Here is a 120143-nt window from a genome sequence, read left to right as displayed (position 1 = left end):
CAGGCTCACCCATTTACTTACTATCTATATGTCTATTGCCAGACGCCTTAATCCCGTTTGGAGTGGCCACAAACAAATCGTCACCACGTCGTCCTGTCCCCTGCCATTTCACTGCCCTGCTCCCAACTCACACACTCCTCTCATAAATCTCCACTCCATCCCTCCATCTCATCCTCGGCCTCCCCCTCCCTCTCCCCTCCTCCACCTCACTCACACTCTCCTCGTCAGTCCCTCACCCTCCATCCTCTCCACATGGCCAAACCACCTCAGTGTGTTCCTCCTAATTCTTCCTATCACATCCACATCCTCACCACAATGCTCCTTTATATCCTCATTTGTCAGCCTGTCTCTCCATGTGACTCTACAGGCTCCTCTTAAATAACTCATTTCCACTGCTCTCACTCTTGACTTGTGTCCTTCCAACAACGTCCAAGCTTCACTTCCATTCATTAGAGTTGGTATCACAATACTGTCATGTAGTAACCTTTTCACTTCCATGCTCACTTCCCTGTTTCTTAACACTGCTTTCAAGGAACCAGCAACCGTTCTTCCTCGTTGTTCCCTTTCAAGCACTTCACCCTCCAAACTTCCATCCTTATTCATCACACTCTGCAAGTACTTAAACGTACTCACATTTTCCATTTCCTCACCATCCAACCTCACTGTACATTCACTGACTTCACCTCTCTCAAAGACCATCATTTTACTTTTCCCTACATTCACCTTTAGATTCCATTTCCTACACACTCTCCCAAACTCATCCACCAAGCCTTGCAGCTCCCTTTCGTCTTCACTTAACACAGTATCATCTGCAAACAACAGTACAGGGAGTTTCCAGACACTACCCTCTCTCACTTGGGCCACTCCAACATCCACCTCCCTACCTTGTATCTCTTTTATTACCCCATCCACGTACAGATTAAACAACCATGGAGACATGACACATCCGTGTTTCAATCCAACCTTCAAAGAGAAAAAATTCGCTCAGTTCACCATCCACACGCACTGCAGCCTTAGCACCATCATACATACTCTTCACAGCATTCAACAACTTCCCATCTTCTCCACATATTCTTAATACTTTCCACAATCCTTGTCTATCCACCCTGTCATATGCTTTCTCCAAATCCATGCAGGCTGCATACAACTTCTTTCCCTTCTCTAGAAACTTTTCCACTAAAGATCTAAGAATGAATATCTAATCTACACAACCTCTTCCCTTCCTAAAGCCTCCCTGTTCTTCTCCAACTATTTCCTCTGTTATTTCCCTAACTCTGTCAATAAGTATCCTACCATACACTTTTCCTATTACACTCAGAAGACAAATGCCCCTATGATTACCACACACTTCTTTTTCCCCTTTTCCTTTGTACAAGGGAATAATTATACCTGACTTCCAATCCTCCAGGACTCTACCTTCCTCCAAGGCCACTCTGCACATCTTTCACATCCATTCTACTACTATCTCTCCCCCATGCTTCAGAATTTCACCACACACTCCATCAATTCCTGGGGCTTTCCCCAATTTGACTTTTTTCATTGCTTCCACAACTTCTATCCTACTGATTTCTTCCTGTCTTCTCACCTCCCTCCTTCTCCCAGCCATTCCCCAGCCACTTATACTCGCATTACTTCCATTCTCTAGGTTCAACAACTCCTTAAAGTGTTCTCTCCATCTGCTCACTTTTTCTCCCTTCTCCACTAGTAAAAAATATCTTTCACTCCCCTACTAACTTCACCACCACCCTGTCTTACTCTCTTCCCCTCTTTCCAGAACATTTTCTTACAGTCCCTCCACTTTACACTCAACTTCCTTCCAAATTCCTCATCCACTCTCTTTTTACTCTCTCTTACTAATTTTTTCACCTTACTCTTCCTTTCTACATATGATGCTCGCTTCCACCTCTCAACTTCTTCCACGCCCCTATTTCTCATCCATTCATTGTATGCTTTCTTCTTTTGTGCCACAGCCTGTCTCACCTCTTCATTCCACCATGCTGTTCCTTGCACCCCCTTCTGTCTTCTCTTCACCCCACACACCACATCACATGCTGGACAAATTTCTTCTGTGAATATCTTGCACACACCTTCCACGTCCCCCATCTACTCCAATTCATATTTACCCAATTGTTCCTCAACTTCTCACTTATATTCTGCCTTTTTCTCATCTTCTTGTAACCTTTCCACTCTCCTTGCAACTACTCCATCCTCCCATCCTTACCTTCTTCTGTTTCTCCATCTTACTTGGATCTTGATTCTGGCCACCACCAAGTAGTGGTCAGAAAGTCCACTCCCCCAACCTCTATAAAAAAGGAGAAAATTCCCAAAACATGGTGCAATGCAATGCTTATTATACCTTACAAAAAAGGCGACTCAAAAGATCGTAGTAACTATTGACCCAATAGCTTATTATCAGTTACAGTATTTACAAACTCAAAGTCCTTACAAACAGAATAACGACAAATTTGGAAGAAAACCAATCTCACGAATGGGCAGGATTCCGAAGCAGGTATTCAACTACCAGACATCTACATACAATGATTCAGCTAAATGAGAAAACTACAGAATATAATAAACCACTGTGCTTAGGTTTTGCTGATTACGAAAAGGCATTCAACTCAGTGATGCACATAGCAATTATAAATTCACTGCGAGAACAAGGAGTAAATGAGAACACTGTAAAACTGCTAAAATATACATATAAAGAGGGAACTGCTACAGTTAAATTCCATAAAGACTTAGAAAAAATTAAGGGTGAGAAGGGCGTGCATCAGGGAGATACAATTTCACCAAAATTATTGACAGCATGCCTAGAAAGTATTTTCAGGAAGCTTGACTGGGAAAACAAAGGAATAAAAATTGATGGAGAAAAGCTAAATCATTCAAGATTTGCAGATGACATTGTCCTAATCTCAGAAACAACAGAGACATTGCAAGAAATATTGAATGACCTGAACAGAGCAAGCCTCAAAGTAGGGCTAAAGATAAACCGTAGTAAAACTAAAGTAATATATTAATCCAAATACACCAAAAAGAGTCATCAGAATAAGCAAAGAAATTCTTGAAGAAGTTGTGCACAATTACTTGGGGCAAACACTAAAATTAATGAATGATAACGATAGTCAACTAAAAAGATGCATTACAATTGGATGGAAAGCTTTCGGTAAACATAGAGACATCATGAAAAGTAGCTTGCTAACATGTGTGAAACAAAAAGTATATTACGAATGTATAATTCCAGCTATGATGTACGGTTGTCAGACCTGGAAACTGACAAAATTGAAGGAAAATCAACTAATATGTTCTCAAAGAGCAGTGGAAGGGTCAATGTTGGCAATATCTTTAAGAGACTGGAAAAGATCAACTTGGGTGAGAGAGCATACTAAAGTAAAAGAAATTACACAGGTTATAAAAGAACAGAAATAAAGGTGGGCAGGTCATGCTGCAAGAATAAGGGATAACCGATGGAGCAAAAGGCTGACTGACTGGACTCCGAGAAATTGTAAGAATAGCAGAAAAAGGCCAGAAAGGAGGTGGAGAGATGAGATAGAGAAGTTTGCAGGCAAAACGTGGCAGAGATTGGCCCAGTCAGGGAATTCGTGGAGAAGTTTTGGGGAAGGCATAGTTACTACAGTGTATCAAAAGTCTGACTAATAACATGCTAAATACTGATAACTAAAGGATGTCAGGAAGTATTGCGACCACATGCTCCAGTGACCTCTATGAACCACCACCAGATGTTCACCCCTCAGATACTATCCTTCAAAGGCACAAGTGCACCTAGACAGACTATAAACTGGCCATCACCCTTCCCTGCTCTACCTCTTTTTACTTTTACTTGGCCAGGTTAAGGTAAAATGACTAGACTGCATTAACACAAAACTCAAAAACAGTCCCCTATGACCACAATGCAAAGCAGCCCTCACACCATGACACAATCTCCCCATTATAACCTCAACAAAAGACCTCTGGGAGTGCCTGATTGAAGTGGTTGGTTTCCAGAGACAACAACACACCTGCCACTGTCTTTTCATTACAACTCCATCACCTGTAGCAAAAGTCCACTCCAAATTAGAATTATAGATAGTTATATAGGTAGTTAATGATGCTTAGAGTGAGTGAGTGCAGGCAGAAACAAATGTGTGAACTATAGCTGAGTGGTGCTCAAAATTGAGGTTTCAGTCCTGAAGGCACAATGAGTCATAATGCATACATTGTAATCTAATCATTAAGGGGGAAAAAAATCTTAATAAAAATTCCAAAATATAAAAAAGGCTTTAGAATGAAACACTACCTGTACATGTAAAAAATAATATTAATAAAAACAAAATGAGACAAGAGGTACTGACAGTCTTATAAGTAGTAGTAGTAGTAGAAGTAGTACCTCCAGGTTCATCTAAAAAGTGAACCCAGGTGGAATACAGGCTGAAATTCCCCTCCTCCTGCAGTCCACCATCTTTCTATTGGGGGTACAGGAAGGGAAATGAGGAGCTTTTGAATAAATGGGCAGTGGAGTCAAGCTGCCCAATTATACTGGCACCACCACTTGAAGGCATCCCTCGCTGGCACCACAGGCATTATTATAAGTTAGGGACAGGTTGCAAAATATCTCAACTTTTTCACATACATTTCCAGCTATAAATGTGAGGACTGGCTAATCAGTTAGGGATGGGTTGCAAATATCACAACTTTTTCCCATACATTTCCTACTGTAAATGTGGGGACTGGCTAATCAGTTCTATTGGTATTATCCCGTTCAACAAGATTACTTTTTTTCAATATATATTTTTGTTGCATTCAAACCATTTTCTTTGTCTTAAGAGAGACCTTCTGCAGTGGAGGGGTCGGATACAGCCTTAATAGTTGCTGATTTGCTTTCATCTGACAAAGATCCATAACCCTTTTCAGCTCAACTGATGGTCAGGTGTAATCTGACTACAGAATTTATTTGATCTGTAACCAGGGAGGTTAATTCCTACCTAATAAATTAAGCCTCATAAAATTTACTGCAACCAAGACTTAGCGGTTGAGTTGTGAGAGAAGCCCTGTTCTGTCAAATGAAAACATGCCGACTATAATCCTGTCGTAATCAGAAGTCTTTAGAAGTTTCTGTAAAACTGTCTAGTAGCAGCAAGGAAAAATATCAAGTAGGTAACTGGACTGAAGGGCTTAATGAAAATTTACTTCCTTCAGTTTAATGCCTATTCATTTATTCTTGCTTCCTTCAGACAGGCAAATCCAGTTTAGGTTAAGATTTATCAAACTGGAACAGACAGATATAACTGTTCAAAAGAAAATCACTGAATATAATAACCTTGTCACAGTCTGATCAAAATGGAAAACATGTCATCAGAGTGAAAAGGTTTAGTGACAACATATTTCTAGTCTTCTGAGGAATTACAGTGGAATCTCCTAAATCACATGATTCTAAATAGCAGATTCGTAATATGCAGCAGCTTCAAGCAAGTTTGCAACATCAGTAAATCGTGGAAATGACACAAAATTCGCGGATGCAGCCATCAACAGTGACGCTTTTCCAATGCCTCGTGTAATATGTGCCACCATTACATCAAGTTTGCGCATCTAGCTGAGCATGAACCAATCACAGTCAAGCATGGCAATTACTTAGACAATCATATTTAACCTCTTCATTACCAAATTCCACATTTGTATACTCCCACATACATAAATAAAGTTCGGCTGAGAAACCGTATTTGCTCATGTATATGGGTGTTTACATGAGATATAAAAGGACATACAGGGGAGTTTAATACTCAGTTTGGCCTGAAATAATGATGGCACATGTTGTGACTCAATGGCAACTATGGTCCATCTATTTTATGAAGAGCATTTGGGCGTTGTCCCTCTTGGGGAGTCCCCGTCCCACAGTGTTGCCATACTTTGTACTGGGCAACTTAATCAGATTAGAAACAAGGCGCTAATCTCTCCCTCCCAGCACACCACTCTCTCTCTCTCTCTCTGCATATAGAAATTGCATTTTTTATAGATTTATTTCTATAAAAAGTCTATACACTTTTATGAATAAATTGTATTTAGAATTTGAGGAAAAGCCTCCAGACTGACCGTCTGTCTGTCTTGTTGCGCTCTTATTCATTCCCTTTCTCCATGACCTTTCCCCCTACTCTCTGTTTCTGTCTGTCTGTTTCTCTCTCTCTCTCTCTCTCTCCCTCTAACATTATTTTTTGTTATGACTGTGATTTTCTCCTTAAAGTGTGAGGTTTATTTGTGGTTTATAATTTCGATTTATTTTCCACACCACTACTGAGGTTAAGGAAAAGCCTCCTGACTGTCTTGTTGCTTTTAAGGGATAATTTATGGTCCTCTGTTTGCCTTCTCTTCTAGAAAATACTTATTTACATTGTAAATAAGTTCTTTTTCTCTACTGTGGAGCACACAAAAGCAAGTAGCAGGAGTAAGAGCATCCATCTCAGGTGGCAGCCAGAGTGGAAATTACCTGGATTAACATGGTCACTCTACCCTTACAAGCGTGGCAACGTTGGAAAGCAATGTTGCCAAGTGTTGTGGTATTTATAAAAAGTACCTGTTACTAAAAGAAAAAAAAGAGGCATTTATAACACTACATAGCTTTATTAAAGAATTAAATATATATATACTGTAAATAAACTTCATTTACAAGTAGTAAATAGCTGACATGAGACAGAGAGGTGTACATGTTTGGCAGAGAGGCGGCCTAGGAAATTCCCAAGAGGGACAACGCCCAAACGCCCTTCATAAAATAGACGGACCATAGCTATAACGTCATGTACCCAGTCATGGCTCTGGCATGTGTCATCGATTTATGCAAATGAGCTAATTTTGTTTGGGGGCACATTGTATAATATGTATTTTGATTTTGTTATATATATGTACCTATATATTGTGATATAATATAGAACAAATGTGATTGTTGATATCAATGCTCATGGTTGCCTAGCAACAAGTCTGGCCTTGCTGTACTTGAGAGTGGAGGGAGGGAAACAAGTGCTTGCAGGACAGTTACACCGTTTCCTCGTGAGAGGAGGTACGCAGGATTATACCGTACAGTGCCATGGCGTCATCTGAGAGTGAAAGTGATGTGGAAATGGAATGTGATAGTGAACTGGAGAGATCAGATGACAATGAGACTCAACCTGACTCATACGAAGAATATATGCCTGAGAGTGACAGTGCAGTGAGCAGTGACGACGAGAGTGAGGAGGAAAGTCATGCTTCCGACATCAGTTCAGCTGTCGCCTTTATTACCAGGCCCTGCTACCCCAGGATTCACACTTATGGCGAATCCCTTTGCAGACCAACGACCCAGCCCTTTGCCTAAAGCTATTGATTTTCCCGATATGCATCCAGCCATTATTGACCATCATCAAGCACATGCAATGAGAGCCTTGAACTGTTTTCAGCTGTCTGTTTCCAATGATCTAGTCCAATCCGTGATTGTGGACGAATGAGTGGGCACACTAATTCTTCACGAAGGACCCTCACATCAAGTCTAACAAATTTATGGGGAAGAAGTGGAGGATGTTCACGAGGATGAGGTGTATTAATTTGTTTGCAACTATTGATGGGACTCAACAAATTACCAAAAATCTCGGACTATTGGAGCACCTCATTACTCTGCCAAGGACCGCCTGTGTTTACAACAGCAATAATGAGTAGGAATGGGTCTTCACAAATCCAGCGTTTTATCCGATACTCACACCCTGATGATGCAGATGTCAAGAGGCCTATTACAAGAATATCCACCTTCCTTACTATGCTGCAGGAAAACTGCATGCGGTACTTTTCTGCTGGGGAGAATTTTGCTGTGGATGAATCCCTCATTCTCTACAAAGGCAGGCTACACTTCAGGCAATATATCAAAACCAAGAGGAAGCAGTTTGGACTGAAACTCTTTGCACTATGCCCTAGCTCCCCCAGTGCCAGAGGATACACATGGAACTTTTGCTGATAAACACCGCACCTGTATGACCTGATGTTGGAGGATCCAGACCTGTCTGCCTTGGGCAAGTCTGAGCGAGTACCAGTTTTCCTCATGGGCGACCTCCTGAAGGTGGGAAGGCATGTGGTGCTAGATCACTGGTATTCTTCCTTGCACCTTACCCAGTACTTACTAGAGAGGGATACACTAATGACAGGCACTAAATGTGCAAACAGAGGAGTCCCCCAAATTGTGAGAAATGAAGCACTGCAGAAAGGCCAAGCACTATTCTCAAGGAACAACAACACCCTTCCTGTGAAGTTTAGAGACAAAATATGTCAATGTAATCACCACCATGCACGAGGCAAGGTTTGTGGAGAGAATGGTGTTGGGGGGAGAGTGGGAGATCATGCTGGGTAAGGCAGTGTTCCCACCGGGAGAAGAAGATGTACCACGTATACATACCAAAAATCATGCGTGAAATTTGAAAAATGTGCAAATAATGGACCTCGCAATTGCAAAAACATATGGACACACTGTCGGGACTGAGCATGACAAAACGTTGCAACGTACCCATACGTTACTGGGACGCGGCGGGTTAAGGGGAGGCATGCTATGGCATTCGCAAACCCTGTATTTAACTATTCATAACAAAGTAACTGTGTATCTCCAGAAAACACAGGATAATGTAAATAATTTATTATTAAATTACTTTAAGTTGATGGCTGTACCTAACCCCCTAAGTTAAAAAAGTCTCTCCTAAGCTGAATGCTGGGTGGTCTATATGATATGCATCTCAGTTCTTATGTGCTGCAGGGAATACTCAGCATTACCAGTGTGAGGGACACTTTCATGTGGTGGCACTGATGAGAGCCAGGCAACTCCACAACTGGTTATACAAATGTCCCTCTATTTTTTTCCTATTCCCCAAATGGAAGATGCTGGACTGCAGGATAATGGCAACTTCAGCCTACAGACCACTAAGTTCATGTCCAAATGAGCCTGGAGTTGAAACTACTACAATACTACTCTGCATAACTTTATACCTCCCATAACCCATTTCACTGTTTACAGAGTATGCTTCTTTACATTCAGTAACTGTTTGGATGATTTATAATTTCACAGTGTAAGTTGGAGAAGAACAGGGAGGCTTTAGGAAGGGAAGAGGTTGTGTTGATCAGATATTCATTCTTAGATCTTTAGTGGAAAAGTTTCTAGAGAAGGGAAAGAAGTTGTATGCGGCTTTCATGGATTTGGAGAAAGCATATGACAGTGTGGATAGACAAGGATTGTGTAAAGTATTAAGAATATATGGAGTGGATGGGAAGTTGTTGAATGCTGTGAAGAGTATGTATGATGGTGCTAAGGCTGTAGAGAGTGTGGATGGTGAACTGAGTGAATTCTTCTCTTTGAAGGCTGGGTTGAAACAGGGATGTGTTAATAAAAGAGGTACAAGGTAGGGCAGTGGATGTTGGAGTGGCCTTGGTGAGAGAGGGTAGTGTTTGGAAACTCCCTGTTTGCAGATGATACTGTGTTGTTGAGTGAAGACGAAGGAGAGCTGCAAGGCTTGGTGGATGAGTTTGGGAGAGTGTGTAAGAAACGGAATCTAAAGGTGAATGTAGGGAAGAGTAAAGTGATGGTCTTTGAGAGAGGCGAAGTCAGTGAATGTACAGCGAGGCTGGATGGTGAGGAATTGGAAAATGTGAGTACGTTTAAGTACTTGGGTAGTGTGATGAGTAAGAATGGAGGTTTGGAGGGTGAAGTGCTTGAAAGGGTACAGCAGGGAAGAAAGGTTTCTGGTTCCTTGAAAGCAGTGATAAGAAGCAGGGAAGTGAGCATGGAAGTGAAAAAGTTACTACATGACAGTATTGTGATACCATCTCTAACTTATGGAAGTGCAGCTTGGACGTTGCTGGAAGGACACAAGTCAAGAGTGAGAGCAGTGGAAATGAGTTATTTAAGTGGAGCCTGTGGTGTCATATGGAGAGACAGGCTGACAAATGAGAATAGAAAGGAGCGTTGTGGTGTGGATGTGGATGTGATAGAAAGCGTTAGGAGGAATACACTGAGGTGGTTTGGCCATGTCGAGAGGATGGAGGGTGAAAGACTGATGAAGAGAATGTATGTGAGGTGGAGGGGGGAAGAGGGAGGGGGAGGCCGAGGATGAGATGTAGGGATGGGGTGGAGAGGTATATGAGAGAGGGGTGTGTGAGTTGGGAGCAGGGCAGTGAAATGGCCAGGGACAGAGTGACATGGAGGCGATTTGTTTGTGGTCACCCCAAACGGGATTGAGGCGTATGGCAATACATAGATAGAATTATCTGTGCTCCTCATACCAGCATATTCAGTCATCCCACAAAACACACAATGGGAGGACACAATTTTTGAACTACCTTACATCATCATCGAAAGGCACCAAGTAGTACCATAGTACCGTACTTGCAGCCCCAGGTTCAGCTGGTATATGATCCCAAAGGATTGCAGGCTTAAACTGTCCTCCTCCTACAGTCCATCATCTTCCTTTTGAGGGACAGGGGGGGAACTAAGGAAGAGTTGTGTAACTTGGTAATGGAGCCACCTAGTTATATAAATGTCAACAAGAGAAGGAGTCCCACTCCAGCACTTAAAGGCTGCAAGAATGAGAAGTAATAAGCCACTGGAGTAACATGGCTAAGGGTTATATTCTTGTCAAATAAAAAGGCCTGCTAACACCCTTAGAACCTTTTCCTTCTTAATTTATTCTACATATTAACCCCTTGAATCCAATGACCAGGTTGTTATTTTATTTTCCTTACCTCAAGGCAATTTTATTCAACTTGGAAAAGATGTGTAGCTGATTTTTTACAGTCTATAGCTATCCCTTCCTGACAGAGTCATCTCCCCTAGGCTGAATAAAATCATCTGGAGATAGAAAAGATAAAAACGACAAATACAGCACTGGACTCAAGGGGTTATGACTTACTCTTCTCTTTTTTCTTATCAATAAGTGTTTTATACACGGCGACCCAGAAGGAGAGGGTATAAGTTTAGAAAATGGTAGATGTGAAAATTCTAAGTGAAAAACGCTATATGAACATGGGTCTCAATCTCAACCGTAATGGAGGTCCACTTACTGGTGTTGTTGTGGGCTAAAATAGTTTCCCTCATAATTCCTTATAATTCACTCATATGGCCACCAGTAACTACAGCTCCACAACATTTGCGATATGAACCTGTTAATGAAGAATTTTTTTACTTAGCATTCCTTCATCATTTCCCAGTAACATCTTTTCCTCCTGGGACACCCTGTATAATGACAATGAATGAAAAATATAAAAATTGCATATTAACACAGGAGATAAAGATATACACCGGGAAAGGAGAGGTTCTAGGGAGTCTCCTTAACTGAACACAATATGATCCTAAATCCTCACTGCACCTTCTTCAATACTGAATGACATCGTAAATGCCTGATTAGGTCTGGCTTGTCACAAAACTGTATACCACATACATGACACTTGAATTTCTTTGCTCCAGAATGAAACAATACATGCTGGGCAAAGTTTGTCTTGTCACAGAAATATTTATCGCATTCATCACACCTAAACTTCTTCATCCGTGCGTGGATTTCCAGGTGCTTTGTGAGGCTGCTTTTCAGAACAAAGCCTTTATTACACTCACTGCATTCGAACTTCTTTTCTCCTGCATGAAGTATTAAATGCTGGGCCAAGTGGCATTTCTGGCGGAACAGTTTATTACACTCACCACACTTAAACTTCTTCACCCCGGAATGGATCAGTGAGTGTCTGGTGAGAGCAGATTTATCATTAAACTTCTTATCACACTCATCACACTTGAAATTCTTTACCCCTGAATGAATTACTATGTGTTGGGTAAGATGACTCCTCTGGAGAAATGATTTGCCACATGAATCACACTTGAACTTCTTTGTGCCTGAGTGAGTGAGCATATGCTGAGTGAGGTGACTTTTCTGGACAAACTTTTTACCACACTCGTCACACCTGAACCTCTTCTCCCCAGTGTGAATCAGTGAGTGCTTGTTATAGTGGCTCTTCTGACCAAACAGTCTACCACATTCCTCACACTTAAATTTCTTCTCTCTTGAATGAACCAATGAGTGTCGACTGAGGTTTGTCTTGGATGTAAACATTTTATCACACTCCACACATTTCAGCTTATTAACTTTACCTGTGAGGATCATTGTGTCTTGAGTAATTTCAATTCCCTTTAAGCACACTTCCTCTTTCACCTCATACTCATAATGAATGTCTGGCTTTTCCTCAACTACCTCCATTACTGATTTTATTTTTATCCATATATTTATTTACTTTTTATCAGACTCTCAGCACAGACTTGATGACCCTTTCCCCGAGACCCAGCACACCTCCTAAGTGCCACATAGCTTCACATGTCAATGCTATTACCCTCCACCTGTACCAAGTGGATGCTGGGCTTGTACCAATAATGGTATTAGCACAATGCGTCTGTGACAAGTCCCTGGTTCTTGTTGAGTATCAGTAAAGACTGCTTTAATGAAACTCAAATAATTTAAGTGTTCCATACCTCAGCCTGGGACTGAACTTGCATCCATTTAGAATGCAGGTCACTTCTCACACCCTCTGACCACCACTTCCCTAAATCTTTTTGAAACTGATTCTGATCTCCACTCTGCTGCATAGCATTGCCAGCCTTACCACAGCAATCATAAATCACCACCACAGTCATAAGAAGAATGTGCTCATAAATACTGAATTACAACATACAAGCTGTGGTAATTACCACACTAACCACAATAACCATCCACTAATTTCACATCTTGGTACAGAACACCCAATATTTTTGAGGACTCACAAATATTAAACAATCCAGAATGCACCTCTGCCAAACACAATTACCAGTATTATTCACATTCTCAAACACTGAAACAAATATCTATACTCAAAATCCCTGTCTAAACAGAGTCAATCAGTACTGAGGCAGGTCTCTGATAACCACTGTTGATGGTTCAGCTTCACTGACTTCGAAGTTTACCTGGAACAAAAGCTACCATTAGACTAGCATCTGTGTGAACCTAACAAGACTGTAGCTAGAAGGGGCAGCATAAACATCTGGGTAGTGACAAAACCATTACCTTACACTGTGGCTGAAGCACTGCCCACATCACTTCTCATACACTCACAACCAGGGTGGGCTTGGGTGGCTGTGCTGTGATTAATGCACTCATTCTCTTGTCACTATCTCACAACTTGCCTGAAACAAAATATTGTAAGCTACCAAGTGGACAGGCTGTAACATCTCTTTATGTGGATTTTCAAATACAGTGCCCTTGCACAGTGAACGAGTTTATGGGCAGCAGACAAGCTCATTCACTGTGAACAACACATCTTATTGGAAACGTAGCATATGGGTGGCACCACTCCCTCAAAGTCCACTTTATGAGCCATAGAAATATACTGCAGTACAGAAATACAGCATAAAATATAAAATACTTGTACATGGCTATTTACCTTAAGTGGAACTGATGGCAGTTCTGATTGTCTTGAATACAGGTGGTTGTGAGGCAGGGAGATACACTTGGTGTCCCTGCCACATTACCTTCCACTCCCTTGTTCCCGTTCCAAGTCTCACCCTTGTCACTTACTGAACCATTTTCCCACATGCCTCTACCTCGTTCACCTCTCCCATAAAACCATCAAAGTCCAAAGATGACACCACTGACATCACATCATTATCGTCTTCCCCAGGAAATGTAGCAGACGATGTACAGGCAACTGGCTCCTGTTGTTCTTGAGTTCGGTATAGTGCGTGATTTTCTTCTGCTGACTTCCATGTTGTGCCCTTCAATGTAAAACTGAAAAATGGTTTCTACTCCACCAAGCACTTCCTGTGTCCTAAGGTAGCTGGTTTCGTTTGCCTTGACCTTTTCTCTCAGATCATCCACTGCCATAAGAATTTTACTTATCTTCAACAGGGGTAAACCTTCGTCTTCCATTGGATTCTGCTCAACAGGGTGCGCAGATCTGGCCTGTTGTGCAGTGTCTACTAGGGGGTGAGGGGGTCGTTCAGTATGAGAAATGGTGGTTATGGCCTACTCTTTCCCCCGATTTCGTTCACTCGGAGTTCAACTTGTTCATTATGGTTTTGTGGACCTGATTACCCCCTGCTCATTCACTAGGCGAATCGTTTACTCTGAATACGTTCACTGTGTGAGGGCACTGTACAATAATTCTTTCCATAACAGAATGAACTCCATATGTATCTTGCATATAACATACATGTACTGCTCTATATTATTAAGAAGACTGGCTAACTAACCAATAAATCATTATATTATCCATTCCGGGCACATTTTTTTTTTTTTTGCCAAGCCTTCTATAACACTCACATGGGAAGAATGATATATCTCTGAGTCAAGGATCCACCGAAGGCCCTTCAGCCTTGGTGTGGACCATCACCACTTTTCCCCCCCTTCACTGAGTATAATGGCCCAGCGCTAGGCAACTCATATCAGATAATTAAGACAAGACTGATTATCCCTATACTTGGATTGTTTTTACCTGGCAGGAACCTACTAGGATACTCCCACAACTTGAACATTTGTGGTTGCAAGAAATTCACTGAACCTTACTCATGGGGCAGGAATGAGTCTCTCTAGTCAATGATCAGCTTAATCCTCCAGTCCTACTACATTTGGGCATCAACTGAGCTGAAGGGAATTAGAGATCTCTGTCAGCTTAGAAAAAAATAAGTTATACGAGGTCTGTCCAAAAAGAAACCAAACTTTTTAAATAGTGTATCAACTAGGTGGCAAAACATGATCATGATGGAAACACTGTGTAGCGGAACTTTAAGCTTTAGTTTAGCACTAGCCTCATCGCGCCATGTCACTCTGCCACTGAGTACATGCGCTTGAGTGAATGTATGTTTGGTGCACTTGGCAAATTTTCTTTTATCTCTTCTATCATCTGAAATTGGCGACCTGTCAGGGAGGATTTAACTGGAGGAAGGGGGGAGGGGGGGAAGGACATCCACAAGGGACAAATCTGAAAAGTTCGGGATGATAACTGTTTCGTGCTTCGCCAGAAAGTCACAGATAAGGTGCAATGCGTGTGCAGGTGCATCATCATGGTGCAGCATCCAGGTTTTGTTTGTCCACGTCTCAGGCTTTTTCCTTCGCACTGCCTCCCTTAAATGCTTGGACGTCCATGTTTAACTCTTTATTGACTGTCTGACCATGTAGAACAAGTTTATGATGAACAATGCCCATCCAATAAAAAAAGATTATCAACACCACCTTCACATTTGAGCAACTCTGATGTGATTTTTTTGGTTGCGATGACAATGTTCCAACCCAATGCGATGACTACCTTTTTGTTCTGACACTGTAGCTGTACACCCACGTTTTATCACCTGCTATGACATTTTTCAGGAAGTTTTTATCAGCATTCAAACAATTAAAGAGTTCCTGACTGACTGTGACATGGCTCTCTTTTTGCTCATCTGTCAGCAGATGTGACACAAATTTTGTGGCAGCATGAAGCATCTCAAGTTTTTTATTTAAAATCGTGTGGCATAAACTTTTACAGAGCCAACTTCCTTGGAAACTTCAAAGACAGTCAGACGACAATTTTCACACATCACAACGCACACTTTCACAACATGATTGTCATCTCTTGACAAGGAAGACCAATCAGATTTGGGATCACCTTCGGTGGATGTTCTTCCCGATTCAAACTGCTGCAGCCACTTGTAACACTGTGTACAGCTCAAGCAATCCTCCCTGTAAGCCTGTTGCAACATGTGAAAAGTCTCCGTAAAAGTTCTTCCCAATCTGAAACAGAATTTCATGCAAAAACGTTGCTCTTCAAGATCCTTCATTGTTCAACTTGCAACAAATCACCAAATGCATTAAACACATTCACTCAAGCACGCATACTTTGATGACTACGTGATGTGTTGTGCTGCTGCTAATGTTGGACTAAAGCTCAAGTTGTTGCTGCACAGTGCTCCTATCGTGATCATGCTACACCAGATAGTGCACTAATTAACCCACCGCGTCCTGTCAGATATTTCACCAATGATCCCCCTCAATCCTGGCAGATTACAGAAAAATTTCTTTTTGGCTAAAACCTCCATTTTTTATGAGAAACATCAAAAATTCAGAGAGAAAGTGCTCACCTGAGCTTAGAAATGCCCAGTATAGGTGATCTTCCCCTCACCTGGTACCGTCTTCTATCGAGCCCAGCTCCAGAGAAGACGTTTTCTATTGGAGGGGTAACTATTCCAAACTACTTAAAATCGGTAGATATTTATTTACTTGGTACGAATTATGTGTAGTACAAGAGTATGCTGGTTTTCACACAGTAATACCGTACCTTCCTTGATGACGTTACCTGCTCATCACCTCTGATATTTTTTTCTCTGGCGCCACATAAACTTTGTCCTCCACATTGTCATCAATTGGGGAATCACTCTTGCCTCGAATTTCATACTGTGGCACGACATGTCTTTACTGGCCAGGTCACTGGTAACAGGTGAGTTGCTGAGACAATGGTGTGCAGGGGGTGGGGGCATGCGGGGTAAGGCATTATTCCCACCTGGCGTTGAGTAGGAGAAGGTGTCCCGCATATACGAACCAAAAATCACACTCAAAATTTTTAAAATGTGCAAATGACAGACCTTGCAATTGTAGGGCGTTTATAAACGTCAGTGGGAGTCACAGTGACAAAACGTTCGGGCGCATATGTAAACAGGACAGGGCAGGTTAAAAGGTTTGGTTTCTTTCTGGACAGACCTTGTAGTCACTAATCCCTGAGTGGCATTATGTTAACAATAAATCCCAACCTTCCCTTGGTTTTAATTTCTTTATGGACCACACCCAGCATGACTGTCTTAAGCCCCTGGACATCAGGCAATTAACCCCTTCAGTCCAATGACACAATTTTAGATCTCACTCATGATATAACCAGATTATTTCATTCAAATTTGGACAGACCTATAGCAGTGATGGGGTCAGTAAGTGCTGTACTGTATCTTACTCATTCAGCTCAATCTCTCCAACAATGGTCCAAATCATCTGGTGATGGCAATAAGAGAATATAAATACAGGAGCCACAGGAGTGAAGGGGTTAACTATTCAACATAACTCACTAAAAATCAGGGTGGGCAGGACCAAGCAATAGGAAGGGAAAACATTAAGGTAGGACTATTGACAGAATATGACCAAAGCTTTGAGCAGAGAGCATTTTCATGATCCCTGCTCTTACTTCTCCCTTTCTGAAATAATTATATGATGCATGCAGGAAGATCAAATGTAGGCCTTTGTGATATTTACTACAGATGACCCCCGCTATTCGGGGGGGTTATGTACCCCACCCCCGCGAATGAGTGAAATCCACGAATAATCCGTACCTTCCGCAAAAATAACTGGTTTCACTGTTTTAACTATTCCCATTACCTACAGACCCACTATGAGACCTGTAGATGCATTTCATTGCACATTAATACTTCCTAAAAGGACAGTACAGGATGATACACAAGCCTTTCTGGGTGCAATGTACTGTACTCTCCCATGTGATGATGTAATGCACCGGGCTCTCATTCACATCAAAATGTCACCCAACAGCTGCAAACGACTGCCCCTCACACACCATGATTGGCAAAATCACTTGATCTTCCAGCGACCTCACTTTCTTCTGCTGTTTAGCCTCCCTGGCAACAAAGGCACCTTAACCAGCACACTTACACCCATTTTTCACAGGCATAAAGAATGGAGTTGATTAATGAAGCCATAATAACAAGCAGAATACAAGCGGATGCACAACTCATCAGATGAACTGAGACAGAATGAGCAAGGTGGTATATGATGGATGCAATGAAATACCGAATAGGCAGTCATTTACTGAACTGGTATTTTTAATTGGAAAATATTATAAGTATTACCACCATATAGGACCCCATTCAAAAATTTATGTTTAATATAACTATTGATAAAAAATCAGGATTCAGAGCTCTGTACTGTTCATTAACACTTCTGTCAAGGTCTCCCTATTCAGTCACCACTCTACTCATTATAGAAGGCATCTCTTACTGCTTGGTTTTTCAACTTCCATATTTTCCTCCTAGGTGTATAGGTCCTCTTTTTCATCACCCGCTCCTTAAGTGCCATGTCACATATCAATAACTTGTGTTGCTGCACACACTCCTCACTCCCTATAACTCGACCAATCCTCACTAACCTTCTACCAGCCCTCCTGACCAGGAAATAGTCTATCTGGCTGCTATTTCCCCCAGACGCATATATAAATCAACCTACTCTCTCTTTTCCTAAAATGTGTGTTGCACACAATCATGTTCATTGCCTCCCAAAACTTGAGTATCTTTTCCCCTTCCTCATTTCTTGTACAATATGCACATCCTCCATATACTCCTTCATATCCTTGAGCTGCATCACCTACATTACCATTTATGTCCCCTCCCAAAATTACAATCTCATCAACCTCTATACCACTTACTACACATTTTAGGTCATCCCAAAATCTATCCTTCTCTACCTCATCCAGGCCTGCCTGTGGAGCATACACCAATATAAATGCAAACATTAGTCCACCAAACAAAATTTTCACTACTATCATCCTTTCACCGATTTGCATTATACTCGCGACATATTCCACCCATTTCTCCTTCATCACTATATCCATCTGCCCTACCCCGCCAAAACAACTTGTAACGTCCCTCCCTCCCGGCAATCATTCTGGCTATATCTGACTCCCTGCATACATCCCACATCCACCCACCTTCTACTCAGTGCTTCTACTATTTGCCCCACTCTACCCCTCAAGCTTCCCACATTCCATGATGCCACTCTGATCCCCTTGGGTGATTTCTTTTCCTTAGGATTGCTTTGAATTTCTTACTTGCCATAATCAGTAATAAATAGTGGGGAGAGACATACCACAAGCCCCACCCACTTGCACAGTCCCAGGTAGCAGGCATGGGATCTGGGATCCACTGCCCACCAGCCTTGACCAGTGGCTGTGGCAGTGGTCTCAGGGCACCCTGCTAGAACAGCTACAGGGACACCCTTCAAGCAGGCCTTGGCATTGTAACAGCCCTGCCATATAAATATTGATAAGGCAGCCTTCTGGGGCACCACTCCCAGGTTCAGGCCCCTCTCTACTGAGTGGATGCAGCAGCATAGGAACTGTAATGCCTTGTACCCTTTAGCACAGGTTTCAAACCCCATCCCATCCTGACATCAAAATCTATGCTGGCGCAGCCCTCATCACACCTCCCCATAATAGATTCGCCACTAAGTAGCGAGGGCAAAGTTTTCTGGCCGCATGCTCTTGCTGGTGTCAACCCGTGACATAATGGGGTACACTGTGATATGTAAAGAGCATGTGGTGTATTGTAGGAGATAGTTGGAGGAAGTGTATGGGAGAGTATGCTGGTCTACTCTCCATATCAGTGTCACACTGAAGAGGTCGCCAAAGGGGAATGGTCAGATATTCTAGCAGCAAGTGAAATGGGTGCTTCAGCTCTCCCTATCACCAGCACTTTTGTCAACAGCTTCCTGTTAAGCCACCACTCCACTCATCTTGGTGTAGAAGGAATTCTTTACTGCGTGGTTTTTCAATTTTAATTTTTTCCTCCTAGGTGCATAGGTCCTCTTTTTCATCACCTGCGCCTTAAGCCCCACCCACCAGGAAGTGGCATATGCTGCAGCAAATGAGTGGCTGGGGACCACCAGGTGATGGAAGGAGCTGCATATGTATTTCCACCATCATTTGAACCGGCTGGCATTTGATCTCATCACCAATGGTGTGCAAGAGATTCCCACCAATGAACACAAGCATAGGTCAGTCAGTCCCGCGCCTTTGCCAGGTGAAAGACGATGTCTTCACGTTCCTCCTCGTCTGATTCTGTCCCTGCCGGCCACGGCCGCTTGCCTCATCCACCCCTGCCAAGCCTCTATCCAAGGACAGGTTACTTGATGTGCAAGTGATGTGTTTGTTTGTCTGTATTTTGCAAGTGATAATGAAAGTTCAAAGCCAATAGGTGAAGTTGAGTTTGTAAATATCTGAGTCACCCTGGCAATAACGAAACAAAACCCAAGTCGCACTGTAGAAAATGTTTTGGGTTTCTGTATTTTTTTGGCTCTGAAATCAGTATGCAAAATATGCGACATAAACTGTAAATATAATATCAAATACACACAGAATAAGACAACCAGAACATAAGTACTGTATTAAAGAAAGTGTTATAACAAGTCGGGGCCATGCGCACACAAACACACACACACACAGAAATCCCACCTCAAATGCCTAAGTTGATCATCTTCCTCACGTTCTTACTCATCAACACGACCACCTGCAGACCTGGGGATTCTTTCATTTGCAAGAAGAGTTGTTGAGTAAAATGGTTTTTCTGTCTCTCTAACTGCAATACTTTTCCAGATGTGAATGTTTGAAAATAGGCTGTTTTCAGGAAAACACCCGTAGGGAAAGTGCGCTAGCCTCAAAACAGTGCCGACAGGTAGCAGTTAAGCACCATGTCACATATGAATAATTTGTGTTGCTGCACACACTCTTTGCTCCCTATACATCCTTCACCAACCTCCCTCCTATCAGCCCTTCTGACCAGAAAATAGTCTACCTGGCTACTGTTTCCCCCACACTCGTGTGTAATCAACCAACTCTCTCTTTTCCTAATATGTGTGTTGCACACAATCATGTTTACTGCCTCCCCAAACTCGAGTATCTTTCCCCCTTCCTCATTTCTCATAAAGTATGTGCATTCCCCGTGTACCCCTTCATAACCTTGAGCTGCTTCACTTACATGACCATTTAAGTCCCCTCCCAAAACTACAATCTCATCATTCCCCATGCTGCTTACCACATGTATGTTATCCCAGAATCTATCTTTTTCTACATTATCCATGCCAGCCTGTGGAGCATACGCCAATACAAATGAAAATGTGAGTCTACCAAACAAAATTTTCACTACTATAACCCCTTCTCTCACTCTCATTACATTCATGAAATAATCCACCCATTTTTCCTTAACCAGCATACCCACAACACCATATCCACCTACCCTTCCCTGTCAAAATATCCTGTACCGACAATCCCTCCCGGGCAATCATCCTGGCTGATACTTCCCTGTATCTTACCTCCTGTATATAGCTAACATCCACCCACCTCCTACTCACTGCCTCATCCACTTCAGTCAGACTGAAGGATAAATATGACTACTTACCAAGAAAATTCATTCCTATATCATAACCAAGGTTCACTGAATTTCTTGCAATAATAACTTAGCATTCAAAACTGATCCACCTCTGTCAGACAAAAACAAACTGACAACTGTACAGTATACTGAGTTATGGACTATCTATCTACTCTATAGCTTTAATCCCATAAGGGATGGCCACAAAAAAATCACCTCCATGTCACACTGTTCCGACATTTTGCTGACTTTTCCTCAACTTACAGTCTCCTCTCTCATATACCTCTCTGCTCCATCCCTTCACCTTATCCTCAGTCTCCACCTCACTCACATATATTCTTCTAGTGAGTCTCTGACTCCCCATCCTCTCCACATGGCCAAACCACCTCCATGTATGGCTCCTAACTCACATCCACATCATAACGCTCCTTCACTTCCTCATTTGTCAGTCTGCCTTTCAATGTAACTCCACATGCTCCTCTCAAATACCGGTAACTCATTTTCACTGCTCTCGCTTTTAACTTGTATCCCTCCAACATGGTCCAAACTTCACTTCCATACATTACAGTGGAGATCGCAAAACAGTCATGAAATGACTTTTTTTTACTTTCATGCTTACGTCATGATTTCTTATCACTGTTTTCAATGAACCAGCAACTTTTTTTCCTACCTGTATTCTTTCAAGCACTTCATCCTCCTGAGTTATGGTGCTCCGACTAACTGTGATCCAAAGGGGCCTAGTGTACAGCAGTGAACAAGCTCACCAATAATCCTCTGCCAGCACTGTGTCCAGCCTTTCATATTTTTCATTCTTCATAAGACAACAGAGTCTCCTTCCTTCTCATTTACTTTTGTTGTGTACTTCAAATTGCAGTCACAAAAAACTAGTTCATGTAATGTCTTCCACAGCCACAGCTGACAAAGAAGTGTCAGTGCTCATGACTGTACAGTACTTCGAAGAGTGATTGGGGTATACTGTTCACTTAATGCTGCTAAGGGAAAAGCAACTGATCACTTTCATCTTAAATGTCTGGACTGAGCAGCTTAACCCCGGGCTCCTACACTCCTGTAATGGACTGGATGATGGATGGATGGATGGATAAATATGAACAAAATATCATCACTGAATTCCAGAGTAAATCACTTGCATCAGACTGACTGTGAGTGAGACTGCAATGAGAACTAATGTCAAAGTGTAATCTTGAATGATCAGTTAAAATTAGCAATTAACCCTCTCGCGCATGATAAGTTTCGATAAGTTTTCCGGTGCTTGATTTTTTCTGCGAAGCCGCCCGGCCCGGTTGCCCGCGCGCGGCAAATAACACGTATTCTCTCCTTATTTTCTCCACCCAAACATCAATATACTGCCATGAAACCTATGTCACCTTATTCGTCGATGTTTGTTCTAGCTGATAAGCTCCACAAAAAAAAACAGGAAAACACGAATAAAACAACATTAGGCGACCGTGAATAAACATTTTGCTACATCACGTTCACTTCCCAACATCACCATTTGATTGTTTTCCATCATACAGGAAAATGTTATTAGAAGTTTTGATAGAGAATTTCATCAGCTTTCTAAACAGACAAATCCGGTTGTCATACGATTTGTAGTTTTCGAGAAAATAGCCAAAAACTGAAAGCCATTTGTGAAAAAATTCAAGGAGCTCTAATTCTGAACTTTTCTCACACGTTATGTTTTTATTGCATAATATTATGCAGAATTTCACGAGCTTTCTAATGACCTAAAAATGGTTTCGGTACGCCTCACAGTTTTCGAGTAAATTGCCAAAAATGACTGGGAACTCATGTCCGTGTCACTTTCATGATGTGTGCATAGCACATGCAATATTCTCGCCTACGTAACAACGAATACTTATCATAGATATTACATTGTTATGTCTTGTACATATGTAGAATTTACTGCTCTTTATCATGGTTCTTACAGGAAATCGATACGTCCAATAGTTTTCGAGCAATTGGCCGACAAAGTGAGATTACTCCTCCGAGCACTTTCGACTTTACCAAAACAGTCTGTTCCCCCAACTTTTCCAACAAAAAATGTTCCCAAAGGCTTATATTCTGCAAATGAACATACGTAGAATTTACTGCTCTTTATCATGGTTCTTACGGGAAATCGATACGTCCAATAGTTTTGGAGTAATTGGACGACAAATGTAGAATACTCCTCCTCACCCGCATGCGAGATAAAAAACATTCTTTCCCTGCCTCACCCACGGCTCTTTATTATCTTCTTTTTTTACTCAAAGTATACACGTAAAATATCATAAGGTTTTTGATAGTGCTGTCAGAAACTCAACATGACCACTAGTCTTTTTGCTTGGTTCTGATACTGAGGCTGAACTTTCTTCCATATGTGTGTATATAAAAAAACATTACTTATTTGTGTAAAAAATACTGAACTATAGAAATAGGTCAATATACAGATCAACAAAATACTGATAACTCACTTCCTCCAGAGATGATGGCAGTAGCTTGAAGATGAGGAGTTATCCTCCAGAGATGTTGAGATGATGGCAGTAGCTTGAAGATGAGGAGTTATGTAGTGTGTGTGTGTGTGTGTGTGTGTGTGTATTTACCTATTTGTATTATACAGGAATTGAGCAATGCTCGTGTTGTCCTGTCTCCATATCCACATTTATCAAGTCTACCTTTACACACATGAATGTTTTTCTCATGCACCACCTCTTTGTCTAAGTCGTTCCAAATATTTAAGTATTTACCTAATATACCTAATTGTGATATACACGGAATGTACTATGCTCGTGGGTTTCCATCGCTGTTTCTCAATAAGTCAAATTTGGCTTTAAACTCGTTTAAGTTTTTAGACTGGACAATCTCTTTGTCCAGGCTATTCCATAAGTCTATACTTCTGTAAGGAAAGCTATATTTCTTGATATCCTTCAAGCAGCTTGACTTTTTCAATTTCATTCCGTGTCCTCTTGTTACTCTCTTATCCCATATAAACAGATCTTCTTTGTCAATTTTATCTACTCCCACCATGGTCCTGAACACTGCAATCATGTCTCCCCTCTTTCTCCTTTCTTCTAAGGAAGGCAAATCCAATTTTTCCAGCCTCTCTCTGTATGATAGGTCTGTCAGACTGGGGACCGTCTTGGTTGCTGTTCTTTGTATTCTCTCAATCTTGTTTATATCTTTCTTTTTGTGTGGGGACCACACTACCACTGCATATTCTAACCTGGGGCGGATCATTGCCACTATCAATTTTTTCATCATCTCCTCATCCATATAATGAAATGCTACTCTTATGTTAGTCAAGAGTTTATAAGTCTCTCCAACTATCTTGTTAATGTGCTTTTCTGGTGACAAACTATCTTGGACCGGCACTCCCAAATCTTTCTCTTCTCTCCTCTTTGTGATTAATTCATTACCCAATAAATAATTCAGTGATGGCCTCCTGGTACTTTTACCCATTTCCAATATTTTACACTTCTTTACATTAAATTTCATTTCCCACGTCCGGCTCCAATTGTGTATCCTATCCAAATCCTCCTGCAGTATTTTACAATCCTCCTCAACCTCTACCTTCCTCAAGATCTTTACATCATCAGCAAACAGACTTGCATAACTGTTCACTCCATCTACCATATCATTTACGTAAATCAGGAACATTACTGGCGCCAACACCGAGCCTTGAGGGACTCCACTTGTTACTTCCCTCCATCCAGACATCCTATCCTTTATTACTGTCCTCATTTGTCTGTCTTTCAAAAAGTCTCTCATCCATTCCAGAAGTTTCCCCTTCAGTCCTCCTATATATTCTAGTTTCCACATTAGTCTTTTATAGGTACCTTGTCAAAGGCCTTCTCTAAGTCTAGGTACACACAATCCACCCAACCATCTCTCTCCTGTACCACGTCAATCGCTCTTGAGTAAAAGCTCAACAAGTTAGAAACACATGACCTTCCACTTCTGAATCCAAACTGACATTCAGCCAAAATATTCATCTATTATATTAGACTACAAACAATATGTGAAGTCGTATGTCAGGAGCTGGTTGTGAGTTGTTGGTTGTGAGAGGTATTTTTTTTTCTTTTCACTCTTCATAATGAAGAATCAATTGTGCACTCGTGGGCTTGTATTTTGTTGGAATTCATTGTAGAACTGAAGCTAATCTTGTAGAGTGTCGCCTGCTTTTGTAGAAATTCACTGTTGATTCGAAGACGAGGTGTGTGTGTGTGTGTGTGTGTGTGTGTGTGTGTGTGTGTGTGTGTGTGGGTGAGTGTGTATGCATGTGTGTGTGTGTGTGTCTGTGGCTATGGCGTATTTTCTTCTCTCCTTGTGATACATTTGCCTAAAACACATCCGATGCACACAATAGATTTCTCCACGAACATTCGCTGCACGACATACGTATGTATATGTGGTTGTGGCATATTTCTTGTCTCTGACACTTGCGCTATGTTTTAGCTAAGTCAGTCAATGCATGAAATATTTCTCTGTGAACACTCGCTGCACTATTTTATATGTATATTTCACACTAAACCATACACAATATAAAACACTATCACATGATTCCATAACAACCTTATCTATTATTCCCGACTCTATGGCATACGTGACTGCCTGTTTCCTTAGCGACTGTTGCATATCTCTATGCGTGCATAATGCCTGCTATTGTAGGTTAGTTATTTCACCAATCCAGGCACTCTATGTTTCACAAATATAAGTACTGGCTTCACTATAAAAAGGTAAAATACTCACATCATTTATGGGCAGGGTGAAGCAGAGTGGAAACCCCGTTATAACAAACCACACTCCTGCCTGTAGGCTTAACGGCTGATAACAGGCCCCCAATGATTTACAGACAATATATCTATGTTCCATAGACACAATCACTTCACATTATAGTCAAAAACACTGTACAATCACAATACAGTATTTCAATAATGGCCTCTGCCTCGGGTGGGAGGGGGAAAATGGCGGGTTTAAAGGGACGCTGACAGCTTCACTACTCTCCTGCCTGGCTGGTCATGAGATACTGAGATATTTCTGCTATGCATTGTCTCATCAGAGCAGTCACAGTGTTGCCAAATGCTTACCTTGGAAGAGAGATGCACACACCGGAACGAACCCAAATTTGACGCAAATCGGCTGAAAATTTTTCTTTTGACGGCGTTTTTTCTGCTTAGGAACGCGATTTGCGTGACTGTGCTTCTTTGTAACAAACTACATGGAATGCGAATCACGTGACTGTGCCTGAGAGGGTTAACTGCATAGGCCCATACTGAAGTGACACTATACCTTATTTTCTCTAACTTGGCCTAAAATTGCTACCTATCCATCTTGAAAACTGAGTTATAGTAATATATTAAAGAAGTGTTATAGAAAAGACGCACAGCCATAGCATTATCTCTTTCTGCAGTGGGTACAGGAAATGATATTCCAAAAGGATACTTCATTCATTCATTCATTGCCAGACGCCATGTATCCCAAACGGGGTGGCCAACAGCTTAGAGTTAATTGTTTTTTACAGGGAGGGGCACTAATCCTCCACCAACCCCACTTGACACGTAGGGATGCCAACAGCATCTGGTGTTCCCAGGTGGTCACCCATCCAAGTACTAACCAGACCCAACGTTGCTTAATAATAATAATAAAAATAAAAATAATAACAATAATAATGTTTTTACGACTGAAAAGCAAGAGAGAGAGAGATAAACACGAAAAAAGCCAAAATTCTTACTGATCATACAAGAGAAATATCACATAACAAATATGTAATGCACAAAAATAAATCACTAGAGATCAGGTGTTAAGAGTCTGCACGGCCACCTACAATGACCCAGAGAAATCATAACTATCCAAAAGGATACTTGGGCCAACATAACATGAAAGATCTACAGGAATCGTACTCTCGTTGGCAAAGGAGGCTCCTTAGCATCTTCTCCTTAGTTACCACATATACCTTCATATATTTGGCAAACTACCAGTACAAATTTATATTCCCTTGTGCTACTTACATCCTTTTATAAACTGATATGTTATTAAGACTGATGGATCGTCTGAACACGAAACTGGTGTATTACAGACTAAGCTACTCTTCACTTGCACACCACCATCCTAATTCTGGTCAACAGGGATGGAGATGTGGGATATTTGTATTGCCAGGCAGCTTAACTTCCAAATTATATCAGTATCAGCACAGGAAGGCATCCATCTCCAGCACCGTACAGCCTGCACAAATAGCATACAACAGAATTGACCACTTGAATCCACTGACATTTATTTTTAGTTTAAACTTGCTGCTTACAGAACATTTAATTACTTTCAGAGAGACTTTTTTTTATTTTATTTTTTTATTTTTTTTTTTTTTAGGTGGAGGGGTTAGATGTTCACTTCTGTAACCCTCGAACATGAGAGGCCATGCCCAATCTAATACAATTATCTGGAAGTAGGAAGAAAGCAAAATACACCAGTACATCCCTGGGTTGCGAGAGTTAACATGCCATAGGCACAGATAAAGTCAGGATTTAACTGGCAATGAAAGGTGCAACAAAAAACTCTACTACACTGACTAGAACATGATCATGGGAGCCATAATCTTGTTCCATGTGAGACTTTGTACCATCTCTTCCATATCACGTTCCTTTGCCTATTAACCCCATCAATCCGATGATGCCTTTCTTAGGTTTGTTTTCTACCTGCAGATGTTTTCTTTAAATCATAAAAGCTTTCTCATACTTAAGGGGATGATCAAGATTGTACTGAACTCCTTGAATTAGAAATCTTTCTCCTATTAAGAAAAAAATCACCTAGATAAAGTAAAAAAACTACATTTTAAAAATGTCATCAGATTCAAAGGGTTTGAACAGTGAAATCCAGTGCAATTTATACCCTTTGGGATGTAGGAACCTGAGGTCAGGTATATTTACAGGTAAATGACCAGCTTACACCCTGTGATGATATTTAAAAAAAAAAAAAAAAAAAAAAAAAAAAAAAAAATCAAGACACCTCAAGGATTAAACCTGCAAAGCACCATCAATCTAACCTGGGCACTGATCACTAGATCAGTTCTCCCTTTCACATGTTTTTCTCTTTCCATGATTTCTGAACCTTACCTCACCACCAGGGATGTGGAGTTGGAGTCGGAATCGTGGAGCTGTCTGTTATTGGAAGGAGTCGGAGTCGGGAGTTGGAAAAATTCCCACAACTCCGACTCTGAGCTTTCTGATTCTGAAATCGTATCAATTATATCCTTTCAATACTTTATTCGGTTTATTTTACAGCCATTTACTGTATAGCAGTTTGTTTGTTATTATGCAAGCACTATATGCAGAGAATTTAAAACAAAGATTTAAGAACTGCGTCTATAAAAATTCATGAATATTATTCATCTAGCTACATCATGTCCATATGTGCTATTATTAGTACAGTACTGTATATTTATACTTGAGTTGGAGTCGTACTTGTAAAATTTCTGGAGTCGGAGTCGAAGGAGGGAAATATTATCAGATTCCAAAACTCTGCACACCACATCCACCGGTGAGAAAAGAGGCAGAAATGATGATGATGATGATGATGATAACTCTGTGAGGGCAATGCAAAAGAAAAATTATTTGTACTGATGAAAACTACCACGATCGGAAAAATATGTTGTAACCTTTGTAAAAGAAATAAACTGCCAATCTCATATACCCCCTGTGGCATGTAGGAGCCTAAGGCTAGGCTACCCTCATCCAGTACACTCTGAGTAGACGACCAGCCTACTTCCCAAGGTGGCATTACAAGATAGAAGTACAGTATTACCAGTGACCTCTTGAAAACTGGGTTATTGTTTACAAACCCACTCTCAGTAGATATTAAATTTTTACTTCCCATAAGTAATATTCATCAACAAAAATGATCAGGGTGTAGATGCTGCAGTTAAGGATTAAGGGATTTTAATCCCCGAGCTAGGCAACTATGACCATAGAGCCCTGCTAGGTTACAGAAGCGTGCTACCACTCCCGGCACAGCAGTCCTGGGCGAGGCTCGAACTTGCAAGAAATGGAGGCTTTTCCGGGAGTGGAAAAGGGGTGCTAGCAGAGAGGAATACTTAGCTGCCAAGTGTAGGAATAGAAAGGAGGTATACAGGGCAAAATCTGATTCTCAAACTTTTACTGGATAACCTAAATAGTGCTGAAAGGAAGAATGTGTTGTTTAATGTGGCAAAGCAGATGATGAGGTAAAACTGGGATATCATATGTGAGCAGTATGTAAACAATGATGAAGGAAAGGTAATGGTGGATAATGAGAATATTAAAGTTGCCTGGAGAGAGCATTACAACCAGCTGCTGAATGAAGAGAGTGACTGGAACAGGGAAAGTTTGGAGTCAGCAGATCCAGTGTTTGGTCCTTGGCCTTTCATTGGTGCTGCTGATGTGAGCAGGGATATAGGTAGGGTGCAACTGGGGAAGGTGGTGGGTGTGTCTGGGTTTATTGCTGGAATGTTGAAGGCCTCAGCAGATATGTAGAGGAGTGGGTTTAGTTACCAGTACCGTACTGCTTTGATAAATTCAAATATATATGAGTGTGTTGTCTCAGATGACTGGGTGAAGAGTGTGGTTGTAAATGTGTATAAGAGGAAGGGTGATGCTCTGGAAAGAGGAAATTAGACAAGCATAAAACTTTTGGACCAGATAATGAAAGTGATAGAGAAAGCCCTTGAAGTATGTTAAAGGAAAGAGTGAATGTTGATGGGATGAAGCTGGGCTTATGGCTGCCAAAAGGACCATTTATGCCACATCCACTGCCTGGCAACTTCCGTAAAAATATATAGGAAAGAAAAGGGAGACGTGTTTTATTTTCCTGATTAGGAGAAGGCTGTTGAGAGTCCCTAGGGAGGCGGTGATGTGGGCAATGAGAACGCCTGAGATCGAGGAGTGGTTGGTTAGACCGGTTACGTCTACGTATGTATGTAGGTGCTCGCACCCAGGTGAGAATGAATGGAGATTTGAGCAACAAGTTTTCCGTGAAAGCTGGCATGCATCAGGGGTCAGTCTTGAACCCCCTGTTGTTTGTCATGGTGCTTGAAACTTTCTCACATGACCTCAGAAACGGACTAACATGAGAGATGTTGCATGCTAATGAGTTGGTGTTGACTGCAGGAAATGAAACGGAGGGTGACGAAAGATTTAAGAAGTTGAGAGACAGAATGGGTCACAAGGATCTGAGAGTAAATGTGGTAACAAACGTGATAATATCTAGGGCTGGTGGTGGTACAGTAAGACCTCACTATAACGGACTAATTGGGGCCCAAACCATTCCGAAAAATGTGAAATTCCGATAAAAGTGACATCCAGACTTCCCCTCGTTAATCCGGACTTCTTCCGATATATCAGACATTAGTCCAGATCGCATGAACGGTTTTTAAACTGTTTTCACTACCAATGCGGTACTGTACTGTGTTAAAACTTCACTACATTAATCAAGTGGTATAATATATACCCGGTATAATAATACTGTACTGTACACTGATAAACATGTCTTTTATTTACTTTATTGTGGTGAACATAGCAGAAGTGGTCAGGCAATCCGGACTGCTTCTGGCTTTATCGGACTTTTTCCGATATACAGGAATTTAGTCTGGTAGCTCCTTGAGTACGATAAAGGTGAATTCTGGTCTGTTGAAGTCCGTTATATCGTACCGTACTATCAAAGCAGAGGGAACATGGCCATATGTGGTCTGCCAAAAGGGTTTGGGAAGTAACTCCATCTTGCACAGTGTTTGTGATGAGTGGGTGCATAAGGGATGTAGTGGTATTAGAGGTAGGCTGTGAAATACTGTAATGCTGATTTTGTGTGTGCGGTGTGTCGGGGAAAGCATACAGATTATCGAGCATGAAAGGACTGATCTTGCTGGTGAGTCTCTTGAGTGTGTGGAGTTTTTATTTATTTGATTGACATGTTATGTGCTGGAGGTGTGGCTCTCTGGCAAGGGTAAACAGTGGCTGGAGGAAGTTCAGGGAGCTGTTGTCCTTCCTAATATGGAGAGTACTCACCTTCCCCCCCCCTCCATGCTAAGGGATCTTTGTATGCAGCATGTGTTAGGAGTGTAATGCTGTATGATAGTAAGACCTGGGCAGTAAAGGAAGAGGATATTCATGGGCTCAAGCATACAGAAATGACAATAATTAGATGGATGTGTAATGCATCCATGAATGCGAGGCCTGGTGGGGCTAGGACTGTGACTGAAGAACTGTGAGAAAGGATGGGACTGAATTGTATTAGTGTTGTGATGAGGAGCAGAATGAATTGGTTTGGGCTACTGGAGAGGATGGAAGATGACAGATGGATGCAAAAAGTGAGAAGTGTAAACGCTGGGAACAGTGTTGCTAGAGGCAGATGAAAAAAGACGTGGGATGAAGTTATGGTGTGACCACACACTGCCAGAAACTGAGCAGTGTGGACAGCTGCCATTAGGTGACCAAAGTTGATACATGCAAGCATGTTGGAGTCTTTATAAATGATACAATACAGTAAATGGCTTTTCTTCTATGGCATTTCCTTTGCAAATTGGTCCAAGAGGAATATTAAACTCTTTGGACTAAGTTAGTGTCACTTACATTGGAAAAAAATGTCAAAATTGAATCACACAGAACTATCCAGAAAAACAAATCTGAATGTAATAATGAGCGGATTTGTATATTTTTGCTGAGAACCAAACATTAAAGGGTGATGCTCCAAATGAGGTGCTGCAAGTTAACCATTTGGCCAGCGAAGTGAAGGGTTCCTGAGGCCTACACAACCCCAATCAAATGGCTAACACACACTGAACCCTAAGATGAATAAAATTTCCTGGTGGCAGTTAGAGTAAACATTTTGAAGTGTTGTCTGTTTAAATCACCATTTGCGACATTATTCTTTTGACTCCTCTTTCACAAATTGTTCCTTCCCCATCCCCTCCTTGCTTTCATTGACTCCCCCCAAAGGGTTATCTGCCAAAAACGTTTCACGAAAGGAAGTGCTAACAAAGTGATGAGGACTTTTAAATACTGTACTTGAATTCTAACTGTGGCTTTTGCCAAATATTATGCAAAAATGGCACCGCCTGATTCAATACCTTATCCCTTTCAGTACTTGTAGCCTAAACCTGCCCCTAATAATGCACCAAACTCTGCTCGGTAACCAGTGAAAAATAATAAATTGGGCTGAAGGGTTCACAATGAAAAAGATGTCACTCCTGATACTCACATGCCGGTACAAGTTATGGACACAAATTGCTGGAATTTTCTTCAATCTTGCGAAATCACTCAACATATCACGAAACACTCACATCCACAGCATCCTCTTCCCGCACTTGTTGTTATTTGTCTCAGCCGCTTCCTGCTCTGTGATTGCAACAATTATAATTAAACACAGTACTTCAGAATATTGCTGCAAAAAAACTCGTTTATCTCCGGAATACAGCTAAAACTGAAATTTGTCCCTCGGTGCAAAAAAAAAAAAAAAAATAATAATAATAATAATTCGCTGACAAAAAAAAAAAAAAGTTAACAGCGATTTGGCCGACAAGCCCCCAGATGTTCATCACCTTCCTTGGTCATAATTTTTACAGCTTGGTATTGACTGAATATTTAATGTTATTGTAATGCCGATTAAAATGCCCGCCGTGCCCGCCGCCGGACCTCCCACCTCACCACCCCCCACACCACCACCCAGCCGCCACCCCACCACAAACCCAGGAGGACACACCGGTGAGTTTAGTGACCTCAGCCAAGAGGGTCATCAGGACATTACGGTCCTAGGTCCCTATTCCCCGCAAGTTCCCCAACCCCAGGTGATCAGGGGAAGTAAACTACAGTGCGGGCGGAGCAGTGATCGACAGAATAGGGGTGGGACTGAACCAGATTCAGTCCCAGGTAACACCGTATTGACAGCTTTGTTACACCCTCTAGGGCAGGAGGCCCAAGGAAAAGAGGCCCAAGGCTACGGCCTAATAAAGAGTGTGAAGGGGAAAGCGACCCCAGGCTCCGGCCTTAACACACTAGGGAGAGAGAGTTGCCCCAGTGCATCCCTCTCTTGCTGTTCTCCCCTTCAGGAGCAACATCCCGTTGACGGTCCTAAGCCGCAGCGTGAGGGCGACCCCGTTCGTCCGGCAGATGTTCCTGCTAGGGCTGATCGGCTCCCTGCTACGACCAGAGTACGGATCAGGGTAAAGAGCCCCTGCTACCGTACGTGTAGCACTTCCCTATTACGGAAGCAACACCCCGTTGACGGTCCTAAGCCGCGGCGTGAGGGCGACCCCGTTCGTCCGGCAGTTGTTTTCCGTACGGGTAGACACTCGGCTCCGGCCGGGGCACGTACCAGGGTAGAGAATCCCCTGAAGGTAGACTCAATCCGTATTGGAGAGAGTGTGGCCTCTGTGCCCCTCACTCCGGCTTGTCTCCTACTACGGGAGCAACACCACGCCGGCGGTCCTCAGCCGCGGCGAAGGGGCGACCCCGTCCGCCCTACAGGTGTCCCCTGTACGCCGGGCAAGTTCACGGCTACAGCCGGAGTGTGTGACAAGGGAAGGCGACCCCAGGCTCCGGCCTCCAGACACACCCGAGAGGACACGGGTAATGTGAGTCCTCCTCCACCCTCTTTCCCTTCGGGGAGCCCTTCGTCACCACCTGGGAATATAGCCCCAGAGGAGACGCTAGAGTGGTGACAAGGCCCGATATCGGGCTTACCGCCTACACTCGGGAGTTCCTTGTTCCTGTTCGAGCCCCGTAGGAGACGCTGCCGCAGCCCATTCCTGACGGTGCCTGTCCCCCTTGGTGCCCGCAGTCCCAGGACGCCCAGGCTAGACTCTCCAACTCCCGACGAAGGCGATTCGGGCTCCCTCACTCCCCGGAGTCGGAAGAAGCAGGCCCGAATACTCCGGCTATTTGGCCCCAGTCCCGAGGGCCACCTAGCAGGTCGAGGCCCCCAGACCAAAGGGCCTCCCTGCACCCCACTGGCACGGCCCTAGTACGAGGACCGCCTCCCAGATCGAGGCCCCCAGACGGGAGAGCCTCCCTGCACCCCATCTACGAGTGTGACTTTAGAGTGACTATTACCCAGGAAACAGGGAAAACAGTGACAGTGACTCCGCAAGAAACCGTAGTCAATAGTGGCCCATCAGAACTGTGTTAACAGGGCAGAAAGTGAACTTTGTGAATTATCCTAGTCCCTCCCCATATAAGAGAGTCAGAGAGTTTTCTGTGAACATCTGAGGTAAGGGCGCGGGCGAGTCAAAAGCTAAATGTACGTGTCTCCGTGACAAGGTGACAGAGTCGAGTGTCGCTGTCCGCACCCTACCTCTTTTATAGTAATATTCCCAAACCAGACTCCCAACCTTGGTTATTCCTAAGGTGAACAATCCTATTTATATCCTGCCTCCAAGTGACGTGTAAACCATATTATAGAAAACTCACAATCTCCCTGTGTGAACATTGTAGTGTATACGATTGCTCTGTGGAGACCAGTGTTAACTCTGTATCTCTGTGTCCCTGTATCTTAAATATCATTCTATGTGTATTGTTACGAGTAGGATTAAGGTAATAGATGTGTTAAGGTATACTGCCTGGTTTTTATGTCCTGTTCCTTTGTTAATGCTTTACTTCCGGTCTAGAAAGAGGACCCCGCTTCAGTAGCTAGTGTTTTTACGACGAGAAGTCGCCTTAAAAACACAGCATTACACCGATGTTTTAGGATCGGCTTCCCGTCCCTCTAACGCCTAGTGTGTAGCTGGGTTCTCTTTTTAGACCGGAGCTTAGACAAATAGGAGAGAGGCAGGACACAAAAACTCAAGGCAACAACCTTACATGTGTATTACTAAATTCTACAGTGGAACGGGTAGATGTCACGGAGATACTGGGCAATTATAATTCTTAGGCCTAGATATGGGTTGCTAGTATCGCGGAAGATACTACTCAGGTCAAGGTCGGGTAAGGTGAATAGCACTTAGAGCAGAGAGGTTATGCAGTATTATTGCAGGAAGTCCAAGTTTTATGTATTGGTGGAGTTGATGATACTATTTCACTGTGGGTAATTACTACTTAAACACTAGGATCTGCATATGACCTTAGTGTGGTGTGGTGTTATTATTTGGTAGCGTGTTCACTGTGATAGACCCGTATTTCACTGTCTTGCAGTGTTCACTGTTTCACTGTCACTGAAATACAGAATAGCGTCCCCGGGAATGCCCAATCACCTCCATCAGGGATTCAGCATAGTGCCCCCGGAAATTCCCCGACACACCCACAAGGACCCCACGGAGGAGCAGCAGCAGCACACCGAGATTCGGCGCGAGAACGGCACAAGCCAGCCCGGGCCGTACGCCCCTATGACTCGGAGCCGCGCCGCCGTCGTCATAGCAGGAATCCTGCACTACCTTCCGGGCGAGTTTCCACCAAACCATCTCGGGATGGAGCTGTCTGTCCAGCTCCGATCAGCGCCCCTCAGGAGTTGGCCTGTAGCCACTCCCGCCTTCTACAGGAGTGTGCCAGTAGCCTCTCCGAAGGTGTCTTCCCTCTTGGGACGGCTGGTAGCCGACCGCCACTTGTAAAGGAATCGGCCAAAAGCCAACCTGAGGGTAATCAGGAGATGGCCTGTAGTCGCTCCCGCCTTCGTCAGAAGGTGTCTTTCCGGAGACGGCTGGTAGCCCCTCCACATCCCCTCCTGAAGGAGTCAGCCTGTGGCCGCTCCCACCTTCGTCAGATGGCTGGTAGCCGCTCCGAAGGCATTGCCCCTGAGTCGGCCTGTAGCCGCTCCACACCCCTCCTACAGGAGTCAGCCTGTAGCCGCTCCCACCTTATTCAAACGGCCAGTAGCTGCTCCGAAGGCATTGCCCCTGAGTCGGCCTGTAGCCACTCCCACCTTTGTCAGACGGCCAGTAGCTACTCAGAAGGCGTTGCCTCTGAGTCAGCCTGTAGCCGCTCCTCATACCAGCTGAAGGAGACGGCCTGTAGTCGCTCCCACCTTATTCAGACGACCGGTAGCCACTCTGAAGGCGTTGCCCCTGAGTCGGCCTGTAACTGCTCCACACCCCTTCTGCAGGAGTCGGCCTGTAGCCACTCCCACCTTTGTCAGACGGCCGGTAGCCGCTCCGAAGGCGTTGCCCCTGAGTCGACCTGTAGCCGCCCTTATACCAGCTGAAGGAGATGGCCTGTAGTCACTCCCGCCTTCGTCAGACGGCCAGTAGCCACTCCGAAGGTGTTGCCCTCAAGTTGGCCTGTAGCTGCTCCCCACCCCTCCTGCAGGAGTTGGCCTGAAGCCGCTCCCGCCTTTGTCAGATGACCTGTAGCCGCTCCGAAGGTGTCCTGAGGTGCACTGGTACTTATTCTCCCTCTCAGGCCACGGCCAGTACCCGGGTCTTGGTGCCTTATGGTCATGCCCCTGGGAAGCCATGGCCAGTAGCCGAGCCTCACAGCCGGAAGCAGTTGAAAGCAGCCCCACCGCCCCAGCGTGAGACGAGTCCTGAAGCAATGGAGGTAGGAGAGTACTGGAGAGGCCCTATCGCCTCCCCTGGCCTCTGCTCTCTATGTCTCGCCTTGGAGGAAACCCACCTGACGGACCCTGATGCAGACCAGTGCCACAGCCCCTCCCTGACGGCGCTGCCTGGTTCTGGGGGCTGCAGCCCTTGGGAACTCCAGGTCCTTCCCAGAACACCCAGGTGGGACCTCCCTACGCCCCAACGGCGAAAGACCTCCACCTCCGGCTGAGACCTGACCGAAAGGTTCAGGGAATTGTTCGGTCCCAGTCCTGAGGGCCATACTCCTGTTCCTAGTCCAGAGAACTTGGGCCCCTTTGCCACCTGCAGCCCCAGACGAGAGAAGACGCCCCTGCGTGTCATCGCGTGCCCTCTCGGCATGACCTCCCCTGGCAGTGCCCCTGCCCCTGCAAAACTGTTGCCGGCGTGTCTCCCCGCTGCACCCACCGTCCAGTAACTTATGAGACAGTGATTGCGCCCTGAGTACAGTGTAACAGTGACGAGGTAATAGTGTACTTTCCTAGCACCAGGCCAAGTGTTTACGTGACGTTGGAATAATGGTCTAATGTACAACAGGGCGGAGTAGTGAATAACCCATGTAGAATCCAAGTGATAGTGAATAAGACTCATGTGTGACTCCATGCTATAATCAGTGAAACGCCCAAGCCGTGTAATTCATATTGGTAATTTACCCAAATGTCCCTTGCTCTTAGAAAAAAATAAATCGCACACGCTATCAATATCCTCCACTTCATATTACTATTAATATAATTAGACCCCAGTGCCTTACACCTTCCCCTAGTGAGCCCTATCGCTCACTCCTCCATGTGCACCGAGACCCTGGACTATACTAATTCTGTACACTACGCCTCGAGTGTTATTGCAAGTGCATGCTACAGTAGTATCCTGTGAGATACTGAGAATCTAGTTATAAGAGTTTGTAATTGACCAAATATTGTGCTGTATCATTTGCTGTTGTCCCTTGTCTGACTAAGTAATACACGTGTAAAGGTTATTGCCTGAAGTTTTTGTGTCCTGCCTCTCTCTTATTTGTCCTAAGCCCTTGTCTCGAAAGAGGACCCCGCTACACGTTTGGTGTCCTAGGAACGAGAAGTCGAGCCTTAAACACCTAGCATTACATTGGTGGACAGCGGTGGTTCTTGACCTGGGCGTACGAGAGAGGTAGTGAGGAAATATAGGCAAAATGGCAACAAAAGCACACGTGCAATTGCCCAAGTTTGACCCCGACTAGTATGATGTACACACATATCTGGCGATTATCAAGCCCTTACTAGACATTGGTTTTGATAATGACCAACAAAAAATCGCAGTCACACTTCCACTACTGGGCAAAGCAGCGGCGAACATAGCACCAAAAGTCGTCACGGAGCTCAACTGGCAGAACTTCACAAAGTTTGTGATTCAGGCCATCACCCCATCACTAGGGAAAATGGTGGCAGTATCCCAATTGGATAGTCTTACATTTGACGGGGATTTAGATAATACCCTAATTCAGGCAAGACGCCTAGTTACCGCTGCCTACCGTGAGGCAGATGAGGAAAACCGGGATCAGCATACCTTTAACACTCTTCTGAGAGTGCTTCCCAGTAGTGTAAAACAACACTTTACTATCCATGACTCGACTGGAGACATGGATAGAGATATCCAGCTTATACGACGCCTCCTGACCGCCCGCCCGACACCCCAGCAGATCAATGTGGTGAAAAAGTTTCCCACACAGACTCCAGCTCCTCCAGTCAAGCCACGTCCACCCTTGCCTCACACAAGCCCCACCCCGGCGCCGAGCCTGCCTAGAGCACACCCCATGCGCCAGTGCCCCACTCACAGGGAAAACCCTAACCTGATCTTGGTGAATCCCTTGGAATTCACAGCCTGCAGCTCCCGGTGTCCTCTGCATGACATACGGGACCAGCTAAAGGCTGCACGCCGCAAGCCCATTACCCCAGGTTCACGTAAGGTGTCCTCGCTGGAGGACGAGGCCCCCGAGGACGAACTGGCACCCGTAGAGGAGACCGATCCTGGGGAACAGGAGCAGGAGCAGGAAGAAGGAGGACCCAGACAGCTGGATTTTTAGGCCTGCCCCCGCACCAACCCACGATGGCAGGGGCCATTACCCCCAAATACCGCCCCCCAGTGTACCACAAGATGAATTTGAACGGCGTGAAGGCCAGACTACTAGTCGATACAGGAGCAGCCAGATCCTGCCTTTACAGCCACTGCTTCTCCCGCCATAGATCGACCTTTGGCCCGCTCAGCCCCACAGCCACTCACCTAATGGATGCGGGGGATGGCCCCCTGCCCATCCATGGGGAGACATAGGCCCTATGGGTCGATACCCACCAACCGGTGTCGACCCAGCACCAGTTCATAGTTTTTTACTCCTGCTGGAGCTTTGATGGGTACTTGGGACTGGACTTTCTCCAGAAGCTGGGATCTACCACAGATTGCCGCTACCGGCAGCTCCAGTTCCGCGCCCCACCCAACTCCACCCAGGCCATCTGCACCTGTACGCCATGGCCCAGGCAGGAATACTCACCCCCTCCCTCCCTCCCCCACCCCCCTCCTCCCTCCCCTCCCGTGCTCCCTCCCACCACCCCTCCTCCCTCTTTCCCCACCGCCGTTTCTGCCGCCATTACCATTCCCCCCCATCATGAGGCCTGGGTGCCCCTCAACCGGCCCTCTGGCCCCTCTGTCTTATTCTCCCCTCTCCTGCCACCAGGAGCCCTCTCGGCCTGCCTATTGTCCCCCCACTTTCCTTCCCCCACATCACACGGCAGTCTGCATCGCAAACCTTGCCCCTTCCCCCCCTCACCCTCCCGAAAGGGCTCATAATCGGAGAGATGGAAGAAGCCGAGCCCTGTGCCCCGTTCCCTTCCCACTCCCCCACCCCCCTGCCACCCATCCCTGACCCTCTCTCTGCTCAGCAGTCAGACATCCTATGCCGCCTTTTTCCTGGATTTCCAGGCTTTGTTTGCGGCAGGACCAGCAGACATAGGGCACACCATTTACCTGTCGCACGAAATTCATACGACAGGCCAACGGATTTGACAACCCTCCCGACGGAAGAAGCCCAAACAGAGGCAAGAAGAAGACCATCAAGTGCAGGAAATGCTAGAGGCCGGCGTCATTTCCCCCTCCACCAGCCTCTGGTCCTCCCCTGTCATCCTAGTGAAAAAGAAGGACGGCACGATGCAATTTTGCATTGACTACCGCTACCTTAATGATGTCACCATTAAAGACGCCACTCCCCTCCCTCGAATCAACGATTCCTTAGATTCCCTTTATGGAGCGTCCTGGTTCTCCACCCTGGACTTCCAGTCTGGATATTGGCAAGTTCCCGTGCGGCAAGAAGACCAGGGCAAAACAGCTTTCTCAACAAGTAACGGCAAGCATTATGAATTTAATGTCCTGCCATTCGGACTCTGCAACGCCCCCGCCACCTTCTCCAGGCTGATGGAACCTGTCCTCAGCGGCCTGACGTGGGAAATATGCCTGGCGTACTTAGACGACGTCATTGTCTTTAGCCAAACCTGGGCCGACCACCTGCAGCGCCTTAACCGAGTTTTCACCAGAATTCACCAGGCAGGCCTCAAACTCTGCCCCTCTAAGTGCGTCCTGACCACTCGGACCGTCTCGTTCCTGGGACACGTTATCTCTCAGGCAGAAATCTCCCCCAACCGTGACAAGCTCCACGCCATTGTGGACATACCACCACCACAGGACGTCCACAGCATCCTTGCCTTCCTAGGTCTGATGTCCTACTACCGCTGTTCTGTAAAGGGGTTTGCCCACATGGCCAAACCTCTCCATGACCTGACCTGAAAGGGGGAGCTGTTCCTCTGGACGGATGAAAGGCGAGCTGCTTTTCAGCAGGTAAAAGACAAACTCATCTCCGCCCCCATCGTAGCTTTCCCTGATTATGCCCTCCCCTTCTGCCTCTACACCGATGTCTCCCTCTCTGCCATAGGCGCTGTATTAGCACAAATTCAGGAGGGCCGCGAGTACATCATCGCCTGTGCCAGCTGTACCCTGAATCAGGCAGAGAAGAACTACGCCGCCACTAAACAGGAATGCCTAGGCATAGTATGGGCCCTCCAGCACTTCAGGGCGTATCTATCCGGAACTAAGGTCACCATCATCACGGACAACCAGTTCCTCCAGTGGTTACATCAATTGAATTCCCACAATGCTCAACTTATCAGGCGGCGTGAGACCTTAGAAGAATTTAATTATGAAATCTCCTACGGACCAGACAAGCTCCACACCAACATGGACACACTTTCCCGGCTCCCCATCCACACCATCCAACCAGAAACCAACCTCCTGCAGCAGTGGCACCACAAGGAGTGACTCCCGTGGATCCCCCTCCACTTATTCAAAAAGCTACACTGGCAGGGCGACCACCTCCTAACCCCCTCTGGTCATATCCTCCTGGCCTCTGATACCACTCTCGATGCCTTACGCCACCTTCACGCCAATAACGGCATCCACCTGGGTACCAAAAAGCTGCTACAGGTGTTCAATGACACGTACTGGGCACCAAACCCCTCCACCCTTGCCAAGGAAATTATTCAAAGTTGCCGAGCCTGTGCGCTCGGAAAAGATATCACACGGACTGCAGGACCATCAGGCCGTGTCACCACCCACAAACCCTGGCAACTCCTAGCATTTGACGTGGTGGGGCCTCTTCCCCCAAAATCGGGTTACAAGTACATGATCACGTTCATGGACACTTATTCAAAATTCGTCGTAGCCTGCCCAGCCAAGGAACATCACGCTGTCGCCATAGCAGACGCCCTCCTCCGACATGTCTTCCCCTACTTTGGCATTCCCCAGGCCATCCATTTGGACAACGTCCCCGAGTTCACTGGCAAAGTCTTGGAGGAACTCGCCAAAATTTTCGGGTACAACATCTCCCACTCATCCCCCTACTGGCCACGAGGAAACGCAGTGTGCGAGCGCAGCCATCGCTCCATTATGAATCAACTCCACACATCCATTGAGGCCACTAAAGATGACGACTGGCCTGCTCACATCAAAATTGTCCAATGGGGCATCAATTCCTGCCCCAGAGAAGACGGAGTTTCGCCCTACAAGCGGATCTTCGGTGAGGCACCCCTCCTACTACCCCTTCGGCAGCACTTGCAACCACCCACCTCTGCTCAAACCACAGACCCACTACACCACCTTAAGAGTTGGTTGGTACACCTGCATAATAACCTGGACCTCAGCCCCGACACAGCATCCAACCCCTACCGACCCGGCGACACCGCCACGGTCGCTCAACTCCCCACCCGCACAAACTCTCCCCCCACTTCACGGGGTCCCACACTATCACCCGCGTCCCCAACCGCTATCAAGTTACCATGGATTACCACGGCTCCCCTCGCACTCTCCGAAACTGCCACGTACGTCCCTTCTGCACCCAGGCCCCTGCTGCTCCAACCCCACACCCCATCCCTCCTCCTGCCCCGGCGCCACCTCCCCCCTTCCACCTACGAGTGCTACATCTCCTCCCCCTCTCTTCTACCCCTCCACTCTCCCTACCACCTCCGCCTCCCCAGCGGCTACCCCACCTCACACCTCACCTGACAGCTCGCCTGCACTGCCAACCTCCCACCACTCTCCCTCACCACCTCCTCCCGCCACCCCATCCTCTACACCCAGCTCCACGTGTCCCACCCACGCCATCACACTGCCACCATCCCCGACCACCATCACCCCCTCCCACCCACCACCCCTACACACACCCACTCCCACCTCCTCACACCCCACCTCGCCAACGCCACGCCCAACGGCACGTACTTCCCACCCCCGCCCACCCACCTCCCCACCCACCCAACTCTCAAAACTACAACCACCCACTCTGGCTGCCTTTCACGCCCACCTGCCCGATACACCCACTCTCCCACCCCACCTGTTTCCTTGCAACTTCACACCATCATGCTACACCAGGCCTAAATCCCGGCCAACTGTACTCCCCAGAGACCCTACGTCGCATTACCCCGGCACAAAACCCGACTCCTACCCTCGGTCTCTAGCATTCAGCACCACACCAAACCACCAGCAACAACCACGACGATGCGAATCAGACGGGCTGTATGGGCACCTACCCTCGGTAGAAACCGCAGGCTCCGAGGACCGCACCACCTACTCCACTCCTCCCCCACCGCCTCCACCCTCTTCCTCACCTGTGATGCGGAGCAGGATGAGAACCTCGCCACCACTACCTGGCAAGCCCTCCTCAGGCATCTCCAACCCGCCTACACCACCCATGACACTCATGTCCATCACCTCAAGTCACGGGGACGTGACTTTTTCCAGGGGGACGGTGGTGAAATACAGCATAGTGTCCCTGGGAATGCCCAATCACCTCCAGCAGGGATTCAGCATAGTGCCCCCGGAAACTCCCCGACATCCCCACAAGGAGCCCACGGAGGAGCAGCAGCAGCACACCAAGACTTGGCGCAACAACGGCACAAGCCAGCCTGGGCCGAACGCCCCTATGACTCGGAGCCGCCCCGCCGTCGCCATAGCAGGAATCCTGCACTACCTTCCGGGCGAGGTTCCACCAAACCATCTCGGGATGGAGCTGTCTGTCCAGCTCCGATCAGCGCCCCTCAGGAGTTGGCCTGTAGCCACTCCCGCCTTCTACAGGAGTGTGCCAGTAGCCTCTCTGAAGGTGTCTTCCCTCTTGGAACGGCCAGTAGCCTCCCACCCCTCATAAAGAAATCGGCCAAAAGCCGACCTAAGGGTAATCAGGAGATGGCCTGTAGTCGCTCCCGCCTTTGTCAGAAGGTGTCCTTCCGGAGACGGCCGGTAGCCGCTCCACACCCTCTCCTGAAGGAGTCGGCCTGTAGCCGCTCCCACCTTCGTCAGACGGTTGGTAGCCGCTCCGAAGGCGTTCCCCCTGAGTCGGCCTGTAGCTGCTCCACACCCCTCCTGCAGGAGTCGGCCTGTAGCCGTTCCCACCTTCGTCAGACGGCCGGTAGCCGCTCCGAAGGTGTAGCTCCTGAGTCGGCCTGTAGCCGCTCCTCATACCAGCTGAAGGAGATGGCCTGTAGTTGCTCCCGCCTTCGTCAGATGGCCGGTAGCCACTCCGAAGGTGTTGCTCTCGAGTTGGCCCGTAGCCGCTCCCCACCCCTCCTGCAGGAGTCGGCCTGTAGCCGCTCCTGCCTTCGTCAGACAGCCAGTAGCCGCTCCGAAGGTGTCCCGAGGTGCGCTGGTACTTATTCCCCCTCTCAGGTCACGGCCAGTAGCCTGGCCTCATAGCCTTATGGCCACACCCCTGGGAAGCCACGGCCAGTAGCCAGGCCCCACAGCTGGAAGCAGCCGAGAGCAGCCCCGCCGCCCCAGCGCAAGATGAGTCCCGATGCAGTGGACGTAAGAGAGAACTGGAGAGGCCCTATCGCCTCCCCCGGCCTCTGCTCCCTACGCCTGGCCCTGGAGGAAACCCACCTGATGGACCCTGACGCAGACTGGTGCCGCAGCCCCTCCCTGACGGCGCTGCCTGGCTCTGGGGGCCGCAGCCCTCGGGAACTCCAGGCCCTTCCCAGAACACCCAGGTGGGACCTCCCTATGCCCCGATGGTGGAAGACCTCCACCTCAGGCTGAGACCTGACTGAAAGGTTCAGGGAATTGTTCGGCCCCAGCCCTGAGGGCCATACTCCTGTTCCTAGTCCGGAGAACTCGGGCCCCTTCGCCACCTGCAGCCCTGGACGAGAGAAGATGCCCCTGCATGTCATCCCGTGCCCTCTCGGCACGACCTCCCCTGGCGGTGCCCCTGCCCCGGCAGAACAGTTACCTTCGTGTCTCACTGCCGCACCTGCCATCCAGTAACTTATGAGACAGTGCCCTGAGTACAGTGTAACAGTGACGAGGGGGTGCAGTGGGGCATGGCTCCGCTTCCTCCATCTCTCCCACAACGAGTCCCTTTGGTAGTGTGAGTGGGGTCGTGGAGATGTTTGCAACTCTCACTGCCGCGATGTGCGGGGGTTGGAAGGTGGGGGGTAGGAGATAGGCCGAGAGTGTACCTGACGGTAGTCCGGGAGAGAAGAGGACGGATGTTCCGGTGGTCCTGTTCAGGGGGAGCCAAGCTTTGTGATGCGGGGGAATTGTCGTGATGGAGGCAATAATGGCGGGAAAGGTGGGGAGAAGGTGGGGGTAGGGGGGTGGCATGAGTGGGGACAGAGGGAGACAAGGGGGGGTGGGGGCTGGGATGTGGGTGACGGGGGCAGCAGGGCAGGTGCATACTGCTTTCAAGGCTTGGGGGGCAGGGGCTGGAGTCTTGCTGAACTGAAGCTGCCGCTTGTGACAGCCTATTGTGGTACGTAATTTTTGCAGGAGGTCCAGCCCCAGGTATCCGTCATAGTTGTGGCAGGTGGAGTCAAAGATAACAAATTCGTGTTGAGTGGAGGTGTGCTGGTGGGTGTTGGCATGTAGGGCCCGTGTTTCCCCACGGATAGGCAGGGGGCCGTCCCCCGCGTCTATTAGTTGAGCAGACATGGGAAGAAGTGGGCCGAAGGCCAACTTGTGACGGCAGTAGAAGTGGCTGTAGAGGCAGGATCTGGCCGCTCCTGTGTCGATCAGGAGCCTTGCTTTTACCTCGTTCAGTCTCATTTTGTCATAGACTGGGGGGCGGCATTTGCAAGGGGTGGCCCCCGTCACTGTGGGGAGGTGCAGAGGCGGTCCTAAAAATACAGCTGTTGGGGTGTGTCCTCTTCCTCTGGCTCCAGTTCCTCTACGTCGGTGTTTTCCATGGGTGGGGTGTCATCCCCAGAGTCCTTGTCTCCCAGGGAGGATACTTTGCATCACCCTGGGGTGTTCCTTTTCTTCTGGGCAGCCTTGAGCTGCTCCCGTATGTTGTGGAGTGGGCATCAGTGGTTACATGCAGAGAATTCCCAGGGGCTGATCAGTATGAGGTTCTGGTTCTCCCTCTGGCTGGAGGATAGGCCCTGGGTGGGTGGGGCACCGGCATGGGGCTGATGTGGGTTGGTGAGGATCAGGGTTTGCCATGCGGTGCTGTGTTGTTGGTTGGGAACTTGCTAACTGCGTTAAATTTGGGGAGGTGGAGTGGGAGGTTAACAGCCGTCGTATCAGCCGGACGTCCCTGTCTAGGTCCTCCGTTGGGTCGTGAATTGTGAAGTGTTCCTTGACCATGTCGGGGAGGACTCTAATCAGGGTATTGAAAGTATGTTGTTCCCGGGTCTCTGCGTTTGCTTCCGGGTATGCAGGGGTGATGAGTCGCCTTGCCTGGATGAGTGTATCGTCCAGGTTCCCATCATATGTTAGGTTATCCAGTTGTGACAATGCTACGACTTTCCTGAGAGAGGGTGTGAGCTTCTGTCACTATTGTTGTGAAGTTTGCCCAGGATGGGTTGGGAACGACTTTGGGGGCAATGGTGGCTGCTGCCTTGCACAGCAGTGGTAACGTCATAGCAATTTTTTGTTTATCATCCTCAAACCCGATATCGAGCAGCACCTAAATGATCGATAAATATGTGTGGATGTTGTATTGCCCCTGATCAAATTTGGGTAGCTGAACGTGTGGTTTGGTCGCTATTTTGGTATTTTCCCTGATTTTGTTCCTTCTTTAGTCTAACTCGGCCCGGGTCAAGAACCACAGCTGTCCACCAGTGTCATGCTAGGTGTTTTTAGGGCAGCTTTCCTAAGAATGCCTGGCTTAGTATTGGGTTCTTTTCAAGACTGGGGCTATACCACACATATAGGAGAAACAGGGCATAAAAACTCAAGGCTGGGGACTGGTACTCCCTGGCTGGGGACTGGTACTACAGCAGGTGGACGCGGGAGGGCGATGTGCGGGCGTAGAACAGTTGGAGGCTGTCTCTTGTCTACGGGCGCAGCAGGAGGCCATCGCCTGTGTCGTGTCCTCAGGACCGCCACCAACCCTGCAGGTAGTCCAGGTGGAGTGGCTGGAGGCCATCTCAGACGTGGAGCAGCTTGAGGCCGTTTCTTTGGTGGAGCGGCTTGAGGCCGTCTCTTTGGTGAAGCAGCTTGAGGCCACCTCTTTGGTGAAGCGGCTTGAAGCCGTCTCTGGTGGAGCGGCTTGAGGCTGTCTCTTTAGTGAAGCGGCTTGAGGCTGTCTCTTTGGTGGAGCGGCTTGAGGCCTTCTACAAGGGGCTGTATGGAGTGTAAGGTTCAGCTCCACCCTGATCCTGATGCAGGCCGGGTTGGCGAGAGGGTAGTGCTCCTAGGCTGAGGTGCACGGGTCGGGTCAGTCCCGAGGAGTAGGAACCCGTGGCTACCTGGGACTTGTGCCCATATAGTACAGACACCCTGTACACTACATCTAACCCTCTGTTGTCGCCTCCTGGGGGTGTTGTGTCACTGCTCGCTGTTATATATCTATCGATCTATTGCCAGTCGCCTCAATCCCGTTTGGAGTAGCCACAAACAAATCGCCTCCACGTCGCCCTGTCCCCCGTCATTTCACTGCCCTGCTCCCAACTCACACCCCCCTCTCTCATATACCTCTCCACCCCATCCCTCCATCTCATCCTCGGCCTCCCTCTCCCTCTTCCCCCCTCCACCTCACTCACATACACTCACTTCGTCAGTCTTTCATCCTCCATCCTCTCCACTTGGCCAAACCACCTCAGTGTATTCCTCCTAATGCTTCCTATCACATCCACATCCACACAACAATGCTCCTTTATATCCTCATTTGTCAGCCTGTCTCTCCATGTGACCCCACAGGCTCCTCTTAAATAACTCATTTCCACTGCTCTCACTGTTGACTTGTGTCCTTCCAGCAATGTCCAAGCTTCACTTCCATACGTTGGAGTTGGTATAACAATACTGTCATGTAGTAACTTTTTCATTTCCATGCTAACTTCCCTGCTTCTTATCACTGCTTTCAAGGAACCAGCAACCTTTCTTCCCTGCTGTACCCTTTCAAGCACTTCACCCTCCAAACTTCCACCTTACTCATCACACCACCCAAGTACTTAAACGTACTCACATTTTCCAATTCCTCACCATCCAACCTCGCTGTACATTCACTGATTTCACCTCTCTCAAAGACCATCACTTTACTCTTCCCTACATTCACCTTTAGATTCCGTTTCTTACACACTCTCCCAAACTCATCCACCAAGCCTTGCAGCTCTCCTTCGTCTTCACTCAACAACACAGTATCATCTGTAAACAACAGTACAGGGAGTTTCCAAACACTACCCTCTCTCACCAGGGCCACTACAACATCCACTACCCTACCCTGTACCTCTTTTATTACCCCATCCATGTACAGATTGAACAACCATGGAGACATGACACATCCGTGTTTCAACCTAACCTTCAAAGAGAAATATTCACTAAGTTCACCATCCACACGCACAGCAGCCTTAGCACCATCATACATACTCTTCACAGCATTCAACAACTTTCCATCTACTCTACATATTCTTAATACTTTCCACAATCCTTGTCTATCCACCCTGTCATATGCTTTCTCCAAATCCATGAAAGCCGCATACAACTTCTTTCCCTTCTCTAGAAACTTTTCCACTAAAGATCTAAGAATGAATATCTGATCTACACAACCTCTTCCCTTCCTAAAGCCTCCCTGTTCTTCTCCAACTAATTCCTTTGTTCTTTCTCTAACTCTGTCAATAAGTATCCTACCATACACTTTTCCTACTATACTAAGAAGACAGATGCTCCTATGATTACCACACACTTCTTTTTCCCCTTTTCTTTTGTACAAAGGAATAATTATACCTGACTTCCAATCCTCCGGGACTCTACCTTCCTCCCAAGCCAATCTGCACATTTTCCACATCCATTCTACTACTATCTCTCCCCCATACTTCAACATTTCACCACACACTCCATCAATTCCTGGGGCTCTCCCCAATTTAACTTTCTTCATTGCTTCCACAACTTCTGTCCTACTGATTTCTTCCTGTCTTCTCACCTCCCTCCTTCTCCCAGCCATTCCCCAGCCACTTATACTTGCATTACTTCCATCCTCTATGTTCAACAATTCCTTAGTGTTCTCTCCATCTGCTCACTTTTTCTCCCTTCTCCACTAGTAATCTACCATTTTTATCTTTTACTCCCCTGCTAACTTCACTTCCACCCTGTCTTACTCTTTTCACCTCTTTCTAGAACATTTTCTTATAGTCCCTCCACTTTACACTCAAGTTCCTTTCAAATTCCTCATCCTCTCTCTTCTTACTCTCTCTTACTAATCTTTTCACCTCTCTCTTTCTTTCTACATATAACTCCCTCTTCCGCCTCTCATCTTCTTCCACGCCCCTATTTCTCATCCATTCACTACATGCTTTCTTCTTTTGTCCCACAGCCTATTTCACCTCTTCATTCCACCACGCTGTTCTTTGCACCCCCCTTCGTCTTCTCTTCATCCCGAACACCACATCACATGCTGCACATATTTCTTCTGTAAATATCCTGCACACACCTTCCACGTCCCCTATCTGCTCCAATTCGTATTTGCCCAATCGTTCCTCCACTTCTTTCTTATACTCTGCCTTTTTCTCATCCTCTTTTAACCTTTCCACTCTCCTTACAAATACTTCTTCTTCCCGTCCTTCCCTTCTTCTATTTCTCCATCCTAATTGGACCTTGATTCTGGCCACCACCAAGTAGTGGTCAGAAAGCACTCCCCCAACCTCTACAAGCCATTGCATGCATTACGCATTTTCGCATCCTTTCATCCACACACACATAATCAATCATTGCCTTCCTTTCATTCAGTTCACCACCCACCCTTCTCATCACTCACCATGTATACCTGTGGATCATTTTGTGCCTGAAGAGGGTATTGGCTATCACCAACCCCCTCCCAGCACAAATGTCCACTAACGCACTGCCATTCTCATCTATCTCAGCAGGTACACCCCACTCACCAACTATTCCATCCACCTTCACATTCCCTACTTAACCATTCATATCACTGATCAAAAACACTCTCTCATTCCTTCCAAACTTTTCCATGCACACTTCCACATTTGTCCAAAACTCTTCTCTCACTCTGCTTGCACGATCTTGCGTTGGTGCATACACACACACAATCGCCAACATTTGTATTCCAGCTTTCAATCTTACCCACACAATCCTTGACCCAACTGATCCATACTCTCTTATGCTCTTCTTCCATCTTTTACTCACAACTATACACACTCCTTCTTTTGCCCTCTCATTCTCACCTACTCCTGCACATATACCCCATCCATACTCCCATTCTCTCACACTCTCACCTCTCCATTTAGTTTCAGTTATTCTGCATACATCAACTTTCGCACCCTCAAGCACCTGGACAATCTCTCTCTCTTTCACCTCATCATTCGCTCCCCTTACATTCCATGTTCCGATTACCATGTCCTTTGTCCGGTCCTTGGTCGTCATCTTTTGGTCAGTCCTTGTCCGAGGCTTATTGTTTGTCTTTTTAGTTAGTTGTTTTCCGGGGAGGGGAACTAACCCTCTGCCAACCCTTTTAATCGCCTTTTATGACAAGCAGGGATACTGGGGGAGTATTCTTGAAAAACTCCCTTACCCCCAGGGAGTAGGGGGTAAAGCTGTTATCATTTCATTTATTATTGTAAGGTAAACAGAGTATTTAGCCAAGAAAAGGTGGTGAGTCTGAGAGTCAGCATCTTTACCATCATATTCAGTCGAGAAACTAAATTATCAGGATGAATACTAATTTGAAGAAAGAAATACGACCAACAAGAATGATTTCGATACTAATCAAATGCTGGAGACTTTCTGTTTAAGATAATTGTTATGCTGAGTACTCAGAGTTCAACTCCGTGCCCTCCGAGTATGAGCAACTGACTTGGGTTCTTTTCAGGATAGGGTCTAGAGCACGCAACCAAAGGAACAGGGCTCAAACACAGGCTAGCCAGTCTTACACGTCCATAAAAGATACAAGTGCTGGACACAGTACAAATGACATAGAACAAACACAGTATTAATACTTAAGAATAGGAGCTGGACTACAGGAGACCAGATAGTTGCAGGTATCGTCCAGGTATGGGAGGTGTCCCATCAGGTGTGCGCTCTCGAGAGAGGCGCAGGTCCCTGGTCACATGATGGATCATCCTATGTGGTCTGCGGGACGGCTTCGAGGGAGGCCCTTCTCTGGTGGGACCTCGGTGTGTGTGGTGGCCCTCGGGGATGGGGCCGAACAGGGCGAGCAGGCACGCTGCTCTGTGCCTGCCCTTGGAAGAGGAGGACAGCTCGCCGGGTGGTCTGGGTATGACCTGGCCTGTAGTCTCGTGGGCGTCCTTCGGCGGCTGGGGACTGCGGTCTTGCCGGCGTCAAAAGACCGTCAGGGGCTACCTGCAGCCTCTCGTCCTTGGGGAGTCCAGCAGCAGCTGGCGATGTCGGGGTGCCGGCTGCAGTGGGCAAACTCCCAGGCTCACAATGGGGCCACTCCAGACTCTCTCCCACAGGTACTCTGCTGGGGAGCAAGCTCTGCACCTCGGGTGTGGGGGGCGCACGAGGGGCGTCCCACTCAGCCTCTGGAGGAGTGAGGCGAGCAAGGGATGCTACCCTCAAAGGGAACTGCAGGGGTAGTAGATGAGGAAACACGATGGACGTTCCCTTCCCGACAGGGATGATGGGCGCTGCTGCAGTTCTTCTAGTCCCTGGGATGGCAGGTGAGGGAAGTACAGTGGACGTTCCCTCCTTGGCAAGCACGGTGGGTGTTACCGCAGTCCTGCTCCCTGCTTGAGGGAAGTTTGGTGGACATTCCCTCCCCAGCAAGCACAGTGGGCGTTGCTGCTGTTCTGCTTGTGCCTGGGATGGCAGGTGAGGGAAGTATGGTGGACATTCCTTCCCTGGCAAGCACGGTGGGTGTTGCCGCGGTTCTACTTGGGACTGTATGTGTACAAGTCCCACCGCGATCCTTATGAGTGCTGGTCCGGCTGGAGAGTAGTGCGGTGGGGTGGCGCACCTTCTGGTGGCTCTGTTGAGGGGAAGAGGGGCACATGGTGGCGGGGGACATAGGCCCGTCTAGCCTGGGCCCTTTGTGCGCCTCCCTGTGGTCCCTCCCTGGGGTGGGTATTTTGTCATCCCGTCCACGCACCTCTCTGTGGTTTCCCCTTGGGAGGGGTATTTCACCACTGTCACGGGTGAAAAAGGCACGTCCCCGTGGCTAGAGGTGGTAGGTGTTTGATGTAGATGTCTGGTGGGATGGCATGAGGTGGTGAAGGAGGGTGGTTCAGTGGTGTGTAGGTCAGTTTGGCTCCTGGTGTGGGTGGTAGACGATTTCTAGGGTGGAGATATGGGTCGTCTTCTGTAGGAGGCATAGCAGCTGTGAAGTCCTCCTCAGATGATGTTTGTTCCCTTGGGCAGGGATCCACAGGACATGTCTTATTTTCATCCCTGGCGGCATGCAGTGTGGTGACTGGCCAGCGGCTCTGGGCTGAATGCTGGAGACGGGTGAAGTGATCTGGGTTTTATGAGGTTGTGGGGGATGCGCACTAATCATCCTGGTGGGTCGGGCTACTGGAATTTCCCATCCAGCCTGGTGTATTTTGAGGGTGAAGGGGGAGGTGTTGGGTGTGGGTGGACTGGGGGTGGCTCATGTGGAATGGCACCGATCGCCACTAGGGATACCTTGGTGTATAGGCAGAGGGCCAGGATGTAGTCAGGGAATGAGATGATTGGGTCGGCGATGAGTTTGGTCTTGAGGGTGTGGAAAGCTTGAATACAGTCCTTAGTCAAGGTGAAAAGTTTGCTCTTTCTAGTCATGTCGTGCATGGGCTTCGCAATGTTGGCAAAAATATTTTCATGAAGCACCAGTAGTAGGATGTGAGGCTGATGAAAACACAGATTTCGTGGAGATCTTGGGGTAGGGGGAGGTCTCTGATAGCATGCAGCTTGTCAGGGTCAGTTGCAATGCCTTCCTTGGAGATGATATGTCCCAGGAAGGAGATGGACCGTTCAGCCAGGATGCACTTAGACCGCCAGAGCTTGAACCCTGCCTGTCGGATTCTGAAGAAGACTTGTTGACAGGGCTCTTACTCACTGCTGATGGTTGCGAGCCATTTGGCTCCTAAGATTTCAGATTTATGAGCCAAATAAATTTTTAATAGCCAAACTGACTACGAACCGAAATATTTTACGAGCAATAAATATACTTATTCATTTATTTACATACTGTCTATTTTTAAACATTCACAATAGTGACAAGGAAAGATTTAATAAGTGATCACAACGTTCTTTTTTGTTCTTTTGAGATTTACTTATTTTGTAGTTTACTGGGTTTTGAAGTGAATGTATTTTCTCCTCGCCAAAAGGCGACTTGCATGTAATTTGTTCGCCGAAAGGAAAAAATACTTGCATTTGCGAGCTGTGGCTCGCCAAACAAGAGCACTGGTTGAAGGCGCTGGAGGTGGTCGGCCCATGCCAGCTGAAAATGATGACATCGTCAAGGTATGGTAGGCATATCTCCCAGGTGAGGTTGCTGAGAACTGATTCCATTAGCCTTGAAAATGTAGTGGGGGCATTGCATAGTCCAAAGGGGAGGATGTTGAACTTGTAATGTTTCCCGTTGCTGGTTGAAAATGCTGTTTTGCCTCGGTCTTCTGGGTGCACCGGGACCTGTCAGTATCCCAACTGGAGGTCGAGGGTGGGGAACCAAGGTGCTCTGTCCAGGGAGTCGAGAGAATCGTCTATCCTGGGTAAGGGAGTGTCGTCTTTGGTGGTTACGTTGTTTAGCTGGCAATAGTCCACACAGAATCACATGGTGCCGTCTTTCTTTTTGACCAGTACGACTGGAGAGGGCTGAGGGCTGGTGGATGGGGATATGATGCTGGCATCAAGCATTTCCTGGACCTGCCAGTCTTATTCTGCCCATTGTTTGGAGTTCTTTCTTTGAGATGGTTGTCGAATAGGTGGCCCTGTGGTGTGGATCTCGTGCACCAGGTGTGTGGTGTGGCCAATGTCTGCTGCTCCTGACAAGATGATGTCTTGAAAGTCCAGGAGGGGGTGTCAGAGGCTATCAGCTTGGTGTGGTGGGAGGTGTTTAGGTAGATGGGGAAGGGTGGCGGGGGAAGAGCAGGGCGAGGCTCACAGCTCAGCTTTCTCCATCTCACCGACCACTAATCCCTTGGGGAGGGTGAGGGGGGTTGTGGAAATGTTGGTGATGTGTACTGCCCCAAGGTGGGAGGGGGGGGAGGAAGGTGGGAGACAGTAAGCAGGAGGAGATGGCTCCTGAAGGCAGGTTTGGAGAAAACAGGATGGAGGTTCCGGTGGGCCTGTGCAGGTGGAGCCAGGCCTCGTACTGGGGGGGAATAGTAAGGATGGAGGCAATGGTGGCAGGCAAGGTGGTGTGCGAGGTGGGGGCAGGAGGGTTAGGGGTCATAGGGGGGTAAGGTGGGGGCAGGAGGGTTAGGGGTCATGGGGGGGTAAGGTGGAGGACATGGCAGGGGGGGAGGGGGCCGAGGGGGAAGGGGTGGGTGTGCATGTATAGTGTGGCTGGGAGGGGGGGATCTGGTGAGTTCTGGAAGTGGAGGCACTGCTTGTGGCAATCGATGCTGGTGCATAACTTCTGCAGAATGTCCAGCCCTAAGTAGCCATCGTAGGCATGGCAGGTTGAGTTAAATATGATGAATTGGTGCTGGGTGGACATATTCTGATGGGTGTCGCACGTAGGGCCCAGGTTTCCCCACGTATAGGCAGGGTACCATCCCCTGAGTCTACGAGGTGAGCTGAAGTGGGGAGGAATGGGCCGAAAGCCGAGGCATGGCGGGAGTAGATATGGTGGTAAATGCAGGATCTGGCCGTTCCCATATTGACTAGTAGCCTCGTTTTCACCCCGTTCAGTCTTGTCTTGTTGTAGACTGGGGGGCGATATTTATGTGAGGTGGCCCCCGCCACTGTGGGGAGGTGGGAGGGTGGTCCTAAAAATCCAGCTGTTGTGGGATGTCGTCCTTGCTGAGCTCTGGTTCCCTGGGATCGGAGTAGTCAGTGGTAGGAGCATCGTCCTTGGTGCAGTCATTCTCTATGGATGAAACTGCAGCACCCCTGGGTGGTTGATCTACGTTGGGTGGCTTTCAGCTGTTCCCGTATATCATGGATAGGGAACTGATGACTACAGGCGGAGAACTCCCAAGGGTTGATGGAGACGAGGTGGGTGTTCTTCTTAGGGGTGGGGTGCCTCTTTGTGGGGAGTGCCCTCGGCATGGTGGGTGGTGCTGAAGGAACAGTATTCCTGGGGGGGCGTCCGGGGCTTGGGCTGTGGTGGTTTGGGAGTGGGGACTCTGCTGACAGTGCTGTTGTGTTGCTGGGTGGTGCGTGTGGCAAGGAGGCGCCTGACCAGCTGGATGTCTTTATCGAGGTCTCCCGTCAAGTCATAGATTGTGAAATGTTTTCTGATGACACTGAGGAGGATCCTCAGTCGTGTATTGAAGGTGTGTTTTTCCCGGGTGGCTGGATCGGCCTCCAGGTAAGAGGCGGTGATGAGTCGTCTTGCCTGGATGAGGGTGTCATCCCGGTTACTGTCACAGGTGAGGGCGTCAAGCTGGGAAAAGGCAATGACTTTCCCTGGTGATGGCGTGACCATCTGGGTCACGATTTGCTTGAACTGTGCCCATGTCAGCTCAGGGACGATCTTCGTGGCAATGCTGGAGACCGCTTTTCCAGGTGGGCCAGGGTCACTACAATTTTCTCCCTGTTGTGCTCGAATCCTGTGTCTAATAATGGTTTGACCATGCACATGTACAGTAAGCAACAATAATCGTGTCGTGAAATTTGGTGAAAACATAAACTAACGGGCTAAGAGTCTGGTACGTTCCACCGTCTGTCATATGGACGGTTCATAATGTTTCACGAGTTACATTCAATCTTCGGACAAAACCGCGACATGACTACTGTTGCTCACTGTACATATCTATGTTGCACTGTTCAGGGTCAAACTTTGGCAACTGAACATGTGGTTTGGCAGCCATTTTGTTATCTTTCTCTTTCATTCCCTGTTGCTCTCTGACTGGATTGAGAACCACTGCTAGCCACCAGTGTTATGCTGTGTACTCAGAGTTCAACTCCTTGCCCTCCGAGTACGAGCAACTGACTTGGGTTCTTTTCAGGACCGGGTCTAGAGCATGAAACCAAAGGAACAGAGCTCAAACACACGCTAGCCAGTCTTACATGTGTATTACCATAAAAGATACAAGTGCTGGACACAGTATAAATGACACAGAATAAACACAGTATTAATACATACGAATAGGAGCTGGGCAGGTGTTGCCCAGGTATGGGAGGCATCCCATTGGGTGTGCGCTCTTGAGAGAGGCGCAGGTCCCTGGTCAAGTGATGGATCGTCTGGCATGGGCTGCGGGATGGCATCGAGGGAGGCCCTTCTCTGGTGGGGCCTTGGTGTGTGTGGTGGCTCTAGGGGCTGGAGCTGAATAAAGCGAGCAGGCGCACTGCTCTGTGCCTGCCCTTCGAAGAGGAGGAGGACGGCTCGTCAGGTGGTCTGGGTAGGACCTGGCCTGGAGTCTCGGGGGCATCCTTCGGCAGCTGAGGGCTGCGGTCTTACCATCGTCGAACGGCCTTCAGGGGCGACCTGCAGCGTCTCATCCTTGGGGAGTCCGGCAGCGACTGGTAACGTCAGGGCGCTGGCTGTAGTGAGCAAACTCCCAAGTTCAAGATGGGGCCACTCCAGACACTCTCCCACAGGGACTCCACTGGGGAGCAAACTCTGCCCCTCGCGTGTGGGGGGAGTGCAAGGGGTGTCCCACTCGGCCTTTGGAGGAGTGAGGCGAGCAAGGGATGCTACCCTCGAAGGGAACTGCAGGGGTAGTAGACGAGGAAGTACGATGGACATTCCCTCCCCGACGGGCACGATGGGCGCTGCCATGGTTCTACTAGTCCCTGGGACGGCAGGTGAAGGAAGAATGGTGGACATTCCCTCCCCAGCAAGCATGGTGGGCATTGGTGCGGTCCTGCTCCCTGTGGGGGCAGCAGACGAGGGAAGTACCGTGGACATTTCCTCCCCGACAAGCACGGTGGGTGTTGCCGCAGTTCTACTTGGGACTGTATGTGTACAAATCCCATCCTGATCCTGGCGACTGCTGGTCCAGCTGAAGATTAGTGCGGCAGGGTGGCACACCTTCTGGTGGCTCCGCTCAGGGGAAGAGGGGCTCATGGCAGTGGGGAACGTAGGCACGTCTAGCCTGGGCCCTTTGTGTGCCTCCCTGTGGTCCCTCCCTGGGATGGGTATTTCGTCATCCCATCCACGCGCCTCATGTCCACCACACATCCTTTAGAGGTTGTTAATCTTGCATCACCACACACACACAGCATTAATATTTCCAACCAGGCACTAAGTATGCACATCACATTTTCCAAATCCAGTTTCTCCCTCAGCTTCACATCTTCTGGGGGAGAGTCTTACAATGTCCCCTTTTCTGTTTCTAAGCTTCGGGTGGCTTTGTCACATTGTCATGATTCGTCTTCTGGCTGTGATGATATTCCATATGCCTTTTTACATCATATATCAGATGGATCCCTTTCCTTTTTACTGGCACTATACAACAGTTTTGGGTATACCGATACTGGTGAGTTACCGTCTTCTTGGGGTGAGTGATATACCACTGATGCCCTACTGTCCCTGGAATCTTCTGTCTGTGAGGCTTTCTCCACTTAACCAACACCAGGTCACGGGCATTATGGCGCTGCCTGGCGTCATGGTGTTTTACTTTCACTTCACGAGTTTGGTCTTTGTGGGTGCTTGCCTATTTTTATTCAGCAGTTTTTATCTAATCATTTTTTAAGTGTTTGAGTGGAAGGAGTGCTTTCTAATGCTCATGCACTTGAAGATGGAGTACCACATGGGAGTATCCTTTCTCTTTGTTGTGGTCATCAACAGTGTATTCAGTGTACTTTCTGATGGTGTGTGAGGCTCATTATACATAGATGACCTCTCAATTTTCTTCACTGCATCTAGGATGTCTCTGACAGAAAGGAAGTTGCAGCTGGCTCTCAATAGAATTTCGGAGTGGGTTGAGTCTTGTGGCTTCCGTTTTTCTTTATAAAAGACAGTGGCTATGCATTTCTGTCGTCTTTGGGGGGAGGGGGAGGGTTCATCCAGACCCTGATTTGTATCTTTATGGTCGAAGGATATTCTGTGTGGAAGAGACTAGGTTTTTGGGTCTTCTGTTTAAGAGACAACTAACCTGGGTTCCTCATGTTCGTTCTGTGAAGGCATCTTGTATTAAGGCTTTGAGTCTTCTGAGGATTTTGGGACATACTTCTTTGGGTGCTGATGGTCAGACTCTCCTCCTCTTGCATAGATCTCTTATCCTGTCTAAACCTGAATATGGGTGTGAGGTCTACTCCTCTGTAACCGATGCCCGTCTCCGGGTATTAGATTCTGTGCATCATCCTGGTGTACAATTGGCAACTGGGGCATTCAGGTCATCCCTGATTTCGAGTTTGTTGGTGGCTTTGCATCGCCAGTCATTGATGATATGTTGGTGTCGTCTTCACTGCCTTCCAGACTCTGTTTTTTGTACCACTGTCTCCCAGGATTCCCAATCATCTGTTCATGACTCCCATCCTATTTTCCCGATGTCCTTTGGTTACATGGTCTGATCTGTTATGTTAGCCCTCTCTGTTCCAAGACTGGCAGTCTGTCCACATCGGATCCCGAGGGTGGGTTTTTGGCTACTACCTCGTTTAACATTCTGTAGGCCCTTTGTTGGAAAAAAGGGCTAATTTCCCACTCAGGTGTCCCTCTCTCTCCTTTTAGAGCCTGCCTCCACTCATGAGGGTTTTATCCCTGTCTATACTGATGGATCTAAGACTGATACTGCAGTAGGCTTCGGTGTTGTCTCCCCTTCCTTCAGCAGAGAGGGTAACCTTCCTGGTGTTGCTTCAGTGTATAAGGAGGAACGGACTGCAATTTTATTTGCTCTCCAAATCGTTTTTTACTCTCTCCCAATCCGCTTTTGTGATTTTTCGTGCCTCCTGAAGTGCTCTCTCTGCACTGGAGTCTTTTAATGCATCGCATCCACTGGTTTTATCAATTTTAGAATGGCTTTTTCTTCTTGGTTGTTGTGGCCATTGTGTAAATTTCTGCTGGGTTCCCACACATGTTGTTGTGTGCAATGAGAGGGCAGATAATTCAGCTAAACCTGCGTCTTCTTGACGGCCACCTACCGACTACCCGGTTCCTCCTTCTGATGTAACACCTTACTTGTGATCTGCAATTTGTACATGTTGGCAGAGACAATGGGATGGTGTTGCTCATAACAAGCTAAAAGAAATTTTTCAGAGAGTGGCTGTGCTGAGAGTTCTCCCCTCCATGCCTCAGTGATTGGAGGTGGCTCTTACTAGGCTTCGCATTGGGCACTCTCGGCTTATGCATGGGTTCTTGATGAATGGTGGGACTCAGCCGTACTGTGATGATTGCCTTGTTCCCCTTACTGCCCGTCACTGGCTGGTCGAGTGTCCAAGTCCTTCAACTCCCTTCTTGTCACCAGAAAAGAGAGATAGTGGGCTGCAGGAGAAAGAGTTTCAGTCTGCATACCACTGGGCTCATGTATAGATGAATTGCCACTCTGAGTTCTCTTTCCCTCTTTGCACTAGGTTTCTCTCAGTTTTCCTTTCTGCACCAGAATTATATTATCCCATAAACTGCCACATCATCCTTTCACCACCTTTGTACCAACAACACTCCCAATAAACTTTTCCAAGTGCATAATAATCAGTCAGGATTCTTGCAACATTCTCTCCAGTTTCTCAATGCAACATATATTTATATGCTTCTCTGTGCTTTAAATATGAATCACTGATCTATAACATTTCCTCACACATGAATGAAGCACATCTTAACTATGAATCACTGATGCATAACTTTCTATTTTGACAAATGAATGAAATATATCTTTTAAATAACTGAAAAAGACAAATTTTAGGTAGATACAGAATTAATGTGTTACCAGTATGTCAAACAAAATTCATATTATTGGATCATGGCTGCCTGCCAGTCAGCCAATCACATAACCCAGCAATGGCCGCTTGGTGTACGTGGCTCCAGCCCTCACCTGCTCATTGCTAAAATCAGCACACCTTGGCTGACCACATCTGAAGTCCTGTATGGGCTGACTATCTGAATTGCACATCTAACCCTATCCACTCATACACTGATGACTTCATCTTTCACCTCTCCATCCACTTCTTACAGCATCCATCACAATAGGTACTTCAGCAGTCACAGGATGAGGCTATGGCATACTTAATTTCTGACTTGGCCCATATTTCTGATGATAAAAAAAAAAAAAAAATGTTTTTAATGCATAAATAATGCAGTTCTACACCTTTTGACCCGTCAAAATCTTCCACAGGAGTATCCATTAATAATCACCAATATACAACTCAAGACTTCATCAACTCTCAATATTCTTGGGGTTTTATTCTCTTGGGGCCTATCATCAAGACTGCAATAAATCTCTTGCAAAATCTGCTTCCAAGAGATTACATGTACAAAGCCAGCTCCACGCCTTTTTTACCCTTGCACAGCTGTTGACTTTGTAAAGGGGTCTTATTTGCTCCTGTATGGAGTACAAATTGCATGTTCTTACCTTACCTAATTGTTCTTACCTAATTGTATCTTTACAGGAATGACTCAAGCTCGTACTGTCCCGTGTCTTAAACCATATTTATCGTACATATCCTTAAATTTGTGAATTGTTTTGGCACACACTATTTCATTCGGTAGTGCATTCCATTGATCAATTGCTCTGTTTGGGAAACTGAATTTCCATACGTCTTTATCACCTCTCTTCTTACGCAGTTTTTTGCAGTGTCCTCTTGCTGATGCTTCTCCATATGTTAAGTAATCATTTATGTCTATTTTCTCCTTCCCTGTTATGCACTTATATAGCATTATCATGTCACCTCTTTTCCTTCTCTCCTGTTGTGTTGGTAGATTCAGTTTATTTAGTCTTTCTTCGTAGCTTAGGTCCCTTAAGCTTGGTATCCATCTTGTAGCGGCCCTTTGAACTTTTTCAATCTTGTCTATATGCATTTTGAGATGAGGACTCCAGACTACTGATCCATATTCCAGGGTTGGTCTAATGAATGATGTTATTATCCTTCTTAGCATGTCTTCATTTATGTATGTGAATGCTATTCTCATATTTGCAAGCAGTGTATACATGTTCCGTACCTTCTCGCTGATGTGGTCAGCCGGAGATAGTCTGTTATTGATAATCACACCTAGGTCTTTCTCTCTTTCTGATGTGTATAAGGTTTTATTTCCTAACTTATAATCCCAATCAGGTCTTTTTCCACTTTTACCAAACTTGATTACATGACACTTGTCCACATTGAATTCCATTTGCCATGTACTACTCCATTCATGAAGTTTATTTAATTCTTCTTGTAGCTCTTTACAAGAGTCTGTGTTAGTAATTCTCCTTTGTATTTTTGCATCATCTGCAAACATATTCAGATAGCTCTCATTTCCAGTGTTACTGTTTATATCATTTATATACACTAAAAACATAATTGGTGCCAGCACTGAACCCTGTGGTACTCCACTAGTCACTTCTTTCCATGATGAGTAGTTTCCTCTTAGTACTGTTCTCATTTCTCTTTTTATGAGAAAGTCTTGCATCCAACAAAACAGTTTGCCTCGAATTCCTCCTTGATGGTACAGTTTCCATAAAAGTCTTTGGTGTGGTACTGTGTCAAAAGCTTTCTTGAAATCTAAATAGATACTGTCCACCCATCCTTCCCTTTCCTGTATTGTGTTTGTTACTCTGTCATAGTAGCTCAACAGATTAGTAACACATGATTTTCCTTTTCTGAAACCAAACTGTCTTTCTGTTATCATACTGTTTTCTTCTAGATGATTTACCCAAGCTTTTCTTATAAGCTTTTCTAATACCTTGCTTACAACACTGGTCAGTGATACTGGTCGGTAGTTGAGTGGATTTTGTCTATTTCCTTTCTTGAATAAGGGGACAATATTTGCTTTTTTCCAAATATCAGGTAGTTTACCTTGACTCAAGGATTTCTTGAAAATTAAAAATAATGGTTTACTTAACTCCTTTGCACATTCTCGTAATACCCAACATGAAATTTCATCAGGACCACTTGCTTTTCCTCTGTCTAATCTACTTAACTCCTCCCGTATTACTTTTTCTGCTATTTGTATATCTGGTAGTATGTGTGGACATGCGTGTTCCACATAGTCCCTCTCAAAATTTTTGCAGCTCGCTGCAAACAGCTCTTGTAAACTGAATAGAATCAAAAGCTTTTTGTTTCATCAACTCTCCTTCCTCTTACTCTCTCTCTAAAAAGAGAGAGAGAGAGAAAAGAACATATTTAGACAATGCCTTGTGGCCCCAACATGTCAGTAATATGCCGTAAGTTTGGGCAGTCTCCATTAGTGGGCTAATCATCAACAAAGTCTTTTATGACATTTGGTGGCAGCGGTTACTCGTAGAGAAGTTATCTATTAGACTTGTGGACGAGCGGTTGTTATAGGTGAGTAGTTTGTAAGTAGATAATCTTGGTTCCCATTTGTCATGCAATGACAGGAGAGGTAAAGAATAGTATGGGACTATTTTTATTTGTCTTGGAAATATTTAAAAAGTCTCTCACACGAGTGAAGTATAAAGTACAGTCCCGCTAGCTACCTCCCTGTCTCGCTCTCTCACTCTCTCTTTCTCTCCTCTCGCCCATGTTGCTAGGCTCATTCTCCCTACTACCTGCCTGTTCTATGGCCTGTCTCCTTCTGAGTTCTCTTTCCTAAATTCTGGTGAAACAGGGGTCGTGTCACGTGTGTTACACTGTGGTTGGAAAGTTCTAGAAGCCTGTGTGTGAGTATGTGTGTATGTGTGTGTATGGTCACGAGGCACTGTCGTGTGCCTATAAAGCATTCCTTGAGTTAAGAGTGTGTAAGCATGTTTAGCATTGCTCGATTCTCGCAGACACAATACCTTCTCATCATCTGACTTCCTGCTTCTATCTGTCTCTCTATCAATCTATTTATCTATTTATCTATTATGATTTGTAATTATAATATGGAGTCCTGACATATGGAGTGATTATAAACAGTGGCGCACCCAGGAATTTTCTAAGGGGGGAGGCCCGTAGTGAGGTGAGGTCAGGTAATCCGATAATTATTGGGAGGTCATATGCGGGCTTAAAGTCAGAGAGCTGCTGGCTCATGTGTTACTCTTTGTTTGTACTTGCCAATTTTTCATGTTTTGCTGTTATCAAAATAAATATATATAAATTTTTAAAAGTAGACCCAGAGAGCTAAGGGGGGGACATGGGCCCGGGGCTCCCCCCCTGGTGCACCCCTGATTATAATTTACAGTGGACCTACTGTGGACATAACACTGAACAGGAAACCCAAGTCAATGGGTAGTCCACATTTAACCACTTCACCCCAGTGACATCTTCTTTTCCTTGCTGCCTCCAAGTTCTTCTTTTCAGTTTCGGGAAGATTTTATGGACTCGAGTGGTTAGATTTATCCATAATCAACTCTTCCAGTACTAGAGTTTCATAAAATTGTTGAAAAAATTGTTTGGTGGTAGTGTAATTAAAATGAAGAAGGCAACATGATAGTGAACATGTTAAAACATCAATGACTACTGGTGTAACCCCGTGAAGGTAATAGTGCCATCACCCTCACTGGTTGCTTACACCATCAAGGTCTGCGAGAAAGACTGTAGAGGTCTGTGGTGGTTGTTAGTTGGGGGTCAAAATCAGTGCCTCACCAGTTGCAGGGGTCAATAACCTGGCTGTTGATACCATGGATTTAAGGCAATGGAGTGGCAGTATACTACGAATACCGACTAAGAGGTAAAACTGTACAAAAGGAAGAGGGAGGATCCAAGGTCTAAAACTACGCTGGTACCAAATCGTATTTGAAGTACGCAGGGTCACTCATTAGCACATGTAATGCATACTGGCAGGTTAGTATGCTACTGAAAACTGCACTACTGGAATCCTGGAAAACCATTACAAAGGCTTCTGGTCTCACAGCAAGTCACTCCTTTTTCCCATACTCATTTACCACAAAGTATCCTACACACTTTGCTAACACAAACATGTTGTAAAAATCTCTTGTACACACACACAGACATCACATAAAATACACAGCATGAACAAAACACACAACACAACATTCCATGCCACACGCACACACACACACACACGAACAGCCGGAGAGAGAGGTCGTCCCAGGCATCGCTCCTAACCTTGAGTAGTTTCAGGAATTTTGTCTGTCCTGTCTCCTAGGGTCTTTCTTTAAATTTAAAATAATGAAAGTTGGTAGACTACCAAAAATGTAAAGATTTGTTGGCAATAGTATACATGAATGTTTGTGGCTTATTCGGTAACAGCTGTTTAGGTACTTTACTGGTACGTTAAAGATGGCCGAAAATGTAAACAATGAGGGGATGGAATTTCAAGGATTTGATGCTAATACTAATGTCATGGACCTGGTGAAAACATTAATTATGAGGATTAGTGAACTCGAAAAAAAAGTAGAGAATCTAGTGATAAAGGATGTGTCAGGAAATACGGAAACCACCATACAGAGTCTAATCCAGTCCAACGAAACAGCCAATGAAGAGATTAAGAATTTGAAGAGGGAAAATGTTGAACTGAGGAGGAAACTTGAAGAGAGTACTAATAAAACGGAGAAGGTGAGTAATGTACTAGAAGAACACAAGGCAAAGTGGGCACACGTAGAAGAAGAACAGAAAGAAGTGGTCAGCTTAAGAGAGATCATCCAGGAAGAAAGGGAAATGAACAAGAAAGAAATGGAAGAAAATGTAGTGAAAATACTGAAGAAAAAAGAGAAAATAGTGAGAGAAACTGTAGAAAGGAACAGATGTGTGGTAGTATTTGGAAACAGGGAAGAGGAAGAAAAGGTTAGGTTCGCAAGACTCGAGAGAGACACGAACATAGTGAGAGGAATATTAGGCAAGATTGACCCCGAAGGAGACAAGTGGGTAAAAGAAATTGAGGAAGTAAGGAGGATAGGGCCTTATAAGAAAGGGGAAACAAGACCAATGAGAGTCAAGTTTACATCAGAAAGTGTAATAAATGAGATACTTAAAGTGACCTGGAAATTAAGCAAAGAGGCGGGGGATGGAAAATATTATAATAAGAAAAGATCTGAATGAAGAAGAAAGAGAAGTTTTAAAATCATTAAAGGAAGAAGTAAAGGAAAAAAATGATAAGAGGACAGAGGAAGAACGTAATACTTTTTTTGGAGAGTATTGGATATGAAAGTAAGGAAATGGTATTTAAGGAAATAGAAGTGAAGGAAACTAGGGGGATGGTTGTGAAAGATCAGAAGTTGAGGAAGTGGTACGGACAGAGAGTAGGAGAGAAGAGGGTATTAATAATGTCAAAAATAATTTGAAGGTGATATATACTAATGTTGATGGTTTCATATCGACAAGGATCGAAATTAATGATTTCTTGAGAGAACATGAACCTGATGTCATGTGCTTTGTAGAGACCAAATTAAGAGAAGATATTGATGTTCATTTGGGAGATGGTAAATACAAACTGTGGAGAAAAGACAGAAAAAAAAAAAAGGGAGGAGGAGTGATGATAGCAGTGAAGAACAACATAAATGTAGATACTGTGGAAATGGGAGAAGGCAGGGCTGAAGTGATATATATGAAATTAGAAACTGGAGAGAATGTTAAGAGAGATATGGCGGTAGTGTATGTTCCCCCAAAGACGAGAGCATGGAAGGATGACGAATACCATGAGATGTTGTCAGATATGGCTAGCTACTTGCAAAAAATAATTGAGAAAAGCAATAATATAATTTTGGTGGGTGACTTTAATTGTAAAGAGGTGAACTGGGAGGAATGGTACTCGGGAGGCGGCGAGGATTCGTGGGGTACTATGTTATTAAATATAATAATGAATAATGTGATGACGCAGTGGGTCAAAGAAGAGACACGGTTTCGAGGTGAGGATACACCAGCAAGGATAGATTTACTGTTCACCAAAGAACCCGATGTAATAGAATCATTGGAATATCTCTGTCCTTTGGGAAAAAGTGATCATGTGGTCATTGAGTTCCAGATGTTAATAGGAAACGTCGAGCCAAGAGACGAGCTTCATAGACAGGGAAGATACAACTTTGGCAAAGCAAATTTTACAGGATTGAGAAACTTTTTTGAAAATGCGGATTGAATAAAATTCAGAGAAACAAGAGAGATACAGAGGAAGTGGGATATCTTTCTAGACCTCTATAATTTGGGAGTGGAAAAATTTCTACCAAGAGTAAGAGGGAAAGAAAACAGGAAAAAGGAGTGGTTTAATAGAAGGTGTATGATAGCCAAAAAAAAGAGAGATAAGGCGTGGAACAATTGGAGAAAGAGAGGTAACGACAGAACAAAGGAAGAATATAAAAGAACAAGAAACGAATACACAAGAATACGTAGGGAAGAAGAAAGGAATTTTGAAAAAGGTATAATTGACAAATGCAAGGATGAACCCAAACTGTTTTATAGATTTGTTAATGGCAAACTGAAACAAAAGGAAGGAATCACCAAGCTGAAAGTAGATGGAGAGGTCTTTAAGGATGCGGCAATGCAAGCAGAAATAATGAACAAACGTTTCCAGTCAGTTTTCACTAAAGAAAAGGAGCTTGTGGAAGGGGAGGGCGTGATTAGAAATGTTCCGGTGATGAAAGATATAAAAGTGGAGGAGCAGGAAGTGTATAAATTACTGGAAACTCAAGATGTAAGGAAAGCCCCAGGACCTGATGGAATTTCTAATTGGGTACTGAAGGAATGCAGAGAACAACTGGCGGATAAAATTCACAGCTTAATTGTATGCTCACTGGAAGAGGGGAAAGTGCCAAAAGAATGGAAGAGGGCAAATGTGGTACCAATTTACAAGGGAGGAAACAGGGAAGAACCCCTGAATTATAGACCAGTGTCTCTAACCAGCATGGTCGCAAAATTGTGTGAGAGAATCCTGAAAGACAGATGGATAAAATATCTGGAAGAGATGAATATTTTGGCGGAATGTCAGTTTGGATTCAGAAGTGGAAGGTCATGTGTTTCAAACTTGTTGAGCTTTTACTCAAGAGCGATTGATGTGGTACAGGAGAGAGATGGTTGGGTGGATTGTGTGTACTTAGACTTAGAGAAGGCCTTTGACAAGGTACCTCATAAGAGACTAATGTGGAAACTAGAATATATAGGAGGACTAAAGGGGAAACTTCTGGAATGGATGAGAGACTTTTTGAGAGACAGACAAATGAGGACAGTAATAAAGGAAAAGATGTCTGGATGGAGGGAAGTAACAAGTGGAGTCCCTCAAGGCTCAGTGTTGGCGCCAGTAATGTTCCTGATTTACGTAAATGATATGGTAGATGGAGTGAACAGTTATGCGAGTCTGTTTGCTGATGATGTAAAGATCTTGAGGAAGACAGAGGTTGAGGAGGATTGTAAAATACTGCAGGAGGATTTGGATAGGATACACAATTGGAGCCGGACGTGGGAAATGAAATTTAATGTAAAGAAATGTAAAATATTGGAAATGGGTAAAAGTACCAGGAGACCATCACTGAATTATTTTTTGGGTAATGAATTAATCACAAAAAGGAGAGAAGAGAAAGATTTGGGAGTGCTGGTCCAAGATAGTTTGTCACCAGAAAAGCACATTAACAAGATAGTTGGAGAGACTTATAAGCTCTTGACTAACATAAGAGTAGCATTTCATTATATGGATGAGGAAATGATGAAAAAATTGATAGTGGCCATGATCCGCCCCAGGTTAGAATATGCAGCGGTAGTGTGGTCCCCACACAAAAAGAAAGATATAAACAAGATTGAGAGAATACAAAGAACAGCAACCAAGATGGTCCCCAGTCTGACAGACCTGTCATACAGAGAGAGGCTGGAAAAACTGGATTTGCCTTCGTTAGAGGAAAGGAGAAAGAGGGGAGACATGATTGCGGTGTTCAGGACCATGGTGGGAGTAGATAAAATTGACAAAGAAGATCTGTTTGTATGGGATAAGAGAGCAACAAGAGGACATGGAATGAAATTGAAAAAGTCAAGCTGCTTGAAGGATATCAAGAAATATAGCTTTCCTTACAGAAGTATAGACTTATGGAATAGCCTGGACAAAGAGATCGTCCAGTCTAAAAACTTAAACGAGTTTAAAGTTAAATTCGACTTATTGGGAAACAGCGACGGAAACCCACGAGCATAGTACTGTACATTCCGTGTATATCACAATTAGGTATATTCTTAAATATTTGGAACGACTTAGACAAAGAGGTGGTGCATGAGAAAAACATTCATGTGTGTAAAGGTAGACTTGATAAATGTGGATATGGAGACAGGACAACACGAGCATTGCTCAATTCCTGTATACTACAAATAAGTAAATACAAATAGGTAAATACACACACACACGGAGCTGATAACAAAAATATGTTAATACAGTTGGTTAAAGAAAAAACAAGAATTAGGAGAGAGGATACACCATCAAGATTGGATGTGGTTTTTACAAGAAACTGTAATAATATACTGTACAGAAATTACAGTATTATTGCCTCCTAGGAAAACGTGATCACCTGATTATGGATATGGAGGTACTGGGTGGTGACAGGGGAAAAAAGAGAAGAGGCATATTGACAAAACAGATATAACTATGGGAAAGCGGAGTTTTTACTCCTTAAGACAACATTTCAGAAATATGGACTGAAGTGAAATGGAGAGGGGAAAAAATATCCAGGAGAAATAAAATATCTTTATGAAGATATATGAGGAGGGAGTCAGAAACCATGTTCCCAAAGTTGCTGCAAAAAGGGAAGACAGAAAGATTGGTTTAATAAAAGATGTCGGGAGGCACTTGAAATTAGGAATAAAGCATTGGATAAAGTAAGAAAAAGATATACTGAAAAAGCTTAGAAAGAGTGAAAAAAATAAAAAAATGAACATGTAAAAGTAAAGAAGGTAGGAGGAACAAAAATACGAGAATGATATTGTTAATAAAAGCAAGAAAGAACCCAAGCTGTTCTATAGGTTTGTAAATAGTAAAATGAGAACAAAGAATGGCATAGTGAGATTGAGAGATGGTGATGAAATATATGAAAAAGAAGAGGAAATGTGTAACACAATGAATGATAAACTGCAGTCAGTATTTGTAACAGAAGAGTTATTCCTAGAACCTGTAACAGAGATGCAACCCCTGAAATTGGAAACATTAATAGTTGAGAGAAAGAAGATACAGTACTTCAGTTGATGAAGGATACAAATGTGAAAAAGACAATGGAACTGGACAAAGTAACTGGTTGGATCTTGAAAGAAAGTGCAGACCAGTTAGTGAGACCTATCTATGATATCATAAGATTTTCCATAGAAAGTGGGGAGCTACCTACTGAATGGAAAAGAGCAAATATAGTTCCAATTTATAAAGGTGGTGACAGGGAGGGCCTGCTTAACTATAGACTGGTCTCCCTCACTAGCAGTCTGCAAACTGTGTGAAAATCTCATTAGAAAAAGATGGTTAAAATATCTTGAAGTGCACATGGTAATAACGTCCAAGCAGTTTGTATTTAGAGAAGGATCGCCTTGTGTTACAAACTTGTTGAGCTTCTATAGTAAACTGTAAACACTGTTCAAGAAAGGGAAGGATGAGTAGACTGTACTTACCTGGATTTAAAGGTTTTTAATAGAGTGCCACACACTAGATTATTATGGAAATTCAAAACCTAAGAAGGTGTTCATGGGAAATTGTCGAAATGGATGGAAAATTAATTGATAGAAAGAACTGTAACAAGAAAGAAGTTTTCCCAGTGGAAAATCGTAACTAGTGGAGTGCCCCAGGGTTCAGTGTTGGCCCCAATTATGTCCCTGATATGTGCAAATGACATGCCTGAAGGGTTAAGTACTTATATGAGTTTTTTTTGGTGATAATGCAAAAATTATGAAACACAGTATATTAAAGGAGTAAATTGTTGTAAAGAACTGCAAAAAGATCTAGATAAACTCTATGAGTGGTGCCAAATGTGGAATATGGAATTCAGTACTTATAAATGTCATGTATTGGAAATGGTAGCCAGTGATAAGAGACAAAGGTATGTGTACAACATGGGAGATGAACTAATGAGGAAGATAAAAGCACAAAAGGACCTTGGTGACATTCTACAGGATAACGTATCACCAGAGAAACATATAAACAGGATTGCTGGAGGAATTTATGGGCTGCTGACAGACAAGAGTGGCACTTAGTTATATGAATGAAGAGATGCTGAGGGAGTTAATAGTGACCATGATAAGACCATGACAGGAGTACGTGACAGTGATGTGGTCACCACACTTAAAAAGGCATACCAGTAAACTAGAAAGTATACAAAGGATAGCCACAAAATTGACACCAAGTATGAGGGAGTTGTCATATGAGGAGAGATTAGAAAAGTTGAAATTGCCATCCCTGAGAGAGAGACGAGAGAGGGGAGATTTGATTGCAATGTTTAGAGGAGTAAGAGGAATGAAACGTGTGGACAGAGAGGACCTCTTTGTGAAAGACAATGGAAGAACAAGAGGACATGAATTCAAGCTGATGAAGAGTTGATACAATAGTGATGTAGAGAAATTTAGTTTTCCAAACAGAACTACAGACAATTGGAATAACTTAGAGGGAGTGGTGATGCAAGCAGAGAGCATCAATGTGTTTAAATCTAGATTGGATAATAAACATCTGTAGAAATGAGACGGGACAACTGGAGCTTTGCTCAAATCCTGTAACGTACAATTAGTTAAATGCGCACATGCACGCATGTATGCGCTCGCACACACACACACACACACACACACACAGGTTGTCGACAGAGACGGAGCTCTTCCTGGATCGTGGGGAAATAATTGCTGAAACAGCGATGGAATGGAGACCAGCCTATTTGTAAATGAGTGCGTGAGTGGTGGTCCCGTTGGGCAGTTGTTAAGAAAAACCACGGTTTCGGTCATAAAAAGAACAAGACATAGTGAGTGGAAATAGAAAGTCTCTATATGGTTGATGCATGGCAGAAAGGGACGGTGCTTTGTTTATGACTGGCGAGAGAGAGTTTGAGGGCTTCACTAGAAAGCATGTGGGAAATGGAAGTATTAAGTTGAACCAAACAAGAGTAGCAGAAGTAGAGAAAACAGCAGAAGGAATGTCCAGGAGATAAAAAAGGTATGGACAGTACTTAGAGAGTTACAGGAATGGACCATAGAACAGGAAAATGAGATCAAAACTCTACAGAATAAACTGGAAAATGTTTGTACATGCAGTGACGAACAAGAAAGAGAAGTTACGGAATTAAAAGTGAGCAATGAATCTGCCTCTAATGGAAGAAGAAAGGGACAGGATGAACAGCAACCTAGATGAGTATGAATCCAAATAAAGAATACAGGATGAGCACATTAAAGAAATCAAGGGGCAACATCAGGGGTGGAAGAAAATTCAGGAAGAAGGAAATGTAAATTTGAAAGAGATTATAGAACAACAAAGCAAGGAAAAGGTAGAGAGGGAAGTGGTTAGGGTACTGAGAAGTAGAGAATCTTTAGTTAGGGATGTAGCAGATAAGAAAAAATGTGTAATAATTTCAGGAGTTAAAGAAAAATGTATGACAATAAGATCAGAAAGAGAAAGAGAAGAACTGAGTAAGGTTAAACAAATAATATCAGTAGTCATGGAGGAAAACAACGAAGCTCAAGAAGAGATTGAAGAGGTGTTTAGGTCAGGAAAGTATGAGGAAGGAGGGGCAAGGCCGCTGAAGGTAAAGTTTAAGTCCCAGGCAACAGTAAACAAAATTATCAGTAGAACATGGAAATTATCAGACAAGGAAGGGTTAAAAAATGATAAGGAGAGATGCAAATGAGGAAGAAAGAGCTAAAATAAAGGAATTAGTAAAGGAAGCAATGGTAAAAAATGAACTGAGAACAGAGGAAGAGAAGACATTGTTTTACTGGAGAGTCATGGATCAGAAATTAAGGAAGTGGTACCGACGGAGAGAAGGAAAATAGAGGGTATAAAAAACATCAAAAATAATGTGAAGGTGGCATATACTAATGTTGATGGTTTAACATCGGCAAGGCTAGAAATCAACGATTTTTTGAGGGTACATGAACCTGATGTTATGTGCTTTGTAGAGACCAAATTAAGAGAAGATATTGATGTTCATATGGAAGATGGTAAATACAAACTGTGGAGAAGAGACAGAAAAGAAAAACGAGAGGAGGAGTGATGATAGCAGTGAAGAACAATATAAATGTTGATACCATGGAAATGGGAGAAGGCAGGGCTGATGTGATAAATATGGAATTAGAAACTGGAGAGAATACCATGAGAGATATGGTGGTAGTGTATGTTCCCCCTGAGACAAGAGCATGGAGTGATGATGAATACCAGGAAATGTTGTCAGACATGGCTAGTTATTTACAGAAAAAGATCGAGAAAAGCAACGATATACTTTTAATGGGTGACTTCAATTGCAAAGAGGTGAACTGGGAGGAATGGGACTCAGGAGGCAGCGAAGATTCGTGGGGCACTATATTATTAAATATAACAGTGAACAATGTGACGATGGAATGGGTCAAAGAAGAGACACGGTTCTGAGGTGAGGACACACCAGCAAGACTAGATTTACTATTTATCAAAGAACCTGATGTAACAGACTCCTTGAAATATCTGTGTCCTATTGGAAAAAGTGATCATGTGGTCAATGAGTTCCAGATGGTAACAGAACAGAAAATGTGGAGCCATGAGACGTGCTTTATAGGCAGGGAAGATACAACTTTGGGAAAGCAAACTTTACAGGATTGAAAAAATATTTTGAAAACGCAGATTGGAGAAAATTAAGAGAAACAAGAAAGATACAGAGGAAGTGGGATGTTTTTCTAGGCCTCTATAACTTGAGAGTGGAAAAATTTGTGCCAAGAGTAAGGGGGAAAGAAAACAGGAGGTGAATGACAGCAAAAAAAGGGAGAGACACAGCATGGAACAATTGGAGAAAGAGAGGTAACAACAAAACAAAGGAAGGATATAAAAGAACTAGAAACTAATACACAAGAATATGTCGTTTTGTTTCGTTTTTAAAGGCTCCAATATGCTTGCATGCATCGGCCTTGGTCACCTAATGGCAGCTCTCCATGCTGCTTGATCCATTGCAGCCGCCCTGTTCAGTCCCTCAACCCTGAGGTCACGCTTAATGACCTCGTCCCATGTCTTTCTTGGTCTACCCCTCATAACCCCACCCCCAATATTAACACTTCTCACCTTCCTCACCCAATTATCATCCCCCATCCTCTCCACATGTCCAAACCATCTCAATCTACCTCTCCTCATCACAGCACCAATACACTCCACCCCCATCCTACCTCTCAACTCTTCCATCGTAAACCCAGCCCCCCCAGACCCTGGAAGCAGGGACACACTACACATCCACCTAATCATTGTCATTTCTGTGTCTGAACTGGCAAATATCCTCCTCCTTCACTGCCCAGGTCTCACTACCATACAGCATTACACTCCTAACACATGCTGCATACAAAGACCCCTTAGCACGTAGGGAGAGTCCTCTCAATGTCAGGAGAGGCAAGAGCTCCCTGAGCTTCATCCAACCACTTCTCAACCTAGCCACAGAGCTAGCTCCAGCCCCACCTCCAGCACACAACATGTTTCCCAAATAACAAAACTCTTCCACACACTCAAGAGATTCACCAGCAAGTTCAATCCTTTTACGTCTGACAATCTCCACCTGCTCTCCCCGACACGCCATACACATAAAATCAGCATTATCTCGCAGTCTACCTCTGATACCACTGCATCTCTTATGCACCCATTTATCACAAACACTGCACAAGATGGAATTACTTCCCACGCCCTTGTGGCAAACTGCACATGGCCACTCTCCCTCGTCTCTGACAGTACCGCCACCAACCCGAGATATCATCACTTTTGCTTTATCTGCATTTACCCTTAAGCCCTTGTGCCCATACCATCTCTCCACTTCCTAAATCTTTCCTCCACCTCCCGTTCATTCTCTGCATTCAACACCAAATCATCAGCATACAACAACTCCCACGGGAGTCCATTTCTAAAGTCACATGAAAGGGCTTCAAGTACCATGATAAACAACATGGGACTCAAAACTGACCCCTGATGCACACCAGCATTCACGGAAAACTCGTCACTCAAATCTCCATTCACTCTTACCTGGGTGTGAGCACCCACATACATAGCCATAACCACCCTAACCAGCCACTCCTCCAAGCCAAGCTTTCACATTGCCCACTTCACCACCTCTCGAGGGACTCTGTCAAAGGCTTTTTCCAAATCAACAAAAACAAAATAAAGATCCCTTCTCCTACCAATATATTTTTCCTGAAGCTGTCAAACAATGAATATGGCATCAGTGGTCCCCCTAACTGGTATAAACCCAAACTGCATCTCAGCAATATTCACTTTTTCTCTAATCATACCTTCTAAAACTCTCTCCATTACCTTCATTATCTGATCTAAAAGCTTTATACCTCTATAATTTCCTCTTTCCAGGGCATCACCCTTCCCTTTATACACATTTACAATTACACTCTTCAGCCAATCATCTGGGACAACACACTCATAAATAATCCTATTTATCAGGTCAGTGACTAACCTGACCCCTATATCTCCTGAGGCCTTCAACATTTCGGCAGTCAACCCAGACACACCTGCTGCCTTCCCCACCTTCATTCTGGCTATTGCCTCACTCACAGTAGCAGCATCAATCAAAGGCCAAGGGCCAGACACTGGATCTGCTGGCTCCAAACCTTCCCTGTCCCAGTCAAACTCCTCATTCAATAACCGGTTATAATGCTCTCTCCATGCATCTTTAATATCCTCACTGTTCACCACTACCCTTCCTTCATCATTCTTCACACACTGCTCACCCATAATATCCCGATTATCCCTCTTCACCTGACCTGCCACCCTAAATATCATATTTTTCCTTTCCCCATGATTTAGGTTATCAAGTAAAAGTCTGTGTGACTCAGACTTTGCCCTGTATACCTCTCTTCGAGCCCTCCGCTTGGCAGGCAAATATTCCTCTTTGCTACCACCTTTCTTCCATTCCCGGAAAAGCCTTCTTTTCTCCTTAACTGCAGCTTCTACACCCTCATCCCACCACCAAGTTACTTTATGTCTTGGTGGTCCTCTTGTCCAACCACTTGTTACATCAGTAACTCTCAAGAGATTGTTCTTGAGGGCTCTGTACTGTTCATTAACGCCTCTGTCTACAGCTCCCTGTTCAGCCACCACTCTCCTCATCTTGCTATTGAAGGCATCCCTTACTACTTGGTTTTTCAGCTTCCATATTTTCCTCCTAGGTACATAAATCCTCTTTTTCATCACTCGTTCTTTAAGCACCATATCACAAATCAATAGTTTGTGCTGCTGCACACACTCCTCACTTCCTATAACTTTAACATCCCTCACTAACCTCCTATCGGCCCTCCTAACCAGAAAATAATCTATCTGACTGCTATTTCCCCCAGACTCATACATAATTAACCTGCTGTCTCTTTTCTTAAAATATGTGTTGCACACAATCATGTCTGTTGCCTCCCCAAACTCAAGTATCCTTTCCCCTTCTGCATTCCTTATACCATACACACATCCCCTATGCACTCCTTCATAACCTTGTGCTGCTTCACCTACATGACCATTTAGGTCCCCTCCCAAAACCACTATCTCATCCTGCATACCACCCACTACACATATTAAATCATCCCAAAATACATAGTGGGGAAAAAAGGAATTTTGAAAAAGGTATAATAGACAAATGTAAGGATGAACCCAAACTGTTTTATAGATTTGTCAATGGCAAATTGAAACAAAAGGAAGGAATCACCAAACGAAAGTAGAAGAAGTCTATAAAGATGCGGCAGTGCAAGCAGAAATAATGAACAAATGTTTCAAATCAGTTTTCACTAATGAAAAGGAGTTTGTGGAAGGGGAGGGAGTGACTAGAAATGCATTGATAAAAGATATAAAAGTGGAAGTACAGGAAGTGTATAAATTACTGGAAACTCAAGATGTAAGGAAAGCCCCAGGACCAGATGGAATCTCTAATTGGGTTCTGAAGGAATGCAGAGAACAACTGGCAGATAAGATTCACATTTTAATTGTGTGTTCTCTGGAAGAGAGGAAAGTGCCTCAAGAATGGAAGAGGGCAAATGTGGTACCAATTTATAAGGGAGGAAACAGGGAAGAACCCCTGAATTATAGACCAGTATCCCTAACCAGCATGGTCGCAAAATTGTGCAAGAGAATTCTGAAAGATAGATGGGTAAAATATCTGGAAGAGATGAATATTTTGGCTGATAGTCAGTTTGGATTCAGAAGTGGAAGGTCATGTGTTTCCAACTTGTTGAGTTTTTACTCAAGAGCGATTGATGTGCTTCAGGAGAGAGATGGTTGGGTGGATTGTGTGTAATGAGATTTGGAGAAGGCCTTCGACAAGGTACCCTATAAGAGACTAATGTGGAAACTAAAGCATATAGGAGGACTGAAGGGGAACCTCCTGGAATGGATGAAAGACTTTTTGAGAGACAGACAAATAAGGACAGTAAAAAAGGATAGGATGTCTGGATGGAGGGAAGTAATAAGTGGAGTCCCACAGGGCTCGGTGTTGGCGCCAGTAATGATCCTGATTTACATAAATGATATGGTAGATGGAGTGAACAGTTATGCAAGTCTGTTTGCTGATGATGCAAAGATCTTGAGGAAGGTAGAGGTTGAGGAGGATTGTAAAATGCTGCAGGAGGATCTGGATAGGATACACGAATGGAGCCAGATGTGGGAAATGAAATTCAATGCAAAGAAATGTAAAATATTGGAAATGGGTAAAAGTACCAAGAGGCCATCACTGAATTATTTGATGGGTAATGAACAAATCACAAAAGCGAGAGAAGAGAAAGATTTGGGAATGCTGGTCCAGGACAGTTTGTCATCTGAAAAACACATTAACAAGGCAGTTAGAGAGACGTATAAACTCCTGACTAATATAAGAGTAGCCTTTCATTATATGGATGAGGAGATGATGAAAAAATTTATAGTGGCCATGATTCGCCCCAGGTTAGAATATGCAGCAGTAGTATGGTCCCCACACAAAAAGAAAGATATAAACAATATTGAGAGAATACAAAGAACAGCAACCAAAATGGTCTCCAGTCTGGCAGATGTTGAACAGAGAGAGGCTGGAAAAGGAGGATTTGCCTTCCTTAGAAGAAAGGAGAAAGAAAGGCGACATGATTGCAGTGTTCAGGACCATGATGGGAGTAGATAAAATTGACAAAGATCTGTTTTTCTGGGATAAGAGAGTAACAAGAGGACATGGAATGAAACTGAAGAAGCCAAGCTGCTTGAAGGATATCAAGAAATATAGTTTTCCTTATAGTTGTATAGACCTGTGGAATAGCCTGGACAAAGAGATCGTCCAGTCTAAAACCTTAAATGAGTTTAAAGCTAAATTTAATTATTGAGAAACAGAGACGGGACCCCATGAGCGTAGCTCATTTCCTGTATATCACAATTAGGTAAATACAATAAGGTAAATACACACACACACACACACACACACACAATGCATGAAACATGCAAACAACAACAAAAGACACACAGTCACAAACTGAATACACACACAGGAGCTAACTATACTCCTGACTAAGGTGATACTATGCTTAGCTCAAGCTAAGCATGGCATCACAAAGGGCTGCACTACCTCTGAACTGACCACCTCGCCTGCAACTGGGGTCAGTTTTACTCAGTGGATTACTGATTTCCATTCTAGAAATGACTTGCTACTCAAGAGCCCCGTATACTTGTGTCACTTTCCTGGATATCATGATATCGTGTGTGTCACCTGGAAAGGTCTGTGTCCAAGTCATGTGAATGAGTTGCTTAGCTATCATCCCACAACATTTCTTCCCTCAACATTCGTTTCACCAATCATGGCCAGTCTGTTGCACTCAACATGTTACTAATATATTACTGCAAAGCCAAGTTGCCCATTTCAAAACAATCAATGGACCATAAAAATTATATGAGAGCAAAGCACATGATTTACATAAATTTCTCACATTGAAAATAATCTCTATGAAGCCTGATTCAATGAAACCTTCCATACTGACATATTCATTCATTCATTCATTGCCAGACGCCATGTATCCCAAACGGGGTGGCCAGGGGCTTCGAGTTAATTGTTTTACAGGGAGGGGCACTAATCTTCCACCAACCCCACTTGACACGTAGGGAGAACGTTATGCCAACAGAATTTGGTGTTCCCAGATGGTCACGCATCCAAGTACTAACCAGACCCAACGTTGCTTCACTTCGCTGATCGGACAGGAAGCGGTGTACTAAAACAAATTAATGTTAGATAGAGTACATACATATATACATCATCAAAATCTGAATTGCCCCATGAGGAGCATAGATGCCAGGGGCTAGGCAATTTGGTCCTGACATTTAAGGTGAGAGTGACCAGCCTCACTCATCCATAAGTGGCATTACATAAGCAATAAACCCCAACCACCCCTTGGATATATACCTACACAGGCTCAGTCCGACTGGAACACCTTAATTACCCACTAGATCACCAGGCACCATTGCCTAGTTATATGTTTACCACCCAGCGTAGTAAATGGTTTCCTGGTGTACAGGAAACCACTTGGTTTATCACTCAGTGTAGAGGCACCTGTAGACAGAAGGAAGAGGAAAGAAAGAAGGAAAGGACATTAGAGGCAGGAAGGAAAGAAGGAAGGAAGAGATGAAAGGGCAGCTACACAGGTTTTATTTTTTATTTTCAATACATATACGCTTGATCAACAAGAAATGGGCATTACATTGTGATGAAACTTCACAACGCGTGCAAAACTGTAAAATTTACGCAAATACCGGTATATCTTCGTACTTTATCCAGTTGTCTTAACACTTTCAATCCAATGACATATTCTAAATTCTGTTACTACTATCAAATGATTTAGTCCATTTAGAAGAGTCACCTAGAATGTAGGGAGTTAATGAAGGCTATGTCTATTCCTACTTCAAAAGCTCTCATATGCTGAAAATAATTACCTCGAATATTGCAAAAATAAAAAGAAGAAATATGTTCTCAAATCAGAAGGGTTGATCACACAAGTTATACTGCTTCACACTACCACTAAGTACCCTATGGTAGGTTAGTAGGCATAGTGAAAATTCAGTATCCTAAGAGGAGGTAATATGCAAATGAGGGAATTGGAAACCAGACAATGAATGGGAGAATCATACAGTTTTACGCACCAGATGGCAGGTCAAGTATAGAAATTTCTGGTCATATATCGTTTTTTTTCTTTTTCTTTTAAATGGGTAACTATCTTTTTCTCACAATGTTCACCACCTTTTTTCCACCAGGCAAATTTGCTTGATATGTCACCTTTATTTGGGAACTCCTTTTCTTTCCTTATGTTACTTTTTCGACCAGGTACTTTTGCTTATGATAATGTCACCTTTTATACTGAGTAGCTATTTCTTTTTTTGTTCTGTATGTCACCATTTTTAACTGGAAATTTTTGCTTATTATGTCTCCACTTTCATAGACAGATAGATAGATGCCTTCATCTTACGCTGAGGATGTGTTTTTAAAAAATCCATCGCATAACCAACTATTGTACATCGGGTCAATTATAACATGGGTTCCATGGGGATAAGTTTTTGGCCAAGAGTCACTTACCCAACTGAGTCTAAAAACACATTTCCAGCTCCTCTAAACTTGTTGTTAATTCACTTCCTTGAACTTCACTTGCTGCATGAACTCGAACACCACACAACTCTTCCATCACTGACACCAACACATCTGATAGTGATGAGTTCAAAGGCCATCTTTGAAAAACAAATGACTGTAGACTTGCATGGGGCCGATTGCATAAGCAAAAATAGCTATCGTATACTGACCATGAGGCTTCATGTGTGATCAATAACATTGTAAATGTAAAAATTCTATTGTATAATGAAATGGGGCTGTAACTTTTCACTGCCGTAAAAAGGATTCATCACATACTGGTTCATCATATAACATGGGTTTGATGTACTTTTTTCTTGCTAAATGTTATCTTTTTTTACTGGGTGCTTCTGTCTGTTCTTTCACTGTCACTTTTTTTTTTTTTTAATTCTCCTTTTCCTTGCTATACAGTATATGTCAGTTTCTTTATCAGGATTTTATTTGGGGGGGGGGTGCTGTTGTACTACAGTTAAAAATATTATATAGTGCTACTCACAAAAAAAAAAAAGAAAAAAAAGTAAAGATTGTAAGGCCATAGTACTTTTATTATCTTCTGCTGCCATTTAGGTATGGTAAACTGGCTGGCTGCACAAGTGTGATAACCTCTGCCGAGTAAAGATGGACAAATTACACTCTTTTCAAACCAACATGGCCCTAAATTTTGTTCTTTTACAAACTGATTTATGTAGCTCAATGGCAGAAAGAGAGGGTACTGACTCTGCATTCTTTCCACAGCACTTCTTTGTGACAAGGATCATATTCTAGTTGTCATCTCTTGCCACAACTCTATATTCAAGATGTAAAGATGTCAACTGTAGGCCAAGGTATAGTAAAAAGGGTGAGTATAACTTCTATATGCTATTATCTCAATCCCAAATGCTGGCAAATTGTTTCACTAAGTAATGCTTCTGGTTATATTATTAAAACTGTATGTGCAAGAAGTATATGCAAAGTCCAAATTTTATATAGTCAATTTTGGAACACATTTTTGTTGTTCCTTAATTCAAGTCTCTCTGGCCAAAGAGATCCATCGATAAGCACAGGTAAGCAAATGTTTATGTTGGGCTGTCCCACAGGTACAGTACAATACATACACCTTACTGGGATCCAGTACTCCCTTGTGGTAGGCAGTGCCTCCTTAAGGTTGGACCAGGGTTCTTGCCTTGGTGAGGTGCAGGAAAATAGTGCATGGGGAAGCTTGACTCCTAGGTGGATGCTGAAACTCCTCCACCCAGAGTGCACAGCATCACCACATGTAGGCCCCTCATCAGTGCCCCAGAACACTTGTAACTGTTATATGTGATTAACCTGCCTCCCTTTACAGGGCGTAGTCGGTAATGATACTGAAAGGTCGACATGTTCTTACATCAACATACTTCTAAAGTCATCAATTAAAAATGGGGATTTGTTCATACTTTCAGGCTGTCAGTTTTCATAATAAGGCTCTTAGTTCTATACTGTCTACTACCATACAGTAGACCCTCAATTTAAGTGGGACCTATTTGCACTAAACATGTTTTGTATGGAAAGATAAACACTGACCCAGCCCAGTAAATGTGGGGAATAAATAAATAAATAAAACAGATAAATAAATAAAATTTTGTGCAGGGAAATCCCAGATGTCAGAACCCCTCTGTGACGACATTCAAAGGCCCCGCATGGTGACGCACACCAACATGGCTGCTGTGCATGTGCACAATGCACCCTCCCTCCTCCTCCCTCTCTCTCCTTTTCCTTTCCCTTTCCCCATTGCCTCCACCAGCCAACCTTGGCCCCTGGTTTTCCCTGCTTGCGTTTAAAGTCCTATGTGATCCTAGTATCATGGCTTACTGGTCTTCCGCTGTGCCCGCCAGTGGTGCTAATGAGAGGCCTCAGTGTGTGCCTTTGTTTCTCGAGAGGAAGAGGGAGATTGTCCGTCGACTTAACGCTAAGGAATGCATGGTCTACACTGCTCAGCACTTACAGTGCAAAAATGCTGTGAAAAGATAAAGCGCACAGTTCAACTAGGAACTGACAACGGCATAGGAATACGTTCCTTGTAAGAAGTGATGTGTTATTGAAAATGGAGAAAGTGCTTTATAAGTTCTTCTATCCTCTGAGGGAAGTGAATATGGCAGTGGAGAGTAATATCATTCACCGAAAGGCTGTTGAGTTTACGGAAAAGTTGCTCAAGTGATGCAAGCTGAAAATCTCCACCCTTCTCTGCTGGCAAGGGCTGGTTTCCAAGATTCCAAGAGCACAAAGAATGGCACTATGTTCAGGTGTGTGGCAAGGTAGGAGCTATGATCATGGCTGTGGCCAAGGCTTTCCCTGCGTCTTTTAGGAAGGTAGCAGAGAAAAATGGTCACAGTTAGATCAGGTGTTCAGTATGGATGAATTAGTCTTTTTTAGAAATGCCTTCCCTCTTCCAGATGGAGGAGGAAAGCTTGGCACATGGGTACAAGACCTCTAAAGAGCACCTTATTTTGTTGTTTGTAACACCACAGGTGAATGTACGATAAAGCCTTTGGCGATCTATATATTCACACAGCCAAGAGTGTTGCATCAAGAAAATAAAATGCTGGGTGTTGACTTGATGCATATTCCAAGGGATGGGCAACATTAAGTGCTGCAGAAATTCGATAAAATTTTTTGTCCCCACAACCAAGAGAGGCTGAGATTGTGGCGGATGGAACAATGCAAGGAATAAATGTGTTGGGAGAGTTGAATGATTCTTTGATCACAAAGGAGGAAGTACAGGAGGCAGTAAAGGAGATGAAAACAGGGAAAGCTGCACGTATGGATGGGTGTGCTGTGGAATGCCTGGAGGGTGGTGGAACGACTACTGTTGACTGGTTAGTAAGATTGTTGAATGTGTGCTTTGTGAAAGGTATGGTGCCAATTGACTGGGCAAGTGCTTGTGTGGTCCCGTTGTATAAAGGCATGGATGATAAGTATGAATGTACTAGCTTTAGGGGTATAAGTCTGTTGAGTGTTGTAGGTAAGGTGTATGGTAGAGTGTTAATTATGAGAGTTAGAGAGGGTACAGAGGGAGTGATTGGTGATGAGCAGTGTGGCTTTAGGAGAGGGAGGGGATGCGTGAATCAGGTGTTTGCTGTGAGACAAGTGTGTGAAAAGTATTTAGCGAAAGGCAAGAATGTGTTTTGGGCATTCGCAGATTTAGAGAAGGCATATGATAGAATTGATAGGGAGGCTTTGTGGACTGTTTTAAGATTGTATGGACTTGATGGTAGGTTACTAAAAGGGGTGAAAAGTTTTTATGTAAATAGTAGAGTGTGTGTAAGAGTGGGAAATACTGTGAGTGATTGGTTTCCCGTGAGAGTGGGGCTGTGGCAGGGATGTGTGATGTCGCCTTGGTTGTTTAATATTTATATGGATGATATTGTAAGGGAGATGAATGCAAGAGTTTTAGGTGGAGGTCTGAGTCTGGTGAATGTTGATGGTAGAAAGTGGAATCTGAAGCAGCTGCTGTTTGCAGATGATACTGCACTGGTGGCTGATTCAGGGGTGAGATTGAGACAGTTGGTAGAGGAGTTTGGAAGGGTGTGTGAAAGGAGGAAATTGAAAGTAAATGAGAATATGAGTAAAGTGATGAAGTGTACAAGGTCAGTAGATGGTAGGAGGATGAATATAGTTTTGAATGGTGAGTTGCTTGAGGAGGTAGAGTGTTTTCAGTATTTAGGGTCACATGTTGCTGTGGATAGAAGAATAGATGCAGAAGTGAAGTTTAGAATGACTGAAGCAGGAAAGGTGCTGGGAGGAATGAAAAAAGTGTTTAGATGTCGTTCGCTTAGAATGGATGTAAAGAGAGGGCTGTATGAGGGTGTTGTGGTACTGACTGAGTTATATGGGGCTGAAACATGGATTATGAGTGTAGCAGAGAGGAAAAGTTTGAATGTAATGGAGATGAGGTGTCTGAAGAGTATGTGTGGAGTGACGCGTATGGATCGAGTGAGAAATGAAGTGTGAAGGAGAACTGGAGTTGTTCAGGAGATGGCTGATCGAGTTGAGCAGAGGGTGTTGCGATGGTTTGGGCATATGGAGAGAAAGGATAATAAGTGATTGGTGAAAAAGATAACTAGATCTGATGTGAGAGGTGTAAGGCTGAGAGGTGGCTGTGCGTGAAAGAAATAAATGTAGAGAAATTGTGAATGAATAAATGATGACGCAGCCCTGAGGGGATATTCTCCCGCATTTGGTCTGATCAGCTGATCAGGTCAGGTGCGGGTAAGAGGATGGGTCTATTATGATGTGGCACGGGTAAACCAGCTCTGCTGTTGGGCCCTGCTGCGGATGTCACTGACTGCACTGCGCAGTTGACCCTCGTGCGGTGTGGTGCGGTGAGGATCTATCCCTTCTCCCCTTTGGGGCTAAGATGCGAATGAATGTGTTTGAATGGATGAGTAAATTGGGAGTGTGTCATCCTGTCTTGGCTACCTCCCTTTCCCTGGGGGAAGCAGCCTAGGTATATAGATAGATAGATAGACAACCAAGATGCACTGTAGAGAGAAAAATATCTCTTTTAAAGTGTTTTCCTGCCACCCAGCACCATTAGTATTGTTCAACCTATTGACAAGGAGGCCACCACAACCTCCAACTATGAGGCTGTGAGAGAGGCAACTGGCCAGGGGACTAAGCTGGCAGTAATGGTATCTGAAGAGTGGGCAGGCCGAGGTTGACTTACTAACACCTCTAGTAGCAAACCCTCATGCAAAGACAATAAAAAATATTTCGGAAGGTGTTTAATATAAAGCATGCTATTTTAAAAAATTGTTGCTGCCTGGGACACTAGAAAGGAATCTATGTAGCACAGGTGGTGAAAGCTGCTACCTCAAGTTTACCCTGTGTCAGCAACACTGGTCAAAGATGTACTGCATCAGGTGGCAGAGGTGACCCAGCAAGTGCTGGGGAGGGTTCCGCTGCCATCATTTGAGATGACAACCTTCACAACACTGCTCCCGAAAGGCAATCTTCAGCCTCAATGAAGAGGTTGAGGAGGAGGGACACCTAGCATCTGAGGCCACACAGCAGCAGCCGAACCACAGCACGTTAAGGGACTGCTTGTCAGCAGCTAGGTGTTTGAAATTGCTGATCAGCTCCAGACCAAAAATGACCGCATCTTACAGCAGCAGAGAGGGCAGCTTGTAAAGAAAATCAGTGAGTCATCCCAAACCCTCATCACCACCTGCCTTCCCAGCACCAGCCCCAGTGTCTGCCTCACCATTAGTCTCCCCACCCTAGCACCTCTGCAGTACCCAACTCCCCACAACCTGCCAGTAACGATGACTTGGGAAAAAACTCTGAGGGGTTCCAGACGTATCCTCAGCCCTAGAGGGGTTAGAGACACTTTATTTCTCCTCCTCTAGCCCCTCAACCTTGGATACCCCCTTCCCCAGTACCCAACCATTGTTCCATCCCCTGTCATGGTAAGTGATCACCACTCAAATTCCACTCTGTACACTCCAATTAACTCTTTTTATGCCTAGTGATGTTCCTAGAGGTTGTATGTGTACTACAGGGATTGTTAGGTTGGATCAGGGGTGGTAAAACTTTTTCAAGAGGGACAAAGGGAGACTTTGGAAAAATTTTGGGATTTCACCATACCAATTAGCCATATAACATGGGTGGTTTCAGTGGTGCAATTTGCATTTTTAATTTCAGATTACATCAGTGGTGCAAACTGAGGGTCTACTGTACTCTACACATCTAAACTCCTTGAATTACAAGTGACTTACAATATGTTCAACCAAATTACGCTTATTTTTCAGCAGCTTACCACAAACTTCACACACAAACTTCTTTACTCCTGAGTGAGTTATTGAGTGCTGAGTCAGGTGGCTCTTACGTGCAAACATCTTCCCACACTCCGGACACTCAAACTTCTTATCTCCCGTGTGTGTGAGGGAGTGTCGGGTGAGATTACTCTTACGGGCAAACATCATCCCACACTCCTTGCACTCAAACTCCTTCACTCCTGTGTGGGTTAGATTGTGTTTGTTGAGATCACCTTTATGGGCAAAGAATCTACCACACTCCAGACACTCAAATTTTTTATCCCCTGTGTGGATTAAATTGTGTTTGGTGAGGTCGCCCTTATGCAAGAATGATTTGCCACACTGTATGCATGAAAACTTCCTGATTCCCGAATGAATCAACGAATGCTGGACCAGATAACTCTTCCGGGCAAACATTTTACCACAATCGGGACACTCGTATTCCTTCACACCTGTATGAATGACAGCGTGCTTTGTGAGGTCACCCCTATGTGTAAACGCCTTACCACACTCCACACATTCAAATTTCTTGATTCCTGAGTGAATGGCCATGTGTTGGGTGAGGTAGCTCTTATGTGTGAACATCTTCCCACACTCGGTACATGCAAACTCCTTCACCCCTGCATGGATCAGTGTGTGTTGGTTGAGGTTCTTCTTACTAGCAAGCAATTTCCCACACTCAGGACACTCATACTTCTTCTTGGCTGATTGTTGCACAGAGTTGGCAATATTTTCCTGGATGCACACCTCCACACTGTCAACATCACATTTGACTGGTGGTACGGGTCCCATCGGCCCCTCCTGACACATCTCCATCATCATACTTCTGGCACGTTCAACCTCCAGTCTGGCTCGTTCCACCTCCATCTTTACGCTAAGTCTCCCTCTACCACTTCAATGTGACACCTTTCTTTGTCTCTACCACTTCAGTTTAGTGTGACACCTTTCTCAGTCTCTCTCTACCACTTCAGTTTAGTGTGACACCTTTCTCAGTCTCTCTCTATCACTTCAGTTCAGTGTGACACTTTTCTTTGTCTCTCTGCCACTTCAATTCAATGTGACACCTTTTTTAGTCTCTATCACTTCAGTTCAATGTGACACCTTTCTCTGTCTCTATTACTTCAATGTGACACCTTCATATTTTATTCTTTCTCTCTCTCTCTGTTCAATTCAATGATACTTATATTTTACTCTCTCTCTCTTCCATTCAATGACACTTTTCTTTTTTATTCTCTCTCTCTCTCTCACTTCAATTCAATGACACTTTCATATTTTATTCTCACTCTCTCTCTCTACCCCATCAGCCCAGTGACATTTAATTCCTAGTCTCTCTTCCTCTCTATACCCCTTCACTTCTATTAAGCCTTTAGCTGTGGTTTAATCTTACATGTTATTCGAGCTGCCACTTGACACTTTATTCAGCTTTGTATAAACTTCCTGTGGTAACAGGGTTAAAACAAATTATCCCCAAAGAATGCCTTTAGTGAGTATATTATCTTTTCTGTTACTCTTGCCACCAGTAGCTACTTTATTTACAGATCACAGTCAGAGGGTGTGACAGCCTTCAAGTCCTCTCTTCTCCACTTCATGAATAAGCAACCACAATCAACATTAGTACAGTATAGTGCGTTTGTTCTGTCTTCTAACTTGAACAAGTTCCCTAACCCTACTCAGCTCAGTTGATGGCTGTGTCTCATCAGACTGGAGACTCAGTTTAACTGGTGACCAAAATGATTCCCTGCTACCTCATACCAAAGACTCATCAAATTACATGCAACCACAATTCAGTTAAGTTGTTGGAGTGGCCCGGTTTCATCATGCACCTTGTCTCTGTCCTCAAATATGCTCCACCTCACACCCAAGCATAATAATTAGCCAATGACACATTCACTGGAGTAACACACACACATATATGACCCTTGGAAACAGATGAAGCTAAGTGGGCCCAAACCATTCATAAACTTTTAAAAAGTAATGATAAAATAGTCACTGATGACTGGGAATTTTGACCCTGACACAATCCTGTAAAACTACAATCAGATAAGATAATACACATACACAGGTTTTTCAGCAAGAGCATGTGACTCTGGGAACCAACTGTTAAATATACATTAATGTGTGTGCCCAAACCACTCAAATTTTCAAGTGTGACAAAAATGTACCACTAACAGAGGATGGCACACTACAAGCCTGACTCAATCCCATAAAAATACAATTTGTTTAGGATAATTAGGTATTACTGATCATAAAAATTTCACTTAACAACTACAGTCTAGACAACACGCATATAAATCTCTACAAGAACCAATTACAGGCAGTCCTTACAATCAGTCAGGGAAATTCCAAAATACTGCCATACAACTGATAAAGTGGCAAATCAGCTTTATAGGTGGCACTAAATCTTTAATATACAACTTTTCTGTATTTTTTCATACGACTGATATGGTAAAATTGGAAAACTGGTAAATCGGCTATGTAAACACGAATGGACTTTTAATATGGAATACCTCTATAACTTACTATGACCTTAACAACAAAAGAGAAAGCTAGATATTGCACAACAAAGACTTACTAAGTATACAAGATTAAGTACGACTAAAGTGACACTAAAAGGATAACTTGGGGACTGACTTCATTAGAGTATTTATCACTTATATTTTGGTGTCCAAGACTGAATAGGTCATCAAATGCTAATACTGAGGATATCACATGTACCGTACATGCTTTGCATTCCATTTCTGACAATAATTATGAGAGTCACAACTATACAACCAACATTCCAGTTCTTCTGCTCAAAAAGTTATGTAAGTATTTTGCTCTGCTTTACTAATTTACCACACAAAGAAGGTTGGCTGGATGTGCCCAGAAGATCATCATTTTGTTGGACAGCACCAGCGGGTGTGATGTCATTCATACCTACAACCAGTCCTTCAATGTATTGTGAGCTCCTGGTAGCAGCCACAAATCTGGTGCTTTTGATTCACTTCTAGTTTTCATGTGCTCTGTTTTCATTTGAATCTGAAACAAGAACTATCATTAGACTACTGACTACCAATTTCTGTATAATCCTTCTGAGGATTCAAAGTGGGGCAATACTGTACAGATATATCTTCTCAAAAACCAAAATTTCCCTATGTGGGTATAAGCTTCCACCTAAACAATTCAGTGTTCACAGACTTGTAAAATCAAGATGTACTTTTGAATTAATACTGTGTAAGGGTCTGCACTTAGCAAGAAGGGACACCTTAAACATTTTGGATCAGCCACAATCTAGTTAACTGGTTCATTCCAATGATGTACTTTACTGGCTGATTCTTGTTATTTTCAGACAATATTATTCAACTCAGGAAAGATCTACCATGAGTAACAGACTACTGAAGGCTATATCTATCCTCTTCAGTTCAAAAAGTCTCCCCTGAGCTGAATAAAACCATCTGGAGATGGCTGGGATTTAAATGCTAAAGTTGTCATCATACTTTAGAGGGCTACGCCATTACCTTGCACATGAATCACCATAACTCATTAGCATCTCTGGTGTTCTGAGGACTGGCTGTTGTGTATTTATGGCATATGTCCCACACCTCTTAACCACCATTCACCTGTCGTAAAATACAGCAGTTCACACAAATATAAATAAAAGCTGATCCACTTAAAATACATATATTAATAACATTCATCATCATCATCTTCACCATCATCATCATCATCATCACCATCAAGATCTCTTTTCCCACCCAAAGGTGCAGTGAGTCAGAGTCAAAGCCAGAAAAAAAAAAATGAAAGAATGGGATACTAACCAAAGTCTGGCCATCTGAATGGGTCACAACTCCACTCATCCACCACTCAAGCCCCCTGAATCCTGCCTCAACCTGATAGGTGCAAACTTATTACACATATAGCATCACATTCACCTATCTGACAGTCAGTCTAATGACTGTCATGTTAAAAACAGGTGCCAAAAACTGGTCAAACATGTTAGTAAAATACAACTTAATATTGCTTACTCACCTCTATACTGCATATGAACATAATGAAGTATAACATCAGTATGATGAATGAATGATACAGTGCAGTCACAAAACAATGAATCACTGACAAACACGAGTGGCTAGTTTTACAAGGGATAGTACACATCTCTACAGGCTGCACACCAATGACATCAAGTTACCAAGTTTGTAGAAAAAAAAAAAAAAAAATGTTTTCTCATTTCAGTTGGTTAGTGTTTGTCACACCTGTCACTATACAGCAGTTCTTATACCTTAACCTATCCAAAATTTTCACCTTTTTGTGGCATATTTCGTGTATGTTAGTTCAGTGGCAGAAAAATACAATGCTTACAGATCTGCAGCATCTCCATAGCACTTCAGAGCTGCCAGCATTATATTACACAACAGTGCATATCTGTGCTACAATGCAGCATTTAAAATGTACTGATGGCAGTTTCAGGGCAAGGTAAAGTGAAAAGAGTATTGCTGGATGTCAGATGGGGAACAAAAACTCAACCATGCAAAAAATACAAAACCTCCAGACAAGAACTCCGAATTTTAGGAGGATGTCTAGTAATGAAGGGCTTAGGGGAAATCTAACCCCTCCAGTTCAAAAAGTCACCTCTAAGCTAAGTCTGATGGTGGGAAGCTAAAATAGACATCCCTCACCTAACAAAGCTGCACTGTCAAAAATCATACCGGTACTATTCTGTAAATTATCATTATGAAGCATGTGATGTGGTGTGTGGGGTGAAGAGAAGATGAAAGGGGGTGCAAGGAACAGCATGGTGGAATGAAGAGGTAAGACAGGCTGTGGCACAAAAGGAGAAAGCATATAGTGAGTGGATGAGAAACAGGGTGTGGAAGAAGTTGAGAGACGGAAGAGAAAGTTATATGCAGAGAGGAAGAGAGCAGGGAAAAGATTAGTACGAGAGAGTAAGAAGAGAGTGAATGAGGAATTTGGAAGGAATCTGAGAGTAAAGAGGAGGGAATGTAAGAAAATGTTGTGGAAAGAGGTACAGAGAGTTAGACAGGGTGTCAAAGAAGTTAGTCAGAAGTGAATGATAAAAATGGTAGATTACTAGTGGACAAGGGAGATAAAGTGAGCAGATGGAGAGAACATTTTAAGGAATTGTTGAACATAGAAAATGAAAGTAATGCAAATATAAGTGCTTGGGGAATGGCTGGGAGAAGGAGGGAGGTGAGAAGAGAGGAAGAAATCAGTATGATGGAAGTTGTGGAAGCAATGAAGAATGTCAAAATGGGGAAAGCTCCAAGAATTGATGGAGTGTGTAGTGAAATGCTGAAGCAAGGGGGAGATAGTAGTGGAATGGATGTGGAAGATCTGCAGATTGGCCTGGGAAGAAGGCAGAGTCCTGGAGGACTGGAAGTCAGGTATAATTATTCCCCTGTACAAAGGAAAAGGAGAAAAAGAAGTGTGTGGTAATTGCAGAGGCATTTGTCTTCTTAGTGTTCGTTTCATTTTCGTTTCAAGAAAAGTATATGGTAGGATACTTACTGACAGAGTTAGGTAACTAAAAGAGGAATTAGTTGGAGAAGAACAGGGAGGTTTTAGGAAGGGAAGAGGTTGTGTAGATCAGATATCCATTCTTACATCTTTAGTGGAAAAGTTTCTACAGAAGGGAAAGAAGTTGTATGTGGCCTTTATGGATTTGGAGAAAGCATATGACAGGGTGGATAGACAAAGACTGTGGAAAATATTAATAATATGTGGAGTAGATGGGAAGTTGCTGAATGCCGTGAAGAGTGTGTATGAAGGTGCTAAGGTTGCAGTGCATGTGGATAGTGAACTGAGTGAATTTTTCTATTTGAAGGTCAGACTGAAACAGGGATGTGTCATGTCTCCATGGTTGTTCAATCTGTATATGGATGGGGTTTTAAATGAGATACAAGGTAGGGCAGTGGATATTGGAGTGGCCCTAATGAGAGAGGGCAGTGTTTGGAAACTCCCTGTACTGTTGTCTGCAGATGATCCTGTGTTGTTAAGTGAAGACGAAGGGCAGCTGAAAGGCTTGGTGGATGAGTTTGGGAGAGTGTGTAAGAACCGGAATCTAAAGGTGAATGTACAGAAGAGTAACATTATAGTCTTCAAGAGAAATGAAGTCAGTGAATGTACAGTGAGGTTGGATGAGGAGGAAATGGAAAATGTGTGTGTGATGAATAAGGATGAAAGTTTAGCGGGTGAAGTGCTTGAAAGAGTACATCCAGGAAGAAAGGTTGCTGGTTCCTTGAAAGCAGTGATAAGAAACAGGGAAGTGAGCAGGGAAGTGAAAAAGTTACTGCATGACAGTATTGTGATACCATCTCAAGCGTATGGAAGTGAAGCTTGGATGTTGTTGGAGGGCCTGATGTCTAGAGTGAGAGCAGTGGAAATGAGTTACTTGACAGGAGCATGTGGAGTCACATGGAGAGACAGACTGACAAATGAGGAAGTAAAGGAGTGTTGTGGTGTGGATGTGGATGTGATAGGATGCGTTAGGAGAAACACACTGAGGTGGTTTGGCCATCTGGAGAGAATGGAGAGTGAGAGACTGACAAGGAGAGTGTATGTGAGTGAGGTGGAGGGGTTGAGAGGAAGGGGGAGGCCAAGGATGAGACGGAGGGATGGAGTGGAGAGGTATATGAGAGAGGGTGATGTGAGCTGGGAGCAGGGTGGTGAAATGGCAGGGGACAGGGCCACATGGAGGCGATTTGTTTGCGGCCACCCCTTACGAGATTAAGGTGTCTGGCAATAGACAGATAGATAAATAGGTCATTATTCATACAGTACATGTTATAATGGGTATACACTGCTGAGGGTTCAAAGATTGGCCCTGTGGGGATACTTATGCCAACCAAGTCCCAACCTAAGTAAAGTTCTGAAATGGATGTCTAAGTGAGAAGTTAGGTATCAGTGTTGGAGTGAGACAAGAGAGGGTGTGATGTCTCCATGCTTACTCAACTATTCTGTTCTGCTTTGACTGGCTTTGTACATCCTTGCATGTGTCACCCTCGTTCACAAGGTGGCAGCTGTCCATGCTACATGTTCTTTGGCAGCATTTGAAATCCCAAAACCTCAGGTAATTCTAAAAGACTTCTCTCCAAGTCTTCTTAGGTCTCTTGCTGCTCTATCCTCAACATTCACAGTCAAAGACTTTTACACTCAGTTATTATTTTCCATTCTCTCCACAAGTCCAGATACATGCAGTCTCCCACTGCTAATCACATCACCAATTCCTTCAGTCCCCAGCTAGTCTCTCAGAAGATCATTCACATTTCTGCTGTTTGTGAAGCACTACACAATCGGTAGAGACGTGGCCTGCCGTTCTAATGGACCCAGGTTCAAATCCCCGCTGGGGCAGGGAACAGTTTAAGGATTTGAATTTCATTAAATCAGGCTTTACTGATCTACCAGAAGACCCGCCGACATGTCGTAAAAATACCCCCGCTAATACCAACACACCAGTCCTGTATGAGACAGCCCTGGCATGTATTCAATATGGACGGTGGGTGTTAGCGCCGAAGTGGTGACATGAAGAGGTGTATGGTATGTAGGAGGACTGTTGGGCCTTGATAGCAGGCTGTGAAGCCTATGCCCAGAGTCGAACACATAAAAAAAAAAAAAAAAAAAAAAAAAAAAAAAATCTGGCCATCCTCTCTGTACTCCCAAATCTACTCATGCCTACCCCCTTTACTAATCAAGTTTCACTACCATAAGGTATTGTTATTCTTTTCTATTGCCAGATGCCTTAATTCAGTAAGGAGCAGCCACAAACTGCCTCCATGTCAGCCTGTCCTCTGACATTTAGCTGCCCTCCCTCCAACTTAAACAACCCCTCTTTCATGTATCTCTCCACTCCATCCCTCCACCTGATCCTTGGTCTAACCATCTCCATCTCTCTATCCACCTCACCCACATATACTCTCCTAGTTAGTCTCTCATTCTCCATCTACCAAATAAACAAACATTGATACCTAACCCCTCACTTGGACACCCATCTTAGACATCAATCTCTCTAATAAAGGATTATTCTTCTCACAAGAGTAGCCTACAAATTTCCCTTAGTGCAAAGGAAAAATTCCCTCTATGTCAACAGAGGAAACCATTCCCTAAACTTCTTCCAACCACTCCTATAGCATTAACGCCAGTGTCAGCCCTCCCCCCCAAGAACAGTTTAATAATTTGAATTTCATTACAAGCAAAATTTAGTGATCTGTCATAAGACTCACCAACATGTATAAACTCCCCACTAATACCAAGACACCACTCCTGAATGGGACAACCCTAGCCTGTGTTCAATATTGACAATGTGTGTTAGCATCGAAATGATGATATGTGGAGACATGGAATATAGGACCAGTCAGATGGTGTTGCTGAATTCAAGGTTCAAATGAAACAGAAGGACAAGAGGAAGCAGTTCATACAAAGAGGGTAGAAAAGGTTGCAAGAGGATGGAAAAAAGGTAGAATATAAGAAAGAAGTGTAGGAGCAACTGAGTAAATATGATTTGGAGCAGATAGGGGACTTCGGAGGTGAATGCAAGATATTCACAGAAGAAATCTGTGCAGCATGTGAGGCAGAGTGTGGGATGAAGAGAAGATGAAAGGGAGTGCAAGGAACAGAATAGTGGAATGAAGAGGTGAGAGAGGCTGAACAGCATGGTGGAATGAAGAGGTGAGAGAGGCTGAACAGCATGGTGGAATGAAGAGGTAAGAAAGGCTGTGGCATAAAAGAAGAAAGCATATATTGAGTGGATGAGAAACAGAGGCATGGAAGAAGTTGAGAGACAGAAGAGAGAGTTATGTGTAGAGAGGAAGAGAGAGGTGAAACGATTAGTAAGAGAGAGTAAGAAGAGAGTGGATGAGACATTTGGAAGGAATTTGAGTGTAAAGTGGAGGGAATGTGAGAAATTGTTCCGGAAAAAGGCAAAATGAGTTAGACAGGGTGATAAAAAAGTAAGTTGGGGAGTGAAAGACAAAAATGGCGGATTGCTAATGGAGAAGAGAGAAAAGTGAGGAATTATTAAACACAGAGAATGAAAGTAATGCAAGTATAAGTGGTTGGGGAATGGCTGGGAGAAGGAGGGAGGTGAATTGGAGGAAGAAATCAATTGGAGGGAAGTAGTGGAAGTAATGAAGAAAGTCAAAATGTGGAAAGCCCCAGCAATTGATGGAGAATGTGGTGAAATGCTGAAGCATGGAGGAGAGATAGTAGTACACTGGATATGGAAGATGTGCAGATTGGCCTGGGAGGAAGGCAGAGTCCCGGAGGATCAGAAGTCAGGTACAATTAATCCCCTGTACAAAGGATATCTATCTATTGCCAGACGCCTTAATCTCGTAAGGGGTGGCCACAAACAAATCGCCTCCATGTCGTCCTGTCACCCACCATTTCATTGCCCTGCTCCCAGCTCACACCTCCCTCTCTCATATACCTCTCCACTCCATCCCACCATCTCATCCTTGGTCTCCCTCTCCCTCTTCTCCGCTCCACTTCACTCAGACACACTCTCCTCATCAGTCTCCAACTCTCCTTCCTCTCCACATGGCCAAACCACCTCAATGTGTTTCTCTTAACACTTCCTATCGCATCTACATCCACACCATAATGCTCCTTCACTTCCTCATTTGTCAGTCTGTCTCTTGATGTGACTCCACATGCTCCTCTCAAATAACTCATTTCCACTGCTCTCACTCTTGACTTCTGTCCCTCCAGTAAGGTCCAAGCTTCACTTCCACACAAAGGAAAAAGGGAAAAAGAAGTATGTGGTAATCATAGGGACATTTGTCTTCTTAGTGTAAATGGAAAAGTATATGATACAATACTTACTGACAGAGTCAGGGAAATAACAGAGGAATTAGTTGGAGAAAAACAGGGAGGTTTTAGGATGGGAAGAGGTTGTGTAGATCAGGTATTAATTTCTAGGTCTTTAGTGCAAAAGTTTCTACAGAGGGGAAAGAAGTTCTATGCGGCCTTCGTGGATTTGGAGAAGGCATATGACAGGGTGGATAGACAAGGAATGTGGAAGGTATAAAGAATATATGGAGTAAATGGGAAGTTGGTGAATGCCATGAAGAGTACGTATGTGGGTGCCAAGCTGCAGTGCGTGTGGATAGTGAACTAAGTGAATTTTTCTATTTGAAGGTTGGATTGAAACAGGGATGTGTCATGTCCCCATGGTTGTTCAATCTGTATATGGATGGGGTTATCAAAGAGGTACAAGGTAGGGCAGTGGATGTTGCAGTGACCCTAATGAGAGAGGGCAGTGTTTGGAAACTCCCTGTACTGTTATATGCTGATGATACTGTATTGTTAAGTGAAGATGAAAGGGAACTGCAAGGCTTGGCGAACAAATTTGAGAGAGTGTGTAAGAAACGGAATCTAAAAGTGAGTGTAAGGAAGGGTAAAGTTATGGTCTTCAAGAGAAATGAAGCCACTGAATGTACAGTGAGATTGGATGAGAAGGGAGATTGGATGAGAAGGAAATGGAAAATGTGAGTGCATTTCAGTACTTGGGTAGTGCGATGAGTAAGGATGGAAATTTAGAAGGTGAAGTGCTTGAAAGGGTACAACAGAGAAGAAAGGTTGCTGGTTCTTTGAAAGCAGTGATATGGAACAGGGAAGTGAACATGGAAGTAAGAAAGTTCCTGCACGACAGTATTGTTACACCAACCCTAACGTATGGAAGTGAAGCTTGGACCTTGTTGGATGGACACAAGTCAAGAGTGAGAGCTGTGGAAACGAGTTATTTGACAAGAGCATGTGGAGTTACATGGAGAGAGAGACTGACAAATGAGGAAGTGATGGAGCGATGTGGTGTGGACGTGGATGTGATAGAAATGCGTTAGGAGAAATACACTGAGGTGGTTTGGCCATGTAGAGAGGATGGAGAGTGAGAGACTAATGAGGAGAGTGTATGCGAGTGAGGTGGAGGGGAGGGGAGAGGATGGGGGAGGCTGAGAATGAGATCAAGGGATGGAGTGGAGAGGGAAATGAAAGAGGGGGATGTGAGCCGGGAGCAGGGCAGTAAAATGACATTGGACAGGGTGACATGGTGGATATTTGTCTGTGGCCACCCCTTACGGGACTGAGGCATCTGGCGATAGATAGAATATAATAATAATCATTCATTAATTCACCATCTAATCCAGTGCTGTCCCTTGAGAATCGTTGAAGCCCAGGTCTAGGCAAGTTGGTCCTGACATTTAAGATGAGAATGACCACCCTTGCACATCCCTGAGAGGCATTACGTAAGCAATAAACCCCAACCATCCCTTGGATATAAACCTAAACAGGCTCAATCCAACTGGAGTGCCTTAATTAACCACTAAACCACCAGGTGTGATGATTTGGTTATATGGTTACCACTTACGATTTTAATGTTGCTTGCATTCACTCTCTGTCTCTTTGCCTCCAGTCTAACTCTCAATCTCTTATTTATCTCTATAGCATCCCTCTCCTCTGCAGTTAACACTAATGGCCAAATTTTAAAAACATTCATTGGTAACATCAGGCGTTAGCAAGAACAGACAGTTTTTATTCTAAAATTATCATTTACTCCGGACTGGTGTAGACCAAGGTTTAACACGTTACCCGTGTTTCGGCACTACGAGTTCTCTCCCAGGCTGCATTTCACATCTGAACTCTCTCCCACCAGTCTGCATGGACCTATCACAGTGAGAGGATTTATGTCGATTTACTGAGTACAAGTGAGGGATACCGTATGCTTTCATAAAAGTAGTGCGTCACTGGTGGCCCAACACATGGTATCCTGACAGTTTCTTCTTGTATTGCATGATGCACCACCGGTGGATCACTGAGGTAGTGTACTACTTTAGTCCAGGTAGCGCAGTCTCTGCTCACCCTTACCTGGTGCCTCTGTTCTCTTTGGTTTGTTACCATCTCATTCTCTGTTGTGAAGTTCCAGGTGGCACTTGGCTATTTAGGTAGTTGAAAGAAATCCAAGCAAAGGTCCAACACTAAGATTTTTTATTATTAACTTGTTTCTTCCACCTTTTTCATCATTTTAATCTCTTCACCGGCCTTCTAAAGATTTTTTGCATCTTTGCTGACAGTGTTTCTTGCAACCATGCATAATGACCGCTGGGTACGCTGAATGCCGTAATAGTAATCAGCAGTATTCAGCCAGGGATAATTACTATCTATCTATCTATCTATTGCCAGACACCATAATCCCTTAAGGGGTGGCCATTTGACTTTGAGTTATTTGTTTTAAGGGGAGGGGCACTAACCCTCCACCAACCCACTTGTTCACACGTAGGGAGCACGTATGGTAATTACAAGTACCATAATTAATTATTGACTATAATTAATCACTTATAATAATAAAAAAATTTCTAATAATGCGAAACATCCAGCACTTATCTTTTCTTTTTTTTGTTTCCTAACAAAGTGTGCAGCAGCACAAACTATTGATTTGTGATATGGTGCTTAGAGAACAAGTGATGAAAAAGAGGACTTATGTACCTAGGAGGAAAATACAGAAGCTGAAAAACCAAGTAGTAAGGGATGCCTCCTATAGCGAGTTGAGGAGAGTGGTGGCTGAACAGGGAGCTGTAGACAGAGGCGTTAATGAACAGTACAGAGCCCTCAAGAACAATTTCTTGAGAGTTACTGATGTAACATGCGATTGGACAAGAGGACCACCAAGACATAAAGTAACTTGGTGGTTAGATGAGGGTGTAGAAGCTGCAGTTAAGGAGAAAAGAAGGCTTTTCCGGGAATGGAAGCAAAGAGGAATATTTGGCTGCCAAGCGTATGGCTACAAGAGAGGTATACAGAGCAAAGTCTGAGTCACAGAGACTATTACTTAATAACCTAAATCATGGGGAAAGGAAAAATATGATATTCAGGGTGGCAGGTCAAGTGAAGAGGGATAATCGGGATATTATAGGTGAGCAATGTGTGAAGAATGATGAAGGAAGGGTAGTGGTGAACAGTGAGGATATTAAAGATGCATGGAGAGAGCATTATAACCGGTTGTTGAATGAGGAGTTTGACTGGGACAGGGAAGGTTTGGAGCCAGCAGATCCAGTGTCTGGCCCTTGGCCTTTGATTGATACTGCTATTGTGAGTGAGGCAATAGGCAGGATGAGCAGGTGTGTCTGGGTTGACTGCTGAAATGTTGAAGGCCTCAGGTGATATAGGGGTGGGTTTAGTCACTGACCTGATAAATAGGATTATTTATGAGTGTGTTGTCCCAGATAACTGGCTGAAGAGTGTAATTGTAAATGTGTATAAAGGGAAGGGTGATGCCCTGGAAAGAGGAAATTATAGAGGTATAAAGCTTTTAGATCAGATAATGAAGGTAATGGAGAGAGTTTTAGAAGGTATGATTAGAGAAAGAGTGAATACTGATGAGATGCAGTTTGGGTTTATGCCAGGTAGGGGGACCACTGATGCTATATTCATTGTTCGTCAGCTTCAGGAAAAATATATTGGTAGGAGAAGGGATCTTTATTTTGTTTTTGTTGATTTGGAAAAGGCCTTTGACAGAGTCCCTAGAGAGGTGGTGAAGTGGGCAATGTGAAAGCTTGGCTTGGAGGAGTGGCTGGTTAGGGTGGTTATGGCTATGTATGTGGGTGCTCACACCCAGGTAGGAGTGACTGGAGATTTGAGTAATGAGTTTTCCGTGAATGTTGGTGTGCATCAGGGGGTCAGTTTTGAGTCCTATGTTGTTTATCATGATACTTGAAGTCCTTTCACGTGACTTTAGAAACGGACTCCCGTGGGAGTTGTTGTATGCTGATTATTTGGTGTTGATTGCAGAGAACGAAAGGGAGGTAGAGGAAAGGTTTACGAAGTAGAGAGATGGTATGGGGCACAAGGGTTTAAGGGTAAATGCAGATAAAACAAAAGTGATGATATCTAGGGTTGGTGGCGGTACTGTCAAAGATGAGGGAGAGTGGCCATGTGCAGTTTGCCACAAGAGCATGTGAAGTAATTCCATCTTGTGTGGTGTTTGTGATAAATGGGTGCACAAGAGATGTAGTGGTATCAGAGGCAGACTGCGAGATAATGCTGATTTTATGTGTACGGCGTGTCGGGGTGAGCAGGTGGAGATGGTCAGACATGAAAGGCTTGAACTTGCTGGTGAATCTCTAGAGTGTGAGGAAGAGTGTTGTTATTTAGGAGACATGTTGTGTGCTGGAGGTGGGGCTGGAGCTAGCTCTGTGGCTAGGGTGAGAAGTGGTTGGAAGAAGTTCAGGGAGCTCTTGCCTCTCCTGACATTGAGAGGACTCTCCCTACGTGCTAAGGGGTCTTTGTATGCAGCATGTGTTAGGAGTGTAATGCTGTATGGTAGTGAGACCTGGACAGTGAAGGAGGAAGATATTTGCCGGCTCAGACGTACAGAAATGACAATGATTAGGTGGATGTGCAGTGCATCCCTGTGTCCAAGGCCTGGAGGGGCTGGGTTTACGATGGAAGAGTTGAGAGGTACTATGGGACTGGAGTGTATTGGTGTTGTGATGAGGAGAGGTAGATTGAGATGGTTTGGACATATGGAGAGGATGGGGGATGATAATTGGGTGAGGAAGGTGAGAAGTGGTAATACTGGGGGTGGGGTAATGAGGGGTAGACCGAGAAAGAAATGAGACGAGGTCATTAAGTGTGACCTCAGGGTTAAGGGACTGAACAGGGAGGCTACAATGGATCGTGCAGCGTGAAGAGCCACCATTAGGTGACCAAGGCCGACACATGCAAGCATGTTGAAGCCTTTAAAAACGAAACGAACGAACAAAGTAAATGTAGGACTGTTCAAAACAAGAGTGGTTACTCCATTTTTTCTTCCACTAAAAAATCACAAATATTTGTCATTAGTAAGTTTACTTTTTTTTTCTTTTTTCAAGAAAAGTGTATTTGCATCTCATAGCCCTAGTTCTGCAACACAGGGTTGTTTTTCAATGTTTTTGTGCAATTAATAGTATTGTTTGACATCTAAATAAAATGTAATAGTCACTACTGGAAGTCTGATATATATATTCTCTAACTAAATAGGCATTTCTCTAATCTTATATCATTACCCGATTCAACATGCCTTCTACTGTAGAAGCAACAACAAAAAATCTGCCCAGCCAATATTCGTGATGGTGAAATACAGGAAGACGTAAAAACAAATTATTATTCAATATTCTACCATCAGTGAACTAACACGCTAGGAAAGAAGACATCAAATGGTACACCAGTGGCTCAGCACACGGGTAATGTGTTAATGGTACAGAATGCTAGGCAAAAGGTTATAAAATAGGCCATCATTCCTTATTACTATATGTATCTCATTTAACAACACATATTTTAGGAAAAGAGAGAGTAGGTTAATTACGTATGAGTCTGGGGGAAACAGCAGTCAGATAGATTATTTTCTGGTCAGGAGGGCTGATAGGAGGTTAGTGAGGGATGTTCAAGTTATAGGAAGTGAGGAGTGTGTGCAGCAGCACAAACTATTGATTTGTGATATGGTGCTTAAAGAACGAGTGATGAAAAAGAGGACTTATGTACCTAGGAGGAGAATATGGAAGCTGAAAAACCAAGTACAGTAGTAAGGGATGCCTTCTATAGCAAGATGAGGAGAATGGTGGCTGAACAGGGAGCTGTAGACAGAGGCATTAATGAACAATACAGAGCCCTCAAGAACAATTTCTTGAGAGTTACTGATGTAACATGCAGTTGGACAAGAGGACCACCAAGACATAAAGTAACTTGGTGGTGGGATGAGGGTGTAGAAGCTGCAGTTAAGGAGAAAAGAAGGCTTTTCCGGGAATGGAAGAAGGGTGGTAACAAGGAGGAATAATTGGCTGCCAAGCGTAGGGCTAGGAGAGAGGTATACAGGGCGAAATCTGAGTCACAGAGACTTTTACTTGATAATCTAAATCATGGGGAAAGGAAAAATATGATATTTAAGGTGGCAAGTCAGATGAAGAGGGATAATCGGGATATTATAGGTGAGCAGTGTGTGGAGAACAATGAAGGAAGGGTAGTGGTGAACAGTGAGGATATTAAAGATGCATGGAGAGAGCATTATAGCCTGCTGTTGAATGAGGAGTTTGACTGGGACAGTGAAGGTTTGGAGCCAGCATATCCAGTGTTTAGCCCTTGGCCTTTGATTGATGCTGCTACTGTGAGTGAGGCAATAGGCAGGATGAAGGTGGGGAAGGCAGCAGGTGTGTCTGGGTTGACTGCTGAAATGTTGAAGGCCTCAGGAGAAATAGGGGTGAGGTTAGTCACTGACCTGATAAATATGATTATTTATGAGTGTGTTGTCCCAGATGATTGGTTGAAGAGTGTAACTGTAAATGTGTATAAAGGGAAGGGTGATGCCCAGGAAAGAGGAAATTATAGAGGTATAAAGCTTTTAGATCAGATAATGAAGGTAATGGAGAGAGTATTAGAAGGTATGGTTAGAGAAAGAGTGAATATTGCTGAGATGCAGTTTGGGTTTATGCCAGGTAGGGGAACCACTGATGCCATATTCATTGTTCGACAGCTTCAGGAAAAATATATTGGTAGGAGAAGGGATCTGTATTTTGTTTCTGTTGATCTGGAAAAGGCCTTTGACAGAGTCCCTAGAGAGATGGTGAAGTGGGCAATGAGAAAGCTTGGCTTGGAGGAGTGGCTGGTTAGGGTGGTTATGGCTATGTACTGTATGTGGGTGCTAGCACCCAGGTAAGAGTGAATGGAGATTTGAATGATGAATTTTCCGTGAATGTTGGTGTGCATCAGCGGTCAGTTTTGAATCCCATGTTGTTTATCATGGTACCTGAAGCCCTCTCACATGACTTTAGAAACAGACTCCCATGGGAGATGTTGTATGCTGATTATTTGGTGTTTGTTGCAGAGAACGAAAGGGAGGCAGAGGAAAGGTTTAGGAAGTGGAGAGATGGTATGGGCCACAAGGGCTTAAGGGTAAATGCAGATAAAACAAAAGTGATGATATCTAGGGTTGGTGGCGGTACTGTCAAAGACAAGGGAGAGTGGCCATGTGCAGTTTGCCACAAGGGCATGTGAAGTAATTCCATCTTGTGTGGTGTTTGTTATAAATGGGTGCACAAGAGATGTAGTGGTATCAAAGGCAGACTGCGAGATAATGTTGATTTTATGTGCACGGCGTGTCGGGGAGAGCTGGTGGAGATTGTCAGACGTGAAAGGATTGAACTTGCTGGTGAATCTCTTGAGTGTGTGGAAGAGTTTTCTTATTTGGGAGACATGCTGTGTGCTGGAGGTGGGGCTGGAGCTAGCTCTGTGGCTAGGGAGAGAAGTGGTTGGAAGAAGTTCAGGGGGCTCTTGCCTCTCCTGACACTGAGAGGACTCTCCCTACGTGCTAAGGAGACTTTGTGTGCAGCATGTGTTACGAGTGTAATGCTGTATGGTAGTGAGGCCTGGGCAGTAAAGGAGGAGGATATTTGCCAGCTCAGATGTACAGAAATGACAATGATTAGGTGGATGTGTTGTGCGTCCTTGTGTGCAAGGTCTGGGGGGCTGGGTTTACGATGGAAGAGTTGAGAGGTAGGATGGGACTGGAGTGTATTGGTGTTGTGATGAGGAGAGGTAGATTGAGATGGTTTGGACATGTGGAGAGAATGGGGAATGATAATTGGGTGAGGAAGGTGAGAAGTGTTAATATTAGGGGTGGGGTTATGAGGGGTATACCGAGAAAGACATGGGACGAGGTCATTGTGACCTCAGGGTTAAGGGACTGAACGGGGAGGCTGCAATGGATCGTGCAGCATGGAAAGCTGCCATTAGGTGACTAAGGCCGTCGCATGCAAGCATGTTGGAGCCTTTAAAAACGAAACAAAACGAATTAAAGCTGTACCCCATCAAACTTATGCATAAACATACAGCGATCATCATTAGGCATATCAAATACTGATTATACTAGAATAATGGTAATAACAATGGACTTTAAAATATCTTGACAAAGTAGTTAAGATGACTAAGTTGCACTGGGAGGGGGGTATCCAAGGCTGAGGGCCGAGAGAAGGAGGAATGAGCAGTGCTTCTAACCCTCTAGGGATGAGGCTAGGCTTCAAAGCCCTCAAAATCACCCCCCAGCATCATCAGGTGAGCCCACTGGACTGCACGGTCCGGTGCAGAAGGTCCAAGCTGTGCGGAGGCAGATGGAGGTGGCTATGGTGGTGCTTGTTGACTCATGAAGTGAGTGACAAGTTGGCGCCAGGATTCATTGAACTTCTTATTTAACAACTGCTTTCATTAGCCGCAAGCCTGTTGATGTCTGTATTAATGTCATACACCCTCTCAGTTGGGAGATCCTGGTTCAGGTAGGCATCATTCAAGATGTCTGCCACCTAAAAAATGTAGCTGAATTATTTACATATAAGGATTTCAAACTGCTTCTGTTCCTCTGATAGTTCTTCTTCTTGTCGCTGTTTCTCTTCCTCCACCTCATTCATGCTGTCATCCATTGTTCTCGGCAACTCCAAGCCAACAAATTGCAGGATAACCTCCCTCATCATGTCTCCAGAATCTCTAACATACATGAGCCAAGGTCAGGACACAATACACAACCAGCATGAGTGAAAGGGGAAGGGGAAGGGCACCCAGAGTGGTGTGTGTGCCTCTGTTAAGGCCATGACATCAGTGCCCCGTGACCACCACCTCACCATGTGGATATTTTGAATGTTGAAGAAATCAGTTTTCATTGCCTCAGTTTCTATGTAAATCCCAGGATGGCCAGTGTAAAAGGTACAAGGGTTGAAACTGGAGGTGCCATGTAAAGGGCAGTTAGCATAATTGACACCTGTTCAAACTGTGGACCCACTGAATATAGCTAATTTCCCAGTTCCCCTAATGAACACTTAAACAAAAGAGAATCATTACATTTTCCTGACTTTACATTTTGAAACTGTAAATGATCCACCTGAATTGTTCTCAAAACAGTTCTCATTTATGTGTATTGTCTTTTATTATTATCAACACCTCAAACATGACGTACATGCAAAATGTGAACGGTGAAATTATCATTCAGGATTATTTACCCTAGGAATAATAATGGTTGCAGTTGTTGTAGTTGCAACCCCAGGCTCATCTGAATGTGAACCCAGTGGACTGCAGGCTGATGATGCCCTTGTCCTGCAGTCCACCATCCTCCTTTTAAGAGGACTGAGAAGTATGGTAATTCGAGATGTTCATATAACCAGGCAATGAAGCCACCTGGTTATATCAGTGCCACCACATGAACGCATCCCCTTCCCGCCATACAAAGAAAGCACTACAAGCAACAACACTCACTACAAAACCACTGATCACCTGTACTTGGAACGGTATTATTCTGATTGAGTATACAGTGACAATTGTATGAAAAATATTATACGATACCTGTATTTTGAAATGCACCCTTTACTTGTAGTAAGGGCTATCTATATAGACAGGATTCAGAGAGAAGTCAAACCAAAGAGCTGGCAATGGAAATGGGAATGAAGCTGGTACTGAGTAGTGGATGATAGAGTATCAGTATTTCATACCTAATGTATGCAGATGATGCTGGGCTGCCTGCTAATTGTGAGCAGCTCCTTTGCGGTCTGGTTCACTGTTATATGAATCATGTGGGCAGCATGACCTGAAAGGTAAGTAACACCTTGAAGTGTCGGCACTCGATGATGTAATTATGGATAAGCCGGAATAGCAATGCTCTCAGAAATTTAAAAATAAATTTGGAGTACGCTGTATTTTGGAAGCTGGAGGGGCCCAACATCCACTCACTCTATGCTGCCTTCAGGTGAGTCTACAGTGAATGGCAAGCCAAATGGTTTATTGTAACCCAGGAAACCATCTACTACCGTGGGTGGTAAATACAGTACACAACCAAATGATGCGTGCTGGTCTAGTGGGTTAAGATGCTCCAACCAGATGGGGCCCTCAAGGGTTTATATTTGAAGGATGGTTGGGACTTACAGCCCACATATTACTACTCAAGGGCAAGTGAGGTTGGCCAGCCTTGCAGGGTCATAACTTGCCTCAACAGCAACCAGGGCGACGGTTGAATCTGGCACCTCATTTTAATTTCTCCACCACTAAACCTCCACTCAATAACCTCACTTTCACTTCAAGTAATTATATCAACTAAACTCATATGAGTAACGAATAACATAATGCATCAGAGGAGTAGATAAGGGATTTCTAAGACTGATGATGGTCTGTAATTTTAATACTCCATAATGATGATAACAAATGGTTTGAATCGTTTTATTAACATATTTATAGCAGCAATAAAACAATGATCAGTGAGTATGATGAAAAATGAGAGATAGGATGATTTTTCCCTGTAAAGTGGAGTTAATATTTTGAAGCTTTGCTCAATGCGTGAATGACTGTAGTAGGTCACAGGTAGGGGTGCCAACCATTCACTCAGTTGTTGTACTAACTTTAGGCGACTACACTATGTAATGGGCCAAATGGTTTCTCACAGCCCAGAAAATCACTGACTACATTAGGTGACTACTAAACAATAAAACCCAACCAATGTCTGGTAATCTGGTGGGTTAACAGACTCCATTCAGATATGGCATACATGGGTTTAGGTCTGTGGAGTGGTTGGAGACTTATTGCTCACATAACGTCATTTAGCAGCAAGCGATTGATAACACGCACCTTAAATGCCTGAACTGAGTAATCTAGCCCTGGGTCCTTACTATCTATTCTATCTATCTATTGCCTGATGCCTCAATCCCGTTCGGGGTGGCCACAAACAAATCGCCTCCACGTCGCCCTGTCAACCGCCATTTCACTGCCCTACTCCCAACTCACACCCCCCTCTCTCATATACCTCTCCACCCCATCTCTCCATCTCATCCTTGGCCTCCCTCTCCCTCTCTCCCCCTCCACCTCACTCACATACACTCTCATCATCAGTCTCTCACCCTCCATCCTCTCCACATGGCCAAACCACCTCAGTGTGTTCCTCATAACGCTTCCTATCATATCCACATCCACACCACAACGCTCCTTTATATCCTCATTTGTCAGCCTGTCTCTCCATGTGACTCCACAGGCTCCTCTTAAATAACTCATTTCCACTGCTCTCACTCTTGACTTATGCCCTTCTAACAACGTCCAAGGTTCACTTCCATACATTAGAGTTGGTATCACAATACTGTCATGTAGTAACTTTTTCACTTCCATGCTCACTTCCCTGTTTCTTATCACTGCTTTCAAGGAACCAGCAACCTTTCTTCCCTGCTGTACCCTCTCAAGCACTTCCCCTCCAAACCTCCATCCTTACTCATCACACTACCCAAGTACTTAAATGTACTCACATTTTCCAATTTCTCACCATCCATCCTCACTGTACATTCACTGACTTCACCTCTCTCAAAGACCATCACCTTACTCTTCCCTACATTCACCTTTAGATTCCGTTTCTTACACACTCTCCCAAACTCATCCACCAAGCCTTGCAGCTCCCCTTCGTCTTCACTCAACAACACAGTATCATCTGCAAACAACAGTACAGGGAGTTTACAAACGCTACCGATACCCTCTCTCACCAGGGCCACTCCAACATCCACTACCCTACCTTGTACCTCTTTTATTACCCCATCCATGTACAGATTGAACAACCATGGAGACATGACACATCCCTGTTTCAACCCAACCTTCAAAGAGAAAAATTTACTCAGTTCACCAGTCACACACACTGCAGCCTTAGCACCATCATACATACTCTTCACAGCATTCAACAACTTCCCATCTACTCCATATATTCTTAATACTTTCCACAATCCTTGTCTATCCACCCTGTCATATGCTTTCTCCAAATCCATGAAAGCCGCATACAACTTCTTTCCCTTCTCTAGAAACTTTTCCACTAAAGATCTAAGAATGAATATCTGATCTACACAACCTCTTCCCTTCCTAAAGCCTCCCTGTTCTTCTCCAACTGACTCCTCTGTTATTTCCCTAACTCTGTCAATAAGTATCCTACCATACACTTTTCCTATTATACTAAGAAGACAAATGCCCCTATGATTACCACACACTTCTTTTTCCCCTTTTCCTTTGTACAAGGGAATAATTATACCTGACTTCCAATCCTCCGGAACTCTACCTTCCTCCCAGGCCAATCTGCACATCTTCCACATCCATTCTACTACTATCTCTCCCCCATGCTTCAACATTTCACCACATACTCCATCAATTCCTGGGGCTTTCCCCAATTTAACTTTCTTCGTTGCTTCCACAACTTCTATCCTACTGATTTCTTCCTGTCTTCTCACCTCCCTCCTTCTCCCAGCCATTCCCCAGCCACTTATACTCGCATCACTTCCATCCTCTATGTTCAACAATTCCTTAAAGTGTTCTCTCCATCTGCTCACTTTTTCTCCCTTCTCCACTAGTAATCTACCATTTTTATCTTTCACTCCCCTGCTAACTTCACTTCCATCCTGTCTTACTTTCTTCACCTCTTTCCAGAACATTTTCTTACCGTCCCTCCACTTTACACTCAAATTCCTCCCAAATTCCTCATCCACTCTCTCCTTACTCTCTCTTACTAATCTTTTTACCTCTCTCTTTCTTTCTACATATAACTCTCTCTTCCACCTCTCAACTTCTTCCACACCCCTATTTCTCATCCATTCATTGTATGCTTTCTTCTTTTGTGCCACAGCCTCTCACCTCTTCATTCCACCACGCTATTCCTTGCATCCCCCTCCATTTTCTCTTCATCCTACACACCACATCACATGCTGCACATATTTTTTCTGTGAATATCCTGCACACACCTTCCACGTCCCCCATCTGCTCCATATCATATTTGCCCAATCGTTCCTCCACTTCTCTCTTATATTCTGCCTTTTTCTCATCCTCTTGTAACCTTTCCACTCTCCTTGCAAATACTCCTTCTTCCCGTCCTTCCCTTCTTCTATTACTCCATCTTATTTGTATCTTGATTCTGGCCACCACCAAGTAGTGGTCAGAAAGTCCACTCCTCCAACCTCTATAAGCTCTTGCATCCATTACACATCTTCGCATCCTTTCATCCACACACACATAATCAATCATTGCCTTCCTTTCATTCAGTTCACCACCCACCCTTCTCATCACTCACCATGTATACCTGTGGATCATTTTGTGCCTGAAGAGGGTATTGGCTATCATCAACCCTCTCCCAGCACAAATGTCCACTAACACACTGCCATTCTCATCTATCTCAGCAGGCACACCCCACTCACCAACTATTCCATCCACCTTCACATTCCCTACTTTACCATTCATATCACCGATCAAAAACACTCTCTCATTCCTTCCAAACTTTTCCATGCACACTTCCACATTTGTCCAGAACTCTTCTCTCACTCTGCTTGCACGATCTTGCGTTGGCGCATACACGCACACAATCGCCCACATTGTATTCCAACTTTCAATCTTATCCACACAATCCTTGACCCAACTGATCCATACTCTCTTATGTTCTTCTTCCATCTTTTACTCACAACTATACACACTCCTTCTTTTGCCCTCTCATTCTCACCTACTCCTGCACATATACCCCATCCATACTCCCATTCTCTCACACTTTCACCTCTCCATTTAGTTTCAGTTACTCCACATACATCAACTTTCGCACCCTCAAGCACCTGGACAATCTCTCTCTCTTTCACCTCATCATTTGCACCTCTTACATTCCATGTTCCGATTACCATGTCCTTTGTCCGGTCCTTGGTCGTAATCTTTTGGTCAGTCCTTGTCCGAGGCTTCTTGTTTGTCTATTTTGTTAGTTGTTTTTCGGGGAGGGGCACTAACCCTCCGCCAATCTTTTTAGTCGCCTTGTACGACAAGCAGGGATACTGGGAGAGTATTCTTGAAAATTCCCCTACCCCCAGGGGTACAGTATGTAAATAATTGTACTGCACATTTCATGGGCATGCTGTTTATTACTACTCTTACTTTTGTGCTGTCTCGTTCTTTGCATTTGGATCCCATCTCACTCCAGCTTGTAAGTGTGTATTTGGAATGAGATGATGATGTGTAGCTTACCACTTTCTGCTTTAGCTTTGTTCACTGTGTTGCCTACAGCCACTAAACTGCAGTATGTAAAATAAACAGCTATTATACAATACTCAAAACAGTACAAGAAGAAAGTACTGCATCAGTAACTAAAAATTTCTGAACATGACAGAAACAGTACTAAACTCATTTCACCTCAACTTGGCCCAAATTTGTGTTCTTTTGCAGTCTGTTTCTTGAAGTTCAGTGGCAAAATAGGCCAGTATTATGGCTCCACATTCTTCCCACAGCACTTCTTCATAACCAGTATACTTTTCTAATGTTAATCTACTGCCAAAACTTAGCACTGGGGATGAGGAGAGGACAATTTTAGGCCAAGTCAGAGTAAACAGACTTAGTCATGTCTTGCTCAGTGATGGGTTACGTTGTTCAAATTCAAACCATTATATTCCATTTGTTTCACCTGAAGGAACTGTGTCACTCCAACGACTAGCCTTAATCCTTCATGGAGTGGCCACAAACAAATTGCCTCCATGTCATCCTGTCGTCTGCCATCTAGCTGCCCTCTTTCCAACTTATACCCCCCCCCTCTCATATACCTCACCATCCCATCCCTCCATCCCATCTTTGGTTTCCCCCTCCCACTTAGGCCTACTCACTTACACAGTCCAATGTCCATGTCTCATTCGCCGTCCTCTTCACCTGGCCAAACTATTTCTCCTAACACTTTCTAGCACATTCACATCAACACCACAGTGCCCCTTCACTTCTTCCTTTCTCTCTCTGCCTCTCCACAAAAATCCAAATGAACTTCCCAGGTAACTCATTTCCACTGCTCTCACTCTTGACCTGTGTCCTTCCAACAGGGACCAAGCTTCACTTCCATATGATACAATAGGGATCATCATACAGTCAAGCATCAATTTTACTTATTTACTTATCTACTGATTTATTATCTATCTATTTATTTATTTATTTATTTATCATCATCATCATCATTTAATCCTGTGTTGCCCCCATGAGAAGCATTGGAGCCTGGGGCTAGGCATGGTGGTCCTGACATTTAAGATGAGAGTAACCAGCCTTACACATCCCCGAGTGGCATTGCGTGAGCAATAAACCCCAACCACTCCTTGCATATAAACCTACGTAGGCTCAATCTGGTTGGGGCACCTCAATTATCCACTAAACCAACAGGTGCCATAATATGGTTATATGGCTACCACCCAACAGAGTAAACATTCAGGAAACCATTTGGCTTGTCACTCAGTGTAGAGTTATCTGTAGACAGAAGAGGAAAGAATGAAGGAAAGAAAGACAGAAGAGGACGGAAGAAAAGCATGCTCTACTTCCCACTGCTCTTAATATACCAGCAATCTACACTTTTATAAATTTCATCTAACCCAAGTCCCAAATATCATTTCGTTTCGTTTCGTTTTTAAAGGCTCCAACATGCTTGCATGTGTCGGCCTTGGTCACCTAATGGCGGCTCTCCATGCTGCACGATCCATTGCAGCCTCCCTGTTCAGTCCCTTAACCCTAAGGTCACACTTAATGACCTCGTCCCATGTCTTTCTCGGTCTACCCCTCATAACCCCACCCCCAATATTAACACTTCTCACCTTTCTCACCCAATTATCATCCCCCATCCTCTCCACATGTCCAAACCACCTCAATCTACCTCTCCTCATCACAACACCAATACACTCCAGTCCCATCCTATCTCTCAACTCTTCCATTGTAAACCCAGCCCCTCCAGGCCTTGGATGCAGGGACGCACTGCACATCCACCTAATCATTGTCATTTCTGTACGTCTGAGCTGGCGAATGTCTTCCTCCTTCACTGCCCAGGTCTCACTGCCATACAGCATTACACTCCTAACACATGCTGCATACAAAGACCCCTTAGCACGTAGGGAGAGCCCTCTCAGTGTCAGGAGAGGCAAGAGCTCCTTGAACTTCTTCCAACCACTTCTCACCCTAGCCACAGAGCTAGCTCCAGCCCCACCTCCAGCACACAACATGTCTCCCAAATAACAAAACTCTTCCACACACTCAAGAGATTCACCAGCAAGTTCAATCCTTTCACGTCTGACGATCTCCACCTGCTCACCCCGGCACGCCGTACACATAAAATCAGCATTATCTCGCAGTCTACCTCCGATACCACTACATCTCTTATGCATCCATTTATCACACACACCGCACAAGATGGAATTACTTCCCACACCCTTGTGGCAAACTGCACATGGCCACTCTCCCTCGTCTTTGACAGTACCGCCACCAACCCTAGATATCATCACTTTTGTTTTATCTGCATTTACCCTTAAACCCTTTTGCCCCATACCATCTCTCCACTTCCTAAACCTTTCCTCTGCCTCCCTGTCATTCTCTGCAATCAACACCAAATCATCAGCATACAACAACTCCCACGGGAGTCCGTTTCTAAAGTCACGTGAAAGGGCTTCAAGTACCATGATAAACAACATGGGACTCAAGACTGACCCCTGATGCACACCAACATTCACGGAAAACTCATCACTCAAATCTCCATTCACTCTCACCTGGGTGTGAGCACCCACATACATGGCCATAACCACCCTAACCAGCCACTCCTCCAAGCCAAGCTTTCTCATTGCTCACTTCACCACCTCTCTAGGGACTCTGTCAAAGGCCTTTTCCAAATCAACAAAAACAAAATAAAGATCCCTTCTCCTACCAATATATTTTTCTTGAAGCTGTCGAACAATGAATATGGCATCAGTGGTCCCCGTACCTGGCATAAACCCAAACTGCATCTCATCAATATTCACTCTTTCTCTAATCATACCTTCTAAAACTCTCTCTATTACCTTCATTATCTGATCTAAAAGCTTTATACCTCTATAATTTCCTCTTTCCAGGGCATCACCCTTCCCTTTATATACATTTACAATTACACTCTTCAGCCAATCATCTGGGACAACACACTCATAAATAATCCTATTTATCAGGTCAGTGACTAAACTCACCCCTATATCACCTGAGGCCTTCAACATTTCGGCAGTCAACCCAGACACACCTGCTGCCTGCCCCACCCTCATCCTGCCTATTGCCTCACTCACAGTAGCAGTATCAATCAAAGGCCAAGGGCCAGACACTGGATCTGCTGGCTCCAAACCTTCCCTGTCCCAGTCAAACTCCTCATTCAACAACCGGTTATAATGCTCTCTCCATGCATCTTTAATATCTTCACTGTTCACCACTACCCTTCCTTCATCATTCTTCACACACTGCTCACCTATGATATCCCGATTATCCCTCTTCACCTGACCTGCCACCCTAAATATGTTTTTCCTTTCCCCATGATTTAGGTTATCAAGTAATTGTCTCTGTGACTCAGACTTTGCCCTGTATACCTCTCTCCTAGCCCTACGCTTGGCAGCCAAATATTCCTTTTTGCTACCACCCTTCTTCAATTCCTGGAAAAGCCTTCTTTTCTCCTTTATTGCAGCTTCTACACCCTCATCCCACCACCAAGTTACTTTATGTCTTGGTGGTCCTCTTGTCCAGCCGCATGTTACATCAGTAACTCTCAAGCAATTGTTCTTGAGGGCTCTGTACTGTTCATTAACGCCTCTGTCTACAGCTCCCTGTTCAGCCACCACTCTCCTCAACTCGCTATAGAAGGCATCCCTTACTACTTGGTTTTTCAGCTTCCATATTTTCCTCCTAGGTACATAAGTCCTCTTTTTCATCACTTGTTCTTTAAGCACCATATCACAAATCAATAGTTTGTGCTGCTGCACACACTCCTCACTTCCTATAACTTTAACATCCCTCACTAACCTCCTATCAGCCCTCCTAACCAGAAATTAATCTATCTGACTGCTACTTCCCCCAGACTCATACGTAATTAACCTACTGTCTCTTTTCCTAAAATATGTGTTGCACACAATCATGTCCGTTGCCTCCCCAAACTCGAGTATCCTTTCCCCTTCTGCATTCCTTAGACCATATGCACATCCCCCATGCACTCCTTCATAACCTTGTGCTGCTTCACCTACATGACCATTTAAGTCCCCTCCCAAAATCACTATCTCATCATCCCGCATACCACCCACTACACGTATTAAATCATCCCAAAATCTATCTTTCTCTGATTCATCCAAAATAATGTTCAAAATCACCTACACCACTATATTCCATATTGCCACTATAAACTGATGTACCTGAATATCAACCATGAATCATACAGCAAAATACACTTCAGGTACTTAAAGGTGATGGTAAAGACTGACCACGCTGGACTCACATTTATATTGTCCACTTTTGCTGGGCATAAAATGGCATCTCTGTATCTTGAATGCTGAGCTATCTATCTATTTATAGCCAGAAGTCACACTCCTGTAAAGGGTGGCCATTTGTCTTTGAGTTACCGGTAGCTGTTTTACGGGGAGGGGCACTAACCCTTCACCAACACACGTGTTGACACGTAGGAACACGTGTGGGTTGGTTATATGGTTACCACTCTGCGTTGTAAATGGTTTCCTGGTTTACAGGAAACCATTAGGCATGTCACTCAATGTAAAGCCACCTGAAAAGGTAAGAAGAGTAAAAAAAAAATGTGACGGGAAAGATAAGAGAAATAGGATGAAGGGAGGGCAGACACAGAAAAAGAATAATAAAGATGAAGGAAGAAGTAGGCAACACCACTGTACATCAGGTGGGTGGATGATGGTCACCACCACCTACCACCTATAACAAGATATCAGTATTAATACTAGAACATGGTGCTCGTCACAAAGAAGTGCTTGGGAAAGGATTTACATCCATAGTAGCTACTGTCTTATTCTGCCAGTGAACTACTGGAAAGGTGAACGAACTATTGTCAAAGTGAAGGGGTTAATAACAGCTGTATCTAACCCATATATTTGATGCTGTTTATCATAAAGTATATAAAATTGTATGGAAGTAGCAAGAATAATCATCACTGGATTGAAAAAATTAAAACTGCAATGGAACTTTAATTGGCAGTTTTCTGCACATGATTGTGTAACTATGCATTTTAGGAAAAGAGAGAGTACAGTAGGTTGATTACATATGAATCTTGGGGAAGTAGTTGCCAGATACTCTATTTCCTGGTCAGTCATAGAAGGTTGGTGAGGGATGTTAAGGTTACAGGGAGCAAAGAGTGTGTGCAGCAACACAAATAGTTGATATGTGACGTAGTTCTTAAGGAGCTGGTGATGAAGAAGAAGATTTATGCACCTAGGAGGAAAATAAGGAAGTTGGAAAACCAGGCAACAAGGAATGCCACCTAGAGCGAGATGGGTAGAGTGGTGGCTGAACAGGGAACTGTTGACAGAAGTGTTACAGAACAGTACAGAGCTCTCAAGAACAATCTCCTGAGAGTTACTGATTCAGTGTGTGGATGGACAAGGGTCCCTCCAAGACAAAATAACACGTGGTGATGGGATGAGGGTGCAGACGCTGCAGTTAAGGAGAAAAGAAGGATTTTCAGGGGATGGCAAAAGGATGGCAACAAAGAGAAAAACTTGACTGCCAAGCTGTGGACTACACAAGGTATTTTGGGCAAAATCTGAGTTTCAGAGACTTTTACTGGATAACCTAAATAATGCTGAATGGAAAAATATGATATATATGGTGGCAAATCAGATGAAGAGAGAAAACAGGAATATCACAGGTAAGCAGTATAAGAAGAATGATGAACGAAAGGTAATGGTGAACAGTGAGCATATTAATGATGCCTGGAAAGAGCATTATAACCAGTTGCTGAATGAAGAGTTTGCCTGGAGCAGGGAAGGTTTAGAGTCAGCAGATCCAATGTTTGGCCTTTGGCCTTTGACTGGTGCTGCTACTGTGAGCAGTGCAATAGGCAGGAGGCAGGTGGGGAAGGCAGCAGGTGTGTCTGAGTTGACAGCTGAAACGCTGAAGGCCTCAGGAGCTACAGTAATTGGGTTAGTTACTGATTTGATAAATATGATAATATATGAGTGTGTTGTCCCAGACGATAGGCTGAAGAGTGATTGTAAATGTGTACCAAGGGAAAGAGTGATGCCCTGGAAAGAGGAATTACGGAGGCACAAAACTTTTACACCAGGTAATGAAGGTAATGGAGAGAGTTCTAGAAGGAATGATTCGAGAAAGTGTGAATACTGATGAAATGCAGTTTGGGTTTATGCCAGGCAAAAGGGACCACTGATGCCATATTCACTGTGCGACTGCTTCAGGAAAAATATATAGGAAAGAAAAGGGATCTGTCCTTTGTTCTGTTCATTTGGAGAAGCCTTTGACAGAGTCCCTAGAGAGGTGGTGAAGTGGGCGATGAGAAATCTTGGGATCGAGGAGTGGCTGGTTAGAGTGGTTATGACTATTTATGTGGATGCTCACACCCTGGTGAATGTGAATGGAGATTTGAGTGATGAGTTTTCTGTTAAATTTGGTGTGCATCAGGGGTTCAGTCTTGAGCCCCTTGTTGTTTATCAAGGGGCTTGAAGCCCTCTCACATGATTTCAGAAATGGACTCCCATGGAGATGGTGTATGTCAATGATTTAGTGTTCACTGCAGATAATGAAAGGGAGGTGGAGGAAAGATTTAGGAAATAGAGAGATGGTATGGGGCACAAAGGCTTCAGATTAAATTCAGATAAAACAAAGGTGATGGTATCTAGGGTTGGTGGCAGCACTGTCAAGCAAGAAGGAGAGTGGCCATTTGCAGTTTGCTACAGGTGTGTGAGAAGTAATTCCATATTGTATAGTGTTTGTGATAAGTGGGTGCATAAGAGATGTAGTGGTATTAAAGACAGACTGCAAGATAATACTGATTTCATATGTGCAGTGTGTCAGAGAGAGCATGTGAGGACTGTCAGGCATGAGAGGATTGATCTTGCTGGTGAGTCTCTCAAGTCTGTGGAAGAGATTTATTGCTTGAGAGACAGAGACATATTATGAGCTGAAGATGGAGCTGGAGTTAGCTCTGTGGCTGGAGTGAGGAGTGGTTGGAAGAAGTTCAGGGAGCTGTTGGTTTACCTGACACTGAGTGGGCTCTCCCTCTGTATCAGGGGTTTTGTATGAAGAATGCGTTAGGAGTATAATGCTGTATGGTAGTGAGACCCGGGCAGTAAAGGAAGAGGATATTTGCAAGCTCAAACACACAGAAATAACAAAGATTAGGTGGATGTTAAGAACGTCCTTGAATGCGAGGCATGGGGGGGCCAAGTTTGCGACGGAGGAGTTCAGAGGAAGGATGGTGTTGTGATGAGAAGAGGTAGAGTGAGATGGTTTGGGCATGTGAAGAGGATGGGGGATGACAGTTGTGCAGAAATGAGAAGTGTTAACGTTGGGGGTAGGGTTGCAAGAGGCAGACCGAGAAAGACCTGGGACAAGATCATAGAGTGTGATCTCAGGGATAAAAGACTGAACACGAAGGGTGCCAGAGATCAAGCAGCATGGACAGCTGCCATTAGGTAACCCAGGCTGATGCATGCAAGCATGTTGGAGCCTTTATAAACGAATCGAAATGAACAAAATATTACTATGGATAAAAAAAAGTAATAATAATAATAATAATAATCCATCCATCCATCCATCATCCAATCCTATGTTGTCCCATTAGGAACGTAGGAGCCCGAGGCTAGGCAAGTTGGTCCTGACATTTAAGATGAGAGTGACCAGCCTCACTCATCCCTGAGTGGCACTAGGCTACATGAGCAATAAACCCCAACCACCACTTGGATATAAACCTACACAGGCTCAATCCAATTGGAGTGCCTTAATTACCCACTAAACCACCAGGTGACATAATCTGGTTATATGGTTACCACCCAGCATAGTAAATGATTTCCTGGTGCACAGGAAACCATTTGGCTTGTCACTCAGTGTAGAGTCACACAGAGGCAGAAGAAGGAGGAAAGAATGAATGAAAGAAAGACAGAAGAGGCAGTGTAAAGTTAACTGTAGGCAGAAGGAAGAGGAAAGAATGAAGGAAAAAAAGGCAGAAGAAGGAATGTAAAGTCACCTGTAGGCAGAAGGAAGAGGAAAGACAATAATAATAATAATAATAATAATAATAATAATAATAATAATCTATCTGTCTATCTATAGCCCAACGCCCTAATCCCGCAAAAGGTGGACGCAGACAAAACGCCTCCAAGTCGCTCTGTCATCCACCATTTGACTACCTTCCCTCCAACTCACTCCTGCCTCCCTCATATACCTCTCAACTCCATCCCTTCACCTCATCCTTGGTCTACCCCTCCCTCTCCCTCCCTCCACCTCACCTACCTACACCCTCTTAGTCAGTCTTTCATTCTCAATCCTCTCCACATGTCCAAACCACCTCAGTGTATTTCTCCTAATCTTCTCAACCACATCAACATCCACCCCACAACGTTCCTTCACTTCTTCTTTTGTCAACCTGTCCCTCAGTGTCACTCCACATGCTCCTCTCAAGTAACTCATTTCCACTGCTCTCACTCTTGACTTGTTCCCCTCTTGAAAGGTCCACGCCTCGCTTCCATACGTCAGGGTAGGGATCACAATACTGTCATGCAGTGACTTCTTAACTTCCATACCCACCTCCCTATTTCTCATCACTGCTTTCAGTGTACCAACAACCTTCCTTCCCTGCTGTACCCTTTCATGCACTTCATCCCCCAAAGTTCCATCCTTACTCATCACACTACCCAAGTACTTGAATGCACTCACATTCACACATCCTCACCATCCAACCTCACTGTACATTCTGTGACTTCATTCCTCTCAAACACCATAACTTTACTCTTGTTTACATTAACTTCCAGATTCCTCTTCCTACACACTGTCCCAAATTCATTCACCAAACCTTGCAACCCCCATTCACCTTCACTCAACAATACTGTATCATCAGCAAACAGCAACACCGGAATCTTCCAAATCTCACCCTCATTCATTAGAGCCACCCCCACATCCACTGCTCAACCTTGCACCTCCTTTACAACCCCATCCATGTATATATTAAACAGCCATGGAGACATCACACAACCCTGTTTCAGTCCCACATTGAGATCAAATTACTCACTCAGCTCGCCATCCACTCGCACAGTAGCCCTAGCTCCTTCGTACATACTCTTCACAACACTCAACAATTTCCCCTCCACTCCATATATTCATAATACCTTCCACATACCTTGCCTATCTATTCTATCATAAGCTTTCTCCAAGTCCATGAAGGCACCATACACTTTCTTTCCCTTCTCTGGATACTTCTCCACTAAACATCTTACAACAAATATCTGATCTACACACCCTTTTCCCTTCCTAAATCCCCCTTGTTCTTCTCCAACTAGCTCCTCTGTCATATGCCTAACCCTATCAATGAGTATTCTACCATATATTTTTCCAGTCACACTAAGAAAGCAAATACCCCTATGGTTACCACATACTTCTCTTTCCCCTTCTCCTTCGTAATAATAATAATTATAATAATAATAATAATAGTAATAGTCTATCTATCTATCTATCTATAGCCTGACGCCCTAATCCCGCAAAGGGTGGCAGCAGACAAAACGCCTCCAAGTCGCTCTGTCACCCACCATTTGGCTACCCTCCCCCCAACTCACCCCCCCTGCCTCATATAGTAATAGTAAATATGGTAAATAAATAAATACAAATGGTAATCAGATTAGCATTAAAGGGATCTAGGACTTCTTCCACTTATATGGTAGATCTTGAGAAGTCATAACAACTCTCATTTTGCATAATTCACTTTTTATAACTCCAAACTCTGCAGAAAAATCTGGTACAGCATGAAAATACAGTGGGCTCGCATAGTGCGCGAGAGATTGGGTGGTGCATGAGCTCGCGCACTGGGAATTCGCGTACTAGGAATACATAATCTTATGGGAATAATAACATATTTTTTTTTTTTTTTTTTTTTATGCGTCCGACTCTGGGCAAAGGCTTCAGGGCCTATATCTTGGGGGCAGTAGCCTATCCCAAGGCCCAGTAGTCCTCATACCTGGACATTTTTTGGCCCTTAGAGACATAATATAGGTCATATGTTTCAGACATTGTACTAAAGCTATAGCTACAATAACAAAAATATGGGTGGTCACCTTAACAACAGTAGACAACAGGCCTGATGACCTTAAATAACAGGGGTTCGAGGCGCGGCAACATTTACAGCGCCGCACTCCCCACCGCACCAACACTTCCCTCCACAGACTCCTCTTGATCACCTTCCCCAGGAGCATCAAAATCACTCACTTCGGCCATAAACCCTTCAAAGTCCAATGCTGACACTTCTGACATTGCATCCTCTTCATCCTCAACAGGATCAGGAGCAGACGATGTCAATGGTTCCGCTATTTCACCAACTTGAGCCCGCTGTGTGTAGCTTGCTATGAACGTCTGTCTTCTCCTGTTTATTTTTTCCCTGTGCCTGTCTGTGTAGAAACGGAAGAGTTTGTCGATACCAACCAGAAGTTCCTCCGTTCTTAGGCTGCTCACTTCCCGTTCCTTCACCTCTTCCTTGAGCTTATCCACGGAAGCAAGGATCTTGCTAATGTTTGACATACACAGCTCAGTCCTGCCTTCCATCGCGCTAGGCTGCTCAACTTGACTCTGTCTGGCGTCGGGCTCTGCGTCAGCCTCGTCTATCCGCTGCAACACTTCCTCGGGAGACTGTTCCTCAGTAGCAGTGTGCACTTCTTGTATGTCCGCCAATGTAACGTCCTTGAAACCTGGTACAGCTTGTGCTGCTGTCAATGTTGCTGCCTCAACCTCGGCCAGTGGTTGAATGGCCGTCTCCTGGGTGATGCATAAGTGAGGCACGAACATTCACCACACATGGTTCACCGTTGCAGGTGTAATCTGGTGCCAGGCTTGTAGGAGAAATTCAACTTTCACCGTAAATTTACGCCAAAATGCCTCAACAGTCATGGCAT

The 120143-nt window shown here is 44.4% G+C and overlaps 1 protein-coding gene across 1 annotated transcript; it reads right to left on the bottom strand.

Moving 5' to 3' along the window:
• Positions 1 to 7627: 7627 nt before the first annotated feature.
• On the bottom strand, positions 7628 to 86133 carry LOC145390725 (uncharacterized). The gene is made up of 4 exons (XM_080265519.1): positions 85252 to 86133; positions 11518 to 12014; positions 7979 to 8062; positions 7628 to 7646 (listed from the first exon to the last, which is right to left on the bottom strand). The coding sequence occupies exons 1-4, from the start codon at positions 86107 to 86109 to the stop codon at positions 7628 to 7630; spliced, it is 1458 nt and encodes a 485-aa protein (XP_080121645.1). The 5' UTR covers positions 86110 to 86133.
• Positions 86134 to 120143: the final 34010 nt, after the last annotated feature.

This window comes from Coenobita brevimanus, chromosome 15 (genome assembly GCF_032717465.1).
Source record: "Coenobita brevimanus isolate Jiangsu-jjx chromosome 15, ASM3271746v2, whole genome shotgun sequence".
In the NCBI taxonomy this organism is placed as follows: domain Eukaryota; kingdom Metazoa; phylum Arthropoda; class Malacostraca; order Decapoda; family Coenobitidae; genus Coenobita; species Coenobita brevimanus.
The sequence above is the reverse complement of the archived record's forward strand: the minus strand, read 5'-3'. Positions and strand labels throughout refer to the sequence as shown.

Bases quoted from the DNA above. Each gene is read 5' to 3' on its own strand.
- LOC145390725 (XM_080265519.1), bottom strand. From the start codon at position 86,109: ATGGAGGTGGAACGAGCCAGACTGGAGGTTGAACGTGCCAGAAGTATG. The intron at 12,015-85,251 runs GTTTGTGGTAAG...TTTAAGTGTGAG, and splicing joins TAAAGAAGTTTGTGTGTGAA to GAATGTGGTAGACTGTTTGG. The intron at 8,063-11,517 runs GTGTGATGAATG...TCCCACCTTCAG, and splicing joins GCACGGATGAAGAAGTTTAG to GAGGTCGCCCATGAGGAAAA.